This window comes from Meriones unguiculatus, chromosome 8 (assembly GCF_030254825.1).
Source record: "Meriones unguiculatus strain TT.TT164.6M chromosome 8, Bangor_MerUng_6.1, whole genome shotgun sequence".
NCBI lineage: Eukaryota > Metazoa > Chordata > Mammalia > Rodentia > Muridae > Meriones > Meriones unguiculatus.
The window spans coordinates 16,914,328-17,039,836 of NC_083356.1; the positions used below are offsets into that span (position 1 = coordinate 16,914,328).

Here is a 125,509-nt window from a genome sequence, read left to right on the forward strand (position 1 = left end):
TGTGTCTCTAGCCCTGGGGGCCATTTTTTTTCCAACAATGTTGTGTATGCTGTATTTTCCTAGATATGTTGCGAATGTTACTCAGCATGTCTCCGATATTGCATCAGAAATGGCAAAACACTTGGGAGGGTGCTCTTTGTAGGATACAAAGAGGCCACTTTAGACACTGTCCCTGTAGAATGCTGACGGACAGTTAGAATCGCTTGCTATCATGTTATACGATGACTTTACTGTTTTCCCCTTGTTCATTTCTTGTCATGGGCTATTTCCCAAGTGTTTCCAGAGTCACCTAAAGGTCAGGTCAGGCCCAGCCAGGCAAAACGAGTCATCTGTCCACAGAGGTGAGATGTCCCAGCCACAGGGATGGTGTGCAGTACAGCTTTCCGGAAGTTTATGCCCTGCAGCAGTTTGATTCTGATTCATTGTGTGGCATTTTTGTGGCATTTGGACATTTGTTTTCTTTTGTAGTACCAGGCAAGGAATTTCAGGGTAGGACCAGGTCTGTGCGTCTCTGTGAGCAGAGCATCCAGTGCCACCCCCTTGAGAGGGGGTGCTTGTGGCAGCCATGCTGCAGGGATTGGGCTGTGTCACCACCCCCACCAGCCCCGCCCCAACCCCTTCACCCTTACCAAACCCACCCTCAACCCCACCCTCACCCCCACCCCCACCATCCCTATCCCCACCCCCATCCTGGTAGTGGAAAAATACAGCCTTGGCCTCACCCCTTAGCAAGCCTCCAGGGTGCGGAATACTGCCTGCTTAACTTCTGATGCCTTTAATAATGGTTTTCTGTGATTGTTCGCTCCTGTGTGTGTTTGCTTTCCCCATGTTTATGCTTCATGCTTCCTCCTTTAGGTAAGAGATCTGAGCAGGAACTCAGGGCTGCAGATGCTGTAAGGCTCGGGGCCTCGTCTGCCTCATTTCTCAAGTAGAAATTTAAACAGTGATAACCATCAAAAGGATGAGAGAGATGTATGATGTCTTCAGGGTCCAGCCCACAGCCGGTTTTACTGATTACTATAAAGACCTTGAAAGCCAGGTTGTGGCAGGAGAATTGCTTTTAGTTCAAGAGTTTTGAACTAAACTCAAGAGTTTGAGGCCAGCCTGAGCAACATAAAGCGACCTTGTCTCAAAACAAAAAAATGCAAATAAAGATAACTGGGCTAGGGGTGTAGGTCAATGGTGGGCAACAGTTTATTTCAACCCCAAGCTCGGTGGGGGTTGGCGGGGAAGAAGTTCCAAACAACAACAAAAACTCACATTACTTGGGAGGGTCCTGCTTGACTGAGCACAGTTCCCTGGGATTCAGAACTCTTAGTCTCTTAGTCGGGAACAGAGGGGCCGGGATTCAGAAGGAGTTGGGGAGATGGCTCAGTGGGTAAAGAGCTGGCCAATCAAGCCTGAGGGCCTGAATTTGATTCCCAACACCCATGCATAAAGCTAGGTAGGGCAGCCTGCCCTCATAATCCCATCGTAGGGGAGGCAGAGACAGGAGGGGTCCAGCGAGCTCCAGCTTCCTTAAGAAATACTGCCTCAGCAAGTTATGTTAGAGAGAGATAGAGGAGGACACCTGACACAGACTGCTAACCTCCACCTGCAGTGCTTACATACACGCACATACACAGGACATGTATATACACGCACAAGGCCAGAAAGACACATGTGCATGACAGCTCAGCACTACAAAGGAACCATGGCAAAGGCATAACACACAGGGTTTCCCAGGATTTGGAAATGAGCCCCTAGCTGCCTTAGCACATGAACTTAATGCTAACCACTCTAGGACTGTTACCTGGTGGGGTGGGGGGGGAGGGGGCTGTGGAGAAGGAGAAGGACGAAGAGGAGGAGGAAGAGGAGGAGGAGAGTCTCACATGCGTGTTCCATCCCCGCCCAGTCACCCTTGCCAAAGATGACTCAGGTGAACATGTTATCCCTCCAATTGCCAGGTGCCTGCTGTGAGCCAACCAGTACGGTCATGCCAGGTACCCATGCCACTCACCTGTGCAGCTCTCAGAACATTCCCTGGCTTGTCTCCACTAGAATCAAGATGGAAAGAGGGGGAGAAACTGGCTGCTCCGGGGGATGGGGAAGAGGAAGAGGAGTGTGGTAGAGGGAAGGTGTGAAAAGGAAGGGCACAGCCAATGTGAACATACCAAAGCGCCAGGGACCTACAAGGCAGGTTCAATATGGAGGAACCCTTGCTTCCTGGGAGCTTAAACATACAGGTCGGGAAAATACCACACACCCATTACTACAAAGTATGGCAAGTTCTAGAAGGGCAAAAGTTGAAAGTCAGTGACCCAAGGTTACAGAGGGGGCCTGGCTTAGATAGGAGGAGGAGGAGCAAGAGGCACAGTTTTAGGAGGAAGGTGTAAATCAAGACCTGTGGGGAAATGTGCAAAGGGATATTTATTAGTCAAGAAAAGAGCAAGTAGAAGCCAGACAGGTTTTGGAATGTCTGAAGAACCATAAAGAGGCTGAGGGTGCTAACGCACTGTGAGCAAGGAACACGGCTGGGTGCTGTCATTTCACATGGATATGTAATATATACTGTTCTGCTCAAGGAACCCCACCGGGCTGGGGCTAGGGATCCCCATGTACTCTTACGGTCTTGTTCCAAAGATGCCAGCTCAGATTTGAATCCCGCCCCCAGCTGCTTCAAGTGTGGAAAGGGGGGTGGCTTAAACTATCAGAACCCTGCCTGTCGCTGAGCTGTTCACACCTGCCTCTGACGCTGGGGCTGCAGTGAGGAAATGTCTGGAATGTCCCTGGTGTGGCTTTGGGTGTGCAGTGGGCTCCTGTCGTCTTTCCAAACAAACATCTTACCTTGCCAGAGACTGGGGAGTGAAGGGGATTTAATTCTGTCACTGCCCTGCCTTGCCTCTTAGAAGAAGCTGGGAGAGAGAAGGGCAGGAGCTTTCTAAGGACCTGTGTGGGGACCCACAGCAAGAGAACACCCAGAGCATGTGTGGCCTCTCCCTTCCCCATTTAGCAGAAGGAACCAACAGAGAAGCCTGGGGGGGTGGGGTGGGGGGACAAGGTTAAATGTTTCAGAAACTCTGCTGCAAGCTTGTTGGGACAGCACGTGGACTAAAATTGGAATGACATGTGGAGGATGGCACGGCCCCCCAGGGGTGACATGCAAATTGGTGAAGCATTTCATAGTTCTGGAATCCAGGAGACAAAGGACTAACACCATGGACTTGCTGACAAAGCCAATAGAACCCGTTCACCTCTGTGAAGGAGAGATTCTTCAGGAATGAAGGCTAAGCAGAAACGTTTTCAAGATCTGCTGAGGGAAGCTGGAACTCGCAGACCCACACTCTAGGAACCCTCCTCATGCCCCACCACTGCCCCAAATCCTCCAGAGCGAAGGCGAAATTCCCAAGGGAAGTCCACACGCAAAAAAGGGTGCATACTGGGTGACCATCCAGAATATTAGCTCTGTAGAGCAATAAGGAAGGAATGCACCCACAAGCGAACAGGGTCAGCGGTGCCAGTGGCGGGAGAGGATTGATGAAACTGGGCACCATTCACCAAAACAGACCCCGTGCTGGGCTCTTGAGCAAGTCTCGGCAGATCTCAAAGGGCTCAACCCCCACAGCGGTGTGCTCAGACCACAGTGCAATTAAACAGGAAAGTAATAACACGGAGCTCACCGTACAGTCCCCAAGCGTTTGCAGACACATTTCTGAAATCACCGGAGGAGAAATCACAACGGGAATTAGAAAATTCTTCAGACTGAAGGATGAAGAAAAGAAACATTGGACCTTGTGAGGGGCAGATAAGGAAGAGCCAGGGTGGTTGTTTCTGGCAGTGTGCACATTAGAACACAACGAGGTCAAGCCAGGCGTGATGGCGCATGCCTGTCATCCCCCAGCCCTGAGGAGGCAGAGGCAGAAGGATTGCTGCAAGTGTGAGGGCAGCCTGGTCAAATAGTAGGGAGGGGGAAGAGAGAGAGAGAGAGAGAGAGAGAGAGAGAGAGAGAGAGAGAGAGGCTACAAACAGCCTTAGGCTTTTAGGCCAATAAAAGCGATGATCTGGGGTAGACAAGATGGCTCAGAAGGTAAATGTGCTTACCTCCAAGCCTGCTGACCGGAATTGGATCCCCAGGACCTACAGGATGGAAGGAGAGAAATGACCTCCAAACCTTGTTCTCTGACCTCCGAACATGTGCCATGGTACATTCACATTCACACACTGCCACCCCCAGAATGAATGAATGAATGAATGAATGAATGAACAAATAAGGGAAAGCCTGGAGGCCTTTTGTTCACTTGCCCCCTTTGGTGAGGCTGTAGCCTGTTTGACCTTAGCTGGCGTCTACAACATCTCCTCCACAATGGGATTCCCTGTCATGTGTGTTGTCTTAATACATAGGGAAATGACACCTCCTTCTGCCACCTACCTAAGGAATAAACTACCGGAATCACACACGGCTCATCCTTCCCTCACCTCTGCTTCTGTTCTGCTACAGGACATTCTGATGTGGTCCCATGCACCATGCCAGGAGAGTCCATGACCATCACTGCCTTTGTATCCATCTCAGGGAGGCTCAGCCACCTGCCCCCATCACACGGCTTAGCAGGGCAGAACCTGGTCTCTAGCGCAGGTGTTTAACATCATCATCACACTGAAATGCGCATCCAGCGCTGCCAGGGAAACTGCACCTCCACAGTTTCAATGGCTTTTCAAGCCATTCCCTTCCAGCTCAGGCCACAGGATTCTGGCCTCCGAGGGCTGCCTGGCTTCTCTCTACCACTGAGTTCTCCCTCAGCCCCTGGCATCCCCAAAGATGGCAAAGATTACAGCAAGTGCTGGCGGTGCCCCAGCTGGATGAAGCCTTCTTTGCCCATCTGTTACCGATCGCTGTCACCGTGATCACCATCTCCTGTCTCCCTCATCACCAGAGGGAGATTGCTTCTGCTTGTCATGGCTCAGTGGCTCTGTGTGCTAATGGTGCCTTCCTTTTCTCCCCCACAGCCAACAGGAAAAATTGTGGGTGACGATTTAATATGACCAATAATTAGTGTGAACAGCACGGATAAACCAGCTACTTGGTGGTGACAGCTACTTCTGAACACTGCCTTATGTTGCTGTCTTCTGCCGAGGGAGGCCTATGCTGACCTCGAGGAACTGCACCAGCCAGCCTGTGTCCTCTGCTCTGCAGCCAGGGGTTGGCTCACTCATCAGATTCCAGTGGCGGCATGCGCGCCGTGGCTAAAAGCAAGTCCGCGTTGGTACAGTGGATGCGTCCTCAGATCTAGAACAATGAATTCCGGCAGCAGGAGAGAGAGAAGATTTGAAACATGGAGACTGCAGTGAAGTCTCTCTACCAAGAAAAGAGTGATGGACACGAGGCCCCGGACAACATTCTGCAAGTCAGGGGCTTAACAGTGGCTCAAAGCCTTCAAGTACTTTCTTTAAGACGTTTTCTAAAAACAGGTATTTAGCGTGTGTGTGTGTGTGTGTGTGTGTGTGTGTGTGTGTGTATGTATGTGCATGTGTGTGTTTGCTTGTGCCTGTGCACATGGAGATCAGAGGGCGACTTGTGGATGTAGGTTCTCTCCTATCATGTGGGTTCTGGGGTGAACTCAGAACATTAGTTTTGGTGGGCAGGTGCCTTTACCAGCTGTGCCATTTCCCTGGTTCCCTTTCCTTTCATTCCTTATTAACCATTACAAATTTGGTAAAATAATTTTTTAAAAAAATTGGTAAAACATGCATGACGTAAACCTCACTGCTCTAATCATTTCCATAAAAATGTGCAGTCGAGCGGCATGGAGTCTGTTCACACATTACTGGCCACCATCACTACCACTGCCCAGAACTGTCGCTTTTACCTAAACTGATACTCCGACCCCCCTGAACAGCTCTCCAGCCCCCAGCAACCCCCATTTAACCTTCTGTCTCTGTGAGTTTGACTAATTTAAGCGCCTCATCTAGGTGGAATCACATAGGATTTGTCCCGTGTGCCTGTGTCGCAAGCACACTGTCTTCGGAATTTATCCCTGCGGCAGCGTGTCTCAGAATTCCCTTTGCTATTTTACTTTTATGCGCATGGGTGCTTTGCCTCCTATGCCATGAGCTGTGCATCATTTGCATGCAGCGCCCACGGAGGCCGGAAGAGGGCATCAGACATCCTGGTGCTGGAATTAACGGTCTGCTGTGAGCAGTCCCGTGGGTGCTGCGAACCACCAGGCTGGCTTTGAACTCACAGAGATACGCCTGCCTCTGTCTCCCTGAGTGCTGGGATTACACGCATGAACCACCACGCCCGGCTTCTCTCTGATTTTTTTTAAAGATTTATTTTTATTTATGTGTTTCTATGAGTGTATGCCATGTATGTATAGGTGCTCAAGGTGGCCAGAAGAGGGAGTCTAGTGTCCGCTTCCATTACTCTTTGAGTATTCCTTTAAGGTAAGGTCTCACCCTAAACCAGGGTGTCTGTTTTCTTAGCTGGGCTGGAAGCTCGAAAATCCCTGAGGTCCTTCTGTCTCTGTCCACTCTTGAAACTGGGGCTACAGGTGTGTGCTGGATACCCTGTGTGTTACATAGGTGCTGGCATCCAAACTTTAGTGCTCGTGATTGCACAGCAAGTGCTCTTAACCCCCCTCTTTGTTTTTTTGAGATAGGGTCTTGCTCTGTAACACTGGCCAGCCTGGAACTTGCTATGCAAATCAGATTAACCTTGAATTCACTGGGATAATACCGCCTTGGAAGATGCTGATATTACAGGCATGAGCCACCACGCCCATCTGAGTCAGGTGATTTCAATTATGATAATCCTTTTATCTGTCACAGAAATTATTTCTAATTCATGCCTTGTTTTGCAAGAAAGTGTGAGAGGTTTGTCCTTTAAGACAATTGCTTTAAGGGTATGGTAGCTCACATTCATAATCCCAGCATTTGGGAGGCGGAGGTAGCAGGATTGTTGTAAACTGTAGGGTAACTTGGGCTAGAGTGAGTTCCAGGCTAGCCTATCTGGAAGACAAAAGTTAAACCCAGGTCTAGTGGCGCACACTTTTAATCCCAGCCCTCCAGAGGCAGAGGCAGAGGCAGAGGCAGGGGATCTCTGAGTTCAAGGATAGCCTGCTCTACAGGGCAAGTTACAGGATAGCCAGGGCTACACGGATAAATGCTCTTAGAAAAATAATTTAAAAAATAAATAAAAGAAAGAAAGAGAGGGGAAAGTGTGCTTTCGGGCTGAGGCTGGGGCTGGGGCTGGGGCTGGACCACTCCTCTAGCATGTGTAAGACCCTGTTTGTTTGTTTGTTTGGTTGGTTGTTTTAAAGGGCTTTTGGAGAATGGAGAGGTGGCTTAGCTGTTAAGAGCACCGGTTGCCTTCCAGGGGCCCTGGGTGCCATTCCCAGTACCCACATGGTGGCTCACAAGCATCTCTAGCTCCAGTTCCAGGGGGTCTGATGCCCAGTTCTGCCCCCTGCCTCTTCACAAGCACTCTACACACACGCACACTCACATACACATACATTTTTTTTTTTTAAAAAGCTTTAACCGTATGATGGAGTAGGAAAATGGGGTCAGAAACAAGAGGGGAAGCAAGATCTAACTATTAGGAAGCATTTTATTCAACTGAACATTGAGTTCAGATTTATATTTGATCTTCACTGACGTCAAACAGAAAGAAATACTTCAATACTTGGAGGCTTTTAAAAGCATATAGCATTCTTATTAAAGTTCATAATTATGACAAGTGCATTGGGTCCTTCTAGACTTTATTTCTTATGTGAAATGAAAATGAGCTTTATCTTAAAAAGTCTGGAGCATAGCTGATAAAATGATTAAAGTAAAAGTGATGAAAACAAGCAGGGTCTGAAATCCCAGCGTCAGGACTGTCATCACAAGTTCAAAGCCAGCAAAGGCTCCCCAGTCAGACTATCTTAAAACAAAATAAAAAATGCAAGGAAACAAATCTTAAGTTTGAAGTGGACAAATGTAGCTTCCACCGGGGCCCAAGAAACCCATCATTCCTCACAAACCCTTCCTGATTACATTTCTAAGAGAAGACATTTCACATAATTCCTTCTGTATATCTGGGCCTCGTCCGTACCCGAGTTATATAGAAGACCCGAGAAAATGCGTTTTTAAACATGTGTTTAAACAATTATCGGTTTATTGGTGTGTGTATGTATGTGTGGTGTACATGTGTGTATGTGTCTCTGAGGATCGCGTGGTGTGTGTGTAGTGTGTGAGTGTGCATGTGTGTGTATGTATACATGTAAGAATGCATGTATGTATGTTTGTGTGTGTATGTGTGGTGGTGGGTGGGTGGGTGGTGGTGGTGGTGGTGGTGTGTGTGTGTGTGTGTGTGTGTGTGTGTGTGTGTGGTGTACATGTGCAGTGAGTGAGGTGCCTGTGGAGGTGTCAGGAATCCTCCTCTGTCTCCACCCACTGTTCCTTTGAGGCAAGGTCTCTTGCTGGACCTGGGGCTTGTGTTTTCTTTGGCAGACTGCGAAGCACTAAGCCCCAGAGATCTTGTCTCTGCCCCTTTGGGGCAGGGGTTACAGGTGTGCTCCCAACATCTGACCTCTTACGCAGACTGGGCGCAGGGATCTGAATTTTAGTCCTTGATTTCAGCCTTATAAAGCCCAGCAAGCCTGCTTACCCACAGAGACATCTCTCTAGTACCCCAAAAGTTTAAAAATGGGGTATGCGGTATAGCATCTCCTGTGAACCTGCAAAAGCAGGTCCCAGGGAAGGAAGGGGAAAACTAGAGCAGGTGTTTGCTGAACCTACCCTGGGGACAGGTGCCGTGTCTGTGCCTGGCATCCCCAACCTTACTTCGCTCACACAAACAACTTTCAGGGTAGTAATTACCAGGCCCATTTCACAGATTAGAAAACCAAGACTGGAGAAGAACACCCTTTGGGAAGATCTGAGGGGGGTGCAAAGAAGTGCTGGAGTCCAGACCGTGGGATAGGGTACCCGGGCTGGTTCCTACACAGAGGCCCTCTATTCTTTCCTGCAAATAGTATTCCACTCGATTTCATGTATAGTCGGTCATAGGGCATTTATTATGTTCAAATCCCTGAGCGAACAGGTGACCAGAAATTACAACAACACAAAAAGAACAAAGCTTACAGGCAGGGATAAGGACCGGGGCTACTTGGACTGCTTTGAGCAGTGCAGTGAATCTCCCTACCGAGAGAAGCCACAGTCAATATCCCCAAGAGGGCTGTTGACCTTCAGTTGCTAAGAGGCCTCTCCTCACTTCTCTCTGGGGACTCAATCTCTGGGTTTCTGAAGCTCGCCATCACCCTCAGCCAAGTGGCAAGAGCTGACACTGATCTGAAAGTTCTGTGGCACATGCCAAGTGCTGGGGTTTTCCTAGGCTTGCCCCTGTCCTGTGTGCAGTGTCTTTCTTTCCAGCACCTACTAAGAGTAGATTCTGGATCCTGAAGTTCCGGTCTCTGAGCTTCTGGCTGCTTGGCTCCCTTCCTATCCCCATTCTACCATGGTTATCCACACTGAAGAACCCTTCCCGAAGTCACTGACCTCCCATCAGGCCACACTCCAGGTGCTCACAGATTACCCAGAGTCCTCTGCCGCCCCAGCACTGTGATCAACAGAAAGCTTGGCAGGATGCCACAAACTCACCTTTAGAAAACAAAACCAACCACAAATCCTTGTGTTCTCCTAAGTGAGCAAACACTTCTGAATTGTGTGGCACAGAACTCTGAAATGTGAAAAGCACCCAAGACTCAAAACGCCAGCCAGATCACAGGCTGAGGGCTTCTCCTTGCTCGGCAGAGAGATTGACATAGCCAGTGTGTCCCACCAACGCTGCAGACACCAGCAGGCTGCCCCGGAACACCTAAGCTTCTTCTTTCGTGATCTGGAAAAAGGGTGTTGAGGGTCCAATGCAGGGCTTCTGGAAGGTTCCAGTAGCTCCCACTGGGGAGGCTCAAGGGAAACCATTTCAAGCAAAATCTCTAATTTGGAGAGGTGATGTGGAAGAAATAGCACGGGGATGGTTCCTTTGAGCCAAAGCATTTGGTGTGGTGTGTGTGTGTGTGTGTGTGTGTGTGTGTGTGTGTGTGTGTTTAGGCCCCACTCAGTGAGAAGTAGCCCCTGCTGTACATGGATAAAGCTCTGGCATGCAGTGATTTTACATCGAGAAATGCAGAAGGGGTGCTGAGCCAGGATCACCACATGCTTCAGGAGCAGTCAGGAGCAGTAGTTGAGGGGGAGGCTTGGTGCAGCTGGGGAGGGCCTCACTGCCTGACAAAGGTAACAGTGGTCTGTGGATGCTACCTGCTGTCTGGCTCCCATTTAGGAGGTAGGAGCTTGACCCCATAGAATCCATTGGGAGAGACTCCAGGTAGTGTTAGAGAATCATTTCTCGCCACGGCATGAGGAGCTGTGTTTAAGGGTTGGAGCATTAGGAACGTTGAGAACGACTGTGTTAGAGGATCCTTGGTCTTGCTCTCCACATGACTCCTTCCTTGATTGAGTCCCAAGTCTCACGTCCCTCTCACTAACACCCCTCTTGACTCTTCTCATTAACCTCCTCTCTGCCTGTCCCTCTCTGGAGCTGGCTGGGGATGTACGGGGTGGGTTGCTGAGTGATGGGAGGAGGCTCTGTGCTTCCTTGCACTAGAGCTTCCCCAGTCCACTGAGATCCCAAGGTGACAGGTCATAAGCTTCCATACACCTGTGCATTGTCCCCGAGTCTTATGCAGAGGAAGAAAGAATGTGACAGGGAGAGAAACAGAGGTTGGCAGACTGTAGATGGGTGAAGAGCAGACAGCAGCCATGGCCTGACTCCCTCCATGCCCAGCTCCCTCCCAGCATCCATAGCTGTACCAGACTGAGCCAAAGTATGGCCTTATGGACAATGAGGAGATGTGTGGCATGCAGTGTATGGGGGAGTAAACACCATGGACAGTGCTTTCCAGACGCATCCAGGAAATGCACTGGTCAAAGCCCCCAGAGAAGGCTGACGCCTTCCAACCTTGAGCTGAGAGGTCTTCTCACCCCAACCGCCCTGCAGGGCCTCCGCTTTGAGGAGCAGCCCCCGCCTTAAGTGTGTAGCGTGAACAGGAAGTGACAAGGCCACCAGGTTCCAGCAGAGCTGTCCCCAGAGGCCTCCTGAGCATGCCAAGGCCTCCAAACACACTGGCAGGCATGTCCATGATAGGGTCTGCATAGAGGCTGCCTGGCACCTTGCCAGGGCAATGGAAGCCTGGGCCCCCATTTTCTGTAACCTCCTCCCCCGGGTGAATTACCTGCACGCAATTAATTATGCAATTATCTAGATGGGGCTGTGAAGAGCAACGATCAAATTGTCAAGATGGGCTGTGGGATAAGATGTTGCTCCTGCTTTGCCAAGTGGAAAACCGTCCTTACTCACTTCAGAGACTCCGGTGGCTGCCACAGCTAGGTCCACAGGATGGTCTTGGTATGAACCTGGCCTGGTATGTTCTCCATGGGCTTCAAAGTCCAACCTGTTACCCCGGGGCACTGTCACTTGACTATCCTTGAGCAGGGGTGGCTCCACCCCACCCCAGCAACCTGGCTGTTCTTATGTCATGGAGAGGGTGCTATCTGGAGAGCTTCTTTTCTGTGGAGTACACAAGTTGCTGTTGTATGGAAACCCTACGCTCTGAAACCTAGTGCTACATTCCCCAGGCCACAGAGCTTAAGAGTGGCTGAACCTAAGCTCAGGCCTACAAACTCCAAGGCTGACAAGCTGTTACACCACGCTATCTCGTTCTGTCCTATCCCATTGCTATATTTTTGAAATGCAACTAAACCCCTAATACTCCAAGAGCAGAATCTAGGTGCTGGATGCTCTGGCATTCTTTGTAAAATTCTTCCAACCTTGCTGTATCATTGCAAGAAATTTTCTCTCTTTAGGGTATCAAGAAAGCAACTAAGTCTCTACTTCTAAGGTCTCAATGACAAACGAAAGGCCCCCCCCCCGGGGGACTAATAAACTAATGAGTTCATTAGCCTTCCTTACAGAGAGAGCATGGGTGAGGGGTCACAGGCAGGAGTGTGGGTGGTCCACGAGCAGCCACCATGGAAGGTCTGCATCCAGCATGGATGACGGCTCCCACACAGCTGCAGAGATGGAGCCTTCTTCCCCTAGTCCTCCCCAGACTACTGTACCTCCTCCCCAAGACCTCAAGGACGCACTCTATTAGGGCAGAGTTGAGAACTGCATACAAGTGAGTGGGAGGAAGGGCTGGATACGAAGGTGAGGGTCCCATGGCTCTCTGACCCTTCTCCTATGAGGAAATGCCAACACCCAACAAGCCTGACTGTGAAGATCTTTCTCAAGACGGCACAGCGGGGCTCATGAAGGAAGCAGCTGTTTGGCTCTGAGGACAGAGCTATGCAACATGCATATTTGGAATTTTAAATAAAATACTAAAAGAAGTGAAAAACGTACAGCTGCTTCCAGGTGATTACCTGTTAGAGCAGACTGAAGAACCCTGGTGGGACTTGGGAGGCAGGCTCTCTAATCTTTGGTTCTGCTAGCTGGCGGTGTGGGGGTTTGTGGGAGAGCTCTGCTGCCCTTTCCTGGTTCCCTTGTGTGTATAAGCACTGATCTCTCAAGGACACAGGTTGGCCTGAGCATCTCTTTGCCTCATGCCACAGAGCTCCTGAGTGCAGCCGGGTAGGTTCTCTCTGTTAGGGTTTGAGTACTAAATGTCTCTGAAAGGTCCATGTCAAAGTTTTGGTCCCCAGTGCATTGATATTCAGCAGTGGGGCCTCTGGGAGGTGATTGGACCATGAGAATTGTGACTTCATCAAAGGAGTTATCCTTTGAAGGGTTCATAACTTAACAGTGTTTTGGAAAGTGGTGGGAACTTCAGGAAGTGGGGTCTAGCTGGAGGAACTAGGTCATGGGGACATGTTTTTGAGGGGGAATATCTTGTTCCTGGCCCTTTCCATCCTTTTTCCTTTATTTACTTCCTGGATCCCAGTCATATGCTCTACCTTGTCAGAGACCTAGAAGCAATAATGTCAATGGGACAGGGGTTGAGGCCTCTGAAACTCTTGAGTCTAGATAGATCTCCCAATTGACTTTCCTCATGTGCTTTATAACCACAGCTAAGTCAGCTTCCTTCCAAGCCAATAGCTTTTGGTTAGAATAGTGCAGTATGACACACCTTTCTGGAACCTTCTCTTTCAGCTCATTCTGTGAGATCAGCAAGCGATTTAACCCGGTGTCTCTGTGTGTTCGAGTTATAAAATGCTTTCTGTTTAGAGACCACTCCTCTAAGTCTTTAAGGAGTCAATTAAGAAGGGTGCGTTGATGTTGGGGACCCTAGCAGTTTATTTTTAAGACTCTTGGGACCACCTCAGCTTCACACAGGGTGTGGTATAAAACACACATAGTTGGGGTTGGGTGCAATTTATATACCTGTCCACCCTGTCTCTCATGGACAATGAAGAAATGGAGATCAGGTTTGCAGAAGCTCCAGGGTCTCATCTGTGTAGTTCCATTGGCAGTGGCTTGCTCTTTACTTCAGAAGGTCAAGGGAACTAAGGTCATAGACGTGCACAGAACCTCATAGTTTTCAAAGGCCTCTTGTGTTGACCTCCAGCACGCCTCACTGCCATCTTGGCATTAACATCTCCATTTTGACATGCAGAAACAGGCTAGAAAGATGACAGTGACACCTACCAGCCCTGCCGCAGCCCGTTTGGTTGTCTCTGTGTTGAGCAGGGTCGGCACTCTTTTCTTCTCTGTTCTGCTTTCCTGGCAGCCCCCGGCCATCATCCCACCTCTGACTTGTCTGCCTCAGGGACTCAGCAGCTCTCTCAGGTAGGGCCCTGATTAGCATCTTGGGTCACATACCCATTTGTAAGCCAGTCAGCATAAGGAAGCTTGGCTCTGACTACCAATAGAACCTCCAAATGGCTATAAATTGAGTGAAAGTAAGGGTGGGGAGATCCTGGGGGAAGAAAGCTTGCCATGAAGGCATAAGGAACTGAGTTCAACCCCCAGATTCTATGTAAACACGCTGAGGTGCCTGTAATCTCAACACTGGAGGGCACAGACAGATCCTTGGGGCTTGCTGGCCAGCCAGTCTAGCTTACACGGTGAACCCCAGACAGATGAGAGCCTTTGCCTCAAAAAAAAAAAAAAAAAAAACCAAGGTTGACAGTGCCAAGGTTGATGATACTCAAGTTTGTCCTGTACACACATAGTCGTGCACACACACACACACACACACACACACACACACAGGTGCGCAAAGAGACAGAAGTAGATAGAAGAAGCAGAGAAAGAGACAAGTCCTCTTCTCTGAAACATGCAGTGATTTGGTCCTCTCAGCCCAGTCCCACCATTCAGCCTCTGGGAAGGAAGGACAGGGGCCCCATGACTACCCTTTGCTGAGTCTGGGAAGGCAGATCTGGTCCTCAAGCTACAGGTGACCTGCAAGGACTCACATACCTCCTAGATCCTGCTCTTCCTCCTTGAGATTCCATTTTTGTTTTTTATTTTAAAGTTCATTATTTAATCTATGAGTGTGTGTGTGTGTGTGCACCTGCATGCACATGTGATCACACTCATGCATATGCATACAAGTGCCCAAAGGAGCCAGAAGAAAGCATCCAATCCCCTGGAGCTGGAGCTACATGCAGGTTGGAAACACCTGCTGTGGGTGCTGGGAACTGAACTCAGTCCTCTCCAAGAACAGTTGTGCTCTTGACTGCTGAGCTCCAATCTCCCTTCTCCAGGGAGAGTCTACAGCAGGAAGAACTGTTCAAATGTCCCCTGTGCATCCTGTCCCTGATGCTCCCTGGACTGTCTGGTCCCACCATCATTACCTCCTAACCATCAGCTCAAGTTGCCAAGATGTTATGAACCCTGGTTTCACAGTGGCCAGGCATGGGTAGGACAGAGCAGTAACCCAAACAAATGTCCTCAGAAATACTGAGGGTTCCCAGAGGCCAGGTCCATGTTCTTGAGAGCTGTAGAATCAAGTGGAATTGCCCAGGCCTTCCAGCGCTGGCACTCCAGGAAGGTTGTGCCACTGCTGTGGGCTAAGGTCTCTGTGGGAGTCAGGGCCCAGGACAAGAAACAGTAAACATGAGTGCCTCTCATGCCTGCCAGAAGATCAGAGAGCTGAGCACAAAGGAGGAGGCCAGTGCCAGAGCCCTGCCCAGCCCATCACCGATGCTGAGTGCTGTTTGCTCACCGATGTGTTCAGCTGGCCCGTATCTGGTCTTAACATGGGTCACAGATTGGGCCAAACAACCAGAATTTGAACCCATTTATGTTTCTTAGAGGCTGAGTAAGCTCAGGTCATGGAGGTTCCCCTCTGAGCCCTATGCGCCTCCATTGAGACTGGGCCTGATTGATCATGCCCAATAGACAAAGTACCACAGGTAAGCACATAGCCCATACAGCGTCTTCTGGAGATACTATGACAGTGGCCTCATTGCTTTGTGTTGTTGGGAGTCATCATCCTCTACCACCCTCCACCCCAGGAATGTTTAGAGAGGCCCAGATGACCACAATATTCCTTGGTGCAAGTCGGAAATGCCAGAGCCCTGAGAGGTGTCTGATAGGGCCATGTGTGGGGCAAAAAACTGTGGGTCTGCTTTTCCGAGGGCAGACGTGTGTTGTGGCTCAAAAGACATGTGTTTGTGTCCCCCAAAAGATAAATGTTAGAAATGTTGATGGATTGTGGAAGTAGGGCCTTTGGGATTAAATGAGGTCATTTGGGGTTTTGTTAGAAGAGAGACCTGAGCTGGTATTCTTGCTCATCTACTGACATCCTGTCACCCTGTCACTGGGCAGGGAGGCCTTCACCAGACGTCACGCCAGCACCTGGACGTCCCAACCTCCAGGACTATATACAAGCCAAATAAGCATCAATTCTTTGTAAATTACCCAGCTCTGGGTATTTTGTTATAGCAACAGACTAAGACAGTGTGATGACAAAAAAAATTATAGAGCGGGAAGTTTCCCCAATACATAAGCTGGAGCTCTGGGGGCAGAAGAGGCTTCGAAGTGGCTTTAGGGGAGATTTGCAGTCCTCCAGCTCTTGGAAGACTTCTGAGCTGGCAGCAGACCCATCTGGAGACTGTCAGGAAGATGGTGAAAGCTTTTTTACCCTTGTGAGGAAAGGTGGCTGCAGGTGAATACATGGACACACCAGTCACCAACACAGACACACTGGGACACACCAGCAATCCTCATGGACATGAGGCCATATGAGCCACCCCCATGGCCACACAAGGCCACACAAGTCACACCCAGTGACATACTGGGACACACAGCCACCCCCACGGACACACCAGGCCACACACAAACTTTGCAGCTCACATCTTTACCAAGGGGCCCTCCTTTGAACAGAACTGCAATCCACCTCTTGAGCGCCCCTGAGGCATACTTGTCAGGCTTCTGGGGAGAATTTATTGTATGTTTATTTATGTGTTTCTCTACAGCAGCCACCAACCTGAAACACACAGAGCCCGCCTGGTTTAAAAAAAAAAAAAAAGAGTACCAAAATGTCAACCCTCGGCAGCCTCAGCAAAGAACTGGCCACCTCTTAGCTTTCGGACAGACTGCTGCCTTGAAAACTCCGTCTTTGGTCCTTAGCAAGGTTTAGGCCACGGGCAGGGAAAGGGAACAAGATTGAGCCTTTGCACTAAAAAGAAAAAAAAGCAAGGATTCAACCACACGGGTGAGCATCAGACTTAGTGTTTAAACGCCACAGTACACCAGCTAGACTCCACTGACGTGGCTCAGCTTAATGCACGCGGCCTCACAAACCACCATGAACCATCAAGGGCTCTAGACAAGCACCTGGTGGTCACTGGCAGCAAGGACTTGGCGGATGGGGGGGGGGACTTCGGAGGGGAGGAACATCCCTGGCTGTACTGCAAACCATCCCTCAGAACCAGTACTCGGAGACAAAGATGTGCACGTTGACGACGTTCCGGTGGGAGACCACGCCCCCCAGCACGTAGTTCATCTCCAGCTTCAGGACGGCATAGAAGGGGCCCACGATGGGCCGAACTTGGCGCACGACACCTGGGGAGAGAGAAGAGGGCCTGTTGTTCGATGCCAGCGGGCACAGAACAAAAATGTGGGTTATCTGGGAGAGGGGCTCCCTCCGCCATTTCCAGATGCGGCAGACGCTTGAGTCACCAGGGTAACTACCCTCTTCTACACGGTCACTCTGGGTTGTTTCCATCTCCGGGGACAGTGATGGTGAACTCACTACCTCCTTTCTGTCACGGCACAGCTTGAAATGTGACGGAAGTGCTGAGTGTGGGCTTTGGGGCCGGGTTTCCTACTCTACTACCATTTATCTGACAGGGGTTCAGATAAGGGCATAGAGTTGAGACTTCCCTCCCTCCTTCCTTCCCTCTTAGATCCCAGGTAGGACCCTTGGGAAACAAAAAAGCAGTAGTTCGTTCCTGGAATATCTGAAGGTCAGGAGGGTGGGTCCTTGGCCGCCTTCTCCCCGGTCTCTCGTAAATGATAAGGATCATGTTATATTTACGTGTTGGCATAATATTTGTATGTTGACCATACTGTTACATCTACATGCTGACACGAGTGTCAATATGTCTTATTTGAGTGAGCGTTCCTAGATACCCATGGGACTCCTCACAGGGTACACAGTTCAGACATAGAGTCATGTCTGGGCTTGCGGCAGGTGCCTGACATCCAACTACAGAAGAATAGAGAGAAAGCTGGTGAGGTGTCTCAGTGGGCAAAGCTTGAGTCTGATACCTGGCACCCATGGCAGAAGGGATGAATAATACTCTCAAGTTGTCTTCTGTGTATTCAAGAGTGTGTGTGTGTGTGTGTGTGTGTGTGTGTGTGTGTATACACACTAAATAAAATAAGATTTAAAAATGTAGAGAATGCAATGGTGGTTTTGGAGGGTCGGTTTGGGTCAGAAAAGATAAGAGAGAACTCATGCATAGGGCACAGGGATTGAGGATGGCCTCCCTGGGCTACAAAGTGAGTCCAAGGCCAGACCTGGGAACTTTGGTAAGATCCTGACTCAAAAGAAAGTTTTAAGACAGTATAGCTCAGTGGCAGAGCACTTCCCAACAATGGAAAAAGCCCTAGATTAATTCCCCAGCATCCCCCAACCCCAACACACACACACTCAGAAATGACTGTTGGGTATAAAACAAACAATATTTCAATGTGATCTCTATGCTCCAAAGGGTAAGAAATGTTTGCATCTAAACCCATCATCTCAGGGAATCCATGAAGGGTCATTCTGAAGACTAGAACTGCATACTGTTGGCTGGTAGTTCGGTTTGTAAAAGCCACTCTGTGGGACAAGGCACCAAAACACATTCTGCCTTAGGGAAGGGCGGACTACAGGACCTCCAGGTGACAGGCTGCCTCAAAGACAGGAGTCCCTTTCAGAGCCTGCAGCAGCTTGGAATCTTTGCATATAGCAAGAAAGATGACTAAGGACAGCCCAAGGTGCTGCCTGGGTTAAGCAAGAGCTTATGTGGGTGCAGGCTGAAGGAATGTGTCCCTTCCTGCTCGTCCAGAATCTTCTGGTTTTCTTCCCCCTTTGACCTAAAGTCTGTGTGGTACCTCCAACTAGCCACAGCCTCACTCCACCCAGAGCTATCTTTCCCACACTAGACCCCCGGCTCCTACTCCTTCAGCCAGCCACACATTCCTGCACCTCTGTTTTCAGAGAACATGTTTCCTCTGTCTCAGTAGCTCAAGCATGACCTTCACCCTGTCGCCCTCACCCTGACTAAAACCAGGCCCACAGAGTTTCATGAAAGATGATAGAAATAACCCAGCTGGTACCCAGCACCTGGTACTCAACAGATGCCAAATGAATGGCTGTTTCTGGTGCCAACTTTTTATTCATAGCCTCCTATCATGTGCCATCTTCTCACTCAGCCATCATCCATCTATGCACCTACTTATCCACCAATCCATTATCCATCCATTCATCCATCATTCATCTATCAATCCATCCATCCATCAATCCATCCATCCATCCATCATTCATCTATCAATCCATCCATCCATCAATCCATCCATCCATCCATCATTCATCTATCAATCCATCCATCAATCCATCCATCCATCCATCATTCATCAATCCATCCATCAATCCATCCATCCATCAATCCATCCATCCATCCATCCATCATTCATCTATCAATCCATCCATCCATCAATCCATCCATCCATCATTCATCTATCAATCCATCCATCAATCTATCCATCCATCAATCCATCCATCCATCCATCCATCATTCATCTATCAATCCATCCATCAATCCATCCATCCATCATTCATCTATCAATCCATCCATCATCCATCTATCCATCCATCAATCCACCCCACTGACCCACTCATTCATATATCTAACTCATCGGTCTCATCCATTCTTCCAGCTACCCTTCCCTTTACCCATCAATCCCTCTGTCTGACTGAGATCAATACACACAGGGAGACCTGAGGCTGTTTCTACAGAGGTACTGATATTTTAATTTAAATTATGATAATTTAATTAGGTTGTGAAGAGTATGTAGGGGCCCAGAGAGCAGGAAGGACCTGTGTTCTCAACTGTAACGCTCCACCAGCCCAGTTCAGGGGACATTACAGTTAACCTCTCATTCAGGGTAGAGACTGCATAGTGCTCATGCCTGCTCCACCATCCCCAGGGCTTGGGCAGGCACTTGGCAAGAATTCAGCCATGATTACTGAGGGAGAGAAAGAGAGTAGGAGGAAAGGAAAGGCAGTCAGTTCTTGAGGCCACACTGTCTAAGAATGCAACACTGTCTGGCCTCACAGGTAGCATTTCATTCGGTATGATCTGTCTAAAACCACTGTAAATACTCCGAGAGCCAACAGTTCCTTCCTTTGTTGGGCCCATAGGCTAGTGTGGGCCATCGTATAAACTGGGAGTCATGAGGCCCATTCTGGGAGTCAGAACTTGGGTTGTCAATTCTGGAAGCACTCCACAGTTCCTTCCTCCTGTCCAGCTGAACTGGGCTCCCTCCTGTGCCATGTTCCAGCACCTTCTCATGAGGCCTGCCATGACCACCTTCAATATTGTAATTCTCATTCCATGCGAGTCTACTCTGTATTTGTCTATTGTGTATTTGAACAGAGCATCTGCCTTCTCATAGCACTCCACGAAGGAGGATAAGCTCTACCACTGAAGTGTTGTCCTGCAATCCACAGTGAGAGTCCCTAGAGCAGCTAGCCCTAAATGGAATGTCTTTATCAAGCCCCTCCCCTCAAGGCCCAGGGATCTATGCAAAAGAGGAGTCAGAAAGATTGTAAGAGACAGAGGTGCTGGATGACGCCAAGGAAACAGCATCTTCCAGACACAACAGGACTGATGTGTGCATATATATATACACACACACATACATACATACATACATACATACATGAATTCACAGAGATTGTCACTGCACACATAAGACCTGTACAGATGCAAACCAGAAAAAGCCCAGCACTGAGATGGGGGGTGGACATGAAGCTCCACCCCCAACGAAAAACCTATTTGCGACCGATACCTGCTGGGAAAGGGAAGGTCAGTTTTCTCTAATAGTGTCACTGGGAATGGCAATTAATTATATTCTAGGGCAGGAATCATGCTTATGAGCAGTTGACAAAAACACAAAGGATTCTACGTGTGTGCGTGTGTGTGTGTGTTGTAATGGTTTGATTTTTTAATTTTAATTTTTTTTTTTTTTTTTTAGAGAGAAAGAATATGAAGTTGGGTGCCTAGGGTGGTGGGGAGAATCTGGGAGAAGCTGAGAAACAGGAAAATGTATGATCAAAATATATTGTACAAATTTTTCAAAATAAAATTTTAAATGTAAAAAAATCAAACAAACAAGTCTTCATCCTGCACACATTGGGAGTTATGGGAGACTAGCTCCCAATGGCTAAGGGCACACTGATTTGACCAACCAGTGGTCACATGGCCCACTGCCATCTAGCCTGACACGCCCATCCCTCTCTGGAAAGAGGGGCTGGGCAGATGGTTTGTTGGGTAAAGTGCTTGCCTTACAATCAGGAGGACCTGAGTTAGGATCTTCAGTACCCAGGTAAAAAGGCAGGCGTAGTGACATGCGCCTGTAACCCTAGTGATGGCAAGAAGGGGGGGAGGGGAGGGCAGACAGGTGGATCCCTGGAGCTCAATGGCCAGCCAGCCTAGCCTACTCCACAAAATTCCAGGCCAATGAGAGACAGTAGAAGGTAGAAGGTGCCTAATGCCAACACTAAAGACTGTCCTCTGACTTCCACCATGCATGCATGCATGCACTTGAATTCACATGTGTATACACACACACACACACACACACACACACACACACACACACACACACACGGGGCGGTGGTGCTCAGTTCAACAGCTTTAACCTTCGAAATCCTCATCTTAGGCCTTTCTGCTCCTGGTCCCAGGCACTGCTGGTTTTCCTCTTTAGTGTGCTTGCCCCTCTTAGAGATATAATTAAGCCTGTTTTTTTCCCCCATTGAAAAATGTAGCCCCCTGGGGCAGCTCACCTTCATGTCTCGCTGCTCTGTGTAACCTGAAGCTGATGTTCTGGGATCCTTGATCCTGACCACAAAAGTACACAGATCCAGTAGGGGAAGTCTGTCTCAAGGGGCTGGCGGTCCACACACTCAGCCCCTGAGCCCATCTGAGCTCCTTCCATACAATGCCATCAATCAATTGCTTGAAGTGACATAAACTCGTCTGAGTTCTTTGTCCAGGGTCTACTGGCTTCCAGACATTCTGTTCAGATATCTGGAGTCATATCCTCTGGGTCCTGGGCTAGCTCTGTGCTGGCCAGTTGTGTGACCTCACACAAGGCCTCACGTGGTCTTAAGTTCGGCTTCTGACATGAAAGCGCTGTGATTCGAACTGACAAGAATGTAATGGAGTGGACAGGGCTGTCAGAGCATTTCAACGAACGAGATGATGAGTCAAGACACTGTGTGATGATGTTACAGCAAGGGAACAGACAGCGGCTGGAGTGGGGAAAGGCACAGGTAACAGTCTGAAGGCTTCATGGCATTACCATGCAGAGCATGAGAAGCTCTCCCTACCTGAAGCCAGACTAGGGGTGGGGTGCATTTTCTCCTCACTGATCAGTCTCCTTACCGCAGTGTAAAGCCAGGGCTGAGGGCACAGTTTCGGCTAGTCCTGCATGCCTGTTGCCAGGGGCTTCTCTGTGCCTGATTTACTCACCGAATGGCTATCGAATGCATGAGCCACGGAGTCAAGCATTGAGTGTAACCGATCAAGTTGGAAACTATCACCCAGAAGTGGATGTACTGGGAAACAGTGACCAATAGCTCAAAAGTGTTCACATTTCAGATGGGGGGAGAAAGGACTCACATCTGGCCTCCGTAGCAACTCCCCACCCCATGTTGGACACCTGGAAAGAAGAAGTCACCAGATCTCATCAGGATCAGAACCACAGGCTGGAGCATGAGCCTGAGTGAGGAGGTAGAGTAAAGGTGGGAGAGCTGTTGGCTCAGGTCTAGTGTTCCCAGGGAGCAAAGTGACGGGGACTTCAGGGTGTTTGCACACACAGGTCCCAATAAATGGCAGGGAGGGACGCCACATGTGAATGCGAAGTTTATCTGTTTCATCATCACCTTCTACACATAGTCATGCCTACAGCATGCTTCAAGCATGACTATACAGAATGCTGCCGATGGAGCCAAGTTTCACCATGGGAGACATTCTCCTCATGGCCTCAGACACTCAGCAGGTTTCAGCTTTTGGAGCATTTTGAATTTGGGGTTAGTAAGGAATGCTTGGCTTGAATCTATACACAACGAGGGTGCAGATAGGTGGGTGAGGAGAGAGGCTACAGGGCAGGAGTGAGGAAGAGCTCCCCCCGCCGCCATGCTGTATTTGTTTCCCACCACTGATCTGTGAAGATGACTAGTTTCATCCATGAGTAGGGAGGGGCCAAAAATGAAGCTCTAAGAGCAAGATGTGCCAAATTCCAGCTCGCAGGGCCATGAGTCCCAGTCCAGGTAGGACTGATCCCAAAGCTCAGCACGTCTGTCACTCAGCTTGTGACTCAACACATAAATGCTTCCCATCTATGCTGCCCCGCCCTGACTCAGAAATATTCCAGCAAGAAGCTGGAAAGACGGCTCAGTGGTTAGGAGGACTTGCTGCTCTCGAAGAGGAGTGAGGTTTGGTTCCCAGAACCCACTTGGTGGCTCATAATTCCAGTGCCAGAACAGTTAACACCCTCTTCTGACCTCTCTGGACACCATGTGCATGCACATGGTGCACACACATATATGTAGGCAAAACACTCAAACACATAGAATAAAATAAATTCTAAAAAAAAATAATAATAACAAAACACATCATTCAGCAAACTCGGCAGAGGAGTCTGGAATTTTAGAGCCATCTCACCAGGAATTAGGGCTGTGTCTGAACTCCCCACACCCTGCCTTCCCCGCTTGCCCGAGAAACCCCTTAATGGCCGGAAAGGAAGGAGGAGGACAGGTGTCCAGGCTGCATATTTAAAATACCAAATGTCACTCAACATGTCTCAGCAAAACTCATCAGCCGTATTTTGGGATTATTATAAATGAGCCCCGCCCCAAGTCTCCAGTGAGCAAAAGCAGATACATCAAGCAGACACCTGCAAGCAGCCAAGTGGAGGAGGAAACCCCAGGGCGCAGCTGCCCTGGGGGGAAATGAGGAGAAATGTGAACAGATCCAGCTTGGCTCGCTACCTTCCCGACCCACGTCTGGGACAGAGAACCAGCATTTCGGCCGCATTGGCCCCTATATGGCTCTCACACCCTAGGTACTGCTGGTTGTGGCTAGGGCCAGTGCTATCATTTTCTGAGGCTTGTTGGGGAGGAAATAAGGTTCAGGGTGTCTGAGGGAGCCACTGATGATCACACAGCCAGGAAGAGGCGAACCAAGACTCCAAGCAGAGCCTGGGCCACACTGTGCTTTCTCCTGAGCCATGTGGCTTTAACAAAAGAAAGGAAAGGAAGGTTTGGACGAGACGTTCTGAAAGGATGTGTCTGAAGCTCCTACTTACGCTGAGTTGATAAAAAGTGTAACTGTGTTGGGAGAAGCTCAGGCTTGGTCTCCCCTTTTCTTGTGACCCACCTTTGACCCAGTCTCACTGACATACCTGCAGGGGCCTCCCAGCCCCAGCTCCACCCCCCCATACTCAACTATGTACAGATGGCCCCAAATGATCAATTTGAACCCAAGAATACCTAACCCTCTCCTAAACCTCCATCCTTTCTCCCTGTGGTGGTCAGTCTTTACACTCAAGGCAAATGATTCAGAATCACCCAGAAGACTTGAGGAGCGTATCTTTAAGTTTCCCAGATTAGCTGGGTGGAGGCGGGGCCACTCGTGGGAACCCAGAAAGTGTAAAAGGAGTTAAAGGAGAAAGGCAGCTGAACACTTGTATCCCCTGTCCCTCTGCTTCCTAGCCGCCATGATGGAGCTAATCCACCACGCCCGCTCTGCCATGATGACCTGTGCCCTAGAGAACTGTGGGCTGAAGGATCTCTCTCTTGTTTCTTTCAAGGTGTTTTGTCACTGAATAAAAATTTAAGAAAAGGAAATAGAAAGGAAAGGGCATGACTGGTCCCAAGTTTAGCACCAGACAAATGAAAAAAATAAAATAATAAAATAAAAAAGGAAAGGAGAAAGTTTATTGTAGATAAAAGTGAGAGCCTAGCCAGAAACAGAGACATCTGGGAGAGTCCAGAGTGGACTTGACCCTGAGCCATGAGAGGAGAGTGGGAAGAGGGGAGGGGAGAGCCAGACCAAGAGGCCAAGAGGGTAAAGGGTAGAAAAGGCCAGGTAAACAAAAATGGCTGGATTACATAGGGAAGGGCAGCCCAACCACTGGGCTGGAAACGTTTAGGGTAGGGGGCAGTATATGTCAGCCAGGAGGACCCTGTAACAGGTAGGGACTGAGGGATGCTGGGAGGACCTGGAGGTCGGGTCTGCTTTGGTATGCTAATGAACATCTCAGGTATCTGTTCCAGGTTTGAGACCTAACAGTCCCAATGGCAAGCCAACTCTGTTCTCAAACCCTACCCAGCTCCCCAAGGAACTTGGAGCCATTCTCAGCTGCTACTTCCTTCAAGCCTTGGGTCACCCAAATTCTCTTCTTGCCAGAGTTCTCTCCTCTCTGCAGGCCTTTGGGCCAGGCCCCATCATTTCTAGAAGGTAAGTGTGATAGTAGGGACCCCAATGGTTCTGAACACCTGATGGGTGTGAGGGCCTGATACCTCCTGGTAGGGATTGTCTGTGTGTGTGTGTGTGTACACATGTACATATGTCTTCGAGAAACTAGGAGGGGGGACCCAAAAAGAGTGTCACTTCCTTGTCAATGATGAGAAAGGCACACAAACTCTCCACGGCTGCAACTTGTTCCTGGACCTTGCCATCCCCACTGTTCTGTTCTGGCTGCTGCCCAACTTTCCAGAAAGTGGCCCCAGGACTACGGACCCAGGTACCAGTGGCCCCTTTCAACAAATCTGTTCTGGCTCCTTGGAAACAGCCTTCCTGAGGTCACCAAGCCCTCAGTGTTGCCAACCCAAGGGTGAATCCTTAGTCCTGATTCTCAGCAGCACAGCTTGGCAGCCCTCCCTGGGTCCAGGCCCTTCCCCTGCCCCTGTTGCCAGCTCTTCCTTGTCTCCGAGATCTCTTGGCTTGTATTCAATCTGGGCCCTTCTTTGTCTTCCCTCTCCCCATGCTAATAAGCTCGTCTCCTCTGGAGGCCCTAACGACCATCCTCCTGGAAGGATCCAGCCCATCAAACCCTAGCCCTATCTGTCCCATCAGCAAACAAGACCTGCCTTTCCAGTCATAACCCTATCTGTCCATGGCCCCACCCTTCCTACCAGACCCCCACAGTTAGAGCCACCACTATCTTGGCCTTCTGAAGGACGGTGACAGCCACGCCAGGAAGCACCTTAAAGGATCCTCTCTCCATGTCAGCTTCCTGCACTGCTTGGTGGAAATTCACGGCACAGGACTTCCTGTGGCTTGGGGGTCCCAAGGTCCCAGCTCAGTCCTTCCTCTGCTAGAGGTGCGGTCACGGTACACTGAGCACACACCTGCCTTGGGGCCTTGTACACTATGTTCCCACAGCCGCCAGCTTGCCTGAGGCTCATTTCTTGGGCTGCTTGGGCTTTGCCAAGTGTCCCCAGTATCCAGACTGGAAGTCCTATATGCCCCCTCCCCACAGGCCGCATCCTTTTCTGAAGGGCTGGCCGCTGCCAGTCTGTGTGTATCACACTGTTTGCTGCCTGGCAGTGGGAAAAAAAAAAAAGTACAATGGAGGGGGCACATCTGTCCCTCCTTCTGACTGCCTTGTTCCCAACTGTGTCCCAGAGAATGGCCTGAGGTGGGCTGTAAAAGACGAATAGTTTACTCAGAGGAAAAAAGAGGTGGAGAGAGGATGCTGTGTGTTTGGGGTGTGGGCGTGGCTGGGGTGGGCACAAGAGCAAAAGGAAACATTTGTGAGAGGAAAAACTGGAGGTGCCAGTGGGCAAGCCTGGGGAGCATGATGGCAGCTTGGAGCCTGGAGCCTGGGCTTCCGGCCAGGCACTGCTTAACTCTACAGTGATCAGGACTCTCTATTCTGAGGAAAGGAGCAGGAGGGAGCTGCAGATCTAGGCTGCAGATATCTCTCCAGCCAGGCAGCAGGGAGAGACAAAGTTGACACTGGCTGTCGGCAGCGAGGGAGCCACCCCAAGGAGTGGAGGCTGAGCTCTTTCAACCACAACAGGTAAGCCTGCTCCTCAAAAGGATGCTTCCTGGGGTCTGCAGAATAGCCAGGCCACAGTATGACAAGGGGATGGGGACTTGCTGTATGGGAAACAGAAGCAGGGTGGGAGTCATGCACCAGCAGCCATGAGTGCCAGAGGGGACTGCTGGACAGTGTGGTATCCCAAGGTATGTGTGTGTGTATGTACATATATACCTGTATACACACACACACACACACACACACACACACACACTCCTTTGCTACCTGTGGTCATTTTTTTACTGACTCTGTACAGACACCTGATCAAGACCTGTGCCTGCCCCTGTTCAGGTCATCCAACCCCTCATGTACTTGCTGTTTACAATCCCTGGGTACTTAGGTACTTGTCCACAGGGATAAAATGAACAAAGAGGATGGATGAAATCTCTAGACACTTGCCAGGCTAATCTTAATGGTCACCATTGCCCAGCAGTGAGGCAGGCTTCACCCTGGTCCATCTTTCTTAGACACCCGGACAGTTCCACCCACAGTTTCAACTGCCTGGCTCTTGTAACCGAGTGATGGTTTACTTGGTACTTAGTGTGGGCGGAGCACCCCACCATATCTGCTCCTCTATCAGGGTGGTGGCTGCAGACACTGCTGGCCACCAGCTAGGCTATGCTATGGGCCTAAGGTTGGGTCCAGAGCTGTCCCAGAAGGGAAGGCAACACCCACAATTGGGCAACTGCTCAGGCCACATACAGCAGGATCCCAGGGGGCACCTGGCCATCTGGCAAAGGGCAGGGACTCCTGGCTGTTGTTTATGGTTGATATCCTTCGGTATCACTTCAGTAGGCACCTAGCAGAGGTCACACCCACATTGAGTTCCCCCCAACACCCATGTCTGTGGATGTGTATCTCATGTTTGGGAGATCTTTGGGCTTCTTGAGTCTAAGAGCTTGGGGCTGGGCATCTCCTACAGTGCCCTGAGAGTCCTTAACCTGTCAAGTACGTCCCATCTTTGCTTCATGGGGCTCCCACACAGGGAGCACAAAAGATGTCTGCCCTCTTCTTACCCTTCTGTCTGGTCCCCTTTGAGAGATACAACCCCTGCCTCCGCCCCCTGCCCTGCCTGTACCTCCTGCCAGCCTCGTGGCAGAGTCAAGCCCTGGCCCATCCCAGACTGAGGAGGAGGAGGCTGGGCCCCTCACCCGGGAAGCAAGTTGGCTGCTGGCCAGGGTGTGGCCCCGGGTGACAGGGCTGTGCCTCCCGGAGAAGAGAAGGCGCCTAATCCCTGGGATTTGCCGTGAAAGCCAGGACAGGGCCAATCACTCGTCACTGGGCAGGGATGGCTACGCTGTTGTTTTAGGTGGAGTTTCTGAATGTCGTTTGCAGTGCCCACTGATCCCAGGCCAAACCTGCCAAATTGGATTTCACGGCAGGGTCAGTCTCTCGTCTTTAACCCCTTAGGAGGTAATGGTTTAAACAGGCAGTCCCGATCCAGATGATGACTTGACGCCAAAGAGCCAAGGCAAACCTTAAGTCTTGACTCAGTTCTTTTGGTTAAGACGGTGGAGTAGGTTGGTGTCAGTATTCACAAGCCCCTACTCTGCCACCACTGTGTACAGTCGTACAGGCTGTGCTCCCCATGTAGACTAAGCTAGGGGTGACATCTCTAGGGTTTTGTCGTGTGTAGCACGTCTGACTGCCCACGGCAGGCTTGTCACTTCCTACTCTCGCCCTCTTAAGGCATGCAGCCAACTCCTGAAAAACAAGTACTTTCAGCCATGGAAACTCAGTGGATGCGTGCTGGGGAGGCTGACAGGCTGCACTCGGAAAACAGGTGAGAGGCTCAGATAGGTAGCTGTTTCCCAGCCATCAGCGCAGGCCCTGGCACAGGGCAGGGTCACACCTGCCCTCTCGGAATGAGTGAGATGATTCAGGACAGGGGAGGCATGCCCTCCATTTTGCTCTAGGGAAGGCCAGACTCCCTGGGCCAGGCTATAGGTCATGTCTGTCAAACAGTTCCCAGGCATCGACGTGAAGTGGACGGTCCTACGTTTGTACGCTCGTGTCTTGCCACCCGAGAGTGCTCTGAGCTCTCAGCAGAGGGGTTCAAACTCCTTCCCCCAGGAGCAGTTTGTCTTAACAGACCATCAGGCAGACTGCTCTAACCTTAAATAGGTCCCTATGGCCCCACAGGCCAAGAACCATTGTGTTGACCACCTGCAAAGAAAACCCAGGCCCAAGCAGGTAGGTGGTGGCACACGCCTTTAACCCCAGCACTCTGGAGGCAGAGGCAGGTGGATCTCTGTGAGCAGGCCAGCCTGGTCTACAGAGTGAATTCCAGGACAGACAGGGATACACAGAGAAACCTCTCAAAAAAACAAAACCAAAACCAAAAAAAAAAAAAAAAAAGAAAAAAGAAAAAAGAAAGAAAACGAAATAGAAAACCCAGGCCCCGGAGGTTTCGTAATGAGCCTGAGGCTACCAAACTGGAAACGAAGATTCCCCCACACCCCCCAAATCAAGGCCAGAACAGCTCTTACCAGGGCCTTTGGAATCAACTGCACATGTACCCTAAAAAAAGAACCACCCCAGCCCTTCTTATTTTTCAGACCATATCCTTCAGTTGACGAACCCTGTGCTCTGCGCTCTGTGCACCCACAAATGAGACCTCAAGAGGGGCTGTGAGAGGCAAAGCGGTTCACACCGCTAGTGTTAGCAGGAGGACAGTCACGAGTTCCAGGCCAGCCTGTGCTTCAAAGCGAGACTCTATTTTCAAAACAACAGCAGCAGTAAATAAAAAGGTGGGGTGTGGGAGCGCCGTGTGCATGCCTGTGTGTCATACACTCGTGCCCACGTGATGTTGGACACATGGAGTACTTTTAGCGTTAACGATCAGCACCCATTTTTGAAGAGTGGCTGGACCGCTTCTCACCAGTAGAGCACAGCCTCCCAAGCCTCAGGTGGGCCGAGCAGGTGGTTCTCCCCTTACAGACACTTCCCTAGAAGACAGGCTGTAAGTCCCATGCAGATGTGCCTCAGTGACGACCCTTTAGTCACACAGTGGCATCACGGAGGTCATGCCTGCTTGCTCCAGACCTACCCGTCACTGCAGCTGTGCACCTCAGCAAGGGCTCTGGCCCAGGCAGCTCCCTAACCTACTCTTCAGCTTAGCTGAATTTGGGCATCAAAGGCGCTGCTCCGCTGCTGGCCGTGTCTTCTTGGGAGTCTGTGAGGGATCAACCGTACCTGATCCCAGCTCTCCTATGCTGCCTCCTGTGTCCTTCCTGACCATAAACCTGGACCTACTTTTACCCCAAAAAGGTCTGGCACTTACAGCCACTCTCGGACCCCACACCAGAGACCCTGGACTCACAGTACCTGAGCCATCATCATCGGATTTCTGGAGGCCTCTCTCACATAGCCCTTTCTGGGTGACCTTTCAAACATCTAAGTGTCCTGCAGAGGATGGTGGGATGCAGGGTCAGAGCGGAAATGCGAAATTAGGCCATGGCACCCCCCTCCAACCCCCCCCCTCCAAATAATACAACATACATATATCCGCTCCTCTTGGTGGCTCCTCTTGGCTTTGGTGAGGCTTTACTAGAAATGTTGGCAAAGCCAACCCTCATTCTAGACAGATTTCTTTTTTCTTTTTTTCACTTCTAGGAAAACAGAGTTGAGTATCTGTGAGTGGGAAGGCTAAAAGGGAGGCCCGGGGCCCAGGTACACACTAAACCCCAGAGGTTCAGAAAAGGGCTCAGGCTGATGGTGAGTGGCCCCCACTTGTCATGGCCAGGGCTCCCCATCAGTCACTCCACTCATCTTCTCTAAGCACCCTGACTGCAGCCTGGGCCTTGCAGAGTGCAGCACAAACCCAAACCCACGAGCACAGTACGGAGGCTCTGTGGTGGCCCGAGCCTGCCCCAGGCATTCATAGAGCATTTCTCCACAGGCCGGAGAAGCATTCTTCATGTCTCCCTGACAGCCAGAGAGAGGAATGCAAGGGGGCTTTGCAGAGGCATCAGCTCCGCCTTGAGCTGCATCTCCCTGATCCCCTAAGACCCAAGCACTACATTAGAGGAAGCCTGCCCTTTTCAGTCCTTCCCTTCTCGTCCCCCACCCCCCGCAGGCACTTCACCATCTTGTCACTTTCAAGGGCCTGAATGCCACGGCCACAGGGGCTCAAAGGCACATCATCTGCTGGTTATTTTTCTGGGACTTCCAAACTTGGAGAACTTTGTCTACGCTGGCACTGCCCGTCTGTGGGTTCTAGCTCTGGGGAAGCCTAGGTTCATACTAGTTCTAGTCTCTATTGCCACTGACCCCCTGAGTGGAGATAATCTCTCCATGTCCCAGAGACTGAGTGCTGGTTCCTGATCTGCTAGTTCCTGGATGCTAGGCTCACTGATCTACGAGGCTCCTAATCCTGAGGAGACTCTGCTTGGGCCTTGCCTCTCTAGGGAAGCCCTCTGTAGGGAGTGTCCACACAGGTTGTGGCCTAGACAGGCAGGTCTTCAGCAAGCCGGTGGCCAAGCCTTGGGATTACTGCTCAAGGCAGGGTCTGAAGTGAGTACTGCATTGCACTGTTCAAAATAAATCAGAATATACCTGGCCCCATGTTTTGCTGTTGCACAGTCTCACGAGGTCCTTTGACTCTGTTCCCTTGCCCAAGGGAGATCTTCCTGTCCCACTCCCAGCAGTCATGTTCGCAAGGACTGAACAGGAACGCGGGGGCGAGAGTGTGCAGTGGTGGCAAGGAGCCATGAGGGCTAAACCCCATTCCTAGGGTTGCTTCATGTTGGGCCAAAACTCAGGAGAAAACTCCATCTCCCAGTGGTCAGGTCTGGAGCCATGGATAGGGTAGCTCCTAAGAGGACATACCCAGGTACACAGAGATGTTTCTGGGCTGAAAGGGGGAAAGAAAGTAGGCTACAGGCAAGCCCAGGAAAAATGTCCCGAGCAGAGAACAAAGGCCAGAAGACAAGAGGTCTGAGACCAGAGCACAACCACAAACACAGCCTTGGTCCCCACTCAGTACAACCAGCCCCACCTGGTCTCCCTCTCCACCTGGGAGGTGATGTGTGCACCAGATGGAGCACCCTGCAGACTTGCTGAGGAGTGAAAAAGCCTGGGCCACTCAGGAGGCAGGGAGATGAGCCCCAGGAATTTCCCAGGGCTGGGAGTCCACCCCCATACCGCCCAAGCCTAGAATTCCAAAGACCAGGGCACCCATGACCAAGCACAGCGAGGGAATGCTCATTCCCTGTGGCCTGAGCTGCATTTCATTCCCAGGATGCCACCTGCCTGAAGGTTACCTGTGGTCACTCATCACACCTGGAGTGACTTCATGGCCAGCTGTGGCCCTGAGTTACTAGGAAAAAAAAGAGACTGGAACCCTGCCCCCTCAATGGCCTTTGTTACTCCTTTTGGTGGAAGTGGTCGGAAAAGATGAAGCCTCCAGGCTCTAACACAAGGATTTTCTGACCTAGCAGATGAGAAGCCGAAAAGCAGACACACCCAGGGTTTTTCTGTCTGTGGTGCAGTCGTGACCCACTATGAGCACTGGTGGGTCATTCCAGGGCTTACTTTTGCCCAACTTCCCAGCTTAGATCACTCCAGGACAGACTTAGCTAGGAATAGAAGATAGGAAAATGGCAAGGACCAGTTCCTGAGAGAGCCGGGCTGGGTCAAGGGGGCCTGACTTAGCCCTGAAGGCATGCTGTCTCGGTCTTTTGATGGGGCAGTGCTCTCTTCTGGGGAAAAGCAAGAATGGGGGAGGCAGTATCTGCCTCTGTGAACACAGGCCAGCCAGGGCCAGAGACTTAAGGGATCAGAAAGTGAACGAGAGCAAGCAAACTGTAAGGTTCTACGGTTGTAACCACATGGGCCCAGGCTGTGTCTCACCACAGCAGCAGGTGGCTCACAGGGCAAGCACTAGGGGGCTTCTGCAGGCCAGTGCCAGGGTGCCCATTCTCATGCACACTTGAAGCAGGACAAACCTTTACCACCCCCACATCCTCCGCACATTGCACCTTCTCTCATCCATAGCTGAAGGTGAGACTTACGCCGGCTGGCAGCCGGGCTGCGTGCCCTCTCCTTGGAATCTCAGTGAGGGCTGCTGAACTATTAATTATAATTAACTAATTATCCTTGCTGCCAAACAGCGGAGGAGGAGGCCGGGGGGTGGTGAGCCCCCAAATGACTCAGTCGTGTTTACAACATGCAAACCCATTTAAGAGCTTGTAAAGTTGCTATAAATGGCTCTTTGGCAACAGGAGAATAACGATTCCCTTTCTCTAGTTGCCAGTTTAGCAACTGTCGGAGCTGGGGGACAGCAGGGATGGAGGTTCTGAGATCCAACAGCGCCACCTGGAGACCAGGTTGCCAAAGGCTCTGCTCTGATCCAGACCTCGCAGGCTCCACGGCCTGAAACTAGAACGCGAGGGAAACTGAGGTCTAGGGGAGAGCAGGGGCTGTCATTCAATTTCTCAGTTGCTTTAAAATGTTCAGAGAGTAAATCCAAGTCAGGGATGGCAGGTGAGCCTATTTTCAATCTCCGTGAATAAAAACTACTTCAAGACAGTTCAGATGAGCTGCCGTGTGACAAAGGTCACAGGACGGAGTGAGTCTAAAGGGCTTTTGAGGTGAGCAGGTTGTAGTCAAGACTCACAGACAGCCACTGGAACCACAGACACACTCACACACACACACCCTACAGAGCAAGTGTGGCTTCCTGGCTTCCCTCACATCTCCCCTCTGGGCGTTCAGCAGCCTCTGCCCCGAGGGTCTGGCTCATCCTTTCCACTTCCTCTTCACCAAGCCCAGGTGCCCTCAACACAGAAGGGTCCTTTGACTGTCCTTGCCTCAACCCCGTTTGTGCTTTTGACCGTTCCAGGAGCAAGCACAGCAGACTCCACACAATAAAAGGCTGAACGGTGGCAGCTGGGTTCTTACTCACTGTCACCTGGGGAGGGGACGGTGAGTAGCTCAAAACAGCCTTTGAAATTCAGTTTTGAGATGCAAGATCTAGTTGATCCACCCATTTTGTAAGTGGGGAGAATGAAGCTGACAGGGTTTATAGTAGAGTCAGTGGTGTGGCCAGGGTCATCCCCAGAAGATTCTTTCACATTAGGCTCCCCAGACTTGAGTAGGAGCCGCTGGCTGGCACCTGAAAGCCAGGTGGATTGGGCTTGGGGAAGGTACTCTGATGGGAGTGAAGAGAATGCAGAGAGGTTGTCCCTGTATGGATCACATGACCTTGGCCAACACTTTGGGATCTGCAAGGAGGTTACTCACCCACAGTCATGCTGTCCTCGTAGCGTTTGATGATATCAAAAGAGTCCCGAAGGTTCCCTTCTGTGATGTCGAAGATGATGTCGGCCTGGTTGGCAGGGTACAATGGTGTGACAGCCCTCAGAAAGATGATCTCTGCAGCAAGTGAGAGGGTGGCATGAGAATGGTATAGCGCTGGCCCACCATCCCCTCCCCAGAGACTTGCCGAGACACCTAACACGATGAGGATTCACTCCTAAGGCCACATCGATGAAATCACCAACCCCCGTTGGGGAAGGATAGAGAGAGAGAGTCCTGGCCATCACGTCCTAGCCCATCTTTGTTTCATCGGTGGGGAAACTGAGGCCTTGAGACAATCTGACAATTCTTATCTGCCTTGAGGTCTTAGGGTCAGCTGGCAAGGTGGGCTCAGCTGAGCAGGGGTGGCCGTGGTTCCAGATCACCTCACAGTGAGATAGCGTAAGTTACCACCTAAACCTTAGAGCCACTGTTCAGATCCCAGCCGGGCTCAAGGTAATCTCGGGGAAGTCCTTTTTCTGGGCCTCAGTTTCCTCATCTATAAAGTAAGAGAGAAAGCTGATGTCCATTGAGGGTCTTTTCAGCACTCTCAGTTTCCTGAGCCCAAGCCATTAACAGGTGTCTCGGCTGCTCCCATGGGGTAACCAACTCCTATGTCAGCACCAGAAAAGTGGCTGCTGGGGACTTGGGAAAGACTTGAGTGAAGGTTTGTTGAAACTCCACTTCACACAAGGCAAATGCCAGCTGTGAAGACTTCTCTGGAAGAGTGAGCTGGTGTGGGGGGATGGAGACGTGCCCTAAGAACAACGCTGGCCTTGTGGGTCTCTGGGTCTCGTGTGTTTCCCTCACTACTGCTGTCTGGTGATCCTGCGTGACTCTTTCACAGTGGGTCAGGCCAGGAGACAGTCACACATTTTCCTGGAGAGGAAGGGCCTTGCTTTCTTAGTATGTTCCCGGAGCCTGGCACATGAGCTCACTGAATGTCTGCTGATGGGGGAGGGAGACTCCGTGCAGAGGAAAGAAGGTGCCTGCAAGCCAAGAAGCCCAGAGCTGCACAACTCAGAGTGTGTCATAAATAGTGCAGTTCACTGAGGAGCACGCAATACAGGCTGCCTCAGAAACGTGCTGTGATGGCCCCTGCCATGTCCTTTAGAACACGGACACAGGAATGACACAGAACTGACATATCCTGCCCGTGGTCACTGCTTCCAGTCTAGCAACTCCATCCATCTGCCCCAGTCTCCAAGATGCCTTGGCCTGCCAATGTCATCTATCAGAACCTACCAACCTCGGCTCCAGGTTTAGGGTCTTGCTTATCTGTCCAGCCCCATGAGTCAGTGTGTCTTGGTCCTTAACGTCCACACTGCCCCACTCACTTCCAGGCCTTGCCAGCTGTGATCTGCTGGCAAGTTTCTTCTCTCCCACTTTTGACCTCCTATCTGCTTCCCCCAGGAAGCCCTCAACTCCCCACTGTTCAGCATGGATTCAACACTCAATGCTATTTACTGAGTGACTGTCGCCCATCAGAAGGGATTGCTGAATATGGAATATGCAGCCAAGGGACTCTCTCATGGGAAAGTTTTGCATCCCACCCCCACCACATCCTATAAGGAAGGGCTCCTACAGGCCAGGCTCTCTGTCCTTCAGGAGCCACCTGCTGGAGGCCCTGAAGCATGTCCCAGGACCTTCAACTTGATCTCCTCACCCTCAGGACGGGTGAACTCTCGGAAGGTGGGCAGCGAGATGACCGTGTGGGAGACGGTGTGCACAGGGTCCCTCATGCAGGCCTCATCGGTGGGACGGCAGGACTTGATGCAGCGGACGGTGTCTGTTTTCTCTTGGCGGAAGCTGCGGGGGAAACACAGCCCGGGAAGGTTGACGGCAAAGCCAGGACCACAGCTCCCATGAAGACACCAGCCCGGGACAAGTAGCAGGTAGCCCAGAGGCAGTCCCATCAGCACCTAACAGCGGCCTCTGTGGTAGACTGTGTTGTAAGGATCCGTGCCTGTCCTTCATGTAAAACAGGGACACCATGCTGCCTCGCTGCTAATGTGCACAGCTCGGCATTTACCAACAGCTCCAAGTGGGCATCAGCCTGCCACTGAAGAACACGTCTGCTTCTCAGCTGCTCAGCAACTGTGTTGAGCAGCTAGGGGTGTCAGGTGCTACGGAAACCCGGGTGAACAAGGGTAACAGGGTCCTTCCTCCTGGGAACCATCCATTGGGCAGCTTGCAAGGGCTCACGGTGAGGGGACAGGGAGTATATAAAAACTGCTGAGCTCAGTGTCCACCCCAGAGAAGTTGAATCCGTATCATCGAGTGATGGGAAGGAAAAGCTAACATTTACAGTAAGCCCAAGGCCCGCGTTGCAGGCACTGTGCTAGACTGTCCTTAAAAACTTTATCAGGAAGTTAAACACAAGGTTGGAATGATGGCTCTTCAGTCAAGGGCACTGTTTGCTCTTTCAGACAATCCAGGAGGCAGCTGGTCCACAGTTGTCATACATACATGCAGGCAAAACACCCATATACATAAAATTAAATTAAAACTAAAAAAAAAAAAACAAAAAAAAAAAAACAAATGAAAAGGTAGACAGTGTCTGGGAAACAACACCCAAAGTTGTCCTCTGGCCTCCACAGCACATGTATACACACACACACACACACACACACACACACACACAAAATAATGAAGTAAAACCAGACATTAACTGAATAAAAATGGCTCAGTGAATTATCAGCCATGCCAGGGGCTTGAGGCAGAAGGGTTACAAGTTCAAGGCCAGCCTGATCTACACCGTGAAACAGTGTCTCAAAAAAAAAAAAAAATCATATAAAGAAAGAAACTTCGGCCATTTCCCGGAGGCCACCTTGTGTGCACCAGACCAAGATCAACCCTCCTTTCCCTAACCCAGGCTCACGTAAGACCCTACGAGGTTTATTCACATCCTCATCCCACAATGTACATTTCTAGGCCAATCACATGGATTTGCCCTTGAATAAGTTATGGCTGTCTTTAAGTCCCTTTTGCCTGACAGTTTCCCCTCCGTTCTGTTATTTTCCGTGGTAAGGGATCTAGGGCATTTCAGCCACAGAGTCCCATAGTCAGGAGCTGGCTGCCAGCATCCTTGCGGTGTGGTCCAGAGTGCTCCTCTGTCTGCCGAGCTTCCCTCACATTGGCTGCTGGATTAGACACAGGCCTGGTCTTGTTCAGATGACAGGGGTGGAGTGGGAGTGCCTCCCAACAGGTCATGTGGTTTCTGGTTTTTCTGTGATAGTTACAGCTGTTGGTGCTCAGGGCTACACCCACTGTCCTAGTTTGTTTTTGTCAACTTAACACAAGCTAGAGTCATCTGGGAGGAAGGAATCTCAACAGAAAAAAAAAATGGCCCCATCGGATTAGCCAGTTGGCAACTCCTTGGAGGCATTTTCTTGATTAATGATTGATGTGGGAGGGCCTGGCCCACTGTGGGATTGTGTTACCCCTGGGCAAGTGGTCCTGGGTGATAAAATGTTTTGTGGGTTTTGTTTTTGGTTCATGTTTGTATGTTTGTTTGTTTGAGACAGGGTTTCCTCTCCATAGTCCTGGCTGTCTTAGAACTCAGTGTGTAACCAGGTCAGCCTTGAACTCACAGCGATCCACCTGTCTCTGCCTCTTGAATGCTTGGATTAAAGGCATTCACCACCATGTATGGCTGGTCCTGAGTAATAAAGCAAGCTGAGCAAGCTATGGAAAGAGGAGAGAGGGAGGGAGAGAGAGAGAGAGAGAGAGAGAGAGAGAGAGAGAGAGAGAGAAAGAGAGAGAAGAAGAGGAAGGGAAGGGAAGGGAAGGGAAGGGAAGGGAAGGGAAGGGAAGGGAAGGGAAGGGAAGGGAAGAAGGAAGGGAAGGGAAGTCTGCCCTGACTTCCCTTCATGATGGACCATAACCTGTAAGCTGAAGTTAACCCTTTCCTCCCCAAATTGCTTTTGGTCATGGTGTTTTACCACAGCAGTAGACACCCCATTGACTGTACCTTGGGGGTGGACAAGTGCTGCTGGCCCATCACTGGCTGGCCTTCTGTACATTACTGCTCTGCAGCCACCAAGAAGTATATAGTTCAATACTTGCTAGGTTCAATTCTATCCTGCTACTAACCAGTGTTAAAGCTTGGATATAAAATGTTCCCCTCAGGCTCATGAGTTTGAGACCCCTAAAGAAACCTTTAGGGGTCCAGTGGGAGGAAGTGGATAATGGGTAGGGGCTTAAGATTTATGGCCTGCCCCTCTTTCTGTCCTGTTTTCTGAACGGCCAGGAAGCACACCAGTTGCCTCATTTTCCTGCCACAGCCAAGAGCTGCTCCTGCCACCATACCTGCCATGATGGACCCTATCCTCAAACCATGAAACTAACACCCTCTCTTCCACTAAGTTGCCTCCTGTTAGGAATCTGAGAAAAGGAGCTAATACCAGCAGGTGTTTGTATCATCAACTTTATGGCTCCGTATTACTCCTTAAAGGATTCCGAGGGAGGGGGGAAAAAAGAAAGCCATAGTGACTCTTGATGCAATCCAGTTTGATGAGGTTTGCTCCACTACCATCACTGTCCTTTATGGAAACTCAAATTTCCCTTCCCTTCTTGGCCAGAGAGAAAAAGTGGCTCTGGGATCCCTTGTGCCCCCGTAGGTCTCTGGCTATGACTGTGTAGAACACAGCAGTCTGTTTTGTTAGGGATGCTTTACCATTCACTATAGCCACGTTTCCAGTGAGCCCTGGATTTATCTATCTGTGGATTATGGGAAACGGTCACAATCTAGACAGCAACAATGCCCAGAGCGACTGGCTTGGCCGCTGTTTTCAGGCATCACCGGCAGACGTTTAAAAAGTTAAATATTTAACAGTGGAGGCTGATGAGATGGCTCAGCCAGCTAAGAGCTTGCTGCCAAGCCTGATGACCTGAATTTGGTGCTTGGGACCTACATGGCAGAAGAAGAAAATTAGCTTTTGCAAGTTCTCTTTGACCCCCCTCTAAAAAAACGTGACGAGAAATAAAATGCACTGTGAACTCATACTAATGTTTACAGTTCAAAACAAAGTTTACACATTTCTTAACTTTCCAGGGCTCAAAGGGGGATCATTTTTGCACTACATCACAGTCCTGATTCCACAGACACAGAACCTCATAACTATTCCATGTGACTGATGCCGTGTTCCACACGGTGTAGTCTCAGTATAACAGTACTAAAATGACCACCACCAATCAACCACTGTAAATAATTTCTCTGCTAAGTTCTCCTTCTTCTATTTAGCTGGAAATGCTATCTCTGTGGAGTCTGAGCTATAGGGCAATTGATGGTGTGCTGCTTCCCTTTAATAGTCAGTTAGCTGCAATGCCACAGTTACTGTTCGGCGTGAGCGTGTTCATAACAGGGTGCACTCTTTGTCAGTTTTGCTGGGTATAAAATCCTTGGCTTGCATTTCTTAATTATCCTAAATACATTGCTTCATTTCAATCTGACATAAAATGTTGTTAAAAAAAAAAACAAACAAAAACAACCCTCTGATATGCAGGGCTGGAGAGATGGCTCAGCAGTTAGGAGTGCTTGCTGCTCTTCCAAAAAAAAATCAGAGTTCAATTCCCAGCATCCATGTTGGGTGACTCACAAACACCTGTAACCCTAGCTCCACAAGATCCAACAACTCTCTTCTATCCAACTTGGGCACCTAAATTTATGTATGTGTATGCACACATATACATAAATAAAAAATAAAAACAAAAAAACTTTAAAAAACTCTTATACCCATGTGAACACACACACACACACACACACACACACACACACACACAATTTTGAAGCTCTTCCAAAGGACTTATTTATTTGAATCCACCAGAGACCTAGATGAAGGATTTCTGTGTGTATCAGGAGTTTGCTTACTGTTTTGTTTTACAAAATGGTGAAGAAAAAAAATTGTCACCATGTCTAGATGGGATTAGAAGTTAGAATCTATAGAATTAGATATCTAAAAACAGGAGAAGAAAAAAATTCCTGAGTTGAAATTACATTTATCCGAGAAAAGAAATGTTTAAGTGAGAAATGCAGAAATACCTGCAAGATCCTGACCTTGGACTTAATGGCTGAAAATTCTTAAGACAGTATGAATGATTAGATGATGCCATTCAAATGGCTGACCCTCACACGGGTCCTACGTGGCTTGTGAAAATAATATAGAAACTTTTAAACTCCAAACTCCTGGTTCTCTGAAACCAATTGCCTTAATCTATTCTCTAGCAGTTAATTTATTTAATTAATTTATTTATTCTTCCTTCTAATTTTATGTGTATGGGTGTTTTGCCTGCATGTATGTCTACACACCATGTGCATGCAGTGCCCACTGAAGCCAGAAGGGGGTATCAGATCCCCTGGAAATGTAGTTACAGACAGCTGTTAGCCACTGGTTTATAAGAAATCAAACCAGTGAGTGCTCTTAACTGCTGAGCCATCTCTCCAACCCCTCATAGATTTAAAACACACACACACACACACACACACACATCCCCAAGTTATTTAAATAAAGAAACAACAACAACAAAATCCATGCAGGGACCCACTGCCTAAGCATGGATACAGAAAAAAACAAGTATGGAGGTGACTTAGCAGGTCTGGAGAGGAAATGTGGATCTCTGATGGTTGGCTGAGCTCGTTAGCTCTGTGTCATCTACGCTCCACGAGTGATGGCTGCTATAATGCCTACAGGAAGACGCTGTGAATCTCACCAGTTCATTGACGTGTTTAAGTCACCACTCCTTGCCCCAAGCTCTTCCACCAAACCAGCTCGCTTTTCAGTGTAAGCAACCCTTTGGTGCTGTTTAAGGGTGAATGCTATAACTAAAAATGGGTTCAGAGAAGGATGTCTCAGGGCCATCTGGATGGCTCTGCCGCTTTTTCTCTGGTAGAATGGCCACCTGATGACAGACTTGTACTTCAGTGAATTACTTTCTCATCACTGCAATACAATACCCAACAAAAAGCAACTTGAAGGATGTTGGACATACAGCCCATCAAGGTGGTGCAGGCAATAGGAATGGCTCCAGGCTGTGGAAATCAATATGTGATATGTTTTTCCTACAGGGAATTTCAAAGTTTAATATGTAACTTTTTTTCAGTTATCTGACTTTTGGTTTGTTTAGGGCTACCACGGACATTTTTTAAGCAACAGGAATTCAGAGATGGCCATTATCTGCGTGTTGAACCTTCTCTGCATACCTTCAGAGTTCCCTGTTACCTGCAGGATGGACCTGCTTTGCGGACGGACCTAGAATATTTGTTACGTTTCCTCTCATCTGTCTACTTTGCTTCTCTGTCACTGTGGTATAACATTGTGACCAAAAGTGACATGGGTATTAAAAGTTATTTGGCTTACTATTCCAGGTCACAACCATCCATTATTGGGGAAGTTGGGGCAGGAGCCAGGGAGGAATGCTGCTTGCTGTCTCAGTCACACTCATGCTCAGCTAGTTCTCTTATACAGCCCAGGGAATGGTGTCACCCACCGTGGGCTAGGCTCTCCTTTATCACAGACTAAACTGATAAAGACCACTCAGTTGAGACTTTTTCAGGTGATTCTAGACTGTGTCAAATTGAGAGTTCATATTAACCAAGATATTGTTATTTCTCTTCTGGTTTTTAATTTTTTCTTTTCTAACTTGATTCCCTTTAGTGTTTAACTTTTTTGTTTCATTTCTCGTCATTTATTTTTAGTAAATAATTTACTTAGTGCTGGGCGTAGTGGTGCACTCCCAGCACTTGGGAGGCAGAGGCAGGCTGAACTCTGTGAGTTCAAGGCCAGCCTGGTCTACAAAGTGAGTCCGGGATAGCCAGGGCTCTATTAAACGGAGAAATGCTGTCTCAAAAAACCAAAACCAAACAAACAAGAGAGAATTTTAATTTAGCATTAAAAAATTAATATATTAAATTGATTAGCTTTTCTATATTTTAAATTCTAATCACACTTTCTTTCATCTTTTGATCATTTTCTGAACATTTTTGGCTTGTCTATCTGTCTATCTATCTATCTATCTATCTATCTATGCTCACCCTATGGCAACTCTTTTGCCTCAGCCTTGCCAATGCATAAAGGGTGTGATCCACCATGAGTTGCTGAATATTAGAGTTTAGGGATATCATACTAGTTCACAGTCTTTGTCCTTATAATAACTTTTATGTAATAATTTTCCAAAGCTGCCACAAAGATACCACAGATGCTGTTTAAGCAACAGGCATGCTCTATGTCACAGTGCTGGAGATCTGGAGCCCCTACTCATGGTACTGATGGGGTTGGTTTCTTCTGGGGCTCTTGTCTTTGGCTTGTAGAGATCACTGCGTCTTCGTGTGAACTTTCATTGAGTTCTCTTCATATAAGGACTTGGGTATAATGGATTGGGGCCCATCCACTATATGGCCTTGCTTTTACCTTATTTGAATTTTTGAAGGCCCCTGTCTCTATTTTCAAAGGTTAGAAAAAGACAGGTCAAAGTACCGGCCCCTGGTACCTCAGAAAATGGCCTTATTTGGAAGCAGGCTCGTTGCACATGTAATTAGCTAGGATGAGGTCAGAGCAGGGCAGGTGGGACCCCAATCCAAACACAAATCAGTCCTCCTAGGAAGAGACCCATGGCAAGATAAAGATGGCACAGGATGAGCTTGAGGGACATTCCTGTAAGCCAAGGAAGGTGGTGAGCAAGCCACCGGAGGCTGTACAGAGCCGTTCCCTTCCAAGAAGGGGGTGCCCTGCTTCAGATGGAGCAGGGACATAACGGACACTTACTGCGCAAAGCCACCTAGTAAACCATCCTTTGCTACGGGAACCATTAAGTGAACTCTGACACTGGTGCTTTTCGGTTGGTCCTCTTTGTGAGGAAATCTGCTTTCCTGGCATTTGAAAGGCTGTACGTCTCTCTGACCTCCTAGAGCCTCCTGGCCTGTCACCTCTGAGGTCCCCTCTCTAATGTGTCTCTATACAGACTGGCACCTTCCTCTTCCAGAATAACTCTTGTCACTGTAAATTTTCTATTCTTTCCACAAGCTGGCTCTAGAAAGAGAGAGAGAGAGACTCTGCCACTAGGAAAAGCCTTGGCAGCTCAGTCCCCATGCTCCCAAGGGCTGAACTGCTCCTGCCTTTCCCAGTCCCGCCATGGGCTCCCACACCTTGGCCACTGGGATGTGAGAATGGGCTCCCAGTTCCTCTGAGCTCGCCACATTAGCTTGCTGCTCTTTCCAGGGGTGCCCAGGGGCTATCTGGGACTCCCCACTATTTTCCCAGTCATTTCCCACAGATGCCACCAATACACAGAGGCACTGACTTTTATCTGGGGAGTCTGTAGAGATGTCTAACTGCTTAGTTCCGTAGCAAATATTTTCCATGGATTTTTAATCTCCCTACCCAGTTGTTCTGAGTGTTTTGGGGTGGGATCCAGAATATTTCAAAAAGTCTGCCTGCATCTATCAGGATGTCCATTCTGCAGATACTTCTGCATTTTAAAATTTCCTTCATTTTTATTTAATGTGTACGTTTGTTTTTGCCTGCATGTATGCATGTACAATGCACTCATGCAATAGCCAAGGAGGCCAGAAAGGGACATTGGATCCTTGGGAATCTCACACTTAAACCAAAAACCAAAGGACCCTTTGGCTACCTCCCACTGGGAAGCTAATGTTCACAGCCCATCAACTAGATACCATACATGACCTCAAAAGTCCCTTCATAGACACTTCAAAGCCATCCATAAGGTGGTCCTGTGGGCTCTGAGAGGAGGGCAGCGAAGGCAGGGGCAGAGCTTGTGTGCAGGACAAATGAGACCTGCTCATTTGTCCTGTACCATCTGGTCTCCCAGCAGCATGGCCTGGGAACAAAGCTCTGAAGCTCTGGAAGCTTTTCAAAAGTGGAGGTGGACTAGTGAGATGGCTCAGGGATCAAGAGTGCTTGCTGCTCTTCAGATGACCTGAGCCCAGGAACCAGAACACATGTTGGTCAGCTTACAACCACAGGTAACTCCAGCTTTGGGGAATCCAGCGAGTTTTTCTGGCCTACATGTGTACCCACACATACATGGGACACACACACACAGAGACATAGAGACAGAGAATCTTAAGGAATAAAGAGGGGCCCCAAAAAGGAGTTCAAGCAGAGGTACAGACACTTGTAAACACTGTGGAGAGGACTATGGCAGCACACAGAAGGTTGCTAGATAGTCCCCGAAACCCATGGTGCCCCCACTCTCTCTTAACAAATCTGTGACCACGAGAACAAAAGTGCCCCCTTTGCCTGAATAATCTGGACAATGGTGACTTCCAGATTAAGTCCTTCAGTTCCTCCATTTAAACTAGAATCAAGCTCCTCACTGCACTTTGCTGGCTTCACTAAAGACAGAGTTGAACTTAACCTTTAAAATGCTATCCATCCACCAATCTACCTACACACACACCCTTTCAACCATCCATTCTTCACTTCATCCATCCATCCATCCATCCATCCATCCATCAACTATCCTTTCTCCCACCTACCCATCCTACCCATTGCCCACTTATTTACTGAGTTGCTTCTTCAGGCCAAACAGCCCAAAGGTGCCCAAACCAACCACAGACACTACTCCTTCATTCAAAATCCCATGGTCTAGAAGGTACAATGAACAAGTTAACAAGTTTAAGATAACAGGTAAATGATCTGAGAGAGGATGCCTGGGGCCAGAGAGTACTAACCAAGAAAGGCTTCACTGAGGATGTGGCCTATGAGCTGAGCTAAGTCTGTAAGAAGAATGGCAGTTTGCAGAAAGAGGCAAAGCTAAGGCCAAGAGCTAACATATTCAGGCAATGGCAAGGGAGGGGCAAGCTGCCCTATGGGTCAGGTGGTGAGCAAAGGGTATGAGCCAGGGAGTGGAAGCTACAGCCGAGAGAGTCGGCAGGGGCCAAATCATATTGGGAACAGACAACGTTCAAGGAAATTAGACTTCACGATCTGGGAAAGAGAACCAGAGAAAAGAAGGAACTGGAGAGCAAGACTAGACCTTCAGTCCTCTGCTGCAGCCTGGTGCATGCTCTGGGAGATAGGCAACTGGAAGGCAACCCAGCCCCCACCTATCAGAGCAAGGTCTGGGTGACAGAGTGGAAGGCACTGAGGACAGGCTAGATGGATTTGTGTCAGGCAGCAAAGTACCTGCTGCCCCTGTACGAGGCAGAGACCACCGCACACTGTCTTCCCCTTGATCAGTGGGGAACATACCCCAGCCCTTTACAAGGGAGACCCCAGTATGCTGCAGAATCCTTTATTCCAGTCCACCCTAGTCCAGTCCTCTTCAGGTTCTTCTCAGAGCCTGCACCAGGAGTCAAGAGTCACTGAAAACCTAAGCCAGTGAGTGTGGTGGTGTGAATAAAAATGGCCCCCATAAACTCATAGGGAGTGGCACTCTTAGGAGGTGTGGCCTTGTTGTAGGTGGTCTTATTGGAGGAAGTGTATCACTGGGGGTGGGGCTTTGAGCTCTCAGAAGCTCAAGCCAGGCCCAGGGTCACTCTCTCTTCCTTATGCCTGCTGATCTAGTTGTAGAACTCTCATCTACCTCTCTAGCACTCTGTCCACCTGCATGCTGCCATGCTTCCCACTGTGATGATAATGGACTATAAACCTCTGAACCTGTAAGCCAGTCCCGATTAATTTCTATCCTTTATAAGAGTTGCAATGGTCATGGTGTCTCTTTACAGCAATAGAAATCCTAACTAAGATGGCCACTATTTGCAGAATCAGCATTTTTCTCAACAGTCCTGGATAGAGTATCTTCTGTGTGTTGGGCACCTTGCCAGGTGACCAGGATAGTCACCAAATGAGACAGACATCTGCAAAGTCTTAAAGATGGTGAGGAAGACAAGTTCAAGGAACAGAAGCAAATGAGAATCTCAGGCTGTTGTTTTAAGCACCATAAAGATAGTTCTATAAGCAGGAGAGACAGCAAGAACACAACTGGGCATTGGGAAAAGCTCCTGTAAGGGTGAGGATGTGGTGAGTGTCCGCCAAGGCTTCATATATTGACATTAATCTTTACTGAGGTATTAGAGGAGGGAGCTCTCACTTCTACGATGACATTTAGAGACGGGATCTGAGGGAGGTGGCTGTGATTAGACAGGCATTTCAGTGGAGCCTCGTAACTGAACTCTGGGGATTTTATAAGAGCCACAAATGCTTATGCATGCTCCATCTCACTCCACGTGACACCCTGAGACTCATCAGGGCTTGAGCAGCAAGAAGGGCCATCATCAAGCATAAAATCTTGACCTTAGATCTCCATAGCTAGAAGCCAAATAAGAAGCTGAACAAACATCTTTTCTTCAGTAAGTTTCTCAGCTTCCACTATTTTGTTATCTTAATTTTAAAAAAATAGACTAATTCAGTCTGAAGAAGAAAGCCCACTTAAGCTGAGATTTAACCAGCTTTTGGGTTAAGGGTGTAAAATGATGTCATTATGGTTTAGGGGAAGTGAGCAAAGGGAGAGTAATTTGAGGTCAGGCTGGACTGTCACACAAACATGAATCTGTGCCCACCCTGGCTTGGCGGTTAAGAGCACCGGGTGCTTTCTCAAAGGACCTGGTTTTAGTTACCAGCACTTACATGGAGATTCACAAGTCTGTAACTCCAATTCCATAGAAACTGGTGCCCTCTTCAGGCCCCCACCAATACACGCGCGCACACACACACACACACACACACGCACACACACACACACACACACACACACGCAAAGAAAACATTCATACACATAAAACAGATGTTATAAAACAAAAGAATAGAATGGGGATCACAACTACATGCAATGGATTCAATGGAGGGTCTGAGCCAAATTCTTCAAAACACTCCAGTTTTTGAGCAGAGAATGAACTGTGGGCAGAGTTGAGTAGATACCAGGAGATCAGCAGAAGGTGGCTTGGCTGGACTCATGATGGAGAAGACAGAGGTTGGAGGATAAGGACTCACAATGGAGGTACTGTGACAGAATACACTAGACAGAGCAGTGGAAATAGGGGACATAGGCCACCTGTGTCATTGGCCTTGGGCAAATCACATGCCTCCTCTGAGTATCCACAAAGACAATACAGGCTGAATACATACAACACATACAAAATATCTGATAGATGCTTTCTGATTCCCAGCAAGCACAGTGCCAGCCTTTGCCTCCTCTTGGCACAGCACTGGGGTTCAGTGGATGGAAATGAGTTCATTTAGCCAAGAGCTTCATCCAAGAGGTATCAACTGTGCTCGGTCCCAGAACAAAAAGTTAGTTAGGTGCCCAGCCCTGGTGATACAACAAAGAGCCACAGAGCCTAGAAGGCCTACTTCCTCAGGCTAGCCTAGCCACAACAGGCCAGACATAACAGTCAAGTCCTTCCCTTTCATGGGAGCTGTTTATTGGAAAGATGAAGAAGGCAGAGCCCAGGCCTCTCTGAGGGTGAGGTCCGTTTCTCAGCCATCAGTTGGGTTTACCCAACAGGAAGAGGTAGTCCATAGGTGTATGCCTGGCCCAGCTTCACCTTCTTCCCTTGCCTCAGCTGTCTGGTAGTACAATAAAAAGCTCCGTTGCTGGGGTTCTCAGGTGCCCAGACCTTATGAAAGGTACTCCCTCGCCACCTGTTAGGGAAACCAATTCTAGAAGGGGCTTAGCTTACCCCAGGAGAGAAAAAGCACAGGGACGCCTGTCCGCACCAAATAAAACCAAGGCACAAGAGGCATGCTGTGCTGGGTGGCTGCTGAGACTTTATTAGAAGCCCAAGGGTAGGAAAGCGACAGGAGGGAGTGCCCAGGGCCCAAGCAAGCACTCAGAGTTCTGCAGACACAAAGATATAAAGCTTGGCCACAAAGGAGCTGACTGTGCCGTGGCGATAGAGATCCATCTTGACGGTCAGGAGCAAGTCCCTGGGCTCAGGGATGGGCTTGGTGAGGGCCACCACCCCACTGTGGTGGCTCACCTTTCGAGTGGTGAAAAAGCCCTCCTCATTGCCAGCAGTGATGGCCAGCTGCATGCTGTCCCCTGGGACAGCACTGGAAGGGCCCATGCGAAAAACGACTGCGGGCACTTGGATGTTGGTGGGGAAAGAGAGGTGGTAGTAGGTTATTCTCAGAGGCAGCCTGGGGCACTCCTGGTTCTCATGGCAAGGCAAGCGCTCACAGCGGCTGAAAGACAAGTGGACAGAGAGACAGGAAGAGGGTTAGCGCCACCTCAGCAAGCAGAGAAACAACAGCGTGTGGGTAAGCACAGCTCGTTGGGCAGGGCCTCCTGCCACCCCTCTGGCCAATATGGCCAGCACAAAGAGCAACCTCACTCACCTGGGGGAGGTGCTGTAGACCTCCGGGCTGCAGACTCAGGTACCAGCCTCTTCCAATACCCTCTGGGGCACTGGTGGCCAGAGTCAAGCCATACCCAGGGTCAGATGTGTTCCCTTCTCAAGGCAGAGAGCCACTCTGGGCACATTCAGCAAGGGCCTCATCCAGATAGTGGCCAAGGCCAGGAAAAGCTCCTGGATGGGTCTCAGAGACTACCCAGAAATCATAATGGCTGTTGCCTTATGGGGCTCATCCCTACACATTCATTAGTGCTATCACTGCCAGTGTTCAAAATGATGGCTTGAGTGCCACTTGCCAGATGAGGAAACAGGTTCACAGAAAGACACAGAGTGAAGGGAGACGCCACGTCTATGCTCAGGGATGAGATCAGGCCTCTGGTCCTCGCCATTCAGCTTCAGACACCTGGTCCAGCTCCCTGCTTCTGTTCACAGAGACTCAGAATGGAGATAATGAGGGAGTATAATATCCTAAGACAAGACTGAACTCCCCGTGGCAGGATGAAGACAGATCCTAACTTCCTGTGTGGTGGAGACGAAGACAGACTAAAACAATGTGACAGAACTGAGTTTCCTGAGGTATGCCCAGGATAGGCGCTCACTTCCTGTGCCAGGAGGGAGAAGTCCTACCTTCCGTGTGGTGGAGACGAAGACGGGTTCTCACTTCCTGTGACAGGTTCTAACTTCCTATATGTGGTATAGATGAAGACAGACCCTAACTTCCTGTGTGGTAGAGATGATGACACTTCTCGTAACAGACTTCCTGTATGGTAGAAATGATCACACTTCCTCTAACAGAACGGAGCCATATACTAACTTCCTAGCAGTAGAGATAAAGACAAAATGTGACAAGATGTAGAATGGAGACAGTCCCTAACTTCCTGTCACAGGAACTGATTTCCCATGATAGGGTGAGGGTAAGTTCTCTTAGTAACATAATTACAGACTCTTGACTTCCTGAAACAGGGTGGCGAAAGATATATTTTGTAATGTTGACAAGAAAATGACAGGAACTGTGTTCTACATCCTGAACACCAGGCCCAGTACATTCTGAGGGCAGAGCCAAGATGTCACGCCCCATAGGACTTGATCAAGCCCTTCTCAGGTAGTTCTGCCATTTTGACTGAGTTTGGATTCTTCAGTTGGGGACTCTCTCCTGGTGTTCCATCACCTCCCCCTCTCTCTTTCTTTCTCCCTTTAAAGTCTCCATGTTTTTGTCCTGGATTTATTTCACATTTGACATAGCTTAACAGCACTGCTGGAAAGCCTCCCTCTCATTTACTTGACTATTTACCATTCTGGCTCTAAGAAAAGGACAGTCCTACAAGTAAGGTCTAAGGAAGGTCTATGAGGTCAATGACAGGAGAGGACCATGTCCACTGAAGAAAAGGGTACCCAGTTGGGGAGGGAGGAGCCCAGAGCTAGTAGTAGGAAATAAGGTAGGCATGGGCATTCCTGAAGGGAAGCTTCCCTTTGAGATGCCAAGGACCAGGTCAAAAGAGGGCGCTCCATATGCCTGAGAGATCTCTCTGTCAAGGAATGGCCTTTGATGACTGTGAGCAGAGAGGGCCATGGAGAGCCAGGCAGGCAGCTGGGGTTCATGAGCTGTGTTTTTCTGGAGTGTCAACGGCAGTAAGCCATTTGGGTTTTAAAGTCAGCCTATCTCCCTTCAGAAGCTTTACACACACACACACACACACACACACACACACACACACACACACACAGCAAGTTAGGGTTTTAAAGTCAGCCTATCTGCCTTCGGAGTTTTTACACACACACACACACACACACACACACACACACACACACACACACAAGAGTGCCTGAGCACTGCTTCAGGAATAGTCTGAATGAGTCTGGTCAGTAGGTGGTGCTAGAGTCTCCTTCGTGGAATCTGGCTTTCCCACTTGTCCCGTGCATCCCTGGAAGACTAGCTCTTGAGCTGCCACAAAAGCACAGCAAATGTGAAGGCAAAAAACGTGAGGCACACATGGTGGCCTGGCCCAGCTCCTACGACCATCATGTCCCAGAGCATGACAGAGATGACACCCTGTCACCCGTCAGAGCATCTGAGACCCCCATCCCCTGGCAAGAGGTGCCTAGACTGGCTCTTTTTAGACCACTCCCCAGACGAGGCCGTGGCTCCTCGGCTTTACCTCCTGTGCCAACACAGGGATCAGCTCCTACTGCGCTTTGTAAATGGTCACTGTACAGGCAGACTTGCGCCTCGATTTTCCTTCTCTGACCCAAATTTATTGAAACAGCCGGGCGGTGGTAGTGCATGCCTTTAATCCCGGTACTCGGGAGTCAGAGGCAGGTGGATCTCTGTGAGTTCCAGTATAGCCAAGGCTACATAGAGAAACCCTGTCTCGGAGAGGAGAGGGAGGAAGAAAAAGAGAGACATCCCAGACTAATATTCACTATGTGTGGCAAACTGTGGTCAGAGTAGGGACAGCAATAAAGCCCATTAGCCGAATCACCCAGATGGGGAAGGCAGTCAGTACTGAATCGATTATCTATTACAGAGTAGGGTAAAGGGGAGCTGAGCCTGGATCCTGTGCAGCATGGGGACCAGGCTCACAGCTTCCACAGACACATTGCCTCTTCACTTGTGCATTATAGTGCAATGTGCCCCAAGTCTCTAGTTCGACATCTTTGATTGGTGCAGTCCATGTTCTGTGAAAATGATCAGAAGCCACTACAGAGGAGAGACAAAAGCTCAGGGGAAGGCTGCTGGACCACCCCATGACCATCTATTGACACAGTTTCCCTCACATTATCCATTAGTATCCAAATAAAGATATACCCAGAAAAGATGTCTCCAGCCCCATCGGATGCTAGAGACAGCCTTGAACACACGAGTAGTAGGCACCTTGAGGTCAGGGCCTTGGCATGTCCACCAGACACATTTGTGGCTTGGGGCCCTAGCCGGGTCAGGAACATCATAGGAGAGAAGGAAGAGAGAACATGTTCCTGGGTAGCCAGGAACATCATAGGAGAGAAGGAAGCTGCATGAAATAGAAGAGGCCCTAGGGCAGACAGAGAGAGAGAGAGACAGACAGAGATAGAGACACACAGAGAGAGACAGAGAGAAGAGAAGGTGGAAGAACAGACTAATTCCCACATCTTACCCATCAAGGTTCCAAAACAAGATGGCTTGTGAAGCATGAACCTCAGGAGAGCCTCCCACTGGCTCCTTTGTACACACATGTGTGCAGTGTGTGCGTGCAGGTGTGCATATCCGTGCGTGTCTGGCTCATCTGTGTGCATGGGCATGTGCAGGCCCAAGGTTGCCATCTGATGTCTTCTTTGATCAATCTTTGCTTTACAGTGATGCAGGGCACCTCACTAACCTCAGAGCATGACATGTGGCTAGTCTCACTAGCCAGCTTGCTTTGGGGATCCACTGTCTCCACACGGAGATTACAGGGGAGCTGCTATGCATTCGTACATGGTGCTAGGGATCCGAACTCCAGTCCTCATACTTGTACAGCAGAGCTCTTTACCTGCTGAGCCATCTCTGCATTGCAGTTCATTTTGTCTCTTTTTGAGACAGGGTTTCATGTAGCCCCAGCTGACCCTGAACTCCTGATCTTTCAGCCTCTATCTGCCCAATGCTGAAATGACAAGTGTTATACCATGGCCTCCTTTTCACACCACCTACTACCTGGGTTTCTGGTGAGGAGAAAAAACGGGGTTGTAGAATAGAAGCCACTTAGCTGAGATGTGCCAGGGAGTAAGTCTCTTCTCACTAATACCGCTCCCCCAACTGGGGTGAGTAATGGGGTGAAACGTTCCCACTGGAGACTCAGGCCCTGCCCCAACTTCCTCCACCTAACACTGGTCTCAACTGATTCATTACCCGCCCCCCCCAATAGGGATCATCAAAGGAGAAGGCTATAACCAGAGAGACTCCTGCACAGCTGGCAGTCAGGAAGCCATAACCATATGCCCTTTATGTACCATTTCAGGCCATCTGAAGAGCGGAGTACCTGAGATACAGCCCTGTCACCCACCCACTGACCAGCAGAACAAAGCTAACATCACTTCAAAGAAATTTTGTCCTCTGAGGAGAAGAACAAGGGCCTACCACCTTCATCTGTACCTCATCTTAATGTGCAGACTGGGCCAGCATTGAGCCGGGATTGCTACCCCTGATTATCAATCCATTCCTGACCAAGCAAGGAAGCTTGGTACTACCTTACCTAGATAGCCCACACCACTTAGAAAGGCCAGGACCAGAGAAGCCTAGCTTTCCCAAATAGCAGCCCAAGTCCTCCATCTCCACATGGCCTCCCAGCTTTATACGCTATGACCACTGAAAACCCAGCTTCTCTTTACCCCAACAGTACCACAGGGATGAGCATGTCTTGGAACTACTTGTTTCTGCCCACTAGGGGGAGGTCTATGTAAGACAAGCAGAGGGAAGCTGTGCCCCACAATCACGGGTCACTCTCAAGGGCCCCTCAGAGACCACCTCAATATTCCATCTTACAGCTAAGGACAAGAAACTCAGGCATCTGAAACCCAAGTCAACCGGACTCCAAAACTATGATCTTTCTGGAATGTCACAGCATTTCCGTAAGGCTTGAGTCCTTGCTTGGAAGAACAGCATTCCCAGTGGCGGTGGTGGGGAGTTGACTGGGCCTCCCCAAACCCTCAGTGCAAAGGATTTCACCTCCCCATCCCATTCTCCTCCACAGCCTCTGTCCAGGCTCTTGGTGACACAGAGATAAAGAGGAGAGAGAGTGGCACAGGAAGAAAGCCATCCTCCCAGGGTTGAAGCACCACTCCCAGCCTCCCTCATCCCATGTCCACGTCCAGCCACGGGAGCAGTGGGATGAGACAGCTGAGACCCCACACTGGAAGGCAACGCTCCCTAGTCATCCCAAGGACACCCTATTTCAGAATATGCAGCTCCCCAATCTCTCCCAAATTCAGCTCCACTGGCCTTAATTCAAGCCTGGTCAACACCATCTTGTTTGCCCAGCCCTCCCCTGACCAGGCTGGCCTCCCTCCGCTCTCAGAATCCCGTGTATTTTATGTTCACTGTGGGGCATGTGCTCCTAGAAGCCAGCCGAAGCGGCGGGGCATGCACGGACCACTGTCTACCCAGGAGTCTGTATACAGTCTGCCCACCAGCACCTGGGCTTCGCTTACATTAGCAATAACTGAGCAAGCAAGGTCAATCTGCCTACACATGGACTTGTATGTCCTGACCCCAGCACCTGATGACTACATAGGAGTTAGAAGCTGCCACCACAACCATAGACTGGCTTCTTGAATCCTAGAACCCAGGCATTTATAATGGGGAACAGAGCCTCAGAACAAGGGTGCATAGATAGCTATGTGGTGACTCAGAGAAGCTCTGCCACTGCAGCCAGGCTATTGCGTAACTCATGAGCTCTCGGATGTGACACATTTGTGAACCTACTTCCAGAGCAGCTTTTCCCTGACCCAGACACAGAAAGAAACAAGGTCTGGGTGTTGTCGAGACAGGGTGTCAATATGTACCCCAGGCTGTCCTCGAGCTGCTGGTCCAGCTGCCTCTGCCTCCTCCTAGTGCTGGGATTACGCGTTTGCATCAACACATCAGGAAAGATGATGGGTTTGTAAGCAGATTTTAAAACATGCTAGGGGGATACAGCAGGTCAGGGGATGCGAGCAGGGCGATAAACAAGCAGTCCCAAGGTCAAAAAGAACTCAGGGCTGCCAGGGTAGAGCAAGCTGGAAGGTTGATAGTACCTATAGCAGAAACAGCTGTCCCCTAGGTCATCTGTTGAACACCAGGGCCTGAAGCATCACCAAAAAGAAACACTGACCACTGAGCAGCAGGGCTAACTGGCCGAGAGCCAAAGACAAGCACAAGCTCAAGAGGCCACAATGGAAAACCCAGGCTGACCATCCATATGCTTGTTTTGAGCATTTCTGTGCGGGGGAGAGGTCCTCAGCCCATACTCTTGGAATGAGTTCCCAGAGTGGGGCTTTCCCCGAAGCAAGTAAATGAGATTCTCTGGACAGAACTCAGATGATAGTGGCTGGGGTGAGAATCATAGCCTGGGAAGTCTCCCAAATGTCCCAAGGAAGGAATTCTGGGACACCAGCAAGTACGCCAGGGCCATCAGAGCTTACAAGGCCCATGACCGCACAGTTTCAAGTATAGGACACAGGCTATCCCATGCTGTTCCCACCTGCCACCTGCTCATCCAAGTCAGCATATTCTCACAGATGTATGCTACAGATGAGGAGACTGAGGCCTACCTTAATAACAGCATGCCCATAGTCCAAGATTCAACTGCAGGCACACCCATGGCCTCCTGATAGTCTATCTCACCGGCCCTCAGGGGCCTGAGAACCAAGAATCAGCAGGTTCTTAAGGTCCAATAGGAGACCACTAAGGTCACAGCTTATGAACCTCAGGCCCATGCCCAGAGCTGGGCCTTCAGGAAGCCAAACCCAGACAGACAACAGAGCCCCAGGGACTTACGTGTCAGCAGAGCGGCGATAGTTCTCAGGGCATTCAAAAGACAGACAGCGGAAGCTGCCCTGGATGTTGAAGCAAGTCTCGTTGATGGAACAGTTATGGATACCAGTCACACACTCGTCAATGTCTGTGGAGACCCAGAGACAGTATGGTATGTATAGGCTAAGGCCATGAAAGCCATCCCCACCCACACAAACTGTGTACTGACACTCTTGCCCTCCATGGGAACAGCGTCTGGTGCCAGATCTTCTGTTTACCAGACACTGAGTGTTACTCGAGCACTAGCTTACTCACACCCCTGAAGTGGGGCTGTGCAATGAGAGAAGATAGCATGTGAAGGTCGCTGAAGCATAACCAGGGATGGCAAGGCATGACGCAAGTGTTGTTACAATCCTTGTCTTAGGGAAGGCCTAGCTGAAGGAGCCTGCCCACGGTCACATATTCTATTAGTGACAGAGCCAAGCTTTGAACCCAGGCAGCTGGGCATCAGAATCTGGTGATCCAACCGCCTAGCACCTTTCCATGGTTCTCAAGAAACGTCACCCTCACCTCTTGTGTGACTGGCCACATACTAAGGGTCAGGAAGTGTCAGAGCCTCTGGTCCCACATCACGGGTGAGGAAATGAGGCCTACAGGAACTGTGCATGTTTGCCTTGGGTCTCAGGGAAGTGACTAAAGTGGTTAGACAGGGGGATCAGGTCCTGCTATAGAGCCTGGAGCCTCCAGAGGTGGGAGAGCCCTTCCATGACATTCCAAGTGGTAGGGTTCAGGGCTATCATGAAGCCTAGAAGGCAGCTGGTAAGAAGCATCACATGTCTGACTGTCACTGGCAAAAGCGACCCTTGCCAGTCTCAGCTCAGGAATGTGGGTCTGTGCTGTTTTTACACTTTTATCTGGAGGGTGGGGGTAGGCACGTGCCACAGCATGTATGCAGAGGTCAGAGGACAACTCATAGGAGTCTGTCCACACTTTCCACCATGCGGGTCCCAGGGACTGAACACAGGACCATCAGGCTTGGCAACGAGAGCCTTATCCAATGAGCCATTTCTCCAGCCCAGGAATGTGTTTTTGCTGCTTCTGGGCAGGACTCCAGGCTGTGGTGAGGGAGCTGGGCCAGGAAAGCAGAATCAGGACTGTGGGGGTCGGGACGGGGGAGGAAGAGTCCTGTCCAACCTCAGAGAAGCTCAGTGGCTCCTTTCCAGAGAATGCCACAGGCCCTGCCTTTAGCTGGCCACTTTCTTTGTTGTTGTTAGTAGTAGTGGGACATATGTGTGCATGTGTGTGCGCACACATGCATGAATTGGAGAACATTAGGTATCTCTCTCAATTGCTCTCCACATTCCCCTACCCCCATCCTGTTTGTTCACAAGCTTGTCCTCCTAATTGTCAGGAACCAAATGGATGATCACAGAATGCCGGGGAACCCAGCAAGTCCTCGGAAAGGGTGGACAAATACAGACAGACTCTACCATCTCTCCTCATGGACCCCGAACCAGAGCTGACTCTAGCCCACTAACACTTACAACCACTAGAATCCTCAGATACAGATAGCTCAGGGTTCTCACCCCAGACCACAGCCAGCCCCTTACTGTACTTGTTAACTTCTGCGACCCAGAGACAGGCTCACAGCCTGTCTGTCCAATGCCTGGGTGAGAGGCTGCACAACTAGACTAAGCGGAGAACAGCTAGGTCACTCTTCCAAGGGCTGACAAGGACAGAGTGGGAGGGCTCAGTGTTCTTACCTGACAGGACCTTCACAGAGACCAGACAGCCCCGAGGACAGGCTGGATGTTGCGCATGGGAAACCAGAACACCCCTCCCTACCCCCGGGATACATTCCCATCTGTGGCACAGCCCCTATCTCCTCTCTACTGATGCTGTGGGACTTGTAACGCACCTGGCTGAGCCCAACACAGAGAATCTGCCTCACTCACCTTGGCAGTTGCGACCATTGGGAGCCAGCCTGTAGCCAGACGAAGGGCAGCTGCACTGGAAGCTCCCGGGAATGTTGATACAGCGGTAGGAGCAGATGTGACCCCCAGTGGGCAGGGCACACTCATCAATGTCTGCAACAGCAGAGTCACAGTTCACCCTGAGCATCGAGCTCCAGTCCCATGGGCATAGCTGGAGCTAGGCCAAGTGGTAGCCCTGGGTGGCCAGGCTGAGCTTGGGAGCAGCAGCAGAAGGCAAGCCAAGAAGAGCAAGCCAGGTGCTGGGGCTGGGGTTGGCCACAGGGATCATCATTACAGTAGGGAAAACTGAGGCCCAGAGAAGGGGTGGGACTAGTCAAAGGACATTTAGCAGGTTTTTGATGTGAAGTATGTGCAGAAAAAGGGAATGGAGAGCAATCTGCTAAAAAAAAAAAAACGAAAACAAAAAAATACCCAATCCAACCAGCCAATCAAACTAACACAACTCACAACACATCCCATGAAGATGCAGGCTGAGTCTCCCTTATCTGAGATGCTTGGGACCAGAAGCGTCTCAAGTATTTTGGAATATTGCCACTTGTATAATAAGATATCTTGGGGATGGGAGTCAAGTCTAACCCTCAAATCCATCTGTTTTATACACAGAGACTGAAGGTTTTTCTAGACAGTATTTTCAGTGCACCCGAGTCTGGACTAGGACTCGTGGTAGAGAACCTCCCACTGTGGAGTCACACTGGTACTCAAAAAGCTTCAGGCTATAGAGGTCTAGGGACATAGCCCAGTGGAATAGCATCTGCTGAGCAAGGTCCTGGGTTGGATCCTAAGCCCTTACACACACACACACACACACACACACACACACACACACACACACACCTGGACTGTCCAACAGTCCAAGGAGAGGGTACTGCATTTGACAGAGAAGATGACAGCCAGGCCTGGTGAGGATGGAGCCAGAGCAGAGCTGGGTCTCAGGGACTGGGTGGCCTTCAGGTTGCTCCTTACCTCTCAGGCACATGCCGCTGCCAAGCCCTGTGCCCTGTAGCCCAGAGTGTCAGCATGCCGAGGGGTTACGGCCATGGCATGTGTATTTAAAAACAACCTATGGGCTGGTTTGCTCTCTTCCCTAACCTCCCTATCAACCCCTGTAAAAGGTCTTCAAGATCTATCAGAGGAAAAGAAAGGAGCCAGGCCAGCCAGCCAGTGAGCAAATGGGAACTTCGCCAGGTGGAGAAATCCCGGCAAGCTCTCTGCCATGAATTCTGAAATGCAGCCAGAGGCTGCTGTGCTGTGGCAGGGCCAGAGTGCTCCCCACAGAACACAGTGTGTCCTCACCTTCGCAGGTGACCCCATCCACGTCACTGAGCTGGTAGCCGCGTCGGCAGTAACACTGGTAGGAGCCATAGACGTTGGCACACTCCTGGCTGCAGGGGCTGTTGAGGCATTCATTCACATCTGGAAGAGAAGAGGTTCCCAGGGGTCACGGCTCAGAGCCACACCGCAGGTCCCTGCCTCCCCAGCAGACCTGACTGAGGACACAGACAGCAGGGAGCAGAGTGCTCCCTCACCGGTTCCCTGATGCGAAATAGCGATGTGAAGTTTGAAGTTGCAAGACTGAGATGCCGAGAGAGAGAGAGAGAGAGAGAGAGAGAGAGAGAGAGAGAGAGGCGTCCACTTCCCAGTCCATTGTAGCCGAGAAATCTGAAATTTCTCCACCCCTCCTACTTTAGACTGGCTCCCATCAATCCTGATCTCACAGGGCATAGGCCCAGCATGACAGCATATCCAGTCCAATCAGGACCACAGTCCCTCTTAGCTCTCAGTGAAAATCTTCCCTGCCCTCTCCACTTCATCTCCTAGATGGTGACACAGGTGACATAGACTATGGGATGGTAGCCCTGGTACTCCTGAATCTCTGGACTTAGGGGCTATTTAACAACACAGCTACCAGTCATCAATTCCCTTCACCTAGACCAAGCTCCAGGCCAGGTTTGGCCCGCCACTTGTTTTTCTTTAAATAAAGTTTTATTGGCACATACATACAAACACATTTGACCAGGACCTATGGCTGCCTTTGTACTGCCACAGCAAAGTAGGGTAGCGTCTACAGACTGGCCAGAAAGGTTTAAAACAGTCACCATGCAGCTGGGAGTAAAAAACTTGCCTATTGCCTCTTAGGGGTTCCTTCTTACATTTATTTATCACTGTTTCTGAGAGGGTAGGAGGGATACACCCTTAGCCTCTCAGTGTTTCACACCTGTGGCCCCCCACATGCCTGGCCATGTTACCTGCTCAATCTATATCTAGTGTGATTTTCCATCACATCATAGATATACTCTGTGACACAGGAACCACATCTCACTACACCCACAGTCCATGTGCTTAATTACACAGTAGAGGCAAGGCTGGCCAGGCCTCAGCGCCATGTCCTCAGTATTACCCAAGCACAAATCTCAGAGGCCTAGGTACAGCCAGAAACAATAATCACAGAAGATAATACAAGACACTCTGTTATCTGTGCACAGCAAGACTCATGAACCCAAATGACAGGCCAAGCCCTGCCAGGGAGACTGGCCAAGTTTCAGCATGGCTGCCACTGCCTCACAGTCATATCCCTAGGGCGGGGAGTCTCCCGTCTTTAGAACACCTGCCCAGGAAACCCCAAGTGAGTCTGTGAGCAGAGGAGGGACATGGCTAAGGCTGCTGACCGCTGGCCGGCTCCGTGACCCACCCTCACCTTCACATGACCGGCCGTCTACAGACAGCCGGAAGCCCGCGGAGCAGCTGCAGTGGTAGGAGCCTGGTGTGTTCTCGCACTTGTGGCCGCACAGGCGCCCAGGATAGCGCTGGCACTCGTTGATGTCTGAAAGAGAGGGCCGGTCAGCCCAGAGCATGTCCACTGGAGAGAAAAGGTCCATGTCCCACCTTTCTGCCAATGGCAGCAGTTTATGGTCCTCTGCCCCTAACTCCCTTCACAGCTCAGGATTTAGGGCTGGGGTCTCTCCTGACTGGGTTTATGCTAAGCCCTGTGCTCTGACAAATGGGACACATCTGGACAGATGTCCCTCTGCCCACAGGAGAGTCTGCAGGGATCTGTTGGGGGCCTGGGGCAGTTGTCAGCCTCCACTGAGTATCCTGGTTTGGTAGCAGCAAGTGCTAGATGTACAGGGCCTGACTCCACTCCGGACCACCCTTTATTCTGACTACCTTTGGAGCTGTGCATCCCAAGCCCCTGGGCCCTACAGGTCTGTAGCAAATCTGAGCAATCACTGTCGTCTTGCCGGCTGCAGACCTGGGCTGGAGTCCTGGAAACCCTTGGAGCCTGGGGTCAAACAGAACACCCGTGCCATAAGAAAGCAGGCTGACAATGCTGGGTCCCTGACGGTGGCCAGAGACCAAGGTGGCAGCAGAGCTGCCATCAGACAATGCCTCCTGACTGAGGGTCCTCACTCTGGGGCTGCCTACACTTGGGACCTCCTGAGATGAGGATGGGATCGGCATGGTCACCCTAGGTGCCACAGACTGTCCCCTGTGTGGCATCATCTGGCCAGGACCCCCAGAACCCGAAAAGACATCTACCTACCCACACAGGTCCTGCTGATGCCATCAAAATAGTACCCAGCCTTGCACTCGCAGCGGAAGCTGCCGGGGGAGTTCAAGCAGTTGTGTCCCTTCCCACAGGGCTCTGCTGGTGGTGAGCACTCGTCCACATCTTGAGAAGGAGAAAGGAAGACACGCAGAAAGCCTTGGAGTGTGCACACTGACAGCAGCAACCTAGTCTTCACAGAGCATCTGCCACGTGCCAGGCCCCACCTGGAACAGCAGCCGACCCTCCAAGAGGACAGCACTGATCCCTAGTGAGGCAGGAAGTACCCGGGCTGTGGGGGAGATGCTGACATGGCCTGGGGTTGTTGGGAGGACAGCTCCTTCCCTGGCGGGGATCTGGGCCAGCTGACCGCCTTGGCCCAAAGCTCCAGAGGAGCAGGAATGAGATGGGCATAAACAAGACACCCCTCAGCCGTCTTGTGTCCTCCGGGGAGTAGCAAGATCTAGGCCATGCAGATCAGCTGTGACCAGTTGAGGCGAACTGAATCATGAGTGTCTGTTCTTGGCCACAATCGGGCTAGGCTACGATCATAGCCTGAGAACACTGGGAAGACTGAAGATGAGGCTGGAAGTGCCGGAGTGCTACTGTAATACTGCAGGCAAGATGGCCAAGGCCTGTGCCTGGGGAGGGGCAATGAAATAGATGCACAGGCAGAATATCCTCACTTTGGGGACCAACTGTCCCTTCTACAGAAGAGAAGGAATGTTCTGGAAGCAGACAGAAAAGCCAAATTTCAGAAATGATGCGTGCATGTGCGTGTGCCCGTGTGCCTGTCTGTGTGTGCGTGTGTGTTTGAGATACCAACCAACACAGCGAGTTCCCTCTTCGTTGAGATGATAGCCTCGGCCACAGTTGGGCACATTCTTCTGACATGTGTAGGAGCCCTCCGTATTGATACATGTCTGCCCCGCAGGGCATGGGGCACTGATACTTAAACACTCATTGATATCTACAGAGACAAAGAGATAGGACGCGGCATGGTTAAACACGGAGAGTAGCCACGAACACAGCCACTGACCTTCCAAAAGAGCCTGTCCCGTCTCTCAGCAAAGTCACAAACCAACAGGCCTGGATCCCTCTACCCTGCAGGGCAAGGCAGCCTCAGGTCTCTCCCTGTCCTCTCCCCCTGCTTCCAACCACAACTTCTCCACCTCCTGCAGCAGCTGCTGGCCTGGCTTTCCTGCACGCATCTGATTCACACAGGTAGATAGGCCCCTGCCCTGAGCTTGGCACTAGGGACACAGAAGTACCCATCTCTCTGCACCAGCCTCAGATCACAGCGAGGCCCTAGGCTCCTTTGGTGGGCAGGTGGTCCCTGCCAACTTCACCTGGCCAGTCTTTAGAAGCCACAGTCACAAGCCCCATCCCCTGTCAGTATGGTAACCATGTCTCTGACCACCACCTCCACCAAAACTCCTTCCTGTGTCTCCCATTTGGGCTGACTCAAATCACTCGGAACTCCCCACATGGGGTCTCCTTCCTCAAGAGGACGAAACTCTAGCATGGGGACCATTGGTGGACACACATAAACGCTCAAGGAACCCTGAGGTACACATCCGTTTGCTCTTTCTGCTCAAAATCCATGCCAGAACCAAACCTCTTCCAAAACACGTTTAAAAGGACCTAGGGCTCAGAAATTCACCTTCAGGAGCCTCCTAGTTCACATGTTCACAGAGTACATCCGGTCAGGGGACAGCAGGAAGAGGGCAATGGGGGAAGATTCACAGCTAAAGTGAGAAGGAGGAGCTATCTCCTTGCTGGCCAATCCCTACACGCAGGCTGTCTAAAAATCCCTGGAATGGACCCCTACACGGCCAACTCAGCACTGCAAAGTTTACAGGGGCAGTCCGGCTGTTATCACCCTGGCCTGCAGGTGGCAGCGCCGGCACTACTTGTCTGTATGTTGTACTGGGAACCCAGAACCTGGAGAAAGCAAGCAACTCCTTGGGGTCACAAGAAGCAGAGAAGGCAGCAGAGTCCAGGTAGGTGTAGAGCCCTGGCCTCCACCCTCACAATCCCTCCCAGTCCCCTTCCTCAAGATCCCTCTAGCCAAATCGGGCCCACGGCTCATCCTTGTAAATAAAGTTTTAGTAGCAGCCACCCAGGCCTGCTGCCTCGCATGTGGCCTACAGCTGCTTTTTGCATCACCTCCACAGCAGCCTGGTGGTTACAGAAACCAGATGGCTGGAAGGCTGATATCCATTATCTAGTCCCTGACACAGAGCTGGGCGACTCCCTTCTCCTGTCAGCCGTGAGTGCGGTGGCCAGGCAGTGATCCTCTCCCCCCCCCCCCCCCCGCCAGCCTTGAGTGCTCATCTGGTGCAATTTCCCAAACTGTTCTATGCAACACTGGTGTCCCTTGAGACCGTGTACGCTTTGGAGGAGAGAGTCCCCTGGCCTGAGCTCCACGGAAGTTAGACGGTGGATGAATGAATGAAATCAAAAGTGGATCAACAAAGATAACAGATAGGAAAGGCCGGCGGAGGGTCTGGGGACATACTGCGTGCTTCCCCTCATGGGATTCCCACGGCACAAGTGCAGGTACTCCAGCTGTCATTCCTGGCTCACTTCCTCTTACAAAGCACAGCTGAGGCCATCTGGGAACACTGACAACGGCCCCAGGATCTTTGAAGAACCCGACACCTGTAGGCTAGCGTGTAGGAAGCCGTGTTCTGACCCCTTCCCTCCTCTTCACCAGGAAATGAAGGAAGGGAACACGAGGTACAGAGTGAAGAAAAAAAGAGTAAGAAACCCAGAAAAGACTTCCTCACAGTGTGAAAAAATCAACCTCAAAGTTCTAAAAAATTTTACGTTTTTGTCTCGAGAAGACCTCTGCTTTCCCAGCTCAGCTTTCTGTCTTTTGTGCTAGTCTGACAGAACAGGGTTCATCTTTCCTTCCGCGGAATGGGGTTCTGAGAAGGTAGATCCTGGCAGGGTCAGTATTGCCCATCATGATGGGGCTTCCTTGGGAGATCAAGGAAACAGGGGCAGAAGTGTGTGGACTGCTGTAGGCCCTGGATCGTTATAGAGGAGAGACAGCCTGCAGCTCTCTCCTGGGCGGCCTCCTCCCTTGGTTTTTAGTTTTGTTTGGTTTTCTGAAGCAGGGTCTCTACATGCAGGCCCAGGCTGGACTTTAATCCCTGGAGAGCCCAGACTCGCCTTCAACTCACTGCAGCCCTCCTGCCTCATCCTGCACAGAGCCAGGAGGACAGATGTGCACCACCTGTGTGGCCAGCAATTCCTTTTATTTTCCTACACTGTCTCCTGACAACTATTTCTGCTGCTGATGCTGTTATTTTAAGCAGGAATAAAAATGCTGACATGGAATGATTTCTAAACACATTGTCAAGAGGGAAAAACCAAGTGGCAGAACAGTCTGGTCCTGTTTCCGTGAAAAAAAAAAAACAAACTGAGGGAGCAATGCCCGGAAGGGTGGCTCTGCCCACCCCACCCGCTGGCCCTGAAGGCAGGGCGTTGTTTTCTGCTCTTCTGTTTCCCTCATAGGTGAGCATGGTTCTTACACTAAAAGAGGTAAATGAGCCCTTAACTCGTTTGTGACAAGGAGGGACCTGTCCCCATGACAAGTTAGGGGTCTCTGCGCTGATCAACTCTGGCTGTGATGTCACTGTGGATCTACACAGAGGTGTTGGGAGAGGTATGTGCCACCAGGCTGGGATCTGGCCAACATCCTGGGCTCTGATCTGGCTGGAGTGGAGGGTACAAAGAGGGATGGTCCCCGGGGGCACCTCTGCCCCTGCATTCTGTGGAGGGAAACCCCGGGGCATGATGACACCTGTAAAGATTTTCTCACAGAGGAAAGCAGGGCCAAGTCTGCTATGAGTCAGGGTTTCCGTCCTCAGCTGATGCAGCCTCCACAGGGCCCCTGAGCTGCAGGTCTTAGCAGGGAACCTCTTTCCTCCCCGCCCCAGGGAAGTCACAGCCACCCTGCTTACAGCACGTGCACGGAGTGATGACAGTCTGAGTTTGGGAGGCTGGCAGGGGGCCAACTCACGACTCAGCCGTGGTCCCCACAGCTCAGACGCTTCTCTACTAGCTAAGACCCAGGCTTGTGTGGGTTGGGCTTGGGTGAAACTCCTGACCCAAAAGGTTCTACTTGTGGGTAGTGAGAGAGAGGCTGGGAAAATGAACTTTCAATCCCATTTCAAAGAAAAGACTAAGGCGAGGTAATCGAAGACGTCAAGAAAGAATTGGGATAGGAGCTTGTGTAGCCGTATCCAGCCTTTTCCTTTAAGAGGGGCGAGCCTGCAGCTCAGATGAGAGGAAGGGGCTCTCTGGCCTCAAAGAAAGGGTTTAGAGGCGCCTGCCTGCCAAGCAGATCTGGACTCAAACGCTAACAGCCAGCCCGTGCCCCTGTGAGGCACGAAGACAACAGAAGCGAGAGAGGTGGAGGCCCCGTCACCTGAGCTCACGTCAGCTCCTCTCCTTTACATATTGGTACACTCTGCTATCCACGCCATCCACCTCTGAGCCTTTCCATCCCCCAGGTTGAAACTGTCTCCAGTCAACACCAACTCTCCACCACTCTATTCTGTTGTGATGAATTCAACCATTTCCCGTGGAAGCAATTTCTAGAGGCCTGAGCGACGGTGGCAGGGAGCGACCACTTATCAAAAGCCGCTTCCCACGTCCCCATGCCATCCCAAGCACCCACCTTGGTTCCTTGCTTCTAGCCTTTCAGCCGGATGTTAAAGTTACTCACATCTAAGAGAGGACGCACCCAAGGCTTCAAGGAATCAAGCAAATCTTAGGACGCTTGTTAAAATCTAAGAGTTTCTGCCTCTAAAACCCACACACCTCCATCCAAACCAGGGAGACGGCCACAGACCCCACGCAACCTGCCAGTAGTTTCACAAATAAAGTTTTATCCGGATGCAATCTCAGCACCCGGGTAGATACCCTGAGCCTTTTGTACTGTAACTACCCAGCTGAGTCACTATGACCCACACCTACGGCGTTTGCTATCTGCTCCCAAGGAAGCTTGCCAACCCCTGATGTATGCTGATGGTCCCCCTGCCCCCACCTGGTGGGCCCATCCCCACTAGTAATGTCATGTCTTACCAATGCAGTTGCCTAGAGCATCCTGTATAAAGCCGCTCCTGCACTGCAGCTTGGGTCTGCAACGGAAGGATCCCAGAGTATTCTGACAGATAAAATCGGGGGGGCAGTTATGAATACCACTCTCACACTCGTCAATATCTGGTGCGTCATAAAAAAAGGAGATTGTTAGCAACAGTCCTGCCGGAAGCGTCTCACAATACTTCAACATCACAAAAAAGTACTTTTAAAAACGCTCACTCCTCAGACAATAACCCCGAGGCATTTCAACAGAGAGGGCATTACGAAAAGGCCCACATTGAGCCAAACTGTATAAAAATTACTAATGGTTTTGAAAACACCCCCCCCCCCCCAACTTATGAGGCAAGCTTTCTGCTATTTAACAAATTGCCCAGGCATTTTCCTGGCAGGTGTTATCACTCATTCAGGAGGCTATGTTTAGATTAGATCATTACAGTAATTATCTTATCGACAATAAACTCGGACCCTGGCATCCCTTTCATCCCGAGGTCTTCATAATACTCCAAATATTAACAATGGTTACATCAAGACAGGACAAGATGGATGGCCCTGCCTGGAACTTCATGGCTGTCCAAGGTTCAAGTGTATCTACTCAGCTGGCCTGGCTCCCGGGCTCTGAAGTCCAGAGGCTTTAGCCAGAGGACAGCGCAGGGTGGGGCAGCAGGATTACTCAAGGGCTTGGCTGCCGAGAGAAGGCGCCCAGCTCTTGGGTCAAGGCACATAATTCAATGGTCAACAGTCTTACACAGGCCTGTGCTAGTGTCTTCACCAGAGCCTGGTCTGATTCGGACTTGCTTTTAGGACCCTGGACTTGTTTGTCAGTGCTCAGGCACTGAGCTTTCTAAGTCAATCATGCTAGCATTATCAACTCAGTACCATATTAAAGTAAACCTGCTCATCGCAGACCTGGCTCTCCCTTCATTTGCCCTGCAACACCCTTGTGTACTTGGAAGGAGCTTAACCACCTCCTTCTGCAGTATCCCAGGCAGCCACACAGGGGCAGCACTACACAGTATCCCAGGCAGCCAAATGGGGACAGTACCACAGAGCTCAATGAGCCCTTCCCTCTGTGCCATACCAACAGCTGGGGAAGGGGAGGTTTTTCGATTTGGACGTGAGCTGTACCTTTGCAGTTATTATCCTCTGTAAGCTCATAGCCAGTCCCACAGCTGCTGTCCCGCTGGCAACGGAAAGAGCCCACTGTATTGATGCAGGATTCTCCAAGCCGGCAGTTATGGCTGCCTGTGATGCATTCATTGATATCTAGAGAGATTAAGGTGATGCAGAGGTAACCAGCAAGAACAACCAAGCCTTGAGCTTGAGCACAAGGAATATCCCAGAAGTCATGGTGGATCTGGTTTCCTGCATTCATCAAGTTGCCCAAACAAACTTGCTCTGGGCACATGTGGGCAGGGCTCTGGAGAGGGGCCATCACCAAATCAAGCCCTGCTAAGTTTCAGATCCCTTTGGGTAAGTGCCAGGCCCTAGAAGCACAGCATCTGCAAGACTCCCACAAAGGAGGCAGCAGCATCCCCACCTCCTAGACAAGGGGAGAGGATGGAGGACCCACCCAATGCCTCACAGTAGATCCTGAATCCAGGACCCAGGTGAACCCCAGTGCAGCCCTTTCCCCACACCAGTGTCTGTATTGTTCTAGAAGAATGCCCAGGAGCCTCAACGTCAGGCAGCACTGGCCAGCAGGTCCCGGCTGCCCTCCAGGAGTGGGGCCAAGGTTGTTCCATGCGGGCCTCCAGCAGGGGTCCCAAGCACAGCGACCAGCCCTCGGGTGTTACCTTCACAGGAGACACCATCCGACTGCAGCTGGTAGCCCACAAAGCAAGAGCAGGCCACCTCGTCCCCAGTGTCTCGGCACTGCTGCTTACAGGGCCCGCCACCTGCAACCAGAATGATTGGGGGCTAATGAACGCGCTGAGAGACCTTCAGAGACCCTCCCCAGGGTGCCCCGACACAGAAGACAGGCCCCCTGATGTCACCGCATGTGGTCCTTAGGACACTCCCAGGCCTTGGCTCGGGCCATCTCTGGGGCTACAGAAAGCAGCAGAGGTCTGACAAGTTAGGTAACACGTTCTGCCTCTGTGGTTAGAGTGGGCCCCAAGAGGTCTACTGCTCACTCACAACAGGAGACCCGGAGGGGCCAGGCTCCACCTGGAGGCCAACCTCTACCAGAGTCCATGCAACTCTCAAGCCTTCCCAGCTGCCCATTCCCACTAACACTGGGCCACGCCCAGGTGCCGCCACAACTGTGGGTACAGCCTCTTCCTGCCTGGCACTTCCCCTATGACCCACGCTCCCTGCCGAGCAGACATAGGGATAGTTTAAGTGTCACCCCACGGGGATGGGCCTGTGCCTACAGCTTTTTCCTTTGCCACTGCTGGGCTACCAGGCGCCCACAGGCTTTACCATCCCGGCTAATGTATCTACCTAAATTGCACACCGGCTGTCACTCTCCCAGAAATCACCTGTGGCCACCCAGAGCTTTCTGGAGCTCGCTCTCTCTCTCTCTCTCCCCCTCTTGGCCTCAGTGCTGACTAACACTGTATACTGATTCCATCATTCTGTGATTAAGCTGCCTCTATAACTAATGCCCAGCCGCAGAGCGAGCCCTTGTGCGGAACTGAAACAGGCCGGCCAGGCTAGATGTCCTGGCATGCTCCTGAAGGAAAAACAGTTTAATCAGGAAAAGCAGAGCTGCAAGCCCACTCTGACTTAAGTGCAAAGGTCTAAAGAGACACAACTCCAAAGGGACAACTGGGGCTCCGGGAACACAAAGGCAAGAGACAGCCACTCTTCCTGGAGCATCTCAGCCCTGGAGAAGCGCCACCATGAGCTTGCTGGTGCTAGAGTACTTACAGCAGTCCTGTGTCTTGTAAGCCACCGTCTCCCACAGGCCCCCAACTCGGAGCACTTGGGGACGGAGAAAGACAGGGCTCCACCAGGGCCACAAGGTCGGAAGTGCTTTCCAGCTGAGTCTTGTGTCAACACTGTCCCCTGCGCTTTCTTAGCTACCTACCAAAGGGCTCCCACAGGTCTCAATGCCTCACCTCGACAGCGGTCATTCAGGTATGGGTCTTCTTGTTCCTCGTCATCAGGAAGCTTGGCTAGGAGCAGAGAGATGAGACAAGGTCATGCGAGCAGCATCTCATCTTAGGAGGATACGTCCCTTCTCCTCCTGTCAGCATCGAGCAGAAGACCCGTTTGTACCCTCTGCCTTCTTTCACCTTTATTAAATGTGCCTTCCCTTGAAGGGGCAGCTAAGCTTTTAGATGATCTCCTGAAACACGGCCTGAACTGGATATCGGAGTCTATGAGCATAAAGGTCGAGAGAGGTGAGACTGAGACAAAATTCCCAGCAAGCAGAGGGGTGGGATGCCTGCACCTTCCTAGTGCAACCCATCCATATGGCTCAGAAACTCACAATGTAAGTGAGACCTGATTAAAGAACCAGGAGGTCTGGGATGCAAGGAAGACTCAGTGGTTAAAAAACACGTTCTTGCAGAGGACCTGGGTTCAGTTCCTAGCGCCCACAATTGGCACACAACCACCAGTTCCAGGGGTTCCAACGCCCTCCTCTGACCTCTAAGAGCATTCTTCTGGCCTGGGAGGGCACATGATATACATATGTGGAGGAAACACTCATACGCATATAAATAAATAGATTGAAAAGAAGAAGAGGAAGAGGAAGCAGAAGAACCAGAAGCAAAAGAAGAAGAAACAAAAGAAGAAGAGGAGGAGGAGGAAGAGGAGGAAGAAGAAGATCATACATCACAGAACCATGCCCCTTAGGGCTTCAGGTACATCTGGCTGTGGAAAGTGGGGACAGGTGAATCTGGTCAACAAAAGCTTTAAAATCACAGGGAGCTGCTTTGGGGTCCCACATCCCTCTGAGGAAGAGCCTGCTACTTGAACACAGATGCACCCAGCCACTGGCCCACACTGGACTCAAAAAGCCAAGTTGTCCCTCCTTCACCGTTCATCATGTGACCTTAAAGATCAAGGTCCTCAAAGGAGAATCAGATTAAAGGGCAACTGGGCTGTCACCAGGGCAAGGAGAGTTCTCAAAGGCAAGACACTTGTGGAGCCAGAAGCCTGCAGGACGCTTGGTACTCTTCCAGTCACACAGCCATGATGGTCAGCCTCACGTGGCAACTTAATGGAATGTCATTATAAAGGCACCTTTTGTGAGAAGAGGTTAATGTTTAAATCCATGGAATCTGATTGACATGAGCAGACAGTCCCTCCGGAATGTTCAGTGAGCCTCACCTAACCAGCTGGAGGCCCTAAGGGATGGAGGGTGAGGAAGAGAATTCTGGCAGCTGAAGGCCTTTGGACTTTAGTCACATCAGCTTTTCCCTGGGGCTCTGGCTCAGAGGCCTGCCCTCCAACCCTCCAACCCCAGTCACACAATTCCCTCTACACAGCCATCGTTGGTATCCATGGGGATTGGTGCCGGGACACTGGAGGGCATTAAAACCCACAGACAAGAAGCTGGAGTGGTGGCTCAGCAGTTAAAGAGCATGTGCTATTTCTGCAGAGGACCCAGGTTTGGTCCCAACATCCATACGGTGGCTCACGGCCATCTGTAACTACAGTGCCACAAGCTCCAACGCCCTCTTCTGGCTTCCACTGACACTGCATGCATATGGTGCAGAGACGTAAATGCAGACAAAACACTCATACACATAAAATAAAAATAAATTCATTGTTTTACAATTCAGACATTCAAGTCTCTTACATAAAATACCGTAACATCTGTCCATAATCTATGCACATGCCTCTGTGCCTTTGCTCGTCTCTAGCTTATTTTTAACAACTAATGTAATATCAATGCTATATAAATAGTTGTTATTCTGCTCAGGGAAATGACAAGAAAAAAATGTCTGTGTACACTCACTACAGACTCCAGATCTCTTCTCCAACACTTTGAGCATGTGGCGTGTGCGCATGCGTGTACAGGTGCTGCAGCCATGCGTGCACACGTGGAGGTTTCCAGGCCAACATCTGCTGTCCTCTCCTATGCTGTCATCTTTTTCTTTGAGACAGGGTCCCTCACTGGACTGACAGCCACACTGGCTGTCCCGTGAGTTCTAGGGATGGCCCTGTCTGCTCTACACCCCAAGCCCTGGGTCAAAAAGATGCATACTGCTTGGTGGGGCTTGTTTGTGGGTGCTGGGCAATCCAAATTCAGGCTTTCATGTGTACATTTTATCCACTGAGCCATCTCCCAGCCCTCTTTCCTCTAACATATTTAATCCATCATTGGTGGAAACCCAGAAATGTGATACCCACAGAAAGGGTAAGCCAACCATGTCGTAGAGACAGACAGCCTGGAGGATGCTAACATACTGCTTCACACTGGAAGGGAGGGGAGTTACCTGCAGCAGACACCACCCGAAGGTCCTGAAGGTCCCCACCATCGCCTCGGGGTAAGTCTGAACTCTCTTGTCCCTTCACGCAGCAGGCACGGAATACCAACCCACACTGGTAGTTTATCATGAGGTTGGGCTCACAGGTCTGGCCTCGGGTCTGGGCGGCCCTTCCCAGCATGCAACAGTGGCAGCACCTCTGTGAAGAGAGAGATTCCAGACTGGGAACTGAGGGTTGTACAAGTGGCTCTTTGGGCCCCACAAGAACCTTAGGGACACACCTCTGACACCCCTCTTGTCTACAGTCTCAGGAAAGCAAGAAAATATCTGATATGGGTAATTTATCTAACTATTAGAAGTATGTCAGAAAGCATGCTGGGCCGCTCCAAGCCTCCTGGGTCTGTTTTGAAAGGAACCTACAAGGTCTGGCACCTAGAAAGACTCCACTTCCCTGCCCAGTTCTGCTGCATGACTACCGTGGTGGTTTGAATGAAAACAGCCCCCATAGGCCCATTAGGGAGTGGCAACTCCTATTAGGAGGTGTGGCCTTGTTGGAGTAGGTGTGGCTTTGTTGGAGGAAGTGTGTCACTAGGGGTAGCTTTGAGATCTCATAGGCTCAAGCCAGGCCCAGTGTCTCACTCTCTTCCTGCTGTCTGCCAACACAGACGAAGGACTCTCAGCTCTTCTCCAGCACCAAATCTGCCTGTGTGCTCCCACACTTCCCTCCATGATGATAACAGACTAAACCTCTGAACGGTAAGGTAGCCCCCATTAAATGCCTTCCTCTAGAGGAGTTGGTGCAGTCATGGCGTTTCTTCACAGCAATAAAACCCTAAGACAACTACCCCCTTGGACATCCCTTTCCCGACCAGCAACCCCCAGCCCAGCCCATCCATCTTGAGGAGAAGGGAACAGACCAGTGCCCCCAAGGGTCTGCTCTGTGTACAAGGTCTCAACTGCCTGCCAGAAGAGTGGGTGCACACTCTCAACCCCAAGGGTCAGACCCTAGAGCCTCAAGGTCCCCAGCAAGGCATGAGGCTTGGCCACTGCCTCTCACTGAGACCCCATGACCCAAAAGTTAGACCTGTGCCCTAACCCAGATCCTGGGGTAAGCGCGTGTGCGCGTGCAAGCGCGCGCGCGTGCGCACACACACACACACACACACACACACACACACACACAACACTGGCTCAGTCCTTCTAAAGACAAAGAATTTCCAGAAAGCTCCCAGCCAGAAGCTTTGCTTCAGCACCTGTGGAGGCTGAGGGGGCCCTCTCCATGTCACTGTACCCACTCTGATACCCCAAAGAGCCGCTGTGAGCTCACCCTCCTCTGGGGTGTGAGTAATCTTTTCCAGAAACACACACTTCATTAATTCAGCCAGGTAATCTGTTCCCGATCTTGCTAGAATGTTCTAATACTTCACACCTCTTTCCTCAAATCTAGGGCCGGGGCTCAGCTGTCTACAATGTTAAGGCACACAATGTTAAGAACCCAGCCGTACCCAGGGAGGTGGTCACTGTACGCCCAAAGTCCTGGCTCACAAACCCCTTAACCAGGTCACTCACTCTAGCCCTGCCTAGCTCCCCATGTCAGAGCCTTCCCCCCTGTCCCCACAAAGGCCTGATGGCTGTGGCAGGCCATGGCTGTCAAGGCAGAGCTCGGGACCCAGGAGCAGTATCTGCCTGTATGCAGACACTCTTATCCACCCTCCCCAAATCCAGACTGTAATCGGATTTTCACTCCTTGATTCCACTACCACCTTTTTGGAAGGGACAGGTGGTGTCCCAGGAAGCCACAGTCATCACCATTTCTTGCAGTCACCCAGAAGGGCACCGGCTTTTCTCCTGAGGAGATGAGCCATGACCATTGGTCTATTTGTGTTTGAGCCTGGAGATGTTGTAGTCAGCTCCTATGCGCACACAGGAGAGCCTTCCATAGCCATGGCAAACTACAACCTGGCCCAGACCTGGGGTCCCAGGAGCAGTCAGGAAAGAGATCCCACTGCTTATCTGATTATATTCTATGAAGAATCCCCTCTGAGTCCTTGACAAGGCTGTTGAGAGGCCATTGGAGTATAAGACTCTCTGAACTCCAATGTCTTCTACAGAATGGTTACAGAAGTCCCGTGTTATTAGGCCCTAGTGTGGCCCTGCTGTGAGTCAGTGCCTCAGTTTACCCAGAGAGCAGAGAAGTATCGGGGCCTCCTAGGCAGTAGGGGAATGCCTATTCTGAACTGAGAGGATTCTGAAAGGCCCAGAAAACCCCTGCTCTGACTTCTATCTAAAGACTGGGACAGAGCGATCCTCAGGCTCTTCTTGTTTCCCTAGGGTGGAGCTGGGCCGTCACCATCTTGACCAGTCTGGAAGTCAGGCTGGTCAGGCTTACCCACTAAATGAGAAGGGGAGGATACCTGAGCGGCCTGCTGTTCACAGGGCAAGGTGGGAAAGGATGGACAGGGAGAATGGCGGCCTTGTGTGGCCCTCAGCCTTACTCACCTTTATGAATAAGGTCTCCAGGCTACTGTTGTGGTGCTTGGCGCAGCCATCTGGCTCGCTGGCCAGGTTGATGCCTGTGGCACAGTGCATCTCCTCCAGCTGGTTGTGGCAACACTGCTCCTGGATCATCCTGTGGGCAGAGCAGTAGCTGTGCCAGGACTCTCTGGTGGAGCCAAGCTCAGAACAGAGGCCCAAGGAGACAGGTGATGTCCTCTGGGGAATCCCCACACCCCAGCTCCCACAGGAAGAGAGACCCAGTGTCTAGCCTACAGGAAGCACTTGGCAGGCGTTTCGTTAGAAAGACCAAATGCAGCATGGTGTCTGTGGTGGGAGCAGAGACACCCAACTCTGAGCACAGAGAGAGCCTTTGCCAAGGCCAGTTAGAGAATGTTCTTACCTGTTCACATAAACAAAGCAGTCTGCTGCAGACTCTAGGCTCTGCCCTCCCCTCCTTCCACCCAGCTCAGTTCTTCTAAACCTCACCTCTGTCTTCCAGGCTCAGAGAGGAAGTTTCAGAGGATCTTTTGACACAGTTTATTGAAGGACCCAGTGTGGAAGATAGCAGCAACCAGATGTCTGAGCCTCCCGCCACCCACAGTCTTGGCTACGAAAAACTCTTCAGAAAACAGGGGCTCAGGTAGAACTTGAATCTGCCAGAATCTATTCCTCAGACTCAAACACATCTCAGAGGCCAGAAAACCAGCCCTGAAGGCAACAGGGGAGGAAGGGTGTCACAACATGGCTCTCATCCAGACCAAAGAAACCTAAAGCCAGAGCCAGCAAGGGCAGAAACAGCCACTTACCCTGAGCTGTCTGTAAGACAAGCCAGGGCCTCCCGGTCTCCCTCTGCCTGTGGAGAACTGCCCTGGCCAGTCCTTCTTGTACCCGGGGCTCAGAAGTGTGAACCCGGCTTGCCATATCTCTCTAGAGCCACCCTCCAGATCTGGGATAATGCGTCTACAGTTGTGCCATTAATTTCACATCTACTTTACTGGAACTGTAGATGAGAGGCATTTCACTAAATACCTAGGATGCTAATGAGAAAGTAACAAGCACTACTGTGATGATTTGAATGAGAATGGCCCAAAAAGGCTCATATATATTTGAATATTTGGTCCCCAGTGGGTGGAACTGTTTGGGAAGGGTTAGGGGTTGTGGCCTTGTTGGAGGCAGACTCTAACTGGACTCTATCATGGGCCATACCTGCCTGGAACTGTAAATCCAATGAGAACAGCCCCAACAGACTCATATATATTTATTCATATATATTTACTCATATACATTCCCCAGTTGGACCAAATATCATGAGCCCTAACTCCCTGGAACTGTAAACCCAATTAAAAGTGTTCTTTTATACGTTGCCTTGGCCATGTTGTCTTGTCACAGCAATAGAAAGTAACTAAGCCAACAGTAAAGATGAGGAGACGTGGGCTGTGTGAATTGTCCATGGCTGGTGGGAAGGAAACACGGACAGCTTTTTGGGAAACAGCACAGAGTTCCCCAAAGAGCTAAAAACAGATCTGTCATGGGATCCAGCTATCCCAATCAAGAGAATCTGGAGCCGGGTCTCCAACCGGGGGCTGCCTGCCCAAGTTTATACAGTGCCATTTGCGACAGCCAAAATGTAGAAGGAACCTAAATGTGAGCGGAAGGACAAATGGGTGAGCAAAATCATGTGATATAATGTGACTCTGTCTCAAAACAGGGCCCAGTGCCAAGTGAGACAAGCCAGTCCCACAGGGACACAGAAGTCAAATTCATAGGCAGGAAGTTGATGAGGTAGGCAGGATTTGAGGGTATGTGGGGCCAGAAGTTCCATTTTGCAAGACTGTAAGGGTCTGGGAGCTGGACAATATGCATAAGCCTTCACAAAGGATCAAAACAGTGAGTTTTATGTGTATCTTCCACAATTTGCAAAGTCTGCAGCTCTGCTTTGTCCTAATCAACCGTGAAGGCTCCAAGAACGAAAGTCAAATGGCCTGGTCCCCACAAGCCCTCGGGGGCACAGACAAAAACTCTGCCCTGATGAGAAGGGTACCTGGAGAACTGGCTTCTAAAATCTGCTCTCCCTTCATGGCTGCTGTTGCTAAGCAGGGACAGGTACTTTCACCTCAATGAGCCCATTCCTCACCTGCTAGACTGGGCAGTGTCACCATGTCACTGTTCAGTAGTATCACATTGGCCCACGAGCTCATGGGCACACTATTGCTCTAAGGTTATAAGCCCCACCCATTTCCATAACTGTAACCCCTCCAGTGCCTGAGAACCATCCCCCACACCTCCCACAGATGGTCCCCAACTTTGTATAAAAGGTCCCAGGCACCAGTAGCTTAGCAGACGATATGTAACAAGCCAGGCTGATGTTGGCAGAAACCTAACTCCCCAGCCTCTACCCTTTTATTTGGGAAACTGACTTGCCCAGAGTTAGACAGCTGTGGCAGACGGGGGCTGAATACCTGGATCGTCTTACTTTTCAGACCAGGGAAAGCAACAGATGCCCCAGTGAGCACAGGGCAGCCCAGGGCAATGAATCAAGCTCTGTGTGAAGGGCTCAGAAGCAGAAAGGAAAGAGAAGCAGATGGAGGGAGGCAGGTTCTCCTCTCCACATCTCAGACATCTGGCACACACTGTCCTTCCTCCCACTTGCCTTTAGATGGGCATGCGCTGTCAAACAGTGGCCCTTACCTGCACTCCTTGGATTCTGAGGTATACGGCAGCGAGCAGTCCTTGTGCTGGCTGGCCATTTGATTTCCCTCTGTACAGCAAGCCTCCATGGAGATGTCTGCATTCACTGTGTAGGGAAGAGAACAAGCAGACGGGTGACCTGCTTGGTACCTCCTCCCCAGCCACATCATCGGGTTGCCCGCTTCCTGCAGCCCCAACTATAACATCAGGCCAAGTCTGGAGGGGCAGTGAGTGCACACAGAACCCTCTCAATCACTCTGTAAACCAGTGCTTACACTGCCTATCACCTCCCTACTGCTGGCCCACTCAGCTAGTCTTACCGGCTGGGGCTCCCATCTCAGAACCCTTCACACTTGGGCTCATCTCACGGCCTCCAATGTTCCATTTATCTGATGCACTCCCCCAGCCAGAGATCCTGATGGTGAGTCTGCCCCTTGTCCTCTTATACTTTGGCAAAAACTGACCATGGAGGCAAAGAGCTGAGATAAAGAGTTAGGTAGAAGGCTGAGGCAGGGGGATTTCTGCAAGTCTGGGTTCAAGACTGGACCCTAAGATACATAGCAAACCCACTTTCCTCCTCCCCAGAAAAACAAACAAAAATAGGAGCAAGAGTCAGGGGAAGGGCACAGCTCTGGAGCCAAATAAACTTGGGTCTCCAGTGCTGGAACTTTCTCTTTGTGACCCCAGCTAGGCCACTTCACCCCTGTGACCCACAGTTTATGAGACCTCTACATTGTCTGTAGGAAGGCAGGGCAGGGTGATGAGGTTCTGAACAGTGGCATGGCAGCTTGGGAGGGATGCCTGCTGTCACCTGTGAAAGGGGAGCCTCTGCCAGGCCTGGGTGTAGAACTCCCTGGGCACGGTGGGTGGGCGGGCAGTGAGTCCTCTGCTGCAGGGAGGCTTCTAGTGTGTTTTAAAATTGATGCCTGCCAGGGAACCTTAGTTAGACACTGAACCTTGTGCTAGCAAGACAATCGGATGTTAAACTTTCAGGCAGTCTGGAAACTTGGAATGTCCTTGGAATGTGACTCAAATGTCCTTCAGCAGGGTGTCCCAGACCTGATCCTTGCAGAGAAAAGCTGGCTGAAAGCTGTTGGTGGGGTGGGGGGTCAGCTCATCCTCCTTGGGCTTGAGGTGTCTTATAAGTCAGAGGAAAGTGCCTGCATGGCCACTCAGAGAGCAAGAAGAGATAGGTAGAGACCACAGCCAGGCTGGACAATGGCCAGAGGGGAAGAGAGTGTCCCTGCTGCCCTGGGGTCGAAGACCTTTGCAAATGAGGTCCCACTCAGACCCCAGGTCCTGTCCCCCTAAGCTCTGAGCCTCACACTGCCCTCTCAAGCCCAGCACATAGTATTAAAGGCGTTAGTGGCGCAACTGAGCAGCTGCACCCCCTTCCTGCCCTGTTTGCCCTGCCAGGTTATACAGATTGCTTCTGACTTTGCTCTCCCAGGAAGGAATCCCAGCAGAACAGCTGGAAGGAAACATGAAGATTTAGAAATCCTATTCTAAGATTTATTATTGTCTTATTCTAGGACAATTGCCTGGGGTGCACACAGCAGATAACTCCCTGAGAAGCACTCTAAAGGCCCAGTCCTGTGACTAAATAAATAGCGAGCACAAAGGGATTGCCAAGCACGGCCCGTGTCAGCTGGAGCTGATTGGCCCAAGCTCACGGGCTCCCTGGGATGGAGGTGGAACTGTCTATCTGAAGATGTGCTAGGGGCCCCAGCCCAATAGGAATGGAGCCCAAGAGGGCCCATGCTAGTCTATAAGGGCTTACAGCAGCTCGAGACGCTGAATGAGGGCAGTGGAGGAGGCTGGCATGGGCACGCCAGGGTCTGAGCTACTGCCCTGGCTTCCCCTTCTGGACGCATTCCTGCAGCAGCTGAGCCTCCAGGTGCTCATCTGGGGAGGGGTCGGTGCCACCACCCTGCAGTTATGTGAAGTCCACTTGGGTTCTTCCCACTTCCGCTCCCCCATCCCACAGTCACTAGTCTCTTTCAGATACCCTAAGCGTCCTGCCACCAAATGGTCATAGCAAGGAAGGGATTCAGACTCCAGACGGAGCTAGGAACTGAGGCTGAACCGAGTCACTACCACCAACAAAAACAATGCTAAAGTGTCCCCCGTCCCCACCAGAGCTACACTTCACTAACCGAAAGCAGCATGTGGCCAGCTCTGCCCAGGACTTGGCCGACTCCGAGGCCCTGCAAGGTACATAGGCGGTCCCTAAAGTCAAATTCCTAGACAAGGCCAGAAGATGACTCAGCGTAATGATGACTGCACCAAACCTGAAGGCCCAGGTTCAGTCCCTGAGACTCACATGGTAGAAGGAAAGAAGAGGTTCCTGTAAGTGCTGACCTCCACTCATGTGCCACTGCACAGAACACCCATGTAGATAGATAGATAGATGGATAGATAGATAGATAGATAGATAGACAGTTAGATAAATAGATAGATATAGACAGATAGATAAACATTTTTAAATGTTAAAATTATAGACAGAAACAGGTGTTTGGCAGGGGCATTTAATAGGTATGGAATTACTGTCTGGGAAGATGAGAAAGTTCTAGTAAATGGGAGTGACATTTGCACAGCAGCGTGAATTCTCTTATGGGCCCTGCTGACTACACACCTGAGAGTGAGGAGGGTGAATTTAATGTGACATACATTTCACCGCGATGAACGTTTTGCCTGCACTTATGTCTGTGCATCCCATAATAATGTAGCACCGAAGGAGGCCGGAAGAGACATCAGCTCCCCTTGAACTGGAGTAATAGACAGTTGTGAGCTGCCATGTGGGTGCTGGGAAGGAAACCTAGGTCCTCTGTGAAAGCAGGAAGCGCTCTTTAACTGCTGAGACTGAAGGCTCAGCTCCCCTCTGGTGCCTGCTGCGCGAGGAACCTCAACTCAAGCCAAACGCAGGGCTTTGATGCAGAAAAGAATTTCAAGACCGGGCAGAGCTGAGCTTCGATAAAGTGTACTTTTTTAAGTACCTGGTTTAAGTAGAAGGCTTAAGAGAAAGAGAGGTGCTCAGATAGACAGACAAGCCACACCCAAGCACATAGGTATGGGCTCCTCAGACGAGTCTGGGAACATAAAATGTACCCAAATGTGGGTGTGGGCTCCCAGAGGGAGAGTGAAAGATCACCAATTTCTCAAAGTTCATTTATCATTTCTGTAGGTTTTGAAGTTAACTCTCTTCAAAGGCTTGTTATGAAACCTAAAAGATGACCAGAGGGCCACCAGGATCACAAGTGTTGACAAGGTAGAAAAGTCTAGACCACGGGTAAGTAGGCAGGTAGGAGAGCTACGCTATAACCTCCCGACTTCACTTGAGATTCCTAGGCTCATCCTGGGAGAAGGAAGACACTGCCCTGGCCTTCAGCCTGGTTCATCTCACTTTAACATAAAGCAGTGGTTCTCAACCTTCCCAATGCTGCGACCCTTTAATGCAGTTTCTCGTGTTGTGGTGACCCCTCCCCCCCACAAAATTACTAAGTTACTAACTCATAACTGTAATCTTGCTACTGTTAGGACTTATAATGTAAATATCTAACATGCAGGCTATCTAACCTGAGACCCACAAAGGGGTCTTGGACCCACAGCTTGAGAAGCACTGATACATAAAAGTCTCTGTAAATGAAAGGAGTATTATTTAACTGCACGTGCTGGGATTCTCGATTCTTGGGCTTCAGTCAGATTCTGGAGTGAGGGACTCCCCTCCTTCCCATGTCCCCACAAGCTCTCTCTTTCTATTCTGCTTCCAGGGCATCACCACTGTCTCTGTGCAGCCAGCAGCCAGCAGCAGCTCAAAGTCTGGCAATTAACTCACCCCGCTCCCTGAGTGAGCCAATCCAGAACCTTCTCTCACTCCAGTCCTGGTTGTCTGTCTTTTCTGAGAAGAAATGCCTCCTGTCAACTAGTTTTAACTCTGTCATCTGACTGTGTGACAGGACCCATAAGCAATTAGTATAAACCAAGATCAAACTGTCTTGCAATATATGGCTGACTTTCATTCAGTCAAAGTGTCCAAAGGCAAGCAAGCAACACTGTGAATCAAAAGTCTCATCCTCTATCAGGAGGTGGTGGTGCACGCTTTTAAACCCAACACTTGGGAGGCAGAGGCAGACAGATCTCTGTAAGTTCAAGAACAGCCTGGTCTACAGAGACAGTGAGAGTTCTGCAACTACATAGAGAAACCCTGTCTCAAACAAACAAACAAACAAACAAAAACAAACAAAAAGTGTCATCTTCCACGGGGCTGGAGGGACGGCTCAGCAGTTAAGAGCACTGACTGTTCTTGCAGAGGACCAGGGTTTGATTCCCAGCACACAGATGACTTACAACACTCTGTAACCATCCAGGAGCTGGGGACCAGCTTGAGTGACATGAAACACCACCTAGAAAGAAGGTGACACCGCACAGCCTCAGACAAACTGTTGTTTCTCTCTAACCAGTTCTTCAACCTGTTGTGTGGGGATGGGGAGGTGAAGGAGGATGAAACAGAATCTTCAAAATCGAATGAATAGGACAGTTATTCTCACCACCTGGTGGCCCAGATCCCTCTTTCAGAAGATGGCACCAACCCACAGAACTACTGTGGCAGTGGGGAGGCGGCATCAGGCCAACTTTCTTCCAGGTGAGTTAAGACTTCCATGGGGCTGGGAGATGGCTTTGTCAGTAAAGTGCTTTCCATTCAATCTGGGTGGACCTGAGCTTGAGCTCTAGAACCCACACAAAAAGCTAAACACAGTGCCATGCATTTGTAATCCCAGTACCGGGGAGGCGGAGGCAGGAGGATTATTAAGACTTGCTGGACAGCCAGCCTAGCCTAACAGTGGTGAACCTCGGGTCCCAGTGAAAGGCCTTGTCCCAAAAGCAGGGTGGGGCTGGAGAGATGACCCAGCAGTGACATTTGCTGCAATTCCAGGGGACCCGAGTTCGGTTCCCAACATTCAGGCTGAGCAGCTCTCAACCCTCTGTAACTCTGGTGCCAGAGAATCCCACACCCTTTTCTGGCCTCTGAGGGCACCTGTATATGCATGGCATACACACACACACACACACACACACACACATTAAATTACATTAAAAACCAAGGTAGACAGCTCCTAAGGAGCAATACTCCAGAGGCTAACCTCTGGACTTCCCACACATGGACACCTACACACACCCACAAGTAAGTAAACCATAAAGCTGACAGGTATCAACAGCATGCTACATATGTCCCAGTATGCAGAGGCCCACCATTTAGAGGGAAACAGTAGAACCCACCCTTGATGCATAACACTAGATCTGGGTCTCAGTTTCTTTGACTGTATGCTGTATGGAGAAATGGCCCCAGCCCCTGCCCCGCCTCCTCCTGCCCATGTGTTCGGCCCTAGGCTGCTAGAGTCACAGAGGAAGCAAAGGTGCTTCCCAAAGAGCCATCTTACCAAAACCATTTTCCTTCTGAGACTGGCCTTCCAAAACTCAGGGTGTTAAATGTCCTCTACTTCTACAGAGTAAGTGGGGGTAGGAAATCCCAGATGACAAATTATTGGATTTCTGTGAGAGAGGGAGTACAGGAAGGACCAATAGTGAGGCTAGCCTCAATTGACTCCCTGGGGTTCTGATCAAGCTCAGGCCCTCAGAGAATGCGGAGGGCCCTGGTGTTCCTTAATGGGTGGGATCTTGGGCCTGCTCCCTAGAGCCTCCATAGCTCACACCTACAAGCAAAGATCCTGCCCACTGCCCCAGTCACTGCCTTCTCTAAAATACAGCAGAAGTGGGGAACCCTCCAGGGACCTGGGACCAGGGACGAAGAAGCCAGAACTGCCGTGAAATGCTATCTTCAGAGACCCAACCAAACAGAGTACACATGTCCAGTACCTGTCACAGACAGCACAAGAATCTGAGGTAGAGAAGCAGCCAGGAGGAGGCAGCAGAAGAGAAGGAGCTCGCGTAATGCAAAGCTAGGAAGGTGAATTCTCTTCCCCCTGAAGCTCCCTGGAGCAGGTCCAACCCAGGCAGCCATCTGGTGTGCCAAGCCTAGCACGCCCCGGGCCATCCCTTCTCCTGGCCCCTCTGGAGCATCCTACCCACCCTGAGGTTCTCTTGAGCTTCCAGGAGCCATCTCCCCTTGGTTTCCTTCACCTCTCTGGCCAGCTGTCATGTGTCCTCACACCTGGCCTTTAGAAGTTGCAGCCGGGTGGTCCTGGGCCAATGTACTCCTGCCAAGAGCTCTTCCTTCAGGGACTCCTAACCACCCTCAACTCGCTCGAACATGCAGGCTCACCGCAGATCTGTTTCCTGTCTTGCACAGTCTCTTTGTTCTCTTACGTTCCCAGCACTTAGCACAAATGATTATACTTGAACTTAACACCTGGAGGGCGGGGTGGGGGGCAGGCCGTGTTTCACTCTGTACTTTGTCCCAGCACTATGCAACAGCCATCACTTGATGTCTGTGAATAAACATATGATCTCGTGAGACCCTTGCAACTCTATATGGACTGTCAGGAGGGAGAGATCTGGACATAAAAAGCAGAGGTCGGCTGGACCTCTACCCAGCTCAGCTTCTAAAGCTCCCAGATCCACCATAAAAGCCCAGGGAAAGCCCCATCCCCTCCCTGAAGCTGGAGTTAAGAAAATGGAGTGTTAACTGGAGAAAGTGAGGCCGCTGAGCATCTTTTTTTAGGATTGAAATGTTCAGCTGCCAGGGATCCTTGGTCTAAGCATCCTCCTGTACAATGGGACAATGACAGTCTCCTCTGTGAGGAAGTATCTGAGGTACAAAAGGGCCTATAGGTGAAGGGGGGGCAGGGCTAGTCTCAAGAATCCATGTTGTCGAGGGAGAAGAGTGTTGCCCGGCCACTCTCAGCCAGACTACAGGCAGCACTGACTCCTAGTTATGGAATTCTCCCAAGAGACTTTTAAGCCAAAAAGAAAGGCAAGACTTCACCCATACGGCAAAACTCAGTCTATCTTAACTCCAGTAGGCGACAAGACTGAAAGGAAAGAGGCCCAGGAAAAATACTGGAACACCTACACCAGAGGCCGTCAAGATTATGTCAGCTTCTGGATAAAACCCACTTCAGCTAGCCTAAGGGCCCAGAACAACATTAGGCAGAGTGAAGCAGACTGACTCGGAGGAATACAGGCTTGGGCTCACCCACCGTCTTTCAGAACTGAGCCTAGCTGCTTCCTCCTTCCTTTGGGGCTGGAATGTCCCGTATATACCTCCTGGAAGCATACAGACCATTGAAGTAATGTACCAGTTCCACCACACACCCAGCCTTACTCAAGACCAGCCTGGGACAGAAGGAGGTGAGGCCTATCCAGCTTCGAAAACAGCCCTGCTTGCCCTGAGTAGGGCAGATGCCTCACCCAGATGTCGGCAAAGTCCCTTTCCTTGCCCCCTAGTTTGTTACATGGCCACAGCTGAGATCGTTTCAAAGAAACTGGGCCCACACGGGATATGTCAAAGCAGCTATTAATCAAATTGTTATGATCTGATATTTCACAAAAGGAAAAATTTTTTGTTGGATAAAATGCACCTGGGAAGGGGGAGCAGAAACGATGACTGAGAGGTTAAAAGCACTAGGTTCTCTTGCCCAGGATGTGGGTTTGGTTCCCAGAATCCATATGGCAGCTCACAACTATCTGTAACTCCAGTACCAGGGGATCCGATGCCCTCTTCTGGCCTCCTCCAGCACTGCACATACATGGTGCACACACACACAGGCAAAACCCTCATATAGATAAAATTTTAAAGTGAATAAACCTTAAAAAACAAAGCAAAACAAAAGACAAAAAGCCCGTTGGCAGAATTTCATGTGTCTTCTGAGAACGGCTTCCTAAAATGTTACCTGCAGAGTTGTCCATCCATTATACTTTCTGCTTAGGTTGCGGGGCCTTCAGGGAGTTGCAAGCAGGGGGCCGCCCTAGACACAAGTGTAGGGCAGAGCCCCTGTAAGTTCCTGGGTATCTCATTGTGGTGGTTTGAGAAGAATGGCCCCCGTAGCCCATACTTAGTTACCAGTTGGTGGAGCAGTTTGGGAAGGATTAAGATGTGTGTGGCCTTATTGGAGGAGTGTCACTGGGGGTGAGCTTTGAGATTTCAAAAGCCTATACCATTCCCAGTTAGCTTTTTCTATCCGCCTCATGCTTGTCGATTAAATGTAAGCTCTCAGCTGCTTCTCCAGCACCATGCCTGCCTGCCTGCCTGCCCACTGCCACACTTCACACCATGACAACCATGGACTCTCATCCTCTGCAGCCTTGATCCCCCAAATTCAATGCTTTCTTTTATAATTTGCCTCAGTTATGGCGTTTTGTCACGGCAATTGCAAAGCGATTAAGATGACGCTCATGTTTTCTTCTGCCAGCAGGACTTCGCTTAGGCTCTTCCTTCTGCCAGGATTGCACACTTTCCTCCCAGCCCTACCCACACCTTCAAGTGAATGGCACGATGAGTTCTCTTCTGGCAGACCGTGGTTGCACACTGCCTCCTCCAGAAAGTCTCCGCGGACTCTGCTAGAAGGGCTTGGCTCATTTATATGGATCTCCTGGAAGCTATGAACCACATGAAGGGAAAGGTCTGTCTCATTCCCTGCCACATCCGGCAAAGCTCAGTGTCTGATGCTGAGCTTGTCCCTCGGCAGCTATTCAGTGAATAACCTTCACCTCCAGGGGCTGCAGTCTGGGGCTTTACTGCAGCTCCTTCAGGAAGAGTTTGGAGTTCAATCTTAGCACAGCTTTCTGAGCATGAAGCACGAACAAGAATGACGCAGCGACAGTTCTGCTGCTACTCAGTTCTGGGTTCTCTTCCTTAACCCTTAAGGCAACCTATCAAGTCGGAATCTGTTATCTTGTTTTACACACAGGGAACCACCCTGTGTGTAAATCTCACTGGATTTTTCTATAGTAGGAAAACTGGTTTCCAAAGCAAGAGATACCCAGGTAGCCTGATGATTGAGCTGGTCTGGGTTCCCCGACCTCTGCCCTCCACAGTACAGTGTGGGGGATGGGGGGACACGGGGACACAGGGAGGGATACATGCAACTCAAGAGTTAGGAAGTCTAAGTGCTGGGTCTCAGTGCTGCCCCCAGGACTCTCCCAACCCCCAGGCTCATCTTCCAGCCTCTAGCCTCCACCTCCTGACTGGGAAACTTCCAGGAGCTCAGCTCACAGCCACATGTTTCTGCCAAGTACTCTTTCTTTCTCTCTCTGCCTTTGTTCTCCCTCCCAACAGGACTTTCTTTTAATCAGTCGGAAACTGCAAGCTGGAGCCAGAGGCCAAGAAAGCCTTGGAGAAAACACAACTGTTTCTCCCAACACCTCCCCCTCCCCAAACCCTCAGCTGGCTCTGAAGCAGCCAAGTCCAACAGGACAGATCAGTCACAGGACAACCATGGGCTGACTCTGTCCCTTGGCAAGACAGATCTGCATATTGTTGGCCACAGAGCCCGCTGGTAAGCCAAATGAATGGCAGCCGATTAGCAACAGGGTACACTGCCTGTCGGTCTCCTCCAAGGTCCTTTTCAGATGGCAACCTTCCTGCCAATCCCACAGTTCTCTGGGGCCTGAGATCAGGGTCACCCGGCCTTACAGGGCTACAAGCTGCGGGAAGGAGTCAAGCAGTTCCAAACCCTTTTCGAAAACCACACCAGACAGAACTGGTCAAATTCAAGGCAGCTCCCCCAGCAAGACACAACATGGGTCCCAGGATGTCCTGTTCTGGCAGGCTTCAGGTTGAAGCTTTTTTATGAAGAATGATGCTCTGAGTGGAACCAGGTTAGCAAGCGTGGGTACTCACCCTCAGCTGTGGGCACCAAACCTCTCTACCTCTTTCTTCATCTGCACAATGTGGAGGTGCCACAGGCCCCTGCCATTTGCAACAGCGTGCCTTCCCCCTATATCAAAAGTCCTCTCTGCTTTTAACTCTCCCCGGCAGTGACTCAGACCCTTTCTCTGGCTTACACCCACCTCACCGTCTCTGGCCCAAGCACAATCTCCTCCAAAAGGCCTCCATGCGCTCTTAGGGGCTGCAAAGCTCTTGGCACTAACAGAGGGCTATGAATCCCACCCTGTCTCCTACACTGAGAAAGGGACCCAAGATGTGCCAAGGCTGTGGCCAGTGCCCAGAACAGCTAGAACTCCTCCAGGTCAGAACTAGCCAAGCCAGTCCATTCTCCCTCCCCTCTGCCTCTCTAAGACTCCAGGCCAGCAGTTATCTACAACCCTTGGTGACCTTTTGACCAGGAGGGTAGCTATCAGAGAATCCAAAAGAGACTAAGCTAACCCCGGGGATAAAGAATAAGAGGTTGCAAGGGTGGCGTGGAGCCGGGCACCCCTGCAGAAGCAAAGACTCCAGGAGGGCTAGGCTTGGCTGAAGGCCCTTAGGTCCCCAGAGGCACAGAGGTTAAAGGTCAGAGATTTACAGCCCCACAACTTCTCTGAGGTGAAGTGCTTGCCCAGCCCCCACCCCACCCGGGGCTTTGAGGAGCACAGACTGAGAAAAGCACAGCCTGGGTGGACCTTAGCCCACTCTAAGTTTCCTGTATTGGGGAAGTGGTTCAGGGCCACCAGTCTGCTGGAAGGCACTCCGGTGGCTCTGGAAGGAGGAGGTGGCCAACTCCCAAGCCTTCGAGATGTTCCTGTATTTCCTCTTTTCTTTCTGCCCCATCCCTGAACAACTTAACTGCCCCTGCCCTCCTGTCTCAGTTTGCTCAGGAGCAAAACGAGTGCAGCAGCTCCCCCTCCACCACTCCCCCCACCGCACCCGAGGATAGGGGCTGGAGGCGGTGGGAAAAGACCCGCTAAAGCTGCTTTTCAGAGAGAGCACTTCCCACCCCCACGGCCCAACGGGCGCTCTTCGAGCTGTCTGTACCAGCAGAGAATGCAGCTGTGAGAAGCCATTGCAGGATCTGTTTGGATGGTGAAAGTATTGAAAAAAAGTCCCCCTAGCGAGGAGGGCATTGGGGCCGAGTCGGAAGTATTGTTGGGGAGAAGTCACAGCTCTGGGGACTGTACGATGACCCCCCCGGGGCGCAGCGCGCGCTCCGGAGCATCGGCAACTGCAAACTTCCAGGGAGCGCGAGGCCAGGGTGGGGAACTAAAGTGGGGCCGTGGGCCCGGGGCGCCCCTACCTCGGGCCGCCAGCAGCGAGAGGCTGCTGAGCAGCAGCAGCGGCAGCGGGACGAGGCGCGACGGCGCGGGGCGCTCCATGGGGCCGATGGGCGCGGGCGACGGACAAAGGCGCGGCGGGCAGCGGCGGCACGCTCTGGCCGGGCCTGGGCAGCCAACGCGAGGCTCCTGCGCGCCTCGTTCAATTATCCCGCCCGGAGGAGGCGAGGCGGGGGCGGGGCCCGCGGGGACCCTCCCTCCAGCACTGCGTCGCCGGGGCACGCCGCCACACAGCCTCTCCCGCAGGGACGCACGCAAAGCGGTGAGGTTCCCCTCACCACCCACCCAGGCGCGGTGCCCCCGCCGGCTTACAGAGGACCCAGACCCTGCGGGGTTCGGACTTCAGCGTCCCAGGCCCCTTTGCCACTCCCGCACCCTGCCAGGACTGCCAGTCAAGCCAAACAGATTCCCAACACCAGGGGTATATTCTGGACTCCCGGAAGCCCAGATCACAAGAAAAGGGTTTGACCTGACGGGTTAAGATACCAACCAGCCCTAGGCTGGACCAGCAGAAGCCAGTTTGTGTGGAATGCATGGCAGCTACCAGACAGCAGAGAAAACTCACAGATTTGTTTAAAAACAAAAACAAAAACAAAAAACTGGTAAGATGGCTCAGTAGGTAAGACACTTGTGGAAACATAACGACCTGGGTTTGAATTTAAGCACTCCTGTAAAATAAATAATCAATACAAAAAAAAAAAAAATCAGCCAGACATGATAACACACGCTTTTTAATCTCAGCACTCAGGAGGAAGAGGCAGGAGGATCTCTTGAGTCAGGCATACGTACAGATCGAGTTCCAGGCTACACAGACAAAACTTGCCTGGGAAAACAAACAAAAAGATTAAACTGAAAAAAACAAAAACAAAGAGACACAGTACAAGTAAATTTGGAGGACCACAGGACACCAATTAGCTGGTCTTGTGGGACCAGTGATTCAATCACAGGGACTGGGCTCTGCTGGAATAAAGGTACCTCTCTGCACACAGAGACGCTGAGCTAGGTAAAGTGTCCTTACTGTCCAATGGGGGCCACCCAATATCATCCACAGTGAATGAGTGCTGAGGCGGGGGTTGGGGAGGTAGTCATTCGCTAGGACCTCAAACTCTGACAGTGCAAAGTGGGACCTGCCACAGGTGGATTTTTACTGCATTGATCTGCTTGTAGGAGGGACAGGACTGCTCAGAATTTAGGAGACTGGCGCTCCTGGGGTGAGCAGGGTCTGGAGGCAGCAGCTGAGGAGTGCTTTCCTTAATATAGGCAGTGTGTGAAATCTTAGGCTGTTGTTCACTTACGAAATACGCCTATCTGTTTTATTTTGAGAAGGGGCTATCATGCTATGTTGCCCAGGCTAGCCTTGACCTCATGGGTTCCAGTGACCCTCCTTCTTCACCCTCCTACGTAGGTACAAGCATGTACCACTGCGCCCAGCAGACATGTGCCCAGCAGTCAGGGGGTGTAAGCCAGAAGATCAGAAGATCAAGATCACCCACATACACACACAGCTACATAGCAAGTTCAAGGACAGAGCAGGATGTGTGAGAGTGCCTCATGACAAGAAAGAAAAGGAGAGAGGGAGGAAAGGAAGGAGAGAGGGCAGAGGGACCAGCCTCTGCAAAGGCTCATAGGCTTTGGCACCAGGGAGGATGGTGGGGTGTTTCGCCTGGAATATGATTCAGGAGGGCCAGAGAGGAGGGGTCTCTGAGCTGTAAGCAGATTGGAGGTTCTTTAGTACTTTGATATGAAGTTGATTATCAATGCAGAGTTTGGAGGACTAAGAGACCGTGGCTGAGGGGAGTCAGGAGGTCAACAGCCAGCGCTGCATGCCTTCATACACTCAAGAGAACATACACTTAGATCAGCCTGACGTGCTGATCTAAATGGCAGCAATCACTCTCCGTTAACAGTGTATACTGAGGGGTACTCAGGTCTGTGCCCAGTTGTTACCAGGGTTAGTGTCAGGGAGGGTTAGGGTGAGGGTGAGAGTTATGGCTAGTTCACTCTCATTCTCATCTCGGCCCAAGCCTGTCCCCACAGCTTTTCCAGGTCTTCTTGTCACACCCCTAGTAGCTTGGAAAACCAGTTAACAGATATCAGGGAAACAGATACCAGCCAGAAACCCCCAGGATGGGCCAAGAACATGAGGATTGGATGGCTCTAAGACTAGAGCACCCAGGTCTAATCCAGGCTGGACCATTTCCTGGCTCTTTGAATCACTCAGCCACTTGGTGCCTTGGGTCCTCATCCGTTAAATGTGATAAGACTTCAATCAGTTAAGAGGTAAAGGACACAAAATTCCTGTGGCAGGATCCCCACCAAGAACACTGTAGGACACTTGTTGTCAGCCATGTGAACTTGATAACAGAAAAGAGCCCTTGAAGCTCAGCGGCTGTCAACCACAACCACCTCTCACTGCCCCACTTCTGCCTGGCCCCAGGCTCAACATCCCTACTTGTAAAATGATCTGGATCAGCAGGGAAACTTCAGACCCCAAATTCAAGGTGACAGGCCAAGGTGACTTCCGGTTCCTCAGCCCATTTTAGGTAGAACCGAGCTCTCAGACGTCCCTGGAGAGATGGAAGGCCTGAACTTTCTGCAGACACTGGCAGGGGCCACCTACCCAAAGCCCCAGGCATTCCCACACAGTCTGCACAAAATGCAAAGTCTTGGCTACCCTGTTATCCGACTGTACCTCAGGGTTGGTCCACAGCAAGCAACCTCGAGGATGTGATCCAGCACTTCAGAGGCAGAGGCAGAAGATTGTGAGTGTGAGACCAGTCTGGATGACATGGTGAGAATCTACCTAAAAAAAAAAAAAAAAAAAAAAAAAAAAGAAAAGAAAAGTTGGGGATGGGCAAGAAGAGAACAAAGAGGAAGTAGAATTTGAAGAGGGGAGAAAAGACGGAAGAGGTCGAGGAGGAAGTGAAATAGGAAAAGGAGGGGAAGAAAAGACAGAAGAGGAAGAAGAGAAGAGGAAACTCTCCACATATCCACAAGGAGTCACCCTTGTCAGACCCTAATTAAAACAGTTCTTCAATAGGAGGGTCTGAGTGAAGGAGGGGCTTTCATTCAAGATGGCGCAGTCACAGGAACCATCCATCCCACAAGCCTGACACAAAAGCCATCCCAGCCTTGCCCAGAAAATACTTCTGTGAGGATATCTACAACAATGGCCTTCGCAATGTTGGACTGCCACCACCCTTGGGATCAATCTTTGTGGTCAAAGATTCCAGTGGCAGAGTACTTTAAGTAATGCTCTTTATTTCTTGTCCCATTCCCTTGCCTCCAACTCCTTGATCAGGATGATAGTTTACCATGACAGTCAAGGCCCCATCATACTGCCATCCCTCATACACGCTGTCACCAGAGAGTGTGATTGCTGCCGTTTAGATCAGCACGTCAAGCTCCATGTCCTCTGAGTGTTTGAAGACATGCAGCGCGGGCCCTTGACCTCAGCTCCCCCCTGCCCCCCGCGCGTGGGAGGCTCAGGGAGCAGCTTTGTGTTACAGTTGGCTTCTCTCTCATCTCATCTCATCTCATCTCATCTCATCTCATCTCATCTCATCTCATCTCTCTCATCCTCTTCTCTCTCATCTCTGACCAGGAGGCTCAGTGCTGGAGAGTGGCACCACTGGGATTGGGCTCCACATCCTCTGACTCCTAACCCCTGTTCCTCTCGGTATCTGGGCATCTCTTCTCTACCAAACACTTGGTAAGACTCTTCGTTGTTTATCTAAACGTTACGGGTGTGACTAGTGGCCGCTTTACTGTCATAAGATGTTCAGATTCTGCAGGGTTAGAAACCACGGCGCTGTGAGCTCTGTCCTCAGGCTGGGCTGTCTCTGTAGTTCCTGACATGGGTGCCCTGAAAGCCAGAAAGTGAGGGATTCACATTCAGGGAAAGGGACCCAAAAATGGAGTCTCTCCACCTCCCAGCCAGTGTGGGCTAGCATCTCCTCATGCAGGCTGTTTTCAAAACAGCAAAAGCAAAAAAACGAAAAACAGTCTAATTTCCATTTCCAAAAAGGGACCACTCATCTCTGTGTTATGAGCCGATTGGATTTCTCTCTCTCTCTTTTTTAATTCAGTTATAGCAATGGAAGAATTATTTCTAACAGCAAAAATCTAGAAAAATGCATTGTCCATCAATAGTCTACTTGTGGTATGCAGAAATGAATTGAACTAACAGTTTTGCCAGGAACCTAGAGAGATGTAATTATTGCATGCCAACTTGACCCTGAGTTTCTTGGCAACCAAAAAAAAAAAAAAAAATCAAATTGACTTTTGTGGTTCTTGTTTTTAGCCCAAAGAAGGATCCCATGTTACTGGGAGACACAAGTATTTGTATAAGAGTCAACAAAAATTCAGGAGTTACTTGGTGGATTGTAATTTGCAAAATATTGAGAATAAGAGTAAGAATAAGAATTAAGAAAATGAGGCTGAGTCAGCTAATGGAGGCATAAGCCTTTAAACCTAGCACTTGGGAAGCAGAGGCAGATAGATCTCTGAGTTCAAGGCCACCCTGGTCTATGGAACAAGTCCTTAGACAGCCAGGGCTACACAGAGAAATCCCATCTCCAAAAAGTAAAAGAAAACGAGGCTGATCATCAGAGAGGTTCCATGTGGCGAGTGAGAGCTGAGACCTCTGGCTGAGTCCTAGGCGAGATGACACATACCCATACAATCACACCATCCACTCCTGGCAGGAAGTCGTTCATTATGGCCTGTGTGACAGTCCAGCTTTGTCTCATCTCCAGGGCCAGATTAGCAGATGGCTTTCCTGATAACAAACAGCTCTTCATCTGTTTGAGAGATCATAGCTGGGGCTTGTAGGCTGTCCCGGCCTCCCCCTCCCCCCAAGTTAGAAGACAAATGGCTTCAAGCTGCTGCCTCCTCAAGAGCACAGCTGCCTGTGATTTTTGTGCACGAAGCCGGGTCCCATGCCTCGTGGCTTTCTGAAAGCTGAGGCTGCCCTGACCTCTGTCCATCCCTCGAGGGCACGTCTCAGCCTCACGTCCATCTGCCACACCCCTTCCTCAGCCCCATGGCCTTTGCACTGTTCCTTTGCCCTCACCTTGCTTTCTGCCTCTGGCAGAAGCAGAAAGAAGCCCTTCCCAGCCAGGGAGCTGTGTGCGTGCGTGTGTGTGTGTGTGTGTGTGTGTGTGTGTGTGTGCGTGTGTGTCTCCTGTCTCATTCCTAAACCTGCTTCAAAGGCAGCCAGCTTCAAAGGCTTCATGGCCTGGCAGCTGGCTTCTTCCTGTCCTTCGTGCCTCAGCCAAGGTTCCCCTCTAAGAGGCATTCCTGTTTCCCATGCTGGCCACATTTAGGCCTGGGTGACCCCTGCCTTGCACCAACTCCTCCCCCACCCTGGGACTCCAGTCCCCTTCATGTTCCTTCATTTCCCTGTTAGTGCGTTGACATCTGTGCCTGCTAACCCATAGTTCCTGGAGGGCGAGGGACTGTCTGCCTCTTTTGCTGTGCTCAGAAGTCCTTGTGGAGGCTTGGATGGAGAGAGCCCCTTTCTCTACACTAGCGCCACCACATGCTAAGAAAAACTCAGCTTTCGGCTGGAGCCCCATGGGACCGGCATTCTCCTTTGCCCTTTATAGGCGCCATTGAGAGAACCCAGCCCCAAGGGTGACTTCAGGGTCACTAACACCCAATAGGCTAGGAGTAAGCCTGGGCGTGTAGTCCTTCACTAACAAATGACACCGTGTGTGAAAAACATGGACAGCACCAACAGGTGCTCCCGCCTCGAAGCCCACCCTGGCACTTGGGCCTCCACACATCACAACCTCACTCCAAGGCTCTCCCAAAGGCTACATTCCTTACACTGATAAGAAGGTGTGAGCGCCTGCTCTCTTGGGCTGTCTGTGCAGTGCAAAGCACACTCCCTGTTTTCTTGTGCTTCTTTCTCCACATCTGAGGGCAACCCCTAGGCCAGTGGACAGCCCCTGAGGGCTGAGGAAGCATGAACAGTCAGAGCTTCCTGGAGGAGGTGACCACCTACACAGGCATGGATGAAGCAAGTTCAAGGGCAGAGGAAGACGCCTCAGAGAAGAGACCACAGCTCAGACTAGAGAGGAGCAGACAGTATATGGGCTGGTGTGGGAGTGTTGGGTACAAGTAGTGCTTGAGGACTTCGGCATGGGATAGCTGCCAGAGTCAAGGGACTCCACAGCAAGGATGTCCGTGAGTGTTGTGACTTTTAGCCTGATGGGCATTAGGATTTGGCAGTGTTTCCTGTACTCCTAGCTCCCTGCCTGGCCTATCTTACACAGCGGTCTCTGAGGATTCCCTATGTCCAGCCCCAGCACAAGCCTCGTCTTTGATTCCACTTCCCTGACACAGCAGCGCAGGAAGAGGGTGTCTCCCAGATCTCACAGGGAGGGAGACAGGATTTCCAAAGTGGCCGCTAGCTTCACAGACTGGAGTTCACATGCACCCCTGGCAGGGCTGGACCTGTGTTCTCGCCTCCCATAGGGCTTACCCAGCACAGTATCATGCGATCCTTCAGGATGAAAGGCTGGAGTGTGTCTCCTCAAATTCACACACTGACGTCCCAGCCTTAAGACCCCAGGTAGGTGATATAGGAAACAAAGCCTTTAGAGGTGGTTGCAGGAAAGTGGTCCCCTTTTACGCAGACTGAGATCTTTACAAGGAGGGGCTAGAAAGGACTGGGGAGTGCTCGGTTCAAAGCGTTTTGTATTGCAAGCATGAGGATCTGAGTTCAGATCCCCATCTCCCCACATAAAAAGCCAAGCACAGCCTCTGCGTCTGTGATCCTAACACTGAGGAATCAGAGACAGGTCTAGGACTCACTTCATAATAAGAGTACTGGAGAGTCAGAGCGGCAAAAGGGAAGTTGTTTAATTTCATGAAAATGATGCAAAGTCAGGCATCGGCCTAGAACAGCAGCTGTGCTGAGAGTGCAGAGAACAGTTCCTACACCCTGCTGCATGACCCTTCCTCCCTCTGCATACTCGAGAAGGTATCATTTGACACATCTTCTAGATCTTATCTTCCCCACCATCATTTACGTTTGTCCTTTTTTTGTTATCATTTTCTTTAACACAAACTATGGGTAGGTACATCTCTATGTTTTGTCTTACATCCTCTCTATTTTCAAAACTTATCAGATGCGTGATCTTGCAGGCATTTAGCTGTTTATAACTCTCTAATCTTCTAGTTTCAATTGGGGGTCAGCTTAGAAAAGTTGGGGGGGACAGTTGGACTCTCAGACATCTGTTCATTCGTGTTCAGTAACGAGGAAGGGGGAAGGGTCAACTTCTGGCCTCCGTGTGTGTGTGCATGCACACACACAAACACACATGTAAACATCTCAAAATTTAAAACAAAACAGGAAGCGTAGAAGGGGATGGACAGCCCCTGAGGATCCAATGTCACCAATGTGAGGGCAGTTAATGAGACAGCTGGTATCTTAGTTAGGGTTTCCATGGCTGCGAAGAGACGCCATGGCCATGGAAACTCTTAGAACGAGTGCTGGCCTACAGTTCAGAGGTTCTGTCCACCATCGTCATGGTGTCCAGGCAGACATGGGGCTGGAGGAGCTGAGAGTTCTACATGGTGATCCACAAGCTGCAGGAGACTGTGTCCCACACTGGGTTGTACCTTGAGCCTAGGAGACCTCAAAGCCCTCCCCCGCAGTGACACACTTCCTCCACCAAGGCCACGTCTCCTAAAAGTACCACTCTCTAAGGACCAAGTATTCAAGCGTATGAGTCTATGGGGGCCGTTTTTATTTAAACCACCAAAGTTGGGTCGAGCTCAGCAATTGGAGACTTGGTAACTGGTTAACCAAGGGGTAGGGTGTAGTAGACACACTTGGGTAATGGTGCCCAGACCTTGACTTCCGGTCTTCTGGCCACATATTTGTGGCCCCAGGCTTGGTCCCTGGAAGATCTGCTCGCGCTGTGTGAATTCCCATATCCCTGGACCTCCTGAACCTAGCTGATTATTTCTGATTCACTGAGATGTTCCACAACTAACGTAACTGCGTTAGGATGACTCGGGGATTGGGACCAGGTAGATGGCTCAGTGGTTAAGAACATTTGCTGCTCTTGCAATGGACCCAAGTTCAGTTCCCAGCTCACAAAGCAGCTCAGAGCCAGCTGTAACCCTAGCTTCAGAGGGTCCATCCAACACCTCTTCTCACCACCCCAGGCTTCCACACACATGTGGTGTATTTACATGCACTCAAGTGCACAAATATGCACTCAAGTGCACACATATACATAATATATATATATATATACATATATATATATATATTTTTTTTTTTAAAGGATGACCCAGGGAACTTTAAGTTCCATGATTGCCAGGTTGTCAGAATTAGGAGTGGGTATCAGGTCTGCCCAGGTGGTTTCACGATGCAGCCAAGTTCAAGACCCCCATACCTTCTGACCATTCCATGAACCTTCCTTCCTGTTTCCAGCAGGTTTCTGCTCATGTAGCTAAAGGAGGCTTGACTGAAATACACATGCTTCCAGCATGGCTTCTCCCATTACGTTGCTGGTGATTAATATTATCGTGTGTGTTGCATGTTATTTCCATTTTAGTTAACTGTTACTACGTTAGGCATTGAAGGCTCTTGACATGATGCTTTAGCATGTGGAATGTTAACACAGCCATCATCACTTGATTACCCTCTTGTATGTATATGGTAACGTCACAGGGTCCTGCCTGGTCTCCCCTTAGCCACCTGGATTTTGTGTTCTCCATCAACCAAGGGGGTATAGAGGAGGGATAAGCAGAGCTTATTACACAATTCAGCATTCTCCAGTACGATGGCAGAGAGACAGACCTCTTGATGGAAAAAGATGTCTACTCTCTAGCAAAACTCCCACAATAAAATAATAAATATAATCCTCCCTCGTGGTGTATACCAGTGCTCAGAACCTATGACTCCTGAGTCTGCAACTTGGAAACCAATGTCCTAAATCCCCTCAATTCCTTCCTTGCCTCCTGGGCCTGGTAAACACCATCCATTCTGTTCCCAAATGTTCAATAATTTTTAAATGACCTACAAGATATAAAGATTTTTTTTCTTTCTGAGGGTGTTTTATTTCACCGAGTGTAGTGTCTTCCAAGTTCATCTCTGTGTGGGAACTTTATCACCATCGATCACAGTCATAACTATCTTCACCACCATCACCACCATCCCCATCCCCATGATCACCACCCTCTCAGTGTCACTAGGGGTTAAATCTGGGCCCTGGGCCTGCTAAGCACATCCATGGAACTTCACTCACACCTCCATCCTTACTGCTGTAGTACTAAGCGTTTGCAATTGATTGCAATTTCAAATATTTTCCCATGTTTTCTAACTTGTCATTGCTGGTATGAAGGAAAACTGATATGAAAAAGCATGCATGCTTTTTACATGTTCCTTTTGGACAAGCACAGGAGCTTTATGTGAAAACATTTATCACCAGGAGACTGACCAAAGAAACATAAGCACAAAAAGATATACAAGGAATATGCCCTATGGAGTCAACCACATAAATACAGCATACCCCACTTGAAATATGGTGAAACTTCACAATTGCAAACAGGAACACTGTTGAAATAAACTGTTATCTAAATAAACTAAAAACGAAAGCAGAAGTTGAGATTGTGCATACACTGCCTTTGTTAAAATAAGTGTGAACACCTGGGGCTGGGGAGATGACTCAGGCAGTAAAATGCTTGCCAGGCAAGCGTGTGGATCCAAGGCACCCACATAAAAGCTGGGTGCAGTGTGGGCTTCTGCAAGCCCAGCACTGGGGCTTGCTAGACAGCCTGTCCAGCCAACTGACAGGCTCCAGGCTCAGAGAAATTAAGCAGGGAGGGAGTGAGGAAGGATTTAACATGGGTCTCAATCCTACTTGCACATGAACACACACACATACTCACACACACACCCTTACATACACACTCTCACATACACACTCACTCACATACACTCACATATACTCTTACACACACACACACATGCATGCACAGATGGGCTGAAGACACAGGCAGGTTAGAAAGTTGACATTGGTGTATCTTTCTTCCCTTTCTTTCGCCCCCCCTCCCCATACAACATGTTCTTTTTATTAACATCAGCCAGGGTGGGATTCCATTGTCTTCAGAAAGACAAAAATCTAAAGCAGACCATGCCAGCAATTCTACAGAAACTGCAACTCAGAATCAAACTCCCTCCCACCATCCCTCCCTCCTTCTCCCTTTCTCTCTCTGTCTCTCTTTATAGATCTGTGTGTGTGTACATATATATATCAGAAAACTAGCCATTTCCTTCTTTGCCAGTAATTGCTTCTTTATTTACAATATATTTTTAACCAGAATCACACTGCAAAAAAAATGGGAAAATGGAAACAAAGATTTCCCATAACCCCTCCCTCTTGACACAGCTGGAGCTGCAGCGTGCTCCTTCTGGTATTTGATGTGCGCGGCGTCCATAGCTCATCACAGGGTACATCGTTTGAACTTGAACTCTTTCCTCAACTCTACCATGCTGCCTCGGAGCTTCCCACTCCCACTCCCACTTGGGACATCGACCAGCCGGGCAAGTGGAGCGGCATCCCTCATCCCCCTTGATCCCCTCTCCTCTGCGGCTGTGAGCAGCACTGCAAGGAGCCTTATCTGTGCATAAGCCTTCCCGTACTTGGAGTTATTTCTTTAGGACTGATTCCCAGAAGTCAGATGAACGGGTCAAAGGGCACATACTGTTACGGTGCGCACCTTTCTCAGTTGGCCACCTGCTGTTTGCTGGAAGGACAAATGCTTCCAATTAAAGGCCTGGAGTTTTCTCAGATTCCAGCTGCAGAAATGGAGGCACCCCTGAGGCGCACACAAGGTAGTGAACTTACTCAGCTGAACTGCCAGTGGGGGGCAGGGGATTCTGTCAGACTGTTCTCTGAAGGAACTCGGTGACCTTTTGTACTGGCTTGTGTTCCAGGGGACCCTGGGATAGTTGCTGGAAACATGTACACTCAGAGAGAGGGACAAGTCCAAAGCCCTCGAGCCTGGACCCGGGCTTGAACCACTACCCCCTTCCCTCACAGATAAATTCAGAATTTATTGGTCTTTCTATCTCTCATTGCCTCATTGCCTTCATCCTAAGGATGAGAAAGCGGAGACTCAAAAAGGTGAAGGGGCTGGGCTGGGCTGAGAACATAATCTCATCCGAATCCCTCCGCTCCAGGTCCTCTTCCAGATCCATTCACATTGGATTGGATTCACTCATTAAACAAACACTTACACACACACACACACACACACACACACACACACACGCCCTCATGCACACCAGCTCTGTGCTGGGCCCTGAAGAGCAGGATGAGATGGTACTAGAGAGAATTGTGGGGAATCCTAAAAAGAGCACCCTGCAGGAAGTGAGGGGTGCTCAGAAGACCCTGAAAAAGTTTGCCAGGTCATGGTCTGCAAGATGACTCAGCAGGTAAGACACTTGCTGTGCAAGCAAGCCTGACAACCTGAATTCATCCCCAGAACCCATGACGGAAGGAGAAAACTGACTCCTGAAAGTTGCCTCTGATCTCCACGCACATGCCCTCGTACATATACACCCGCACTCAGACCCACACACGTCACACACACACAGGAATGGTAATAAAAATAAACAAATGAAATAAAAAGGTTTTCTCCTGGCCTCCTGGGTAGGACCCTAAGGACAGGAATGGAGAGTGGGTGGCTAGGGGCGGAGTTGGATGCCGCAGCTACTGTCTTGTCGGCTGTCGTGTGTTAGGGTGGTTAAGAGCAGGCCTTGTTCGATCGAGAAGGTCTGCACTTGGATGTAACCTCTACTTTCCACTGGCAGAAAAAAACCGTGCAAGCTACTTGCCTTCCCTTAATTGCAGTGGCTACTTCATTAAAAAGCAGAATGGCATCATTTGCCTGCTGGTGTTGGGAGGGTTTTGGACGATGTGTGTGAAGTTTTTAACTGGGCTCTTGAGACCCGTTTGCTAAGAGTTGGCTATGATGATGATGGCGGAGGAGGAAAAGAGCAGACCTAAGCCTGGAAGCATTCCTAAACATTCGGAACCCTGGATGAGAAGGGGATGAAGAGGTCCACGGGCAGAGGTCGATGAACAAGGCACCCAGCGGCAGAACGATAGCAGAGTCTTGGAGAGAGGCCTCAGGATCTCCAAACTTTAAAAAATATTATTTTAGTTTGGAGGTGGTGGTGGTGGTGCACACCTTTAATCCCTGCACTCAGGAGGCAGAGCAGGTAGATTTCTGTGAGTTAGAGGCCAGCCTGGTCTATAGAGCAAGTTCCAGGACAGCCAAGACAGCCAAGACAGCCAAGGCTACATAGAGAAACCCTATCTCATGTGTGTGTGTGTGTGTGTGTGTGTGTGTGTGTGTGTATGTACATATACATGAACATCTATATATATGTGTGTGTGTATATAATGTACATGGGTATTATCCTTGCATGTATGTCTGTACGCTACATGTATTCCCGGTGGCCTCAGAGACCAGAATTGTGAGCTATATTCTCCCGCCCCCTGATCAGCAAGCCCCAGAGACTTCCTATCCTCACCTCCCCACTGCTGATATCATACACACACACCACTGCGAGCGGTTTCTACACAGGACCAGGACTCTGGTCTTCATGCAGCAAGCCCCTTTACCAGCTGAGCTGTCTCAGGCCCTCTACCATAGGCTTGAGCTATTGCACACAGATGTCTCCAGGAGCCCTGATGGGGGAGGGGGATAGGCGCCCCACTGTCTGCTGGCACGTGACCAACTCACTGTTCTCATTAAGCCAATCTTAGGTCCCTTCAAGCCTCACACAGTATGTCTGTTTCTGCATCTAGGCACGTGCCCCACCCATGTCACAGTTGAGGTGGCTTGGCTGGCCTGGGCTTGCTCCTCGGACCTTCCTGCTTGACTTTGCCTCCTCTCTCCTCTAAGCCAGGCAGGGCAGGTGATGGGGCCGTGAGAGGAGGTACCACAGGCACTCCATGCCTGCCACAGGTTCTTTCGGGGAGAGCACCGTAGGGACTGAGGTATTCCTAGCTTCATTAGCAATGCCCAAGGTGTGACCAGCTACACATCCACCCTTTCTGTCATGGTGCTTAGAGCAGCTGGACAAGAGCAAAGGGATCTTGCTATGTCCGTGCTGATTTCTCCCTGTCTGCGGGACTAGGTCCGGGATCTCAGACTGCCACACCCAGCCCTTGGAATCCTTCAGCCTGTTCCTTTCTCTTTCATCTTCAGTCTCTCCTTTGTACATAGAGTGAATAGCTCATTCGTTCACCCATATACCAAGTGCTTTACTGAGCATTTGCTATGTGCCAGGAGCTGTGACCTGATACAGGCAGGGTCTCAGGGTCTCACTGTATAGCCTTGGCTGGCCTCAAACTCATAATCCTCCTGCCTCAGCCTCCTAGGTGCTGGGATGACAGGAGCAAGGCACAGAGTCAGGTTATCCTAGGCACAGAACTGAACTTCACTAACCCATGGCCTCCACGAAATGGCACTATGAAATAGCCACCGAGAGGGGCTAGAGTGATGGTTTGGTGGTTAAGGGTGTGGACTGCTCTTGCAAGGAACCTGAATTTTGTTCCAGCATCCAGATCCAGTGGCCCACAATCGTCCAAAACTCCAGCTCTGGTACCTACTCGCATGCATACATCTTCAAGGCTGGAGAGACAGCTCAGTGGTTAAGCACACTTACTGCTCTTGCAGAGGACCCAGGTTCAGTTCCCAGCACCCATATCAGAAGATTCACAGTGACCTATAACTCCAGCTCATGCACATACATATAAATGCAAATAAATACAAATCCAAAACAAAACAAAACAAAAATCCCTCCACCAAGACGTGAACTACTCTCCCTCTACCCTCTCCCTCACACAGAAGCCCCTTCCCCCCTCTACCTTGCCAAACTCATTCCCATTCTTCAAAGAGCCCTCAGGAGCCATGAGACATGAGGGCTGGGAATGGCTGATGTTGTTGCCCATGCCACAGCCCTGACCACAGACCCACTTGCCAGCCTGCGGGGCGCACCTTACACAGGAGGAGTTTTCCATTACAAAATGGGGCTCCAGGCTCCTTTTTTTTTTTTTTAAATCTCTGGTTTTGCTTTTCTACTTGATTTGAGATATACAGTACTTATGCTCCACCAGGAAGAAGTCTGCCCGTGTCTTGGGTTGCAATTTACAAGGCATTTGTATACGTGTGGCTTTGCCTGCTTGTTTCATACCACCGAATGCCTTCGACACCCTAGGGGGCCTTGGGCTTCATAGTGTGGTGTGCACCCATGTATAAATGTGGGGAATGGGCTGGATGGCCCGTTGGGACATGGAGGCGCCTGCCCCTTTGCCCCTTCTCCCTCCTTTGGATCTCCTAGGGTATTTTTCCCATGGTTCTGGAATACATCAGCCCGTGCTCGCATGACCAATGTGCCATCTCTCTGCAAGATGGGCTCTGTCCTTGGTTCACGTGAAGATCCCCAGCTTTGGACTGGCCCGGGGAAAGTACACAGTTGTTGCACAGTGACTCGGGCCTGGTGTTTTGGGTGGGTGTGAAAGGGTCTAACTCATGCACGTGTTTAACCAGGTCATCCTAGCATCCCGGGGCTGTGCGTGTGTCCCTCCACTCAGGGACACTGAGGCTGTGTCCCTCTGGACCTCCACAGCCTCCATCCTCTCACGCCTGTGAGCCAAGGGTGGCTTGGGTCAACTGGGTTGCAAGGTTTAACTGATTTGTGATTTATTTGCCATTATTCTCTGTGTGTGTACAAATGTGAGTGTGCACATCCGTGTGCCACGGCACGCACGCGGAGGTCAGAAGGCAGTCCTTTTACCGTGGAAACCAGGGATCAAACTCAGGTTATCAGATTTGCACTGAAAGTGCTCTACAGAGTGAGTTCCAGGATAGCGAGGGCTACACAGAGAAGCACTGTCTCGTAGGGGGAAAAGCATTTTTACCTGCTGAGCTGTCTCATCAGCCCAGGTTCCTTTCCCATGCCCCATACAACAAGGCCCTAGAAGGCAGTATATCTTGCCCTCTTTACAGATAGAGAAACTGAGGCACAGCAAGATTAATAACCTCCCAAGCACCACACAGCCAACGAGAAGCCAAGTCTGGTGTTCTCCTTCCCTAGGTCTGGCTCCAGAGCCCATGTCACCGAAGCCCCAGAGAAGGGAGCGGGGCTTCCCTGCTCAGTGTGGCCCCTCCTAACCTAAACCTAATGCAGTTAGAAGTCCTGATATGGGAGAAGGCTGGGGTCGGGGTTGCTGCGGGGGCACAGACTCACCTGGAGGGACTCTGGACAGGTTGGGGTGGGGCAAAAGCCCATTTACAGACACCTGAGATAGGATCTTGTAGGCAGACATCAAGCAGAGCCCCGATAGCCAAGCCTAGAATTCTGAAATAGTTTGGAAAATTCTGTGAAATACATTCAAGCTTATTAAAAGAAATGAAGAACTCAGAGGGAAGACTGGCCCACAAAGACTTTCTTCTTCGTGGCCACTTCTGGCTGTTGGTCTCTTGCATTGAAGCTTCTCTAGGGTCACCATGGAGTAGATGCTATTGTGCATTTGATGTTGGTTTTTAAGGGTGGCTCTGTTCTAGAAGCAAACTCGTGGCCAGGCTATACAGGGACATCCTTTCTCTATGTTTTAAATCCAGCAAGTAGATGACCAAAGGCTCATGTTCCCACCGTAACAACTAGAAAGAAGCTGGTTAAGCTACAAAAATCTGTACTGGAACCTGAAAGCATGTAATCCCACCTCAGGGAGGCAGAGGCAGACAGATCTCTGTGAGTTTGAGGCTAGCCTGGCCTGGTCTACAAAGTGAATCCAGGGCAGCCAAGACTACACAGAGAAACCCTGTCTTAAAAAAAAAAACAAAAAACAAATCTGAGCTGTTAAGATGGTTCCATGGGTAAGAGCACTGACTGCTCTTCCAGAAGACCTGAGTTTGATTCCCAGCACCCATACAGGGGCTCACAACTATCAGCAACTCCAGTTCTGGGGAATTCAATGCCCTCTTCTGGCATCCATGGGTACCACACACATGCTGTACACAGAAATATATGCAGGCAAAATACTGTACACAGAATACCATACACATACAATTTAAAAAAATCGAAAAAAAAATCGGAGCTGGGAAGACAGATGGCTCAGCGGGTAAAATGCTCACTGTGAAAAGGTGAAGATCTAAGTTTGGATCCACAGCATCCCTGTGAAAGCCATGCATGGTGACAGACACCTGCAACCTGAGTCCTGGAGACTCACCCCCACCCCACCCTACCCCCTCCAGTTGTAGTCATGTCCTCCCACACCGGGCTTTTATTGAGTACTGGAAATCTAGATTTTAGTCCCGAGGCTTCATTGAGCCGCCTCCCAGCCTTCTCTCTAGTCTTCTTTCTCAGGGCTGAGGACCATCGGGCTTCTCCCAGCTTCTGACGGGCAGAGAAGAAAGCTGTGAGCACTTGAACAATAACAAGGGGAGGACACCAAGAGTCCAGGGGGAGCCTGTTTGTCTGGGTGGCACATCCATGGAATCCTGCCTACTCAGGGCAGAGAGGGCTGAACACCAAGACAGATGGGCTATCTTAGAGTCTTCAAGGGCAAGGAGGCAAAGGTCCGCCAAGGTCTCAGTGAAAGGACTGTGAGGAACCACGTGGTGGTGGCAAAGGCCTTTAGTCCCAGCACTCAGGAGGCAGAGGCAGGTGGATCTGTGCGTTCAAGGCCAGCCTGGTCTACAGAGTGAGTTCTAGGACAGCCAGGACTACATGGTGAAACCCTGTCCCAAACCCTTATCCCCTCAAAAGACTATGAGGCTTTTCCCCAGCCACAGTCCTCCTTATCTAAAAAGGGCAATTTCATGTTTAGCTTCTGTCCCTTAAATCATGAACGTTTTTAGAAGAGAAAGAAGAGCCATCCATGGAGAAAGTGACAGTGCCCTGAACCTCTTTGCCTTTGATATATAATGTCCCAGATTCCATTAAAATTATAAGACCTGAAAAGAGCTAGAAAAATCTGACAAGCAGTGACCGGAAGAAGCCAGCAAGAGGTGGAGAAATTGAAGGATACAATGTAGGCATCAGGGGACCAGGAAATATATATATGCAAACTAACAAGAATGAGGCTTTGCAGTAGGACATTGAAATTTGAATCTTTGAAGGAAAGGCACCAAAATAACATTCTACAACTCAAAAATTAAGAACTCGTCATGGATGAGTCTAATAATAGGTTAGGCACAGCAGAACACAGGAAACAGGAACTCAGAGAAAGCCAGCAAAAGTACTTAGCAGGAGGAAGAGAAGGGGGGAGGAAAAGGGGAGAGAAAGAGGATAAAAAAAAGCTGATAATTCCAGCCTCCTCAACCTGGAAGTGGGGTTCCTAGCAAGACAAGTCATATCAACCAGCTCTGGGTTTGATCAAGAGACCCTACCTTACTGGGGGCGGGGGCGCATGGCGCACACCTTTAGTCCAGCACTCAGGAGGCAGAGGCAGGTGGATCTCTGAGTTTGAGGGCAGCCTGGTCTACAGAGTGAGTTCCAGGACATCCAGAGTTATACATAGAAACCCTGTCTCAAAAAATGAGAGAGAGAGAGAGCACCCTACCTCAACGGGTCAGGCAGAAGAGTTGATGAAGAGAGCTTTCTGGCATGAACCTCAAGTTTCTATATGCATGGGCACACATAAGAGTGTGAAGAAGACAGTACTGACTAGCGTGGAATCAATCGGTCTACATTAAATGGATACTTAGGAGGCAAGGAAACTCAGAGAATCGGACACAGGTGATCCCAGCTGGGGGTCATTAGGCCTTTCAGAGAGGACACGTATGGACGCGGTCCTTAGAAGGAAGAAAGATGCTCCAGACAGCTGCCTCCAGCGGTCCTCTCTGTTCTCTGTAGCTGAGTAGATCTCTTTCTTCAGTGGAATACAGAGTGGGCGCAGGCCCTACACAGAAACTCTACATATCGGAGCCCTTCTCAGAAATCCCTCCCTCCAGCTCAAGCAGCTGCTTTAATTTCAAGGCAGTGTCTCAACCAAGTTTCTAAGTTCTATTTTGGAAAAAGAAAAAGGAAAAGAAATGAGGCTGAAGATGTAGCAAAGTTGGCAGAGTGCTTGCCTGGCATGCACAAAGCCCCAGGTTTGGTTCCCAAGCCCCTAGCATAGCATAAAACCAGGCTGCGGTGGCAGACATTTGTAATCCTAGCAATCAGGAGGAGGAGGCAGAAAGAGCAGAAGTGTAAGGTTGTCTTGGGCTGCACACTGAGTTCAAGGCCAGCCTGGTCTACTTAAGTCACAGTCTCAAAGAGAGAGAAGAGGAGAGTTGAGAAAGAAAGGAGAAAGGAGAGGGGAGAGGGAGAAGGGGGGGAAGAGGGTGAGAGAGAGAGGGAGAGAAAGGGGAGCCCTTTATTCTGAGGCACATCTGCCACTTCTAGGGACCCCCTCATGTAATATATCTCTTAGAGACAAGCGTGTTCAAATAATCCACCTCCCCTGGACCCTGAGCCTGGCCCGGGGAAAAAAGACTCTTAACTCAAAGCATTTGAAAGCCGACAATTGGGTGAATTGGTTTTGAGCCAAACTTTTGGAAAACACTGACTCTTTCTTCCCCACCCCTCGCCCCACCCCCACAATGGGATTAGTTAAAAGTACGTGTCTCAAGCAATTTCCAAACCCACCCTACTTCCCAGCACATGTTCCCTGATGGCACAAAGCCACGTTGGAACTGAGAGTGCACAAAATGCATTAAACAAATTGGAAGTCGGTACCACCTCATAGTCTCATGGCTAATCCCAAATGCCAGTTTTCCAAGGTTTAAATTTGGGCAGATTGGCATCACAATAGGGATTTAAGACAAGCATACAAAACCCAAACTGAAAAACAGAAACGTATCTATATGTTAAAGACATCATTATCATCGCCCAGCCGAGACTGAACCCTGCAATCAAAACAGACATTCCCCAGAGAATGAGTGTTTTTTATGGCAAGCTTCATTTGTGCCTAATCTCTCTCTACGCAACAAAATCCCTTTAATAAAACACCCCCGGACACACACTCAGATTCTAGAAAGAGACCATCTGTTGAAGATTCTGAGGTCTTATGACTTCATTCTAAAATCAAAATATACTGTTCAAAGCTTCATGGAAAATGAAACAGACCATAAAGACAGTTACACAGTTACACAGAATTCAGAATACATTAGTCCTCACCCAGGAATGATCCCTTCCAACCCAGAACACCAGCAAGATTGTGATGAGGGATTTACCACCTGTGTGCCTTCTCGTTTCACAAACAGAGGGGTGGGTGTTTGCAAGCACCCCACACTGTGGTCATGTGTTTGGAAAAGCAGCAGGTCTCCACGAGCAGATAGGGTCTCACGTAGCACAGGCTAACCTCAAAGAAATAGATCCTCCTATTTCTATCTCCCAAGTGCTAAGACCACAGACATATACCACCAAGCCTGGTGTTACGTGGAACATGGGGTTTGAACCAGGAATTTCTGCATTCCAGGCAAGCACTCTACCACTGAACTACGGACTACAGCCCAGACTGTTCTCTTCTTTCTTTCTTTCTTTCTTTCTTTCCTTCCTTCCTTCCTTCCTTCCTTCCTTCCTTCCTTCCTTCCTTCCTTCCTTTCCTTGAGGAAAGATATTGCTATATAGGCCTGGCAAGGCTAGGACTCACTGTGTAGACCAGGCTGGTTTCAAATTCTCTCGGTGATCTACTTGCCTCTGCCTCTGATTGCTGGGATGTGCTACCACACCCATCGACCTTTGAGTTGTAGCTAGGGCATGACAGCACATGCCTGGAATCCTAGCACTAGGAAGGCTGAGGTAGGTGAGTTCAAGGCTAGTCTCAGCTACACAGTAAGTTCCAGTATAGCCTGGGCTACTAGTGAGACCCTGTCTCAAACAAGCAATGGTGGGATGTGTTGGAGAAGTGGACCTCTTTTGCTCACGTTACAGAATGCCAATCACTAGAATGAGCCTCACAAGAAAACCGAACCAAACCAAAACAAACTTTATTCATGAAGTGGCCATCTCTTCAGATGGGAGAGCAAGCCTCAAATTCGCCTCCACGAGAATTCAGTTAAGGGGTTTTTATGTGTGGCAGCCTTGGGAAAGAAATGGAAGGTTAGGAAGTTGTCTGCGGTCTGCACGCATGTAACCAGCTTCATCAGTTGTCAGCTGCTCCCTTCCACTTGCTGCTGCTAACTGATAATCTTTACCACCAACTGGCCTTACTTTAAGAGGCTCCCCACAGGCAGAATGGGACAGTCTGCAGAGCTTAGCCCCACTTGTCTCTGTTTCAGGTTCCTAAGGTGTCCTCTATCAACATGTCCTTTTGCTAGCCTAGTGTGGAACCAGGATTGTCCCCAAGGATGGCCACAGGCTGCAGCAGAAGCTGCGGAGCTTTTGAGACATTTGAATGGGCCTGTCGCTTCAGCTACAGCCCCATTCGTGTACTTATGTGCAGCCTGGAAACAAGTCAGATCTGTGACACTTTTCCCCACATTCCACACACACTACGTACCTATTGCCTTAGGAAGGGAGTGAAGATAAGGGATGGCTCAGTGATGAATAAATGGATTACATCAGGCATTCCAGGAGAAACAGACCAAATTCGTTTTATTCTAACTCAGAACATGGGGAGGTTGGGGGGGCGGGAGGAGGAATCCTTACCAATTCATTGCGTAAAGGCAGCATTACCCTCCTAACCAAAACCAAACAAGAAAAGGAAATTGCAACTGAATAACTCTCCTGAGTACAGACACAAAAATCTGCTATGCCAAACTTGGAACCATATCCAGCATTCTATAAAAAGAAGGGTACATCATGACTAAGTGAGACTCATCATCAAACTTCCAGATCGGTTTAACATCTGAAAATCAATCAGCAGGGTTCACCACGTTGACATGAGTCATGCAACCATTTTGGTATCGATGGGGAAAGGGCTTGATACAGTCCAGCATCCGTTCTAGACAAAATGTCTCTGCAGGCTAGGAATGAAAGGAAATTCCTCACCTTGAGAAAGGTGGCCTCAGATGTGACCTGAAACACTCCCATGGGTGCTGAGGGACAGCTAGCCCCTTTCCAGTTTGGAGTCATGGAGAATAAAGGTGTCGAGTCTCGGGGGGGGTAGCTTTTTAGGAGGGGGGTAGCTCAGTGAACACGTGAGTGTGAATAAAGCCAGGCATGGTTAGTCATGTCTATAATCCCAGGGCTCCGATGGAGAGATGAGAGGCAGAGAAGACTAGAAACTCCTAGTTAGCCTGGGGTATGCAACAGTGAAAAATGAAGAAGAGAGAGATCCTGCCTTAAAGAAGGTGGGAAGCCAGGAGGGCCACCCAGGTTGTTCACACACCTGCCGGTACATTAGTGGTGAAAAGACCATGCATTTCTGATTTTGTTAGGCGGAGTGTCTCCAGCATTTCTTAGCTCCCGTTGGGTGATGGTATTTCTTCTACTTCCATCTCACTCTAAAAATTATGGAGAGAGGATTATCGAAGGAGAGTTACCAATTCTTTTTTTCAGTTGTAAATATTTCACAGTTTTGCTCCTTGGCACGGACACGTTTAGAACTGCTGTGTCTTGGGGGGCTGGCCCTTCACCCTCATACATCGTTTTGTTCCTTTTTGTCTCTGGAACTTATTTCTGCTCCAGAGTCTACTTTGCCTGACATTTACTCGGCCACCAGTTTTCTTCTGGTTGGAAGCTCCTTACGAGGGGCTTGCAGTTAGGACCTGCGTTTGCTTTCACTCTGCCAATCTGTGTCTTGTAATTGCTCTATGAGACATTCTTGGCTGATGTAATTATTGAATCCATCAATATTGAAACACCAGAGCTTATGTTTGCCACTTCCGCTTTCAGTAATATTTGTTCTTGCTGCTTCTTGTTTCTTTTCCTTTCATCCAATAAGTTACCTGCCCTTTTTTGTTTGTTTGTTTTAGAATTTCATGTTAGTCAGTTAGTGATGGATCATGCCTTTAATCCCAGCACTTGGGAGGCAGAGGCAGATGGATCTTTGAGTTGGAGGCCAGCCTGGTCTACAGAGTGAGTTCCAGGACAGCCAGTGATACACAGAGAAACCCTGTCTCAAAAAACCAAAAACACCAAAAATTATTTAAATTTCTTTGTCAAAAGGTTTGTTTGTTTGTTTTTTTGTTTTCTTGCTTTGTAGCCCAGTCAGGCCTTGAATTTTCTATCCTTCTGCATCAGCCTCCTAGGTTGCTAGGATTATAGGCACCACTGGGTTATTTTACAATTATTTAAAATGTTTCCTTCACATCTCTTTAGAGCCACATCAGTATTTAAAAATAATACTTATTGGGGCTGGGGAGATGACTTAGTGGTTACAACCACTGGCTGCTCTTTCACAGGACCTGGGTTCAGTTCCCAGTACCCACATGGTAGCTTGCAGCCGTCTATAACTAGTCTCAGGGGGTCCTACTCCTCTTCTGCACAGGGCATGCATGTTATACAGACATGCAATGCAGAACACAACCATACACATAAGTTAAGAAAATTATTTTAAAAGTTCCATTGTTTGGCTACCTTCCTGATATTTTGACCAGGTTGACCTCAAACTCACAGAGATTTGCCTGCCTCTGCATCCCAAGTGCTGGGATTACAGATGTGTGTCACTATGCCAGCGTCATTTTATGTCTTCTTTCCTTTCTTCCATCCCTCCCTTCCCTCTGTTTGTGTGTGTGTGTGAGTGAGTGTGCCTGAGTATACCTCTGTGCACGGTAATGTGCATATAGGAACCCAGGGAGATAAGAAAAACTATTGAATTTGCTGGAACTGGGTTTAACAGGCAGTTGTTAGCCACCATATGGGTGTTGGGAATTGAACCAGGGTCCTCAGGAAGAGCAGCCAGTGTTCTTAACCACCATACCATCTCTCCAGCTCCTTCCTTCCTTTTTGAAAAGAGCTTCTTGTTTACCATTCACGTCTCGGGTCACCTTTTTATTTTCTTTTGTGTGTGTGTGTGTGTGTGTGTGTGTGTGTGTGTGTATGTACCTACAGACATACCCACAGGAGCCCGTGGAAGCCAGAGGTGTTAGAGTACTTGGAGCTGGGGCTTACAGAGTCTTGCGAGCTGTCAGATACGGTACCAGAAATGGAATCCAGGTCCTGCAAAAGCAGTGTGGGCTCCTAACCACTGAGCTGTCTCTCCCACTCTCTGTCCTTTTGTTCTTAACAAATACTTTCAGTAGGACACATTCTGACTGTTTTTCTCTCAGAATGTCGGGACCCTGCCCCCTGGCCACAGGGTTCAGATGAGAGCTCTGCCATGACTCCATTGCTTTCCCACAGGAAAAAGCAGGCTGCTTTCAAGTGTCTTCCGTTGTTTACAGTTTGGGGCAGTTGGATCGTGGTGCTGCGCCTCGGCGGCATTAGGCGGCGTTCTTCAAATTTGTCCAGTTTGAAGGTTAACTAAGCTCCTCAGAGGCTTGTGTATTTCCCCCAACTAGGGGAGTTCTAAATTATTTCATCTCTGCCCCCTTTTCTTCCTACAGAATCCCAGCTGTAACAGCTGTCCCCAGAGTTCTACTGGGATTTCCTTCACGGCTTTCTCCTGTTTTTCTTATTGGACAATTCCTATTTTTCTATGTTTCTGTTTATAGAAATTGTTTTCTTTTATGGTTTATAATTATTTGCTGGGGCTCTGTTTTTCTTTTCTTTCTTTTCTTTCTCAGACATAATTGCCCACATTGCGGCCTTGGGATCTTGGCCTGATAATCCAACATTCCTGCCACCCCACGGTTGTCTTTATTTCTCGTCATTTTTCACCCCGATTGCAATCTTTCTGGCAGTTGGTCTGACGATGAGTGATTTTTCCGTTGAAACCTGAACAGCCTCATATTTCATATGAGACTCTGGATCTTATTTAAGTGTCCCTCTGCAGCTGGCTTTTTCTTGTGCAGCTCTGGCAGGGGGAGGGGAATACTGCCTCTTTACCACAGCGAGGGAGAAGACCAGATTTCCCACTCAGCCTTCCCTGATAACCTGGGGTGGGAGAGGTCTGTTCCTTGTCACTGCTGAGTGGAAGTGACAGTGCCAGCTCCTCCCCTCTCCCCAGCCTCCACTAATACCTGCCTGGAGCCACGGAGCTGGTGGAGGGGCAGCTCTGTCCTCAGGGGACATGATGAGGGTCTTGAAAGCCTGTAGGGATGGGAAAGGTGCTTTGCTCTCTTAGGCGAGAGAAGTCTCTATGGACATGATGGCAAGGAACCTGTTCCCCCTGGCAGGAAGGATGGTCTTGCTCTCGGCCCTGCCTTCTGCAAATGCCAACTGGCAGGATGTTTGGACACTTCATGGGGACTGGCATGTGTGTGATAGTCACCCTCTCCCCCAACTGCTGTGCCCAGCAAGAGCACACCAGTTACTGTCTTGGGAGACTGCAGAGTCCTAGCTCTGTTTGGTTAAATTAAGCCTGTGCCTTTTAGTGATTCTGAATGGCAGCTTCCTGGGCTCCTTAGAGCTGGAGAATCTGTAGTTGGCCCCCACCTGTCTGTCCGTCTCTCTCTGTCCTGGGTTTGAGTCACGCTGGATGCATGGAATGGAGAGAGCACATCTATCCGTCTGCCCCCAGACAGAAGTCTCTCTGTGTTGTTTTCCATAACTTTCTGTGAATTTCAAAATACAAAATTGAGAAGATGGCTCAGTAGATAAAGCGTTTGCCACACAAACATAAGGACTGTAGTTCAAATCCCCAGAGCCATGTGAAAACTAGGCCAACGCGTTGGCCACCTGCAATCCTTGGGTGTGGGAGAGGGCATCCCTGGAGCAAGCTGGGTAGTTAAGTTAGCCAAATGAGTGAGCTTGTGGTTCAGTGAAAGACCATGCCTCAATAAAGTGGAAAACAGTGAAGACACCAGCTTCTGGCTCCCTCTTGCACATACAGGCGCACCTGCATCTGTGTAAATGCACATCTGCACACAGGCACACCCTGTGCAAACATGTATGCACACATGTTAAAAATGACTTCTAATAGTGGAGTCTGATTTACTGAAATATCAGAATATAAGAACGATATTTATGCTAAGACAGGTTGAGACCCACTTGTCAAACTTCTATCTCCAAAAATACCTACTTTATGATTAAAACAATATCAAAACTATAGTTATGAAAAACCATATTAACACGAGGAACCGTATTAAAGGTTGCATCATTGAAGAGGTTGATAACTGCTGTACTGCTGTACAAAAAGAAAACTATTTATCCTTCCAAATCTGGATGGGGTAGTCACAGGTATGGCTCAGCATTTGGAGATCCTCTCACCAGGAACAGACCCATTTGGTCATTAGAGTTCCCACAACACCAGCAGTGCTGAGAGAAGAGGGGCTGCAGTGACAGGCCTTGGGAGCATGGTTCAGGTCAGCAAACCCTTTCCAAATGAAAAGCAGGAGTCCTTCTTGCATGGTTGGTTTTCATGGTGAGGCCCTGGTAAGGAAATGAGGCCCAACGAAGTGAACCTTAGAGCCAAAGGGTCTTCAGGGGAGCCTTCTTGGCCCTATCTACTATCGAGAAGCAAGGCCACAGGCCCAGTTTCAGTGGGTGTGTGAGATGCTGGACTGGGAAAGTCCATCTGGCTGTGGGCAGCCAGACTGAGGGTGGGGGCCCAGTTAGCCAGCCAGACTCCTGGCTGGAGAAGATTGGGAGCATCTGGAAGACATCATTCCCTTCAACCAATGGATGCTGAGAGGCCAAACAAAGATGCAGTAAGCATAGGCTGGGTGGATCTCCCTCCCAACCCCTTAACCTTCCAAGTAGAATATCCATTTGGATGTGTCATTTAGAGACTCTCCTAAAGAAGTTGAGAGCACCTTAAGATCAAAGACATATTGATTTGTCCTACCCAAATGGCAGGCTAATTTCATGAACACAGAAAACCATATCTGCTACGTAGATGCAGTATTTTTTTATTTTAATTTTTATTCTATTTCCAAACCACAGCCTTGGGGTGATGAAACTCAGCTGCTGCTCGTAACTGTGTTGCATCTTGCAGAAGACAGAGAGCTGGATGAGAACCAGGTGTGAAGAGGCTCCAGAGCCATGGTGTGTGTGTGTGTGTGTGTGGAATAATACTGAGAAATTAGATCCATAGAGACCATCCTTAAAGCAGTAGGTTCAACTTTAATGCTACCACCTCATGTTGTGGTGACCCCCAACCATAAAAACTGATTTTCATTGCTACTCCCTAACTGTAATTTTTCTACTGCTATTAGTTGTGATGTAAATATTTTTGGAGACAGAGGCTTGCCAAAGCAGTTGTGACCCACAGGTTGAGAACCACTGCCTTAAAGTAACTCCTTGCTTGGGACCTTCTAAAACCGGCCAGGTCTTCTGAAGCACTGGCCACAGCTGCCATTCTCCCCATCAGTCCTAGACTCTGTTCTTGTGTTCTCCTCCATCCTGTTGATACAGTTGTTCCTTGGTCCCTGTCACTGTAACCCCTTACATCTGGGTTCACATCCCCAGCCAAGCTGTCCTCCGAATTCAGGGACACGACCCCCAACATTGCCTCTTAGATGGCTGTTTCTCAGAATTCAGCCTATTTAGATCGTGAATGTGCTATAATGGCTGAATTATGCCCCGCCCTCCAGCCCTAAACCCCAGGATCTCAGCACCTTGGATTTAGTAAAGCACTAAGGTCTAACGAGGTCTTTATGAGGTGTTCTAATCCAATACAATGCCATCCTTACAAGGAGATGGGAATACAGAAACACATAAAGGGGCAACCACATGAGAACACAGGAAGAAGATGGATGTTTGTAAATCGACAAGGAGAAAGGACTCAGAAGAAATCAGCCCTGAAGACATGTGACTTTTCTGTTTTCTAGAAATGCAAGATGCCTCATCCTATACTGTTTGGTCCTAGAAACTTGACTGGGCAATGAGTTATGGAGAAGGGACAGACACGCAGACACCCATACACAAAAGCTGGTATGGGTAGGTTATGCTTGCCCTGAGGGAGGGTACCAACTGCAGCCACAGAAGATCAGCCCATTTGTTTTATACATCTCAGTGGAGGAGGCAGGTATGTCACATACAAAAGGAGACAGGTTTAGGTACTCTCTGTAGAAGGTCCCTCTTGGGCACTGATTCTTAACCTTCCCAATGCCGCCATCTTCAATAGAGTTTCTCATGTTGTGGTGACCCCAACCATAAAATTATTTTTGTTGCTACTTCATAGCTGTAATTTTGCTACTGTTATACATGTTAATGTAAATATCTCATATGCAGGATATCTGATGTGCGACCGCCGTGAATGGCTCATTCAACACCCAAAGGGGTTGTGATCCATAGGCTGAGAGTCGCTGTCGTAGAACAGTCTCAGGCCGTACACTTCCCGAGGAGGAAGCTATATTTGATAGCTTCTGCACACCTGTCGATCATTCATCAACACTTGTACTTGGATCAGGAGAAGGCATTGGCAATTTCCCTGAGCTTAATGGGGGGGAAGCTTTGGCATGTCCATGGGTCTGTGGCATTGGGGTTTTTGACATGGCTGTGCTCATGTCAACAACACAGTTTACTCAGGTCATCATCCCCCCCCTCCCTTTGCACATTCATTCAGGGCTTTCTCACACCCCACAGCAAGAAAACTCATTTCTAAAGTCTAAGTCCCCTAGACCAGTGTTTCTCAGTCTGTAGGTCATGATCCTTTTGGGGTCGAATGACCCTTTCATAGAGGTTGCATATCAGATAGTCTGCACATCACATTTATGTTATAATTCATAACAGTAGCAAAAGTACTACTACAGCTACAAAATAGCAAAGAAATACTTTGATGGTTGGGGTCACCACAACATGGAGGGTTGTATTAAAGGGTCACAGCATTAGGAAGGTTGAAGACCACTGCCCTAGACTGTGGTATGTTGTTATGGGGGTCACTGCAAATTCTTACAGGTGTTCTCACATCAAAGCTGGCTAACTTCTGTGACCGATAGCATCAGCTGGCCAGCTGCTAGAGCAAAGCAAGAACCTTGAGACTTTGCCTTCTTCTCCTCTTGGCTCCATCCCTGGCCACTCACGATCTAGGTAAACAAACCTCCTGAACAGCTCTCCAGGGTGTTCACATCTCTCTACCCATGCAACTCCTCCTCCACTCCAAAGGCTGACTGCCCACCCAACAGGCAGAGCTGCCAGATAAGCATGTTTCAGGACCTGTAAACCCAGCACACACAGCAGCCTGGCCACAAGGGGTTATCCTTTTATGACTTCAGGGGCCCGAACACAAGTCCTGCCCAGACAGAGATTACTACATAACCAGGGTACTATGTCCCAAGATGGTGCCAAGCACAATACTGAAAAATGGGCCATGAAATCCAGGCAACATCCCTTCTTACCAGAGCCACACAGGGCAAATTGGAGTACTGAAGGCTCCATACTTAGGTTCCTCCCACCTTGGAAACACCTCAACTCAGGATAACAGAACCTGAGGATGCCTCCCCTGAGGAACTGGGTCACCGAGGGCTTATGCTCACATCACAGCCCAGATGGTTCTTAGGTGCTTCAGAACCTTAAGCTGGCCAGACAGTGGTGGTGCACACCTTTAATCCCAGCACTTTCGAGGCAGAGGCAAGTGGATCTCTGAAGTCAAGGCCAGCCCGGTCTGCAAAGTGAGTTTCGGGACACAGAGAAACCCTGTCTTGAAAAAAACAATAATAATAATAATCACAAAAATAAAAAAAAAAACAAGACAAAATAAAAAGTCTCAAGTTTTTTGGGAATGAGGAATGAACTCTGAAACTCATGTGTATCCTCTGGCTTTGTGTTCATGACCATCTTATTGCTGTAACAGAATACTGGTACAAACTTAAAAGGAGGACGGGAGAGGTGGCTCAGTAGTTAGGAGCTCTTGTTGCTCTTCCTAGCATGTACATGGCAGCTCGCAACTGCCTGTAGCTCGAGCTCTAGGGAACTGAGGGTTACTGCACACACATGACGCACAGACATATAGGCAGGCAAGACAGCCATACACATAAAATTAAAAATGAGTATATCTTAAAAAAAAAATAAATAAAAGGAGAAAAGGTTGACTTTGCTCAGGGTTTCAGAGGTCTCGGTGTGAGCTCGGCTGGGTCCAGGTCTGTGGCAGCAGGAACACGTGTGGGTGAGGATGCTTGTCTCAGAGCAATAAGGAGTTAGAAAAACACAGGAGAGGCCAGCAAAAAACATGTACCCCTCAAGGACACCACCACTCATATGCTTCTTCCAGTCAGCAAGCCAGCTGCAGTCTGGTTGGTTATGAACCCTTGGTGGATCAGCCCATTGCTGAAGTCAGATCCCTCAGCACAAACCACTCTGTCAATGCTTGAACCCATCATGTGGGCACCGGACCTCGAGCACCAGTCCCTTCGGGGAACACTTATGCCCAAGCCGCAGCCTGTTTTCCCCCATGCACAGGATAACAGCAAAGTCGGGGTACAGAAACGTGAGGAAATGGAACACCAGAGGAAGTTGTGCAGAATTCAGCCATCATCGGAGCGAGGAAGACACTAGGATTCTAAGTTGAAGGTTTGAACCACCAGGGAGAGGACTAACTGGCGTGGCATAGGTACCAGAGGAATGTGGAGGTCTAAGGGGAGGGTGACTCAGGTAAGGATGAGGACTAGATCCTCTACAAATTCGCTAGTCAGTGTGGGCAAGCCTTGGAAGGATTTGAAAGCACAGACATCCACACCTCCTTCTTAGGGTTTTGATTGTTTCAACAAAACACCATGACCAAAAGAAAGTTGGGAAGGAAAGGGTTTATTTGGCTTACACTTCTGTATCTCTGCTTATCATCAAAGGAAGTCAGACAGGAATTCAAACAGGGCAGCAACTCCAGAGGCAGGAGCTGATGCTGAGGCCATGGAGGGGTGTTGCTTACTGGCTTGCTTCCCATGACTCAGCCTATTTTCACAAGACCCAGGCCCACCAACCATCAATCACTAATTAAGAAAATACCCTACCAGTCTGCCTAGAGCTTGAACTTGTGGAGGTGTTCTATTAATTTTGGTTTTCCTTCTTAAATGACGTCAGCTTGTGTCAGGTTGACATGCAGCCTACCATACTTCCTCTCAGGTCCCAGCGTTAACCACGGGAGGTTGACAAAGGACAGTCAGAGGTGTTCCTTGAGAAGCACCTGTATTGGGTGTGGGAAGAGAATCCAGAAGCCGGAGGAAAGGAGCTACTGCTGGGGAAGAGCCCTGGAACGCCGAGGATGGAGGGAGGAAGAAGAGGCGTTTGCCAGGTAGACTGATGGGGAAGGGCAATTCGGGTGACTGGCAGTCCGTGAAAGGGTCGGTATAGTTGGTTCTAGAGGGACTAAGGCTCCCTAGTGTTAGACCTGGGGTCTCACAGCTCAGGAGTTCAATCGCACCCTTCCCAGAAACTCCCCGGGCAGACCAAGACTCGTTGCAAAAGCAAGAGGTTTATTAACCATTGTACAATGGGGTCACCCCTGCCGGTCAGCAAAGAGTGGCACCAGGAGACAAAGGCCTTTAGGTTTTTAAAAGAAAAATTGCGGGAGATTTGAAGTTCTAGTTTTGGCAATTTAGGATTGGATGAGGAAGCTATAAAGTAAGATAATTGGTTAGTCTTAGGTGCTCAAGCTTGGCCAGTCCTGCCAAGTGTGGGTGCAGCTGCAATTGAAGGTGGGGGTGGTTAGCTCATCCTTGAAGATTAGGGCTGCGGGCTCTTGGCTGGAGGTCAAAAACTACTCAGAAGAAGTCTAGGTTTGTTGCTAAGAAACGCTATCTCAAGGACAAGGGTCTGGTCCTTCTTTTGCTGAGTGAAGGTCATTGCTTGCTTGCCCTTTTTTTATATCTGTCCTCACAGATAGGGTCACATTTCTTCACTCTCTGGAAAGGTACTAAGAGGCTTTAGCTTAACCTGGACCTAAAACTCAAAACTATAGGCTTTAGAAGACATATAGGTTACAAAGTTAGCCTAACCCTTTCACTAGCAGGCAGGACCATTACTGAGGGGCTTTAAAGCCATTGTCCACAGCTCTGGGGTTAGACTTGTGGGGAATGATGAGGTCAGACTTACTTCTTAGAAGAATCTGGCCCCAACATTCTCAAAAACTTCAGAAATGGAAGTTCAAAGGCCGGGGATGTGTCTCAGTTGGCAGAATATTTTTTTGCCTCCAAGTTTGAAACCCTGAATTTGATCTCTAGCGCCACTTAAACTGGGTGTGGTGGTACACACCTATAATCCTGGCTCTTGGGTGGTAGAGGCAGGAGGATCAGAAGCTTGAAGTCATCCTCAACTACATGGCAGTTTTAAGGATAGCCTGAGCTACAAGAAACTCCCTTACCAACCAACAAATGGAGCAAAATGTGATAGCCTTAGTTTCTTTCTCTTTTCAGTGGATATTAATAATACGATGTGTCATGTGGCCTGTATCACTGCTGAGCATCACGGTTGTTCTCAATTTTCTGGACCAGCGGGGAATGGCAGTTTCGAATGCGGCCCTTAGTGTTGTGGCTGGCTCTCCTGGAAGAAGGTTGGAAACCACACACCAAGTAAGCTATTAGCTGCTCTCTTAGCCAGGCCTAAGCCCAAAAAGCAATGTGGATGACGGTCTGTGAGCTGACCAGAGCAGGTGTCAGAGCCAAGGGCCCCACCCACCAGAAAGCTAATCTTTGAGGCAGAGCTGATTTAGGGGAGCTTTTCTGTTTCACATCTGTACTGTTAGGGTCCCAAGAACAGTAAAGGGAACTTCAATGTCACCCTCATGTTGAGGGAGGGCTATAGGCAAAGAGCAGACTTCTAAGGCTCCCATCAACCCCTTCCAGGGCAGAACCGTTCTTCAGAATGCACTTCCAGATTTCCATGGGATTCTGTACGCAAATAAAATCTGGACCTTCAGAAGTCAGTGACCCTAACCTGCCTGTCCCAGCACTGTGTGTCACATAGGAGGGAGGATTAGTATCAAGTTGTACAGCAACTTCCTCTGAGATAAAATATTCCATCTTGGAGGAAAGCTCACTAAGACACAGGATGTTCTAAGAAAACATTCCATCCTTGGGGAAGCTGGTTAAAACACGGGAGGGTAACTGTCCTTCCGACAAGGGAGTCCCCTAAAAGACAGTGTATTCTAAGGAGAGGTGAAACGCTATATCCTGTACATAGGCTCCTTAAACTCAGGAAGTAAACAACTCAAAGTCTTCAGGAAGTCCCTGAAACTGACCAGATTCAATAGGTATCTCCCTCCCTTATATGGGCATTAAGAATGGCCGAGAGGAGCTCTCAGGTATTTTGAGCTGCTTGGAAGTGACAGATCAGTCAAGCTGCCTGGAAGGAGAAGTGACCAGCTGAGCTACCTGGAAGAAGCTGAAACCAGCTGAACTGCCTGGAAAAGACACTCTCCAACATGTTGATCCTCCTGCAGTTTGTGCAGTGAGCTGCAGGTTTCCAGCCATCATGATCTGTCACCCATGCTGGGGGGTGGGGAGGAGCTTTTTTGATGTAGCCATGTTTGAGTCATTTCTGCTCCTTTAAGTAACCCCTCACCCATACTCCTGTACATAACCCAAATAAAACTCACAGATTCACCAAGATGGTTATCTACACCTTGGTCTGACCTCTGTTCCTTATCTGGGGTAAGTAAATACTTGTTCACATTTCTCTAGGAAAAGTGTCACACAAATTCCAGGACAGAGAAGCAGGCCTTACCTCCCACTCCCCGAGGCTATGGGGATAAGGGCCAGTGGCTGGACCCCCTAGTCTTCTTGTCTCTTACCTGCTGGGATGGTGACTCATGGTTCCCACAACTCATGGTGGACAGGAGCCTGACGTGAGAAAACCCGTATATAGCACAGAGCTGGGCCTGGCATGGGGCAGGTACCTCATAAACACCAGCAGGGGGAGGGGAAAACACAGGCCAGTACTTTCCACTGACGCCTGGATTCCGTTTGAAGGTTGTAATTTGGCCAGGGGTTTGTTTTAATTAGCGAGCCGAGGGAAGAGTGAATTCAGGGGGACTCAAATGCTTGACGATTTCTCCAGGTGGCAGGAAAAAATATTAAATGATAAAAACAGCCTGAGAAACATTCTCGGGAGCAGGGCCTGTTAGCGTGGCCTAAATATAGTAGAGGGTATTTTTGTAGATGGCAAAATGGTGCCCAAGGCATGGAAGAAAACAGCATCTCTCTCCGAGTTTCCATCCTGCTCCCTCATGAATCAAGGTGATCAGCAATAGCTGGCAGCGTCCAGCCACATGACTGTCGGCCCCACAGCCTGGCTCTGGGCACTGCCTGGTGCGGAGGGGCGAGTGCGAGCGAGCAGTTTTCCAGCCCTGCTCCGGCTGCAGGACCCTGCTCAACCACACCTCCAAGGCTTTTGCAAAATTGTATTTTGAAAAGAAAGCAGGGCTCCAAGGAGGCCGAATTCAGCCAAAAGAGCTTCAAAAACAAGCTCAAGGGCCTGAGTCCCACAAACCCCTAATTGGGACCAGGTTAGCAGATCCACAGCAGGGACTCCATGTGGTGTCTGACAAAAGCCTTGCTTCCCCCAGCGGCTTCTTTTCTGATTTCTTGACATAAGCCATAACAAACACCATACAGAACCAATTACTCGGCGCCCCACGGAAGAGGCTGTGCTGTGGCTGGGGTGGCTGGCCGTGGGCCCCTCTTGGGATGCCTCCTCCATGCAAAGGCCACTCCACTGCTAGTTCTGTGACCCTGCTGTGTCCAGAGCCAGGCCAGCCAATCCCCAGGAAAACCACAGAGTGATTGATGGTGAATTTGGAAATGGGCTGTGTGTGTGTGTGTGTGTGTGTGTGTGTGTGTGAGACTTCCACTCAGAAGGGTGTGTTCAAGGATGCTAAGTGAAGGAATAGATGCCGCTCAGGTGCTTTTCATGTCACAATCCAAAAGGGGGCACACACTAGGGAGGGAGACTTTGGTGGGGTGCAGGTTGCCGGGTGTGCGATTAAGCAAGGCACCCACGTGCTCTGTTGGGAAACCTCTGTTGAGTACTTTGTTCAAAGCCATGTGCCACGTGGTTCCCTCAGAACGTGTGTCCCAGTTGTTCGGGGCCTTACTTCTTACTGGGGAGAGGCAGAGGATTTGGAAGGGGAAGGCATATGGCTGAAGCCCATGCTACAGTGGGATGACACAAGATTGCCAACCCTGCTTTCAGGGGGGTGAGATGCCTGAGGTCCAGCCCTCGCTGCCCATGTGACTTAGTCGCTGAGGGCTCCAAGTCCTCATCTGAAGCCAGGAGTCATCTGAGGGTGGCACCCTCAAGCAGTGGTCAGCATAATGTGGAGGAACCCGAGCACAAGGTCTCGGAATAGAGAAGGACTTTACAAAATGAGCTGTGATTTCCTTTCTGCTGGAGGCTCTGTGAAGCGAATTGATCCCCCCCCACCCCCGTAGTGAGCTCTTCTGAGCATGTCGGGGCAGCGTGGCGGGGAGAGGTGTTTGAGGAAAAAGAGATAACCTCGTTCACCTAACATACATTTATTTCCTGGCTGCCTTCTAAAAGCAAAGCACATGCACTCTCAAATCTGTTATTAATTAGAAGCCCCAGGGGTGGCAGCGGGCAGTCATACCTGCACCACCGAAGAGATGCTAGCCCAGGCCCAAGGATCCAGGTGAAGGCTGGAGGGCCTATGTGGGCCTCCAGACAGAGCAGCGGTTCTCAAACAGTGAGTCACGACCCCTTTGGGAGCCAAACAACTCTTTATAGGGGTTGCCTAAGACCGTCAGAAAACAGAGATATTTATATTATGATTCATAACAGTACCAAAATTATAGTTATGGAGAAGCAGTGAAAATAATTTTATAGTTGGGGAGGGGGGTTTCACCAGAACATGATGAACTGTATTAAAATGTGGCAGCATCAGGAAGGTTGAGAACCCACTGATATGGAGACTTCAAGGCCAAGTCCTTGTGAAAAGGCAGTAGAACGTGCAGAGGAAGCCAGGAAGCACTTTGAGCTTTGGTCTTCTCTCTCAATAGCCTGCCATTGCCTTCACTAATGCTTTGCCAGACCCCAGGGACTGAACGAGCCTTTGGTCTGCCTTCAGCATCTTCTCTGGTGGGCTCTGACCCTTTAGGGTCTTCCTTTCGCCAACTTACCTTCCAATCGTTCCTGCTTCCCAGACCAGAGCTCCTCGACGGCAAGGTGCTTCACGACTGCTTTTTGTTGTTGTTTTGGTGTTTCGAGACAGGGTTTCTCTGTGTAGCCCTGGCTTCCTTTGCACAGGCCCTGCTGTGTATAGTACTACTAAGCACTTCCACCAGACCACAGGTCCCAGTGTACTGGACATAGTGAACGAGCGGGAGGGCCGAGTGCAGCCGGTACCCCGAGCGTCAGGGAGGAAGGGCAGTTTCTGGGAGGTTTTCCTTGGTGGGGTCTTCCTTTGGTGGATGCTGACTAGGAGTTTATGTTGATGTCATTTATACTTCTTCCTTGAAGGTGGGGTTCAAGTTGAGAATACTGATGGAGTCACATCCAAGCTCAGGCTTTTGCTGTTTGTGTGTGTGTGTGTGCGCGTGTGTTTACAGACACATGTGTTGGTCAGAGGTCAAGTTCCTCAGTAATCACGAGGAAAAATATTCAATTGTGTATGTTTAGTCTATAGAATATGTGTGTACTGGTGTGTGCGGAGGCCAGAGGCCAATATACAGTCTCTCTCTGCGAGGCTCTTCTGAAGAAGGTTAAAGTCTAATATTTCCAGATAGCCTTGGTGCTCAGTCTATAATGATGGACCCCTTTTCTCAGTGGGGTTCCTCTTCTGCCTGATCTGGGAATCCCAGATCTTGTAAGGAGCGTCCCATAGCCCTTAGAGAAAGATCACAGGCCGGACCCTTTCCTGATAAGAAACCTGTTCAGCAAGCACCGGGGATTGCTAGAGCTGTCCACCCTATGCTAAGAAGATGTCTTAGTGTCTTGACTTTTCACCAATGACCTTGACTTTACCTGGAGCTCTTCCCCCACCCATAGGTTAATTAAGGACTGCTTTTCCCCTCTTATAATACGGCTGTTTTGGTACATGTAGATTAAGTATCCCTGGCACCTTTGAACCCCACATATCAAACATATTCACCCTTGGAACCCCTCCCACCACGAGCTCTATCACTTCAAGACCTTTTGAGATTCATTTATTCTGGGGAAGAATCACTGCTGAACACCTGAACTTGGCTGCTAATCAAGCAGCTACCTGCCCAGCTGCCATGAGCTTCTGGACCACTCAGGGCTTGACTGTTGGTCAGCCGGCCACATGCTGCTGGCTGCAGCGAGCTTCCACCATTCACCATTCACTGCTGTGCAGCATTGTCTGGACAGCTGCTGACCTGCGTCTCACATGACCTGCCTTCTGGCTGCCAGTTTCAGGCTTCTGCCTATATCCTCTGCCATGCTTAACGTAGCAATTTAACCAAGGAGCTGTAACACAGGTATCGCCATTGGCATTGGACCACCTGGGCTTCCACTGCCACCCGCAATCTCATTTTAAAAGAGGTAACTAAGAAAAGACCCCTGGGCCCAGATTTTTTTTTCGTTCTGTTACTCTCCTTGTGGAGCTCCTGTCCTCTCCAGATCTTACTATCTCTCTCTTCTTTCATAAGATTCCCTGCACTCCGCCCAAAGTTTGGCTATGAATCTCAGCATCTCTTTGATACCCTGCAGGGTAGAGCCTTTCAGAGGCCCTCTGTGGCAGGCTCCTGTCCTGTTCCCTGTTTTCTCCCTTTTCTGATGTCCACCCTCTTTGCCTTTCTGAATGGGGACTGAGCATCTTAGCCAGAGTTCTCCTTCTTGATTAGTTTCTTTAGGTGTACAGATTTTAGTATGTTTATTTTGTATTATATATCTAATATCCACTTATGAGTGAGTGTATACCCTATGTGTCTCTCTTCTTCTGGGATACCTCACTTTGATACTCCAACCAAGGACCATTCATGGAGATAACCTAGAACTCCTGCACAGATGTATCCCATGGCAGTTCAGTGTCCAAGTGGGTTCCATAGTAATGGGAATAGAGACTGTCTCTGACATGAACCGATTGGCCTGCTCTTTGATCACCTCCTCCTGAGGGAGGAGTAGCCTTACCAGGCCACAGAACATGACAATGCAGCCACTCCTGATGAGACCTGATAGACTAATATTAGAAGGAAGGAGAGGAGGACCTCCCCTATCAGTGGACTTGGGGAAAGTGAATAAACTGTAATTAATAAAAATAAACATAAAAAATGAAAAAAAAAGAAACACAGAAAAAAAGCAGGGGGGAATGGTAACTAAGCCAGGCACGGTGCTGCACGCCTGTGATCAGCACTTGGGAAAGCAGAGGCAGGCAGATCTCTGTGAGTTTGAGGCCAGCTGAGTCCAAAATAGCCAAGGCTACACAGAGAAACCCTCTCAAAACAAAAGGAAAACAAAAGAGCTAACTAACTGTAACACCCGGTGGAAAACTCACTTCCGCCTCCCCTGGTGAGACTGGGAGCCTTGCCTAGTGCCAAGGGCTTTGCCCTAAAGCAGTCTAGCCATTCCTGAGAGAAACGGGACCTCGGATCTCAGGGTCTGTTCTTCATCCAGACTGTGTCCCAGACTAGTGCCAGATGGAGAACGGCATCTCTCTCTATCCTTCTCCACCCTGGTGTTCGAGACAGGGTCTCTCCTTGAGCCCAGAACTCATAGATTGGCTAAGCTGACTGCCTAGTGAGCTTCAGGGGTTTGCCTGTCTGTCTATGCTCTGTCAGTACTGGGGCTATAGAGTCATGCCATCAGGCCTGACTTTTGATGTGGATGCTGAGAACCCAAGTCCATGCCTCTGTGGTTGCATGGCTGTTGCTTTGCTAACTAAGCTGTCATCTCACTTCATTCTTTGAGAGAAGGTTTCTCACTGAGACAGTGCACCGAGAGTGCATCATATGGCTGGGCTTTTTACATGGATGCTGGGGCTTGAACTCGGGTCCTCATACTTTCACAGCAAGCATTTAACTGACTACACTGTCTCCCCAGCCCCACCTTCAGTTTTGGTTATGGCTGAATAGGCTCTGTCTCCCTGTCCCCCTGCTAAGATCATTTTGGCTGGAGACGGGCTTGGAAAGGAAAGACACTATCGGAGTCTGGCAAAGGAGGCTCCTGCAAGGGTTCAGTGTTTGGAGGGAGACTGGATGCCAGGACAGGGGCCAAGTGTGTGGGTAAGAGGGAATGACATCAGAGTGATACAGGCCATTGGCTGGTAGGGGCAGCATGGGTCAGGAATGATTTCCAGCTCTCTTGCAGGATCATGGCTGGC

The 125,509-nt window shown here is 49.9% G+C and overlaps 1 protein-coding gene across 2 annotated transcripts; it reads right to left on the minus strand.

The window, feature by feature from the left end:
- Window positions 1–16,391: 16,391 nt before the first annotated feature.
- Fbln1 (fibulin 1) lies at window positions 16,392–87,391 on the minus strand. Of its 2 annotated transcripts, XM_021630872.2 has the most exons (17): window positions 87,224–87,391; window positions 76,092–76,197; window positions 73,407–73,536; window positions 70,917–71,106; window positions 68,586–68,642; window positions 67,317–67,418; window positions 66,649–66,786; window positions 65,506–65,643; window positions 61,232–61,375; window positions 60,403–60,531; window positions 59,557–59,682; window positions 58,155–58,274; window positions 56,823–56,954; window positions 54,892–55,015; window positions 35,754–35,896; window positions 34,034–34,165; window positions 16,392–17,026 (listed from the first exon to the last, which is right to left on the minus strand). In XM_021630872.2, the coding sequence occupies exons 1-17, from the start codon at window positions 87,300–87,302 to the stop codon at window positions 16,887–16,889; spliced, it is 2,130 nt and encodes a 709-aa protein (XP_021486547.1). In that variant the 5' UTR covers window positions 87,303–87,391; the 3' UTR covers window positions 16,392–16,886. The 2 variants fall into 2 exon arrangements, with proteins under 2 accessions (XP_021486547.1, XP_021486548.1); XM_021630873.2 differs by lacking the exons at window positions 16,392–17,026; window positions 34,034–34,165; window positions 35,754–35,896 and adding an exon at window positions 47,798–48,234.
- Between the last annotated feature and the right edge of the window lie 38,118 nt (window positions 87,392–125,509).

Excerpts from the sequence above, each read along its gene's own strand:
- Fbln1 (XM_021630872.2), bottom strand. The coding sequence starts at position 87,302 with ATGGAGCGCCCCGCGCCGTCGCGCCTCGTCCCGCTGCCGCTGCTGCTG. Across the intron at positions 56,955-58,154 it reads GGATGGGGTCACCTGCGAAG|ACATTGATGAGTGTGCCCTG; the intron begins GTGAGGACACAC and ends CTGCTGTTGCAG. Across the intron at positions 17,027-34,033 it reads CGAGGACAGCATGACTGTGG|GTGTCGTGCGCCAAGTTCGG; the intron begins GTGAGTAACCTC and ends CTCTCTCCCCAG.